At 40.2% G+C, this 125,753-nt stretch overlaps 2 protein-coding genes across 4 annotated transcripts; both read right to left on the reverse strand.

Annotated features, from left to right (window-relative positions):
* Positions 1 to 7,583: 7,583 nt before the first annotated feature.
* Positions 7,584 to 93,339, reverse strand: LOC103180203 (transmembrane serine protease 7). Its single transcript, XM_007895903.2, has 49 exons — positions 93,286 to 93,339; positions 89,243 to 89,459; positions 87,623 to 87,753; positions 85,787 to 85,854; positions 84,993 to 85,186; positions 84,565 to 84,603; positions 83,094 to 83,322; positions 82,171 to 82,304; positions 79,642 to 79,754; positions 79,259 to 79,365; positions 78,383 to 78,519; positions 77,462 to 77,569; positions 76,478 to 76,582; positions 76,273 to 76,389; positions 74,321 to 74,492; positions 72,463 to 72,731; positions 71,740 to 71,876; positions 71,112 to 71,264; positions 69,359 to 69,436; positions 68,243 to 68,384; positions 67,854 to 67,978; positions 64,363 to 64,430; positions 63,137 to 63,336; positions 62,987 to 63,025; positions 62,530 to 62,749; positions 60,760 to 60,902; positions 59,820 to 59,917; positions 58,563 to 58,675; positions 56,859 to 56,992; positions 55,812 to 55,916; positions 54,864 to 54,971; positions 51,264 to 51,398; positions 50,208 to 50,391; positions 48,945 to 49,216; positions 45,928 to 46,064; positions 44,845 to 44,992; positions 36,563 to 36,730; positions 34,065 to 34,189; positions 32,574 to 32,639; positions 32,002 to 32,094; positions 21,004 to 21,107; positions 20,385 to 20,518; positions 19,347 to 19,460; positions 17,823 to 17,939; positions 16,261 to 16,371; positions 13,438 to 13,621; positions 9,767 to 10,035; positions 8,374 to 8,510; positions 7,584 to 7,907 (listed from the first exon to the last, which is right to left on the reverse strand). Exons 1-49 carry the CDS (start codon positions 93,337 to 93,339, stop codon positions 7,734 to 7,736), a joined length of 6,729 nt encoding a protein of 2,242 aa, XP_007894094.2. The 3' UTR covers positions 7,584 to 7,733.
* An 11,096-nt stretch (positions 93,340 to 104,435) lies between these two features.
* On the reverse strand, positions 104,436 to 110,793 carry tagln3b (transgelin 3b). 3 transcript variants are annotated; one of them, XM_042334254.1, is made up of 6 exons: positions 110,738 to 110,780; positions 110,432 to 110,528; positions 108,335 to 108,523; positions 106,931 to 107,105; positions 105,466 to 105,568; positions 104,436 to 104,760 (listed from the first exon to the last, which is right to left on the reverse strand). In XM_042334254.1, the coding sequence occupies exons 3-6, from the start codon at positions 108,512 to 108,514 to the stop codon at positions 104,619 to 104,621; spliced, it is 600 nt and encodes a 199-aa protein (XP_042190188.1). In that variant the 5' UTR covers positions 108,515 to 108,523; positions 110,432 to 110,528; positions 110,738 to 110,780; the 3' UTR covers positions 104,436 to 104,618. The 3 variants fall into 3 exon arrangements, with proteins under 3 accessions (XP_042190188.1, XP_007894004.2, XP_042190187.1); XM_007895813.2 differs by lacking the exon at positions 110,432 to 110,528 and having other exon boundaries at positions 110,738 to 110,793; XM_042334253.1 differs by lacking the exons at positions 110,432 to 110,528; positions 110,738 to 110,780 and adding an exon at positions 110,099 to 110,135.
* Between the last annotated feature and the right edge of the window lie 14,960 nt (positions 110,794 to 125,753).

A 125,753-nucleotide genomic window follows, 5' to 3' on the forward strand; every position in this document is an offset into this window, starting at 1 on the left:
ATGGGGTGGGGGGTGAGATACTATTTTAACACATGGAAAGGAGAATTATTGAAACGAAACCTCTTCGTGAGCAAAGAGAGAATGAGAGAGGACACAAAGTGAAAGAGGCGAGAGTAAAAGAGTGTGAGGCAGACAGATCAGAGGGACTTGTCCAATTCACGTGAAGGAGTAACAAGGGAATGCTCACCTCCTCCTGATGTGGGTCACCTTTATCCCCTGAGTTGTTGAGAGGGATATTCACCTCTTGATCTTCCATCCTGGGGACCACTTTGTCCTGGAAGGTTGGCAGATGGTCAGAAAGATCCCCCAACAGCTGGTTGAGTAGGTTTCACCTCACCTCCTGTTTGTCAGGTTTTCTAACCCCGGAAATGTAGGTTTCACAGGTAAGGACTGAGATCAAACTGCAGGGAAACTTAGTGAGTGGAAACTTCAGAAGCAATGGGAGTAAAAGAGAAGCTTTGCCTGAAGTTGGAGACTGCTGACTTAACGATGAGAGCTGGGGGTGGGGGTGGTGGGTGGGTGGGGGGGGTGTTGACAAGGCGATCTACAGCTTCCAGTAAGTTAATTTGATGTTAATTTGTCAGTGGCTTTCTTCAGTTTTGGTGGGCAGGGCTGGGAGGAGGTGGTTAAGGCAGCAATGTCAGGAATGAAGTGTACAGCTGGTCACACCTCTCCAGTGAACACACACACACACACACACATCTCACACCTCCAGTAAACACACACATCTCTCCAGCAAACACACACATACACATCTCACACCTCCAGCAAACACACACATACACATCTCACACCTCCAGCAAACACACACATACACATCTCACACCTCCAGCAAACACACACATACACATCTCACACCTCCAGCAAACACACACATACACATCTCACACCTCCAGCAAACACACACATACACATCTCACACCTCCAGCAAACACACACATACACATCTCACACCTCCAGCAAACACACACATACACATCTCACACCTCCAGCAAACACACACATACACATCTCACACCTCCAGCAAACACACACATACACATCTCACACCTCCAGCAAACACACACATACACATCTCACACCTCCAGCAAACACACACATACACATCTCACACCTCCAGCAAACACACACATACACATCTCACACCTCCAGCAAACACACACATACACATCTCACACCTCCAGCAAACACACACATACACATCTCACACCTCCAGCAAACACACACATCTCTCCAGTAAACACACACATACACACACACATCTCCAGTAAACACACACACACACTTACACACACACATCTCCAGTAAACACACACACACACACATACACACACTGTGCTGTTGGGAGGGTTGATCACAGCTCAGCATTTCATGGGGTTCACATACTATCTCTCCTCTGAGATGTGGGTCTGCCTTGAAAAGAACCAGACTGCGTTCTATGCAAGATTATTATATTGGGTCCCAGTGTAACAACTACATATAATAATAATAATAATAATAATAATAATAATAATAATAATCATCATCATCCTTGCATTTGATATAGTGCCTTAACATGTCTTCGAGATGTCTCAAAGCAGGTCACAAAATATACTTTAAAGTGAATTGACTGTATATTTTATGAGCGAAACCAGGATAACACCGATAACAACAACAACAAGATTACATTTGTACAGCGCCTTTCACGTCAGGAGGACATCCCAAGATGCTGGACAGAGTACAGCATTTAAGACCCGAGCAGGGGTCGTGTGAGGGGGGGGGGGGGGGGGGGAGAAGGGAGGGGAGGGGAAGGGGGGTGGCCAATTCCATGGTCGAAGAGGAGGGTCTTGAGGCGGGACTTGAAGGAGGCTAAGGAGGGGGTGAGGTGGAATGACTGGGGGATGGAATTCCAGAGGTTGGGGGCAGAGTGGCTGAAGGCTCTCCCGCCAATGGTGAGGTGGGTGGGTCGGGGGACGTGGAGCAGGCCAGAGCCGGTTGAGCGGAGGGAACGGGCTGGTTGGTAGGGGGTTAGGAGGTTGCAGAGGTAGGGTGGGGCGAGGCCATGGAGGGCTTTGCAGGTGAGGACCAGGATCTTGAACTGGATCCTCTGAAGGATAGGAAGCCAATGGAGTCGGGCGAAAGTAGGGGAGATGGGGTCACAGAGTTTGGTGCGGGAGAGGACATGGGCTGCAGAGGTCTGGATTATCTGCAGCCTGTGGAGGGAGGAGTTGGGAAGGCCGACAAGCAGGATGTTGGCATAGTCAAGTCTTCAGGTGATGAAGGCATGAACAAGAGTTTCAGTGGCCTGAGGGGTGAGCTAGTGGCGAAGTCAGACGATGTTACGCAGGTGAGGGAAGGCAGAGCGGATCATGGCTTGGATGTGGGGAAGAAAAGACAGTTGAAGGCGGCAGAGAGGTCGAGGAGGACAAAGAGGCAGAGGGAACCCTGCTCACAGATGTTCAGAATGTCATTAGTGACTTTGACCGGGGCTGCTTCTGTGCTGTGGGCAGCGCGGAAGCCGGATTGGAGGGGTTCAAAGAGGGAATGGCGAGAGAGAAAGGAGCGGAGCTGGAATGCGATGACTCGTTCCAGTACCTTGGAGAGGAATGGGAGGTTAGAGATGGGGTGGTAGCTGGAGAGGAGGGATGGATCCAGGGAAGATTTTTTCAGGAGGGGGTGATGATGGTCTGTTTTTAGTGGGGTGAGAACTGAACCAGTGGACAAGGAGAGGTTGATGAGGGAGCTAAGAGATGAGAAGAGAAGTGGGAATGGGATCGAGAGAGCAGGTGGTGGGTTTGAGTTTGCGAACGATGGTGGTGAGGGAAGAGGGAGAGATAGGGTCGAAGGAGTACAGGGGGCGATGGGTAGGGGCTGGGTCATGAGGGAGAGGTGATGGGGTGGCTTCGGATGGGACTGAGGTGGCTGAACATATCCCCTCGATTCAAGGAAGTCCAGCAGCTCCTCACATTTGGAATTTGAGGAGAGGATGGGCGAGACATGGGAAGGTGGATGGAGGACGGCTTGTGCTGGAAAAGAGAAGCCTGGGGTTGTCCTTTGCCACCAAGATAACCTTAGAGTAGAAGGAGGATTTGGCGGAGGCAAGAGCACAGCGGTAGGTCTTGGTGTGGTGAAGCCAAATCTACCGATGGACCGTTAGGTTGGATTTGGTCCAGGCACGTTCGGCAGCTCGCACTTGTGGCCTTGAGGGAACGGAGATGGCTGGTGTACCAGGGGATTTTTGGGAGTATGAGGCAATTCGGGAGGTAAGGGGGGCAAGGGAGTCTAGAATGGAAGAGGGGGAGTTGTGGAGAAAAGAGAGTGAGGAGGGGAGATCGGTCAGGGAGGGACAGAGGTGTACGTAAGGCTGCTAACTGCACTTACAAGGTTTGGATGTTTTGGTGCCTCCCCCAATGTCGATATGTAAAAGTTCCAGTTGTCCTTCTCACACAGGAATCTCTAAAAGGGCGTGGTGATTGAGATAGTATTTGTATGCAAACATGCTACAATACTGCTGTCTGCAATGCACTAAACATTGATGAAGATACAATTGTCTATTCTTTTCACAATGTATGCATTCCAAGGTCCAATTGTGAAACATTTAAAATTGACGTTAGTGTCCAACCATCTCTCCCTCTCCTTTTCTCTGGGCCTAGTGTGAGGACCATAAAGTCAGGTTTGGTCACAAAATAAGCACCTTGGTATTTTTCGAGGTCTAGTTTTCTATCAAAAAACATGAGAAAATAGGAGGTGGGGTTGGGGAAATGTAACACACACTCTCTCCCCTCCCCCAGCTAAATTGGGATTGACTTTGGAACATCCAGGTGTACAATGTGGTTTGTGTGCATTCCTGGAACTGGCTTGTGCATTATATTTAGCACCAATTGAATAAGATTGAGCGCATATTCCCAGAACCGGAAGGCTAAAACGAGGTAGAATTTAGGGCTTTAGTTGACTAAGATGCTTAGGGGAGTTGTCCGATTGTTATCCTGTTTCCCTTCCACTTCTGTGATGGAAATTCCTATTTGGCAACCTCATCAGCTGCAGTATTCTTGTTCCGCTCCCTTTAAAAATGGGGGATGGGTTGGTAGTTGGTTTCGAAGAGTACTGAGAAGCAACATTGGGGTACGGAGGGCATATCCATTCATAGATTTACATAGACTATTCAGAATGGAAAGAAGACATTCAATCCAATTATTCCATGCCAGGGCTTATATTCCACATGAGTCTCTACTTTCTCTATTTATTCCTTACTCCCACCCATTACCTTATATTCCCTTCTCTCTCATGTGTACACCTATTCTTATTGCATCTGGTCCATTACAAGCTGCATGATGTAAATGCAATTTGAACAACTTGTTATCTGCACAAGTCTGACTCTAGTTGATGAGGTTGAAATGAATAATAATAATAATGAACTGTTCAAATGAAGCAGGCCATTCTTTTGAAAGTCACAGACCAGCTACACTGCAGAGTTTTGTGTCAGTTCAATGTGATTTTTGTTTGCATTCCTCTGTTCCTCTGGCTCCGGTCTGCTCCACGTCCCCCGCCCCAATCGCCCTACCATCGGTGGTCGGGCCTTCAGCCTCTCAGCCCCTAGGCTCTGGAACTCTATCCCCCAGTGCCTTCGCCTTGCTTCCTCCCTCTCCTCCTTCAAGGCCGGTCTCAAAACCTTTCTCTTTGACCGAGCCTTCAGCTCCCCTCTCGACTCTCTTCCCCCTCCTCGCTCCCTCCCTTCCCTCCCCTCACCCTGACCATTTCCCCCTGCTCGGGTCATGACCCAACTGTGCAGCGCCTTGGGACGTCCTCCTGACGTGAAAGGCTCTTTATAAATGGAATCTTGTTGTTGTTGTTGTTGTTGCATTGAATCAGCGCAAACTGAGCCAGTGCAAAGTGAACTTTTTAAACTTAACATTAGTTCAGAGGCACTACACTGGATCTCCCATACTTTCCTACTGATAGTGAAATACTAATAGTGCAACCAGTTTTGCGCTAATGTTAACCAACACTCAAACTGACCCAAAATACCACCTTGTCTTAGTCTATAAAATTATTTTGCCTTAGTAGCCAGCTTTACACACAACATGCCCATCACCCCACCCTCAGCAGGCTTCTCTCTCTCTCCGTCCCCATCTCCAAGTGGACTGAATTCATGATTTTTGTGTTGATCTTTAAATCCCTGCTCTTTTGCTCCAACCTTCCAGAACACCAAGCCTATCCTCCTCCCATTACAGCATGAAGCTGCTTTTAAATGAGTTCAGCACCCTGGCCTCAACCACCTTGCCTGGCAACCTGCTAATCACCCTTTTAAGCAAAAAAAACTTATACAGAGGATATCATGTACTGTAGGTATCGATGTGATAACACATTTAGAGAACAATGGGCAGACCTGACTGCATAAAACATGAGCAGCAAAGTCTCTTTCTGAATTGAAACCTTTTCTCTGAATTTTCAGCTCCTCGACTTTAATTGAGATTGTCAGCAAATTCTACTTCTGAAACTTTTGTCTCACACGCACACACACAAACACACACGTGTACACATAGTGGTCTTGTGAATGATGAACGCGTGGTGATGACTAGAAACACTTTTGTGAAGAAGATGATCCGAAACGGGGTGAATTCTTAATAAAAAGATTTAAAATGAGTTCTGTTGTACATAATAGTCTTGCGATTCTGCGCTTGCATTAACTTTTCCATAATTTTCCCCACAACAGCTTAACAGTAGCCTTAATATAGCAAGCAATTTTCAGGCACTGTGAAACCAAGTTTCTTTTTACAATAACATTAACAAATTTAATATATTCCAAATATTTTGCAATCGAAAAGCAAATCAAGTGTGGCTTTCATTTAAACAATAATAAACTGAACAATGATCCATCTTAATATTGCACTTTTGTACGATCAAATACATTTGAGCCACAACAAATAGTTCTCCTAGATAAACTTATTCTGATAAACACTGTCAGTTAATAGGTTATTACTAGTACGTGTCTGTGACATATTATGATCACATTCTTTAACCAACATGAAACTCGAATAAACAAAAGAATAAGGAAATGTGTGTTTCTCTTGATTATTTATGTTCTTGTGTGAGATGACATGCAGCACATCTCACTGCACAAACAATATTCTCACTGTGTTTGAGAACAAGTTGTAATATTTCACTGGTTTGGATGAAGATGGATGAGTTAAACATCACACTTCTCCACTGCAGCTATGAAATATAATGGTTGCTATGTAGTGTTCCAAACTGAATTGCATAGATTGGACTGTGATTGGGCCCATTTTATAAAACTAATATTTGATATGATTGCTCAGTTTCTAAAATCGATTGAAATGCAGCAACAACAACTTAGATTTATACAGCGTCCTTCATGTAGGGCAACATCCCAGAGTGCTGAACAGATTCAGGGTTAGACACCAAGCAAGGGAGAGAGGGAGGTGGTCATGCATACATTCAATGAGGTAACATTTGAAGGATGTAAAGACAGAAAGAGAGGGGCACGAGTTGGAGTGGTAGAGGGAGGGAGTTCCAGAGGTTGGAGGGTAGGAACTAAAGCCTCGGTTACTGATGGTGGCGAGGAAATGAAATGAGCCGGAACAAAGATTTGCCTTTTCAAGGCATAAGGCTGACAATTCTTAAATGAATAATTTAATCTTAAAAAATCAAAAATGATGATCTGGAAATAAACAATGAACTCATATTTAATATAGTAAAAAAAATTCACCCTGGTGTCTGACACATGGGTGTCAAACCCATCACTATGCTTAAGAGTATCCAAACCAAGCTGAGATTTCCACACATCCCACCTACACATGGAAATCCCAGAGACAGATTGTTGGAATGAAATGCGCACTCTTTCCATGGAGGGATCCAACCTGCTTACCTAATTCCCGAAAGTGTTAGGCGCAGGTTGGCAAGGACCAAAGCTTGGGGACCCCAGAGTGCGAGTTGGGGTATTGCTGGAGTCTAACCAGCTAAAACCGCATAACTTGCCATTGATAGCACTGTCTGACAAGCTTTCCCACTGCTTGTTCAGCTAAGACCACCCTACCTATTCGGGCTTTGGCTTGCAGGGGTTAACAGGAGCTGAGTTGAAGGATTCCCTGTGTCACATAGGGATACGTGGCAGGTGATCCGTTCTGTCGAAGGGTTGTGGACCCGAAACGTTGACTCACTTTCCTTTCTCCATAGATGCTGCCTGACCTGCTGAGTTTTCCCAGCTCTCTCTGTTTTTGTTTGAGGAGTCATGGTAATGGGTTTGTTGAGGGTGTGTTTGCCTTAGGTTGCTACATTGAAAGCTGACATTTAAAGTTACCAGGAAGTAAAAAGGAAAGTTTAAAAGCTGAAGAATTGTCACAAACTAATTAAAAAGTTCACCCACAAAACACAGTCAGTGCAGTTTACAGAATATCCTGTGAAGCACTTTGAGACATCCTCCTGAGATGAAAGGCGCTATATCAAATGTAAGTATTATTATGAAATGGGATGGAGGAGGCCTGATGCTCCCAATGACAGGTACACAATGACAACTAATCATACGATGTCTATGTTGCTGTATTCGGGTAAATTATTTAAGTAGAAGGCTTGACTGAAATGACCAGTGATGTTTGCAGTTCCCTCGAGCTTTGACATGCTGGTGCTGTAATATTCTACGATTCTATAACACTACAAGTATTAGCAGGGACCATTGCTTGTGCTACCAAAACAAGATTTTGTTTCTAGCAAATTTCACTGTGTAGCAATAATTTCCGTTATAGATTTCCACCGACCCCCATCTTCTCGTGCATCCAGTTGTAGAACTTTGCCAAACGTGTGTAAATCCCAGCCAAACCGCTCCGAGCACACCCTTCGCCTGCACTCACAACACCAGCCACAAACCATTTCCCTGAAGATTCCTCACACAGCAAAGGCCCTCCAGAATCACCCTAAAAAAACATAAAGTATCTCAGAAATGCACAGTTCTGGAATTGTTTTTCTGTAAAGGTGCAGGATTCATTACAAAATATAAGCGCAGTTGAAGAGGTGGGTTTTAAGTCAGGGCTTCAAGACCGAAAGAAAGTGGGAGGGGAACGAGATGGAGGGGATAGAGGGAGGGAGTCACAAGATTACAAGACTCAGGGTTATATAGATATAGATCAGTCAGCGTAATTCAGAAAATGACCAATCAGCTCTTTTGTCCTGTGTATACTCCATGCCTATAGCTCTACTATATCTCCAACTGTTTCTCAACATTGATATTAGAATTGAGATTTTTTTTCATTCTGGCACTATATTTTTCTGTTAGCTTTGTGAAAATCTTGATCTATATTGCATCGTCAGGTTATAGGAACTGTCCAGACATTGGTGGTTATGTATACATTCTCATACACTGTGATTATCAGTTTTTCATACATCACATGCATCAATTTCTCCAGTAAGATATCCTGCGCAAAGCATTTGCGTGGTGATTTGGTGTTTCATTCTTTTATTGCATAATGCCTGGTCAATGATTTTTACTGTAGCCACTTGAAGGTGCAGAGAAATGGGGCCTGTAAAGCAAAAACAAAGATTGTTTTCCATTGTAGTTCAGAACTAGGAATAAACTCATGCCAAAATAGACATGGTCAACACCCAGAACCATAGAAATTTACAGCACAGAAGAAGAAAGTCATTCAGCCCATTGCGTCTTGCTGGCACTTTAAAAGAGCAATTCTTTTAACAATACATACAACTAACTTTTGGACCTGTGTTATTTGACTTGAATTTGGTACTGCACAGTAAATGTCTATCACAAAGACTCCTAAATGTTAACAATAAAACAATGTGACAATGTACTCCATATGTTTTTGTATGAGACTTAATTGTAAGGATTATTATTATTATTATTATTGAAAACCCCAATATTATTTTACAGGTTCAGCATTGATACATATAGTCACTGGCATCAACAGCAATTTGGTATTCATACACATTTCTTGTTCTGCTGAACTAATGTTGACTTTATGAAAAAGTTGTGCAAAAAATGTACGTTAGAGGATTACCGCACTACAGTTAGACGAAACTCAGAAAAATCTTCTATTTAAACCTATATAGGGATGTTACTTTTTAGACATACACTGGATTTAGTGGAGAGGATGGCTTCTCATCACTGTGTATCAGCCCCATCTATACTCAATTATTTGCTTTTATATCAAGGATTTTGAATTAAAATCCTCTGGGAGAATGGGGAGCTAGTGGAGCTGGGCCAGGATGGGGATGATAGGGTCATGAAGCTTAGCGCGGGAGAGGACATGAGCTGCAGAGTTCTGAATGATATGCAGCTTGTGAAGGGAAGAGTTGGCAAGGCTGACAATCAGGGAGTTATTGTAGTTGAACCTGGATGTGAATCGTAATCGAGCCTTGATGTGAAATAAGAAAATATAAGACTATAACAAAACACTGTAGAACGTGATCTTTTAAAATGTGGTTACTGTGCCAATCATCAGGCTTGCTAACTACTGAAAGCATGTCTGCATCCTGTAGGAACTGTGTTAAGTAATGTAAGAATAAAGAATGAATGCAATATCTGTCAACGCTTGTATAATACCCTTCATTCCATTAGGCAATTGTTTAAATTGGAAATCTCACCCAATATTGTACAGACAGATTAAAATATCACGTGTTATATATATGCTTGCATTTTATATAGCACCTTATCATGTCATTGAGACATCATAAATATATATATATCATATTTGAGATATATATACATATATAAAAAACACAGTAATAATGCCTTTTTACAGGGGGAAAATAAAACACTCACCATTTTCTTGCTTTGCCCCCCAGCCTACAATATGGCAGGATTTCCCTGCAGGAAACACATGAGATGATGATGGAAGACATACTGGTTGTATGTTCTCATTGAAAGCTATAGGGGCTGAAAGCTCCAGCAAAGTTATGTCGTAATTCAGTGTTGTATCATCATACTGTTCGTGTTGTATTAACCGTTTGATTGTTTGAGTCACTGCACTTGTCGATAAATATTGAGAGTCTATTCCAAAGATTGCTTTCCACATTGTTATATCAGAGTATCTAGAGTACAATGAAGCAAAAGATAAAATAATAATAATTATTATATTTGATAGTGCACCTTTCACATCAGGAGGACGTCTCAAAGTGCATCCCAGTATATAATGTAAATTTGCAGGCAAATACAGATTGAACACAATAAACACAAATGAACACAAATGCAAGTACTCTTAATTATGATTATTATAAGTGAAGGGGAGAAAAACTTACTGTAAATTTTAACGATAATATTATTTCCTTTCCAGCATTTTTTTAAGCAATTGGGGGTTTAAATCCCAGTCCCTGGGAAAGTCAGACTGACTTGAATTCAGGATAACAGATACATTTTAATCACTACCGAGGAAAGGTTCCAGAAAGGCTTTCAGATTTTGAGCATCTGGATTCCAACTTATTGTCTACCTTACATTTTACTATGTAAAGAAAAACTCAGCAAGTGCACAAGATACAAAATTAATTCGGATGAAGGAGGCCATTTGGCTCATCTGATCTCATCCTTCTAGTACAACAGTCCTACCATCTTCTCACCATAGCATCAAGTTGTTTAATCAGATCTTTGTAGGTATAGATCTGGGAGGTGTAACCCACATATATGCAAATTGCAGAGAGAGGAGGTTCTCACTCTCATAAGACATCAATATTTTACTTGAAAATGACAGCATATGGGGTTAATTCACGGCCACTAGATGGCAGGTGTCATCTTCTTAAAGAGTAGCAACAGGAGCAGATGTATTCAACGGCAGCTTAATTTAACCAGCTATTTTCTCATCTGAAAACCAGACCAATAAACAGAACTATGCAGAGGTTTCCTGCGCCTGACTGCTGATCAGAAAGTGCACGGATTTTGCCTGAGGGAAGAAGTAGTCTCAGCTGTAATGCCTCCTGTGATTCTATATCTCACATATATACATTTGAATAAATGATCACAGAGGACAATGTTGGGAACTTAGTTGTGATTTGCTAACCAAGATCATGCTTTTAATGGAGCAGGACTGAACATGTATGGCAAAGAGAGAACCGATCCAGGTCGGTACAAGATTAGAGACAAAGACACCCACACACAAATAGTGAGAGTGGCAGATGCATGCACACACATGCGCACACACACAGTAAGAGAAGTAGAGAGAGGCACAAATCTACAAACACAGAGACCCATTATCCGGTTTGTTTTCACATCCGCAATGGGGCCAGATCCACTTAGTGCATCTTTCTGGTTCTCTATTGTACATCACGAGGCCACTGGACAAAAGTGCCAGGACATTGGGAACTCTTCTATATAAGTTAGAGGCCCAAAAGGAGTAATTATCCCATTACTCGGTAAGTCCAAAAGTTGCGTAGATTGACATTTCCACATCCGTCCATTGCGTCAGTTGTTTTCTATTCTAAGGACTCCTTGGTCTAGTCATGATTCTGGAAACAATAAAGCTTATCATTTCTTCACATCCTTAATTTGCATCTTGTGGTCTTGCTGATCTTAGGATTTCACTGCGAGTCCCACCGAATAGCTGGATGTTTTTATTTGTAATCATCTGATCGTCTCCCCACTCAGTTTATACATTAACCTGTGAGGAGATAACACTGCAGGGGAATCATTTATAATCTATTCAATGAACCGAAGTAAAGAAATCACATCCTGTGTTCCCAAGTTTACGGCCTGTGATCACTTATTCTGTGCTTAGCTGACAACAGTGGCACAGATTGCTGGATTGGAAGCTAGACCAGGCAGCAAACAAGCTGCCAAGTACATTTTACTGCTGCATCTTGCAGTGAGGTCCACTGTTACTGTCACCATTGTGTGTATCGCTGGCTATCAGCTAAGTGTTTGCCACAGGCGCCAAGCACGCACTGTACACTTTCAACCATATAAGCAGTTTGAATTTAATGCGTTTATCTGACACCTCTGGAGACAAAGTAGAGCAAATCAAAAGTGAAGGCTTTGAGCATTCTGGTTCCCTGCTTCCTGCCATTATGTTTGCACAACTCACGTCAGCCAGAATGTGCGTGGGGGTAACTGCTGACACTCCAATACATTGTCGGGGGGAGCATCACATTGTCAGAGATGTTGTCCTTCGGATGAGACATTAAACCAAGGAGCTATCCGCCTGTTCAGGTGGCAGTTAAAGATCCCATAGTGCAACTCAAAAAGAGAAAAGGGTGTCCTGACCAACAATCATCCAGATAAAACTGATCATTCATTTCATAGCTATGTGCAAATTGGTTGCCACCAAGCTTCACAATAAAATCCTGTGAAGTGTTTTGAGATGTCTCGAGGACCGGATAAAGCCCTACGTCAAATGCAAGGATTATAACAACTTATATTTATGTAGCACTTTTCACATAAAGGAAATTGCTCAAAGGGTTTGCAGAAGGAGGTTAACTAGAAATTAAGCAGATGTTGTTAAACAGGCAAACTCAGCAGCTAATTTACACCCACAACAAACATTAAGTAAAAGATCTTTATTTTGCAGGGTGGGTTGTGGGAGGGGGGATTCGAGTACATGAAAGTGGGGATGGGTGAAATCTTCGCTCAGTACACAACAAAGTCATTGCTTAGCAGCGGTATAAAGGGTTTAGAAAAAGGGTAGGGCACCGACATAAAAAAATTGCCAAGTTCTAATAAACTGATGGAACAGGCCCAATGAGCTGAATGGCCTTCTTCAGGTCCCATTTTCCTATGTTTCTTGGCTGGACGATAACATCACCTTTGGACACACTCTCATTTGATTCGAAACACTGTGGATGAGCACGCAAAGTTTCTTGAATAAACCAGCTCGACTGCAAAATCAATGTAGCAGAGGTATAATTAACAGCTCTGCCACTCTGATACCATTCTGCTTGCCGCCAGAGGTAGAATCCAAAGGTACCATTATTCAGTCACCTCCGGGCTTACACTTCACAGAACGTTAATGCAACTTCTGAATTCATCAAGTCTGCAACTTGATTTCCTTCTTCCACCCATCCTACTATCAACAACAACTTGCATTGATATGGTGCCCTTCACATGGGGTAGAGTCTCAAAGCGCTTTCATTGCCAATTTGAAAAGGAATGCGATATTATGCACTTGGAGATTGCAAAGCATAAAAGGCAATGATATTTAGAAATGAGGAATTACCAGATTCACCATAGTGAACTTGTCTGTTCATTCACAATTCCTTAGAGGGCATTTCCATGATGTATTCAACTGTGCTTCAGAATACATTTTTTGAGAGCTATGCTAGTTCAAAGTGAATCCAGAAAATATTGCTTTGCACTGTCTTCCCATCACAGCTGCTTTTTTTTTACATGAGTAAAACTGGTGCTTCAGAGCTGCCTGATAGTTATTTCTTTGACATTGCGCAGTAACAGGTTAGGTCCAAAAGTAATGGTGTGAAGCCTCATTATTTAAAAAAAAGAAAAATATCACTTACTTTGCCTTGTATGTGTCTTGGTAACAATGTGCAGCTGACAGAAGCCACTTTCTATTTATCACTGTTGCAGCACAAACATGCCCGAATGAATGAAAGTGAAGGGAGACCAACCAGGGCCAGTTACTGATTTGAGTCTCATGTCCACCAATAATTCGACTGTTAAGCCTGGGAAGATTTCCACAGTCTGCGTAGAGAGAAAAGAAAGCTCTTGGTTTTGCGGAGTTCCATTTCCTTTTCCAAAACCTTAAAACCAAAATATCCACATAGGCTTTGTCTATAAACCCATTTGGTCTTAAAATATAAGATTGAGTAGAATTTTTAATTTTAATTTTTCTGGTACTTTTTTTAACTTGTAATTCCAAGATTTATCCACAATTCTGTGCTATCTTAAATGATAAGACAGAACTATCTGATAGGCCAAGACTAGGTTCAAATTCAGTCCACTAATCTTTTTTTCCTGTTATTTAAATGTTTATTCTCGTGGTAAGTCTGAATTGTTTACAGTTTATCCAAACTGATAAGTTAATTTACTGTAAGATTTCAATCAACAAAAAGCAACAAAAGTGAATCATTTTATTTTCCCAAGGTGTCAATTCAGTTGGTGGCAATCTCCCTTTGTAGGCCATACAGTTTGGGATTTAAACCCCATTTCAGGACTTGTTCTCATGGTGAAGACTGACACTACAATGCAGTACTGGGGCTCAGGTATTGCATTGCAGAGGTTAGGCCTCTGGATGATACATTAAACCAATTGCCTGTTCAGATGGACGGTAAGATCCCTTGACACTATTGAAAAGAGGAGTGAGTTTCTTCAGGTCTCCTGGGCAATAAACTGCCAGCTAACTTGGTCATTTGGTTCACAACTGTTTGTGGGACGTTACTGTGTGGCTGCTTGTGTTTTGCCTACAGTTACCTCACTTGATAAACTGTTAAGCACTTTAAGGTTTTTCGACATGATAGACTCAACATCAAATACAAAGATTATTATTAATAATAACTTGCTTTAATATTGGCTTCTTTCCTTTCATTGTAAGACTTCTCTCTAGATAAAACTCAGATAATAAAAGCAGGGTAACTACCAGGCTTCCAAATCTCACAATGTGACATTCAATAGATCGCTGTGTGACCTGGAATGAACTCTCTCTCTCCAATCTTCCTTTTCCCCCTCGATAGCATCCCAGCAGGTCCCAGAGCGAAAAGAGGTACAGTATATGTGGAAGGGTGTAAAGGCGCAAGGAAATAAAAGAGGATTAAATATCCTCTTTAGAAGGCAACGTACCCACACCTAGAAATATTCGTACAACCTTTTCTGAATAGGGAGGGTTGAGCGGTTAGTGTCAAAAGTATTCTCCTTAGCATGTTTTACAAACATCACAAATAGTTCTTTTTGTTCCAAACTCAAGACTGACCTACATCCCAGCAGCAAACAGAATGAGCATTGTGTATTTTGCATTAACAAATGCAGGTTAGGTCATGTGGTGACCAAGAACCCAAATATAGTCTTCTCAGGGGAGGCACTCCTAGGTACAGCTGAGTAACGAAAGACAGAATTGTGTCTGAGCCTTTCTTCGGCTGAGTCACATAGTATCCAAGGAGACATGGGGAATTGCAAACGGGCAGGGCAGTGCCATTAAAAGAAGGACTTGTTCTGAGAGCTGGTGCAGATTCAGTGGACCGAATGGCCTCTTTCTGCTTTGTAAATTTCCTTGATTCTGTGCATTCTATACGACCAGAGGTCGTAACACAAATAAACCAATTGACCATCTCGCCCACAAAATACACAGTCAGACGCTTTGAGCCATTTCAAAGACGTGATGAGGTGCTATATCAAATGCAAGGATTATTATTATTATCTCAAAGGCATTACATTGATTCTCAAGAGGAAGCTGTCTATGATTCTCCTTGATCTTATCGCTCTCATTCGGTGCATTCAGAATATTAGAATTCAAGCTTCTCTCAACAAACACCTGCTATTTCATGCCCTAGCATCTCTCTGATCTGCTGGCACTACACTCCTCTGCTTTCTCTCTCTGTTCAGTTAATACAGAGGTTTACCCTCCGCACCACCATCAGTGTCTTCAGTGTCTCTTAAACTCGCTGCTTCTATCCTCTCTTAGGGATCATAGAATCATAGAATTATACAGCACAGAAGGAGGCCATTCGGGCCATCATGTCTGTGCCGGCTCTTTGAAAAGAGCTATCCAAATCAATCCCCCTCCCCCGCTCTCTCCCCATAGTGCTGCAAACTTGTTCTCCCCAAATAATTATCAACTTCTCTCTTAAAAGTTGTTATTGAATTTGTTGATATCTTCTTTATCTATCTTTAAATCCCACATAAAAACTTAACCTTTCGACACACCTATGGTCACTTCCCTCTCCCCCTTCCTCCTTGTTCAGCATCCAACTTTGCGCTCTTAGAACATTATTCTATGTGAACGGCAGAAAAAGTGACCACAGGCCGTAAACTTGGGAACACAGGATGTAATTTCTTTATTTCGGTTCACTGAATAGATTATAAATGCAAGTTGCTGGAACAAAATTACGCAACACTGCTTGCTTTCCTCATTCACTGAAAAGAAACAGGAGTTATTCAGAAAACACTTACAATTCATCTTATTCAGTATCAGCTCAAACTCCCTTGCCTCCCCTCCAAAAAGATTATTGCTGTCAGTTATCTACTTTGATATAAGTGGCACCACTATCTTGTGAAATCAAGCAAGAAAGAATGTACCACTATATCACATCGAAAAAGTTTCACTTGTGTTGCCTATCGTTTCATGTCAACAACTCTTAGTAGGTCTTGTCACTCCCTGTATTGCTTACCACAATTGTTTTCATCGCTGAAGTCTAAGCAATCGTTTTCACCATCGCACTCAGCATTAACTTTGGAAATACAGTGTCCATTGGCACACTGATATGTGTGGGCACCACATTCTGAGAGAAATAAAAAGGTAAATCAGTAACACTTTCTATTTAAAGGTACTGAAAAGTGCAGCAATAACAGCAACTTACATTTATATGGCACTTTTTATATGAAAGACCATCACGTGAAACGCGCTTCGCAGAAAAAGAGAAAATTGGAAATTGGTGACATTAATTAGCTGTCACATTTGCCTGCAAGCATTTTGCAACAGTATAAATGGGACGAGAGGGATATCAACCAGAAAAAACACTCCCCACTTTTCTTAGAAATAATGCCTTAAGATCTGTATGTGGTGTCTCTTATATTCAAAGAGGATGGAATTATTACAACACACATTCAAAAAGGGTGATCTTTTCATTTCTAGCAAGATGTTCTATGAGTTTATTGGATCATGAACAATCTTGAAATCCCACTTACTTTTTTCCATAGCCCTTAATATTTTCCAAGTATTTATCTATCTCCCTTTCATGTGTCCCAACTGATTCTGTCTCCACCAGCTGGGACAGTGCATTCTGTGTGAACAAATGTGTTCTTATCCCACTTCTAGCTCTAATTTCGAGGTTGTGGATCCTTCTACCAGAGGGAAAGAGTTGTCAACTATCTAGAGTGTCAATTCCTCTTGTTGTTTGCTGCTCTATGATCACCTCTTTTCAGCTCTAAGGAATATAACCGATGTATATGTAGTCTGTCATCATGCTAATCTCCTTGTTCCCAATTTAGTGAATCGATTCTTGAAGCCTCCATGGCTAGTGCATTCTTCTTAACATCAAAAATAATACTCTAAATGTGGTCTGACCGGCATTGTATATGATAATAATAATAATAATAATCCCTACTTTTAATATACCAGCTTATCACATCATTGATGTCTCAAAGCACTTCACAGAATATATTGTCAGGTGGATTGACTGTGTATTCAGTTGGTGAAACGCGGCAGCCAATTGCACACAGCGGTGTCCCACAAACAGTCGTGGATTGAGTGATCAAATGTTTTTAATACATAAATGGAACAGCCATTTGTGGAGCATCCTTGTTTCCTCATTCCAGACCCTTGTTGTAAAGGATATATCCCATTAATCTTATTGCTACTTTTCTGCACCAGAGAACCATATTTAATAATTTATGGACTTGGAACCCTAGATTAATTTGCTTATCTATCCCTCTTGGAGCTTTCTCACCTAATGCATGTTCCCACCTGCTATTCATACATCCAAAGTACACCAACTAACACTGTTTACTTGAAATCCAGATGCCTTAGTTTCACTTGTGTGCTCTTTTGCAATTTTCTGCTGTGCTCTTCACAAGATGCAACACCTCCCAATTGGTATCATCAGCAAATTTGGAAATACGTCCAACTTGTTTATATAGAGTATGAAAAGCTGGGGCCACAGCACCAATTCCTGAGAGATACCACTTGTGATTGCATACTAATCAGAGAAAGCCTTTAGTATGTTCCACTTACCTGTGTTCCCACAATTCTTCTCGTCTAAGCCACCTGAACAGTCATTATTCCCATCACATCGCAAACTACTGGGCAGACAATAACTATCCAGGCACTTGAAGGACCCGTCAAAGCAACCTGGGAATGGAAAAAGGTTGTTATGCTTTCCATTCAAATACTCTGAAGCTGGGCACTGAGACTGCAGTGGTTGTGTATAGACTGTTAATGTTACAATGAAGGGACACTGTTACCTCGAGGAGTAAAGTTTGTGGTATTTCCAAATGGCAGCCCATGGCAGTCTTTGAATCAGCTCAGTTATCACTGCTGTAAACCTAAGGCTGACATCTGCTTCAATCCCTTGTTAATTAACATAAGGGAAGTGTTGTGATACGTCACAGACTTTACCCCTACACCATCCACATTTGAAAGTAGCTGAAATGGTGGAAGACTGTATTTCTCCTACCAAGGAGCCAATAAACACACAGCCAAAGTTAAGTACGGATAACTCTAAGTAAATCTATGGTTGGAAAAAAAGTACACCACCACAACAACAACTTGCATTTATATGATGCCCTTCCTGTAGGATAATGGGGCAGAGCCCTTTGCAAGAAATCCGACCCTGATCGAGGGAGAAAGGAGAGGGGGAGGTGACCATAAGCATGAATGAACAGGGGAGCTTTAAGGCAAAAGCATCTCCAATATCATGACTGCTCACTTTCACACAGACATTTATACTAATAATGCTGGATATGATGCTAAATACACAAGCTTCGATCCACATTCTGGTGAATACTTACAAATGATTTCCTAAGTTATACAAAGCGATGTTTAAGGCACCATTGCTTATTTCACATTTCACGCAGGTAGATTCTACAGGAATTCTGCCTTTAGGACTCAGTTTTTAAATCATTGGCCGTTGAAGTAAAAGTTTCCGTTCCAAAGATGGATAGAGATGGGTTGAGACGGAAGGGTAGATGGAGGGTGTTTCAATGTTTTAGGGGCCTATTGGCTGAAGGTTACTATGCTGGTGGTGACGAGGGATGAAAAATCAATCTGCTTTCTGCTATTGATCACTGCCAAGAAACAGTGACCCTTATGAATCAAGGAACAATTGAACTTGGTAGGAAGAGAGGAATGTGCCTTTCCTTTCTCTTACTCAGTGGAATACCCAGTCAGCACTCATTGTCTAGACCAGCGGTGGCCAATCTTTATGGTCAACAAAATACGTTTTCTTGATAGAATATTTCTTGATTTATGCCATAAGCCGATTGAACACGGATGGACCTAGACTAGTTTGGGGGGTGGGCATGGGCTTCTTGATGACCACCATAGATTGACCACCACTGGTCTAGTCACTGGTCAAGAAGAATGACACCCAGATGAGACTCTGTAAGGCTGTCTGTGCCTGTGGAACCTTACCCCAGCATAATCCTCTACCTTCAGAAACAAAGAGTTAAGGTAGTAAAACATGTGAAACTTTCTATAAGAAGTTACGTAACATTTGTATAAATTTTTTACGCTGTGTAGTTTTTATATTCAACTTACCACAGTTGTGTTCATCACTCCAATCCCCACAATCATCGAGTCCGTCGCACAACCAGATCTTAGGTATACATAACATATTACGGCACTTGAAGTAATTTATTGGGCACAGCAGACCTGTATGTGGCAAGGGGAGACAGAAGAAACAGATTCAAGTGAACACTTCATTTTACTCAGATTAACTATTTCATTGTTCATTGAACCACACCCTATGTTGCAAAGATGGGTCTGCAATTACAAGTTATTATCCAATAACAACAACAACATGCATTTATACAACACCGCTCATACACAATAATAATCCTTGCATTTGATACAGTGTCTTATCACGTCTTTGAGACGTCTCAAAGAGCTTCACAGGATATACTGCGGGTGAAATGTGGCAGCCAATTGCGCACAGCAGTGTCCCACAAACAGTTGTGGATTGAGTGACCAATTTTTTTATTATTTTACTTTGAAGGGATTATTACCACCGGAAAAGCAATACACCAATCAACTAACAACCGGGTTCCTACTTACTGATAGGTAAACAGAGATGTGTGGAGTAAGGAAACTTGCCAAATGTTTCTCCCCACCTGGGAATCGAACCCAGATCCTCTCAATAGCATGAAACGTGGAAATAGCCTGAAACTGCATTGAGAGTGACTGGATAGAAGCAGACGCCTAGGTGTGGCAGGTGGAAAGTCAAAGCTTCACTGCTAAACTGAGAGGTTAGCTAGTAAGGAGTGGTTGGAGCAGGTTGCGGCCAGCAGAAATACCATGATGGATAGAAATAGGGCGGTTGAAAATATTTGATTTTCAGTTTCAGGTGTTGATCAGCTTCAGCTGGCCAGAACTGAAACTTTTACATCAATGACCAATGATGAAAAACTGAGCCCAAACGGCAGAATTACTGTAGAACCCCAGAAACATAATATTTTCACATCATTTCTTATCGGGCAAAAGTGTTGTGAAATTCAAAACCTGTGTTGAACGTAAAATATGCAATAGTGCCTTACACATCGCTTTGTATAACTTAGGGAATCATTTCTAAGTACTCACCATGACGTGGATCAAAGCTTGTGTATTCAGCATTAAATCCTACATTACTAGTATAAATGTTTGAGTGAAAGTGAACAGTCATGATATTGGAGATGCTGGGAACCACTAAGACTTTGGAGTATTCACCACAATACCTTTGAAGGGAAACAGAAACAGTCTTTACAAGTGCTTTAAGCTTTCTAATCTGCAACCTTCAGCAACTCTGTAAAAGTTATAGTTTGACTCCACATACAGAGTCATACTTATATCCTATTTATCTGTTATCTTTATATACTATACATAAATGTGACAGCTGTTTTAGTTTATCATGGTCTGCACATTGTTCACTGTTTAATCAGTTTTATTAGCTTATAGTTTTGTTTTTAATGAGATCTTAAATGTTCACCCGAACAGGTGGACCTGAGCTCAGTCTAACGTCGTATCCGAAGGACTGCACTGTACCGACAATGCATTGGGGCGTGAGCCTAGAACACGGTCTCAAGTTCTGATCCGAGGCTCAAACCTAGAATTTCCTCACTTGGAGATGAGAACGTTACCAACAAAGCCGGGCTGAACCAACCAACATATAAGGTCTCTGCTGAATGTAGGCAAACGCACTGTGCATCTCATGCTGACATACCGATTCCCATCAATAGAGATCCAGTCCTTCGTGCAGTTTGGTTGTGTACCTTCCAGCATCAGAATCTTAAACTGGATCTTGAGCCTCAGATTTGGGTTTGGCACCTAACCAAGGGGCAGAATGCACAGAAGATACTCGATGAGGATAGTTAGTCTCCACTTTGGCAAACAAAGTTAGCATCATTTTGTTCTTGATTTGCATAAATCAAAGAGATCCCATTGGAATGCAACTGGTTTCCCTTCAGTGTAAATGATTCCTTCTCAGATCACAACTATCCTTTTTCTTTGTTCCTTTTCAGATTGATCACAATTATGCTTTTTCTTTGAAGTCCTAAAAACAGGATTTAATTTGGAAACTGTTTTCCGCTGTTCTTAAAGAGGAAAGGCTTCCAAATTAAGATTGAATTTGAATATTTTCTACAATTTTATGTAATGTTAAATTGGAGGCAAATAGTTTTAAGCTTAAAACCAGATTATACTTCAAGATTTGGGATTCCTTAATAATGATGACAAAGAACTTTATATAGAGTGTTGCAGTGTCGGGGTTAGACACTAAGCAAGGGAGAAGGGGGAGGTGACCATAGATGCAGTCGAAGAGGTAGGTCTTCAGGTGAGATTTAAAGATAGATAAATAATAACAACAACAAGATTACATTTGTATAGCGTCGTCTCTCACGTCAGGATAATAATTATAATAATGCTTGCATTTGATATAGCACTTTATCACATCGTTGAGAGTCTCAAATCTATTCACAGAATGTACTGTAAAGTGAATTGACTGTGTGTTTTGTGGACTGCACAGCAGTGTCCAACAAACAGTTGTAAAATAAATATAATAAAGTAAAATAAATATATGTAAAATAAATTATAATAAAATAAAGTAATAATTGGAATATGTACTTTAGTTCACTCTGTAGATCAGTAAACTTCTGCTGTAGCCCAAACTTTCCTAATGGCCAATAATGTATTCGGAGTTGGCTACGCCACAATTGAAACTGCCTGAAAACTCCCAGTAAAAAGATAAAACCCTTTTACCATTAAGAAATTTTATTTTTTTCAGCATACCACAAACCTGTAGTGGTGTTAGAAGGCTTAATGAACAAACATCCGTGCGGACTGACATGAAAGTTGCTCAAAAGGAAAGTTTGTATGATAATAATAATAATCCTTGCATTTGATATTGCGCCTTATTACGTCTTTGAAATGTCTCAAAGCACTTCACAGAATATACTGTAAAGTGAATTCACTGTATATTTTTTGAGTGAAACGTGGCAGCCAATTGTTAACAGCAGTAAATTGCACACAGCAGTGTCCCACAAACAGTCGTGGACTGAGTGACAAAATTATTCTTTTTTTAAGGAATTATTACCCCTGGAAAAGCGATCCACCAATCGACTAACAACTGGATTCCTACTTACTGCTAGGTAAACAGAGGCTTGTGGAGTAAGGAAATTTGCCCAACGTTTTGCCCTGCCGGGAATCAAATTCAGATCTCTTGCTTGAGAAGCGAGGGCTCTAACCACTGAGCTGCAGGACTCCCAATTCAAAAACATAATAAATCTGAGGCCCAGAATGTGCCATGCTTGTAGCCTTAAACCCATTGTTCTAATTGTTCAGACTGTACAGAAGTTTAAAGATTGTTCGATTTATTTTTGAAGCTCGTTAAGATTTATGGAAAATTGGCTTTGAAATTGAAAATGCATTTGAGAATCTTCTAAAACTCTGCACAATTTAATCTTTTAAGGCAAATAGTGTTACATTACAAAGGCAAATGGAATTTCACATCTCTAGAGTCCAAAGAGTATGTTGGGTTTAAGCTGAGTTAAGACCTATTGAAGTTTTGCTTTACTTGTTGAGCTTTCCGCTAGTGTTTATTGGTCCGTGAAGCTATGCAGATATGGTTTCCAGCTTGTCTAAAACTGAAAGGAACAAGTTGGATGAGAGACAGATTGGTAAAAATCCAACAAACCTTTTAAGTTATTGAAAAGACAAAGTAATAGTGATGGAGATGAGCGCACATCACTGAAATTCAAATCCAATTATAGCAGACTAGGAAAATTAAAAACAGCAAATAGCTAAATATGATCTCTTTACTAACTGAAGAAACAGATATCACTTATAAGCGGAAACAGTTTTTCGGCAAGGAGGTAAAGCGACAAAATTGCTAGTTAAAACAAAAAAAAGGCCGCAACAGTGATTTCACTGATTAGGAACAGAGAGAAGTTATACCAAAACTGGACCAATTTCTATGTGAGCAATAGGAGTATCCCATAGAACAAGCTGAAAGAGAAATATGAAAGCAGGATAGTCCCCGGGAGGCAATCACAATATGGTAGAATTCTCTAAGAAAGTTTTATCCAAGTGAGGTTCAGATGTCGAAAGCCTTGAACAGATATGCCAAGATACAATGGTCTCTAATACCTTCAGCAGTGATTTTATTTGGATCATCATCCTCACCCACTATAGAAGCCTGATACCAATTTTTGCTATTGGTAGTAAAATACTGGCAACGATACTTGCAACAACAATTACAACAGCGACAAATTACATTTGTACAGCGCCCTTTCATGTCAGGAGGACATACCAAGGTGCTGGACAGTCAGGAACTTAGACATCGAATGGGAAGTAATATTCCCACGTATTCTCAGGTAGGATTTGAAAATGGCCTTTATTATTCAAACACCTAAACCAGATGCAATTTTAAATTCACCTCTTTCGATTTATGTTATCCCCTTAGTTACACATCCCAATATTATTCATTTTCTTAATTACCAGAGAACTGATCGCTTTAATGACCAGCCAACTAGAAACCTCAGGTCCCTCTGCTGTTCCAATACCTCAAATAAATTTCCACTTAGCACATATTTTACACTACCCTTTTTCTGCTGCATCTCATAACTTTACATTTCTCTGTGCTAAACTGTATCTGCCACCTTTCCGTCCATCTATGCAACTTAGGCAGATCCTTCTGAATCAGTTACAAAAAATATTAATAATAGTGGCCCAATTACAAGCACTGTAACAACCCCCCAACAAAATGGCTCTGAGTCAAGTACCTACCTATGCATCACCACACATTGATTTCAACTAAATAACTGATTGTGATATCCCAATGGTTCCGTACACATCAAACAGATATTTCGGAACTTCAACGTTTCACTTACAATAATTATCCAGGTGCATCTGCAATTCGAAGGGTAGTAACTGGGGTAAAATGGGGATGCCAGCAACCCACGAAAGGCTGTTATATTTCCTCCACAAACTGAGAATCAAATGGAATTGAAACAAATGAACACATTTGAATGAAAAAACAGTTTTCTGACTTGCAGAAGCATGTTGGTCCTCCAAACATACATCCCACCTCAAATCACAAAAAAGCAACATTTCAAGAATAAACAGACTGCATTGAAGGTACACTAATATTCTAAACTTTATTCATAATAATACTTGCATTTGATATAGCACCTTATCACATCTTTGAAACATCTTAAAGTGTTTCACAGGATATACTATAAAGTGGATTGACTGTGTACTTTGTGGGCAGAAAGGCATTAGATGCCTTCATTTGAGCAATGCTTGTTGAAACAGGATTCCACAACGGATACACAAGTCTGTGTTTCATTGCTGTGTTTGCGTTGTTAATTAAAAATTGCCCGCGGGTGTGTCCTTCCCTCTGACTCAGTCACAGTGTTTGAGCCTTGTCAGCCTGCAACATGCATGAAACATCCAGCCATGGATTGAGACATTGGAGTGACAGTTTATGGGATTCTACCTTAAAATTGAGTCAAGATGATATTCCATGAACTGCGATACTAATTCTTGGATCCATGCGGCTGGAAATGCAATTTCCAACTTTTGTAATAATTTTCTATCTTTACTAGCACATCACACGTCCCAAATTTTCCCCTATTCGTTTCTACTGTACTCACTTGCCTCCTTGATGAATTTCACAGTTGCTTTAATCTGATTTCTCAATTCAGATTGAGTGATAAACACTACTAACATCACTCTCCCTGAGGATGTCACAGTGAAATTCTGCAGTGGGGATAGTTGGCTGCCAGAGCAAATCCTGTCAAACAAAGAGCAAGAATAGCCACCTTGGTATTGAGTAAAGATGCATTTACAACAACAAGATTACATTTGTATAGCGCCTTTCACGTCGGGAGGACGTCCCAAGGCACTAGACAGTGACTTGAAGGAGGTTAAAGAGGGGGTGAGGCGGAGTGATTGGGGGATGGAATTCCAGAGGTTGGGGCAGAGTATTTATAATGCTGAACTCAAACCGGTTACTCAAAATAAATAATCCCAACTCATTCAATGGTTTTGCCTATGATCCGCGGGGCTGGGAATGCAATGCTGTGCTCCAAGACAGCTTTCGGCCCAACCTTTGTAATAATTGAGTGGCACATATCAAACTACTTGATTTGAGAATGAAATCCCATATGAGGAGAATGGTGAGATTTGTTATGTTAAGGTGCCAAATACTGTGGTTTGATTACTACAATGTAATTATTTTCAGCACAGAAATGTATAAACAATAATAGTAATAATAATAATCCATGCATTTGATGCACAGTCTTTTCACGTCGTTGAAACTTCGCCAAGTTCTTCGCAGAATATATTATAAAGTGGATTGTCAACATCAAGATTCTTAAATCCTTGCAGGGTGCGAGCGATATGGAGTTCAGGTTTGAACAGAGAGCAGTGTATGGATTTAAGAGAGACTTTTAAGAGATTACTTTTGTGTCTGTACTGTGCTGTACCTCATCTGGGAGAATTTGATGCTGATAATGGTTAACCTCAGCCTTCTCACTCTCGCTTGGTCGCTTGGCTGCTCAACAATCCAGAGTTTACAGCTCTGTATTCTACCGTGAGCTTGCTTCATTGTAATAGACCACATTCTCAATCAACAACTCTCCAGATAGATCAGTGATTAGACCCAGTTATTTATTCCAGAATCTGACCTTATAAAACTATTCAAATATAAAATATCTTTGGTTAAAAAAAGTAGTAAATCTGCATCATTCAATCAGCAACTGTGACTTATAGAGAACCTAGAATTATTAGTACCAGTAAATTGGGATTCAGCGGAGATTCTAAGGTTACATATAGGGGGTATTCGAAAGGTCAGTTGAACTTGATTACTCGGTGAACATTAACAAGTGTTTTGCACTCTCCTTATTACTATAGAAACACAAGAAATAACCAGTTGAATCTAGACTGCTGAATAAGAAGCCTGAGGGCAAATGTTTTCTTGGTCATAAGCACTGGCGCCATACGACAATAGTCTACAATTTGTGTTCTCAGATTACAACTCTCAAAGAGCCACAATCTTTCTGATAATAAAATGTTGGCCAACTTTTGTTTTGGTTCCTTTGGAAGACAAGACAGAGGTGATACACTCCATTGTTTGTCCATTATTGGTCACCCATCACCAAGGTGATGAGTCCTTGGACAAGATTAATGTCGGCACACCAACTCTGTGGAACGAGAACAGATTTGGTTAAACACCTTTTTATGCTAGGTGATGCCCGTCTATTTGTCTGTCTGTTTGTTAAATAGCACTCCTCACACTCACAAACTTATAATAATAATAATCCTTGCATTTGATGAAGTGTCTTATCACATTGTTGAAACGTCTCAAAGTGCTTCACGGAATATATTGTAAATAAATATATTGGATCGACTGTGCATTTTGTGGGTGAAACACAGCAGCCAATTCCACAGAGTAGTGTCCCATGAACAGTTATGGAGAGATTATTACCCCGGAAAGTGATCTGTCAATCAACTAACAAACAGGTTCCTACTGATTGCTTGGTAAACAGAGGCTTAGGATGACAACAACAACAACTTGCACTTATATTGCGCCCTCTACGCAGGGTAGTGTCTCAGAGCGCTTAACAGTGGCAGAGCCTGACTCTGAGCCGGGGGGAGGGGAATGTGGCCATCAGCACAGTCGAAGAGGAAAGTTTTCAGGCAGGACTTGAAAGAGGGGAGAGAGGGGGCAAGGCGGAGGGATTGAGGGAGAGTGTTCCAGAGTTTTGGGGTGTAGTGGCTGAAAGCACGACCTCCGATGGTGGGGCAGAGGGTGCGAGGGACGAGCCCTCAACAAAATGATCCCTCTGCAAGAAAGAGTTATTGCACAACTGATGTATTAGGAAAGAACATCACAAGCAATATTAAGGCATTTTTATATTGTTTGCACAGGTTACAAACCACTTGGCAACAGTTTGCTAACACAGGTCAGGAGCACAAAGCTCTCTCTGCTCTGACTCTGCTTCAGCCTCAGATGACCCTCCTCTCCCTATTTCAGTCTGCATTTTTGCCCTTCCCACACATCACAGTGTTTTATGTGTTGTGATTGCATTCAGTAACTGACCAGTTTTGTGCTCCCTAGATTGAATCTAGATTGAATCTTCCCTCATGTATTTTACATGGTATTCTTATAAACTTTCAGTTAATCCATCATTCTAGGTTAGATATGAACCATAGAATTCTGAAATTCCTCTGGTCTTAGGTTTTAGAGCATTGTCTTAAAATGTTAAGAGTGTGCAAAACCTTGGAAAACTCTTAAAATCAGTCTTAGTCTGGAAGACATTTTCCACTTGTTTTTAAGAATTATTGAAAACTGCCGTGAGGAATTTGGGGCATCTCTCAATTGAAAGGTTTGTGTGTTGAAACAATGTACCACCCAGGCACTCCACAGTTGTGGATTGAGTGACCAAATTTTTAAAAAAATGTTTTGAAGGAATTATTACCCCTGGAAAAGCGATCCTCCAATTGACTAACTTGACTAGTAGGATTCCTTCTTACTGCTAGGTAAGCAGAGGCGTGTGGAGTAAGGAAACTTGCCCAACGTTTCTCCCTGCCGGGAATCAAACCCAGGTCTCTTACTTGTGGGGCGAGGACTCTAACCACTGAGCTACTGGCCTCCCAATTTAAAAACATAATAAATCTGAGGCCCAGAATTTGAGCTACAGGACTCCATATAATTAGGCAACAGCTGCTTTGTCCTTAGTATTCCAAGGAAGAATTACGGTTTCACTCTGTGGTTGTTTCTATGGTACATTCTGAAAGTGAAACATCAATGAATTACTTTTCTCTTGAACTGGCCGGATTCCCGTTTTGATCTATGTTGTACAAGAATATTCATTGGATCAACATTGAACAAGATGTTAAGAGACAGTGGAGGATCCTTTGCACAGTTATACACAATTGCTTAATAGCAGTGCTCACTTCAGTGCTCACTTAAAGCCATTGACTACAAAATGAACTAAGCTGATCTTATGCAGCCTTACCTTGTGATTAGTCTATTTTTCCCAGGCACCAGTGAGTCATAAAATGCAATAAAATTTAAACGACAGTCGCCATTGTTAAAATAATTCTGGACAGTAATTTGTAGTAAATGCCCCACAGGAGCTCTTATCTCCCAGCGACATGGCAAAGGTTTATCCCACTCGATCCTTCTGTCAATCACTGAGCACGCTGAGGAGTGAAACAAAACCATTCAGCTTTACTAAGGAATAGAATTTTCAAAAGCAATTAATAATAGCAACAATAATAATCCATACACTTGAGGTAGTGCCTTTGATGTTAGGAGGATTTCTCAAAGCGTTTCATAGGATTTACTGTAAGGTAGAGTAATTGTGTGTTTGTGGGCGAATGTGGCAACCAATTTTGTGCAAAGGGAAGTCCTACAAATAGCCATGGAGTGAATGACCAGTATTATTGTTGGGGAGAAACTCCCTTCTCTTTTCAAATAGTACCATAGTGCCATGGGATCATGGTTTAACATCTCATCTGGAGATTTATTAAATCATGTATTAATTATGTATTAAGGTAAATACATAGCAGCACAGCATAATATAATGTCATTTGACCCTTAAACTCACTCCTTCTCCAGATACCATGTGCAATGCATTGTTGATTCAGACTGATCTATTAAATTCCGCGAAGGTTATCATCAAAACATTACAATATTAAACTATTCTCCCACCTCCATTATTAAACCCATACCTTCTTTGTCCTCATAAAAAGGTCCTTTGGGGTCTAATATGCTGCAGTTTCTGGTGGGATTCCTTAACAAGGAAGTACAGAAATATTTCACCCTGACACACAGAAACTTTTTTTTTGACACAATCTACTTTTGAAGGTGAGTTCCCACAAATTGACAGGATACTTTTAGTTACCAGAAGGAGTGTCCGCTTCTAATTGGAACACATTAGACACAATTTTGCCCTACAGAGATTCCTCCTTCCTTGCTTGGCATTGAACCTTGATGTTGTAAAGCGCCCCAAGTTGTACTTAATTTTCGCAGTCTACATCTATTCCTTAATCTCCATTTAAGTCTCACACTAAATATTTATCTAACTATTTTTTAAGGCATTCATAGACATAGCCTTAGTTGTTTTTGTTGAGAACCTGTTCAGTAAATCCACCATACTGAGAAAAAAAAATCTCTTGAATCTCTACTTTTACTTGAGATTTGCTCAATTTGAACTTGTGCCCCCTTGGTCTGCTTTCACAGTCTGAGTCAACAGTACGCTCATATCTGAATCATACAATAAACAGAAATTTATGGCTCAGAAGGCGGCTATCTGGCCCATCACGACTGTGCCATCTCTGAATCAGAGCATTTGTTCCATCTTTTTAATCTGTATATGTTATGCTCTGTTAGTCTTTCCTTGTAACTGAAAGAGGAGCATTGTTCTTATTAGCTATAGCAATATCACTGAAAAANTATTGTTGAATAATAATCAAGCTTTAATGAGCAGTTTACTGGATCTTCTCAGTGAACATACTTTGTATATGAGCATACCGAGTAAGTGCGCAATAGTTGATGATTGGCAGACAGAATGTTAGTGGTATGCTTGCAGGAAAGGTATGAAGCAGGTAGAATGGTGGTGCAATGCAGTTAAATTGAATTTGGGAGGATGTTTGAAAGCGCTGCACAGGATATACTGTACAGTGTAATGACTGTATTTTGTAGGCGAACGCGGCAGCCAATTTGAGCATAGCAATATCCACAAACAGCCATGAAGCCAATGACCAATTTCATTTGAGGGATTATTAGCCAGGACATCAGGAGAAACTCCCTACCTCTTCAAATAGTATTATGTACAATGTACAATTATGTATAATGTACACCATTGCAGCGCACCCTCTACCACTGCATTGGAGTGTCAGCCCAGATTATATAAACTCAAAGTCCTGATGTGGAGCTTGAACCTACCACCATCTGACTCAGAGACGAGAGTGCTACTGACTGGGCCAGGCTGACAATATTGCAAAGGTTTACTCTACCATGCGTCTAAAATCCGTGCCAGTGTGAGACAAATGCCGGATTTATTTATTGTACTAGGTACAATTGAGCATTCATGATTTGTGTCATTTAAATTGTAGATCGGAGATCAAACTGTGATAAGTATTTGAAGCTGATCTGACTGCCATGCATCAGAATAGCCTCGGCAATTCAACCGAGCTCACCTAAACACACCCACTAGGCGGTCCATTACTTTATGTAACTTCTTGCCACTTTCCCATGCAGCTTATTTTACACTTTTGATGGGTTCTTTTACTTTTTTGACCTGTTCCATCATATTACCATACAAAATTAGTTTGGGCAAATCAGTCATCCGCACGCTGAATGTAAGACAGTCTATCTCTTCCAATGGGGTTCATTCACCAAACTGAACCGAACTAAGCAGCTTTTATTTTTTGGTGTCCTCTACTCTAGCTTAATTTCGCTCTCGTTTCCTACCTGCTTTTATTGTGAACCTTTTGTTAAATCCTTATCTTATCTCAGTTGCTTTTAGGTTTCTTGGCAAGGTTTCGTCTCCTGATCTACTTTTTAAACTTGAAGATTCAGGTTGCAGATAGGCCGGAACAGTAACTGTGCAGTCATTTATCTCTATGTTTAAAAGGACACGCTTTAACCCTTTCTAACTTGGACAATCCAAGAACGACCATGGTATTCAATGGTACTCACAGTCATTTTAAGCACTGAACCATTCTCTCTGCCTGAATTGTAGGTTGTTAAGAAATATTTCTATCATCACATGCAATGCAAATCTCTCAGTTCAATTACATGATTGTACATTATAGAAACAGGCCATTCGGCACAACTAGTCCATGCCGGTGACACCATTTACTGGCTTGAACTATTCTTCTAAAGATACAGCCCATTGTAGAACTATTAAAGCTAAAAGATGTTTATTCTCCACACAAACCCCCGTCCCACCTATTCCCTTCTCTTTCATGTATGCATCAAGTTTTTCCCTAAATAGATCAATGCTATTTGGTTGAAACACAGCTTCTGTCAGCAAGTTCCACATTCTCACCTCCCTTCTACATGAAGACGTTTCTCCTGAATTCCTTATCAGCTTGCCTACATCAATTATAAACAGCAATAACTTGTCTTTATACAGGGTGAATCAAAAGTCCTTACTTGTGGAGTTTTTAATTATTAATTATATTCTTTGTTTCAAGACAACATTTGTAGAGCAGGTACAGCTATTACAAGAGATGTCTTTCATTGTGTTCATGAAAGTTTGTCACCGATTTGATATGGGCAAATGTTTACATGGCTTGCAGTGTAAACATCTCTGATAAATCTACGAGTAAGGACTTTTGATTCACCCTGTACAGCACCCTTCATGTTTGTTAATGTCTCGGAGCACTTTACAGGGACAGGGTAGGATGCCAAGTAAGGGGAGGAGAGGAGATGACCATAGGCATTTTCAAAGAGGTAACATTTGAGGCTGGATTTAAGACAGAAAGAGAGAGGGTGAGACAGAGCCACCCTATATTTATGTCCTCTACTTTTGTATTGGAGTGCCTTGATCCACCAACAAGAATCCTAGAGCTAATGTCACTGGTATGGAAACAGATGAAATAATCACCAACATTTTGCTGGTTACTTGTTCTCCCATTTAACAATAATCTAGCATTCACAAAACTACTACAATTTAAGCTTCTTTATATTGAAAAAAAGGTATACCTTCATCAGAGAAGAGCAAATGCTCATCTGGATTTGTTTCTGTAACAGAGGACCATTGGAAGAAAAANGATTAATACCTGATTTTAAAATAGACTAAAATACAAAAAGAGACAACTAAAAATCATATTCAATGCAATATAACTGAAGCCCTCCAATGTAAATATTTAAGGGCTATTAGCATTGTAATGGAAAGTTTTTGAATCAGCTGATTTCCTGGAATAGCCGGAAACAACCAGTTAGAAAATCTTAGTGCAATGTCAAAGTATGTTAAGCTCTGAAAAGGTTTCATGCTACAGTTGATGTGATGACGGAGTTGGGAACTTTTGTAATATGTTTTTTCTTCAGGCGAAGGGTTAATTTAATGCAACATTTATAAAATTCATTTCAGACATGATCACGATTCAGATGATCTCTTTGGCCCATTTGATCTCATCCTCCAGAATACCCAATCCCTCCTATTCTCCCATCACAGCATCAAGATGTAAGAATTGCAGCACTGGTTACCTTTGTATATCACACTGGTCATATACCAGCAAAAAAAAAAGCCCGTTGAAAAGATATATCTGACTTACATAGTCACACAACGGAGCATATTTAAATATTTTCTGTTTTTTCATCTGGGACGGAGCCTCCAGACACTAAGAAGGTGGATTTAAAGCAATATGTTCATAGGATCGACCCCCTCCCCACCGCCCCCATAACCCATTAGTGTTGTTCACTTGATGTTGATACAATAAATAATGATCAGCCCCAAATATAAATGATTTTTAAATGAAAATCACTATTAGTTTCCAAAAACAGCTTTAAGTCCGAAGCCTGATATTGCACGAAAATGTCATACCATAAACGTTAATGGAATTAAGATCTATACGGAGAGTCCCAGCCAGTGCTGTAGCATTTGTGGATTCACTCCTTTCCCTGAGGTAGTTATTCAGTACGTTAGCCACACTGGTGGCATACAAAATCCTGCTGTCTTCAAGAAGCCTGTTTCTTCCCACAGAAAATGTCATCAGAAAATAAGCGAGCACACTGCCATTGCTGTGAACAGATGCAGAATACGACCTATCAGGAAATATCCATTGCAATGCACAACTGCTTTGTGATTTAAACTGCAGAGAATATTCGTCCAATTGCACAAAATAAGTTTACAATAAGCTCTCTGGGAGAGAGAAAAGTAATTGACTCCCACCTGAAAGAGACGGTCTTGACTCCGACAATACGTTGTGCCAGTTGGGAGCTTCGAAATATCTGATTCAGCTGTGCAACGCATAACAAAAGGGTATTGAGATATTGTACACTAAAGTGAAAAGCACTGAACGGAATTCACTTATGGTGTTTTTCCACCTTTATTTTATTCTCGGCCACTTTTTCCATCTAACTATCTTAATGTAATTTGAACAGATTGCACCCCTAACTTCAAAGTGGCTCAAAGCTTTTCACATGTAATTGCTGTCAAACAAACACAGCAAGGTCCCACAAACAGCCATAAAGAAAATGATCAGTTTTATCTGTTAGTCAGGACATTAGGAGAAACTTGCCTTCGCTTTTTGAGTAGTGCAATAGGATGTTTAACACCCAACCTGAATAGGCAGACTGGAACTCAGTTTAATACTTCATCTGAAGGCCAGTACCTCCAAAAATGCAGTGCTCCCTCAACATTGTATTGGAGTTTCAGCCTGCATGATGACTTCAAAGCCCCAGCCAGAAAGTGAATGATAGATTTGTCTGACAGATTGCTAGCAGGATACTGGGAGAAACTCCCTTTCCTTTAACATCTTCCTGAACAGGCACACAGAAACTTTTAGCCCATCAATTCTGATTAAGTCTCATCTGAACGATGGCCCAATGTATCAATGTCCCAACTGGAACATCAGTTGGGACATCAGTGGCAAGCCTCTTACAACACTGGCAAAAAAGGAGTAGCCTTCAATTTTAAACTAAACTAACGTTTATTTTAGGATTTTCTTAGTAATAATTACAGCTGTTTTGTTTGTAGATTCTTTAAAGAGGGTTATCCCTTAATAATAATAATAAATAATAAACATGAACATGATGTAACTTACTAATTCATCCACCTGGCTGGCTAGGTCCTTAAACTCTGTTGAGCTATGGTCCATTAAAACAGAGCTGTAGGAAATATTGAGCAGTCTCATTGATCCACTGAAATAAAGATTTGGAACATCGTCATCTGTTGAAAAGTGCAAAGAGTATAGGAAAATCAATCATAATTGTGGAAACATTTCAAAATCTGCATAGATAACTAAGCACTGCATAACAATCTTAGTAAAGTAATCCCCTTCATGCCAGAGCACACGCAATTGGCTTCAAAATATATTTCCAGAAACATGAAAAAAATGTTAGAAAAGGTAAAATAAATTGTTCCCAAAGTAATCTCAATATCATGAGACTCAAGGATCTATAAATAAGATTCCATTAGAAGACAACAGTTGTGTGGTTATATTTTAATAGTGGAAAGTATATTTGTTAAAAATAAATATAATTTATTCAAAATATAATTTAAAAATGTATTTAAATATATATGAATTTGTCTGCACAATTTTTGTACTTGCAGCTTTTGGAAATGTTTTGACTGAGCACACCTTAATCAGAATTGATGGGGTTAATTTACTCTCTGAGCTTGTTAACGTTTGAAAAAACACTGTTTTTGCAATAAAGAAGAGATTTGATGGTAGGGAAAGTTACACCATTATTCAAGAAGGATGAAACAACTAAGTAACTATATTATGGCAATATTAACATCAGCACTAAGAAAATTATTGAAATCCACCATTAGAGAAAGTGTAATTGAGCATCACTCAGATCAATACTTTAGAACAACAATGACTTTTGGTCAGGCTTTAAAGCAGACATCTCATAGGGAACCTTAAGGAGATACAATTTTTAAAAAAATGAGATTGATAAAGTTATCCCAGAACAATACTTTCAGATGCACCAAGGGCACAGAGTTTTAGGGTGGTAAAGGGCAATTTCAAGTAGACACCAGAAAGTATTTTTTTGCTTATAAGGTAAAGAGCCTGCAACAAGTTACTAGGAAGAGTGGTTGAGGGCAGGACTAATTTTTTTAAAAAAAACTGCTTGATGCTATTAAGGAAAGATGGTAGGGTGGGTATTTTGAGATGTCTCAACGATGTGATAAGGAGCTATATCAAATGCAACACTTATTAATATTTGGGATGGATGAGATCAAACAGGCTGAAGGGGCCTTCTTCATAGAAACAGAGAAATCTACATTGCAGAAGCAGGCCATTTGGCCTATTGAGTCTGCTCTGGCTCACAGAGCAAAGAGTAAGGAGGTGCTTTGTCCGAACCCTTCTTGTGATGTTTTGAGAACGTTTGGAACAACTCTTCCCTCTGGTGAAGGAAGTGAAAACAAGGACTATTTTAAATTAGACCTAGGTGAATTAAAAGTGAGTCTGGTAAACAATTTTATACAAAGGGTATTAAGAATGTGGAATAAGTCACTTCAGAAAGCCACAGATGCAGGATTAATTAACTTGTTTAAGAGGGAGATAGAAAGACCTTAAGACAGGTATGCAATGAAGAAAGCCCTCTGACCCACTTGATCAAATCCTTCTTGAATACTTAATCTACTTTCTTACCATTTACAACATCAAGCTGTTCCTGCCCGAACCCTCAGTTCCTCTGGCTCTGGTCTGCTCCACATCTCCCGCCCCAAACGCCCAACCATCGGTGGCCGGGCCTTCAGCCTCTCAGCCCCTAGGCTTTGGAACTCCATCCTCCTGTGCCTTTGCCGCCTCCTCCCTTTCCTCCTTCAAGGCCGGTCTCAAGACCTTTCTCTTTGACCGTGCCTTCGGCTCCCCTCTCGACTCTCTACCCCCTCCTCGCTCCCTCCCTTCCTCCTGACCATTTCCCCCCTGCTCGGGTCCTGACCCAACTGTACAGCGCCTTGGGACGTCCTTCCGACATGAAAGGCGCTCTATAAATGGAATCTTGTTGTTGTTGTTGTTAAATGAATTAATGTTCTGACTTCTAGCACTCTTCCTGGTAACCTATTCCAGCTGCTCATTACTGTTATGTAAGGAAATTATGCCTGTTACTTCTCTTAAAATTACCTTTCACATGCCTGAACCTGTGTCATCTTAATGATGTACTTCTCTGAAAATATTGTTCTGGCTTTATTTTCTCTATGTCAATCAGCATAATACAATAAGCTCTCAACTCATCTAAGCTTGGGCTCCCAGTTAGTAGTTGTGTGAAGCCCTTTTGAGATGTCCTCCCGACCTAAAAGGCGCAATATGAATATAAATTAATTATCTAGTGATTCCACAGAGACAAACAAAATGGCCATCCCCAGTTCTGACGTTCTTAATAAGTTCCTAGAAGAAACCCTTTCATTATCTTAAACATCTCTACCATATCACCTCTGAACCTTCTCTGTTCCCAATGGAAGTAAAAGATCCATCACAGTGCCTCCCAAGCCATGGTTACACAGTTTGGATCCTCCTTTGTTTTTAGTTGGTGTATTCCTACCATACGGGGGTTCAAAACATTAATAGCAAATGGTAAATGTTCAACTTACACACAAAGTACCAGATAGCAGCTGCAGCTCCTGCAAGAATGACCACCAGAAGAAAGACTGTCAAAGCAATAGGCAGTGGATGGAACTTCTTCTCAGGCAGAGTTGGTGGAGCAGCAACTGGGTGCTTGAAAGATGGTGCTTTCCCTGCATTCAAACTTCCATGATGGACTGAAGGACACGTTGCGGAAGGAATCTAGCATAAAGAAAAGTTAGGAACTGAGTCGGCGAGTCATTAACGAAAAAGCAGATTTAAGATAGACAAAAGTAAATAAAGGGGGCTTTAGACTAAACACTTGTACACAAAGCGTAGCTGGAACTTAGAATTCACTGCCACAAACCACTGCTGAAGCGGAGTCTATCCTTTCTTTTAAAAGGGAATTGGATGCTTGAAAGAGAGGAAGATTAATGGCTATGAGAGCAAACAGGCGAGTAGGATTAGGTTAGATGGCCCACCATTGGCAAGTCCCGCCTCAAGACCCTCCTCTTCGACCATGCCATCGGCCGCCCCCTTTCCCTCCCCTCCCCTACCTCCCCAACCTTAGCTCGGGTCTGAAATGCTGTACTCTGTCCAGTGCCTTGGGACGTCCTCCTGACGTGAAAGGCACGATACAAACGTAATCTTGTTGTTGTTTACAAGAACACCAGCACAGACTTGTTTGTGTTCTATGCTTCCATAATTCAATAAAATCTCATTGAACAAGATGATGCAATTGGAGCTGCAGAAAGGCATTAAAAATAGATCAGTACAACAATTCATTCCATTGTTGACATGCTGTAACAGTTAATTCTTTGAAGGGTATATATATCAAGATCAACTCTATTTTATTTATAGAATAGAACAAAAGAAAAATTGGCCTGTGACATTCTTCTACTATTTTATAAGAACGTTTAGTTCTTTCTGTTGATATTCCTGCAAACTCATCAGCACTGCGCATTCCCAAATTCAGTCAATCCAAGGTGTCCACCCCAATTAAACTGAATGTAATATTGTGAGCAGTGTACGTGACATAGGTGTAAGCAGGGTGATTTGATTTAAGACCATGAGAGCAAAACTAAATATCATGGGATCAAAACTCCTCATTCTAATGCACAAGACATTGGACTAAGATTGTTCTAATATTTTGGATTTTAGACTTAAATTCCATCTTAATTTGGAAGCTATTTGCTGTAGTGTGGGTTTGGGGGTGCCAGGGGAGTGGGCTGAGGGGTGAAGTGTTTATGGCTTTTTTTGTACAGTGAGAATTCAGTAGTATAGTGCTGTAGAGTGTCACTTTGTGATGGCTTACCTCTGCGTCCTTCGAATGAGCAATGTTGGTTTGTAGAATTAGAATTCCTGTTGGTTTGTAGAATTAGGAAACACAATAACAACAACAACTTGCATTTATTTTGCGCCCCTCATGCAGGGTGGAGTCCCATGTAGATGCGGAAAAGGAGGGGGCGAAGGATGGAGCCCTGGGGTACCCTGCAAGTGACTGGGCGGGGGCGGGAAAAGAAACCATTTGAAGAGACAAAGTGCAGGCGGATTGTTAGACTGAACTTGAAACAGGCTAGTGCAGTTCCACTAAGGTGGATGAGGGAGGAGAGGTGGTGGATGAGAGGTCCAGGAGGATGGGGAGGCAGCGGGAGCCCTGGTCACAGAGAAAGAGGACATTGTTTGTAATCTTGACAAGCGACGTCTCTGTGCTATGGGCAGGGCAGAAACCAGACTGGAGGGGTTCGAGGAGGGAGAGGTGTGAGCAAAACTAGTTAGCGACAACGTGTTCCAGATCTTTGGCAAGGAAGTACAAGAAGGAAATGGGACGGTAATGTGTAAGTTGGAGGAGTCAAGGGTGGGTTTTTTGAGGAGGGCACTAATTCAATGGTTTTTAAGGGGGAGAGGATAGAGACGGACAGCAGCTGTGTGGGGGTTGAGGCAGCAGGTGATGGGCTTCGTCTGGTGGTTGAGAGGGATGGGCAAAGGAGTATAAGGAGGGGGGAGTGGTAGGGGCCATGGAGGAAGGGGATGTAAGTACATAATTCAGATTGCTTCTGATGGAAAACAGAAGTCAAATCTACAATTTTATTTTGCTACATCGTGGAGTCCTGTAGCTCAGTGGTTAGAGCACTCACTTTGCAAGCAAGAGACCTGAGTTCAATTCCAGGCAGAGGGCGAAACCTTGGGCAAGTTTCCTTACCCCACACGCCTAATAATAATCCCTCCAAAACCAAAAGCAATAATAAAAATTGGTCTTTTTCAATCTACGACTGTTTGTGGGACATTGCTATGTGCAATTGGCTGCTGCGTTCGCTCACAAATATACAGTCAATTCACTTTACAGTGTGTTCTGTGAAGCGCTTTGGGATGTCCTCCCGACGTGAAAAGCGCTATATCAAATGCAAGGATTATTATTATTATTATCTATTATAATAAATTGGAGTGTGAAAAGGCAGATATATAATTAAGGTAAAAATCAATTAACAGTTAAAGAGCAATTCAGGTTTTTTAAATATTTAAAAGGTCCCCATAATAATGTGAAATAATTCCAATTTCAAAAATAACCAGGATTGTGGATTATATTCTGAAATGATTACTTAGGTGGGTGGGAACATTCAATACAATACACTTTACGAAGCACCTTTCACATCAGGCGAACAATAACAACAACCACTTGCATTTATACAGTGCCTTACGCAGAGTAGCATCCAGGGTAGCGCTTCAAACATTGACTATTCCAGCGGATAGGCTACATAATAAACAAGGGTGTCTAGCACTATTCCATGATCAGTTAAGATCAGCAAAGGTCAGTGATTTAAGTGCACAAACCACAGCATTAAAGTCAATTTTGCTGCAAACATGTGAGAAGGGAATACTCCATTTTCTGGCTCTTGATCTTTTCAGCAAAGAAGGGAAGACTTGGAGAAAGTAAAGAGTCATTTTTAATAAATGAATTTGACAATTAATACATTGGATTGTTCGAGGAATATGAATAGTAGTCTGAATTCAAATATTTTAATAACCTTAATGACTGCACCCAATTTTCAACAGCAGTGAAATCCACTCCACAAGTATTACAATTCTCCCTCAAAGAGACGTCAAAGACAGAACAGACACAATTGGCCAAATGGCCTTCTTTCTTGCAAATTCACCTACAAAATGAACAGTAACTACACTTTGCAGTAAATTCCGTGAAGTGCTTTGAGACACCCTCCAGGTGTGAAAGGTGCTGTATCGAACGCAAGGATTATTTCTGTATTACTAAATTTCTATAGGGTTTTTGGTGAAGGAGTCGTATGGTTAAAAAAGAGATATTGTGGATATGCAACAAGGTGATATTTGAAAGCAGACAATACTGATTTGGCTATAATATACTGTGATACTGTATTCTACTGATTGTGGAATAGTACTGGGCTGTACCTGCTTACAGCACACAGAAAATCCAGGTAATGATTGAAGAATTAAACAGTGTTATCTTCCCAGATTTACTTGAAAGTACGTTGGCCTGCAGATCTGTAGCAAAGCTATAATTTTAAAAAAAAACCTAAAATGCTGCATAGCTCAAACAAACAAAGAAACAAAAATAAAAACGAAACAAAGTTGTATTATCACTGCATTTCAATACAGGAAACTTATATCATCTTCTCCTTTCTCCCCCACCCAAACCACCACCACCACCAGCAGCTCAAGCACCATCTCTCTCACTGTTTCTCGTTCATTTCACTGCAATTTATCTGCTGGAAGATATCAAAGCCCAAATGGTTGCACATGTCCTTTTGCTATTAAAAAAAAGTGGACGTTTGAAGCTCCTTACCTGCTGAACGCTGAAGACAGCTGCAGGGAAATCAGGCTCCAATGCTTGGTTTGTGTAAGCACTTTGCTGATCTGCAACTTGCTGCTTGGTTTTTCTTACATATTTCTCCCTGGTTTGGATTGGAACACGGTTTCCTTGGGTGATGACTGGTGGTTGCATTTCGATAATCAATGTACTCTTGGTCTGGATGATCGATTAGTTTTCTCTCCACCCACCAACCCCCTCCACAACCTGAGCTGATCACACAGCCTGTGATCAGAATTAAGCAGCTGGTTGTGCATCCGACGTTCTTGCAGGGCTGCAGGTTTCTCTCTGACCAGGAGAAAGGAGGACTAACTTTATGGGACTTCTTGCATTAAGAGTAAAGCATTAAAGATACATATAAGACACGCGACTCTCATCTACACACCACACACACACACACACACAGGACTGTGGAAACCTCAAGGGCGGATCTAACAAACTCCTCCTCTGGCTTTCATTCCATTTTCTTCTTACTCCCAAGCCAGAGTTGCTCAGTTCAGACTGTTTCTTTCACCTCTTAAATTCATCCATCACAAGATTGGTTTGGATGAAGAAAGCCCTTCGGCTCACCTGATCTCAAGTTTCCAGCACGCCCACCTTACGCAACAACGACAACAACAACAAACAATAACAAAACTACATTTAGAGAGCGCCTTTCACGGCAGGAGGACGTCCCAAGGCGCTGAACGGTTCAGGGGTCAGGACCCGAGCGTGGGAGAGGGGTGATGTAGGGGTGAGGGAAGGCAGAGAGGTGGGAGGGCGACTGAAAGCACGATCGAAGAGGAGGGTCTTGAGACCGGCCTTGAAGGAGGCAAGGGAGGAAACGAGGTGAAGGGACTGTGGGATGGAATTCCAGAGTGTGGGGGCAGAGAGGCTGAAAGCCCGGCCACCGATGGAAGAGTGGATCAGGCGGGAAACATGGAGCAGGCTGTAGCCCACTGATTGGAGGGAACGGGCAGGTTGGTAGGGAGTCAACAGGTCAGAGAGATAGGAGGGGACAAGGCCATGGATGGCCTTGAAAGTGAGAACGAGGATCTTGAATTCAATCCTCTGAGGAATGGGGAGCGAGTGGAGTCGGGCGAGGGTGGGAGTGATGGGGTCACGGAGCCTGGTGCGCGAGAGTACATTAGCTGCAGAGTTTTGGATGATCTACAGCTTGTGAAGGGAAGAGTTGAGAAGGCCGATGAAGAGGGAGTTTCCATAATGGAGCATGTGACAAATGCATGGATGAGGGTTTTGGCAGCCTGAGGGTGAGCCAGTGGTGGAGTCTGGCAATGTTGCGGAGGTGGTGGTAGGCAATGCCGGTCATGGCGCAGACGTGGGGGAGAAAGGAGAGTTCAGAGCCGTGAAGGCTGATGCTGCCAGCGCCCGAGCTGCGGAGGCACTGGTGTGAGCCAATCAGGAGGGCCTCGGTCTGGCTGATGTTCAGTTGGAGAAAGTTGTCCCTCGTCCAGAACTTGATGTCGGACAAGCAGTCAGTCAGGACGCCAATAATCCTGGAGTTCAGGATGGCATCAGAGAGATAGAGTTGGGTGTCAACCGCATGCATGTGGAAATTTATCCCATGTCTGCGGATGATGTCACCAAGGTTGAGCATATGGAGAGTGAAAAGGGAACCGAGGACAGAGCCCTGAGGAACGCCGCACGAGACAGCGTGGGGGCTGGAGGAGAAGCTGTTTGCAGAAATGAAGTGGAGGTGGTGTGAAAGGTAGGACCTGAACCAGTCAAGGACAGAACCTTGAAGGTTGAGGTGGGAGAAGAGGTGGTGGAGGAGGATTAAGTGTACCACAGTATCAAAGGCGGCAGAGAGGTCGAGGAGGATGAGGGGGCAGAGTGTGCTCTGGTCACACGTGGTCAGGATTTCATTTGGGACCTTGACCAGAGCAGTTTCCGTGCTGTGGGCAGCACGGAAACCCGATTGGAGGGGCTCATGGAAGGAATGAGAGGAGAGGAAAAAGCAAAGCTGGGAGACGAAGGCTCTCTCAAGGACCTTAGACAGAAAATGGTGGTGGGAGATGGGCCGGTAGCGGGATAGCTGTGATGGGTCAAAGGAAGGTTTCTTCAAAGTGGGGGTGATAGTGGCTGTTTTGAGAGGTGTAGGAACAGTGCCAGATGACAGGGAGAGATTGATGATATCGGCGAGTTGTGGGGCAAGGAGGTGGAGCTGGGATTTAAGGAGAGGGTTGGGGATGGGGTCCAGAGAGCAGATGGGGAGCTTCATGGAGGATATGGTGGTGATGACAGAGGAGGGGGTGACAGGTTTGAAGGTGTGGAAGGAAGGATGGGTAGTGGTCGGAGTGTGGGCGGTGGATAGGGAGGGGGTGGATTGGGAGTGCAGTGGCAGCTGAGCGGATTCCCTCGATTTTGGACTCGAGGAAGTCCAGCATTTCCTCGCATTGGGAATCGGAGGAAAGAATCTGCGAGGTGTGACGGGGAGGGCGGAGGAGCCGGTTGATGGTGGAGAACAGGAGCCTGGGGTTAACCTGGAGTAGAAGGACGATTTGGCCGAGGGGAGAGCGGAGCAGTAGGTTTTGATGAGGTCCAGCCAGATGTGCTGGTGGACCGTTAAGCTGGATTTGAGCCAAGTGCGATCGGCAGCCCACACCTAGCCCTTGAGCGAGCGGAGGTGGCTGGTGAACCAGGGTGAGCATCAGGAATAGGAGGCAGTTCGGAAGGTGAGGGGGGCAAGGGCGTCGAGTGTGGTGGAGAGGGTGCTGTGGAGGAGAGTAAACGCAGAGGATGGGTTGGTGTGGGAGGTGGGCCAAAGGGGGAGGAGTTCAGAGGACTCCAGGGCAGTGGAGAGGGATTGCGGAGAGATCTTCTTCCACGGTTAGTAGAAGATGGTGGTAGGTTTGGAGGCAGTGGGGAGAGGGATAAAGGAGTATTGGCATCACACCTTCAAGCTGTTTTTTAAGTGATGGTCCGAAGAACGACAATATAACTAGATTTGAGGTATGGCCAGCAGAGTAAGGATAGAGGACATTACATAGGTTGTAGGGGTGAGGGCGAGAACGTGAAGGGAGAACTTGGAAAGTCTGGACGAAGATCTTAATGTTCATCCACTCGGGTATGAGGTGTCAGTGGAAGTTGCCAACGATGGGAGTGAATGAATGTTCAGAGGAAAGAGCAATGATTGCAGAAATTTGGATGAATTGAAGCTTGTGGAGAGTGGAGCTGGGGATAACAGTGAAGAAGTCTTATTATCGATGTGATAATCTACTATGAAGTAGAGTGACTAAGGTTGTGAATGGGACAGCCCAATTGCACAGTGTTCTACAAACCATCATGAAACCAATGACCAATTTTATTTGGGAGACTGTTGGCCAGAGTAATGCTATGAAATCTTTAACGTTCACCTGAACAGGCAGACAAAATATTGATTTAACATCTCATCCGAAGGACAGCACCTCCGACAATGCAACACCCTATCAGCACTTATATTATGTGAGTTTAGATCCCAATGTGGGGCTTGAACCCACAGCCTTCTGATTCAGAGATGTGGTACAGAGGAACGTCAGTGGCATTTAGTTTCTAGTTCACCATCACTCAATGTGGAATTCTGTAAGTCCGCCTGAGCCTTTGCATCATTATTGCCATTATTATTCTGCTATTTTCTGAGTTTGTGTTAATGCCAAGAAAACATGAATATGATTTAATATTTATTATTTTTTGTTTTGTGATAATCTGATTGGCGGTAATTGTACATCTACCTAAGGAGCACAATCTAGCGGATCTCAATCTTAGTGTAGAAGTACAAATAGATGAGAGAAATGCTAGTTTATGTTTTATTGCACAGGTAACAACAATAACATTTTAAAGCTAATTGATCCAATTGATTCATATTTAATGGTTTGGCATGAAAAGGAGCACTTTTATACAATAAAAAAGACACATCCAACCATGATCATCATATTTTATATAGTGATGTTTATCTTGTCAAAAAGCAGAGTGGCATTCCTAGTCATTAAATAAGAGACCAGGATCTTTCATATATCTAGTGCAGGCAATGCTACACATAGTCATTGCTTAAAGAAATAATCAATCCTTAAGGGACATAGAAATATTATGTCTTTTTGTTTAAAACCCTTATAAAACTAGGTTACAAGTATTTCACTTTAGGAAACTTCTTTTTAATGTAGCCTCATGACAAAGGCACTACAGTTATAACCTATATAATGACAGCTACTAGAATTACATAAATTCACTATCAATTTTTTTCTTGGCAGGCACCTTTGGTGATCTATTAACTGGTGCTCCTGTCTTTTTTCCACCTCCAGAAATTCTTTCTTTCTCAGTCTATTACAGGCCTTTGATACTCCACACAATAGCGCACTGAGTCAGTGAACAAATGATTCCTCAACCTCTGGGCTCCACTGTGAGCCACAAATGAAATACTGTATTGTTGAAATTATTCAATTGGGAAACATTGTTGAGTTTCCTTGTAAAGTAAACTGGCCATTCAGTTGATGTGTTGTTTGATCCAGTCACGAAACCTAGAAACGCGAGTGTAAACACCAGGGCGATTGTGGCGAGCACATCCTTCTCCCCAGCTGACTATTCCTGCCAGGAACCATTTCTTCCCTTTTTCCAGACAAACCAGCGGTCCTCCCGAATCTCCCTGGAATAAGAGGGTTACAGGGAAAGGAAATTTTTTAATTAAGATTTTTAGATGGAAAGCACCTTCACGCCAGCACAGCTTGATGCTTCTCCACTTTGAATTTGCTGACAGTCATGCATCAAGTAAGTCCATAAATCGTGGAAACTGTACACATTTTCCCAATAGTGGAAAATGAAATGAAAAGTATCTTAACATCTCAATTTCAGATATCTTTCTATGCTCTTGACTACTGTAAATATCAGAGAGAAGCAGAATACGACACCTTGCACACAAATACAATTGATCTTTATGTATAGTTTGAAAAAGATCACATAGACACACACACACAAATGGGGTGAATCAAAAATCCTTACTCATAGTTATATATGAGATGTTTAAACTGCATGTTATGTAGACATTTACACATATCAACTCTGTACAAAATCTTTCTCGAAAGCAATGAAAGCATCTCCTGAGTCTTAAAAAAAGAACATAAGTATAATTAAAAACTCTATGAGTAAGGACACCTGATTCACCCTGTGTGTGTGTATATATATATACACATATATATATATATATATATTATACAGAGCTGAGACAAGAATTTTCTCTATGAAATAAAGACAATGTTAAAAGAAGGTTTTGCTGTGGTAGAAAACAAAGAAAATCCAAAACATTAGTTTAAAAATAAATAATAATTTGGTCACGCAATCCACGACTGTTTGTGAAACAATGCTGTGTGCAATTGGCTGCCGCATTTCTCCCACGAAATACGCAGTCAATTCACTTTACAGTATATTCTGTGTAGCGCTTTCAGACGTCTCAAAGACATGATGAGGCACTGTATTAGAATGCAAGGATGATTATTATTCGTTTTTCAAACCCACAGCTCCCCACGATCCTTGAAGGGTTCACCTGTAACTCAGTCGTCTGTCATCAAGTGCATAGACCCTTACCTGGCAGGCATCGACTCCGCCATGAAGGTAGCCGGCACAGAGCATTCTGGGAGTCACTCCGTTCTCATATAACTTGTTGCAGGTACTGAGTGGAATCATTTTCACCCTGGCCTCCTGGAGAACAGTAGCCAGTTCACCTAACGGACAGAAAAGCTTTTGTCAGTTAAGTATTATTTACTGAACCATTGCTCTGTTGGAACCACCGCCGAGATACGCCAAGGTTACTTCCTCTCAGGAGCTGGTGACTGAAGCCTCCATTCTTCCTACGACCAGTTACATCCACGCTCAACTGACAGCTTTGTTTATTTATCGGAAAGATACGTTTAACTCCAGTTCTCCAGTAAGGTGGCACCACAGCAACATCTCTGCGTCCGTATTGCAGCGGCAAAAGTGGTTTAAAATTTGTTCAGTTTTCCAAATTGGATTTCTTGAATGAGCAAAATAAACTATCCCCGGTTACACTACACATATTAAAAAATAGGAAAACCTTTGGCCTGTTTGGTTCAAACTGCAGGTGAACGTACAGTAAAAGAAATAATTGAGCTTAATAACTGTCAGGTTGTCTGAGTCATGGCACCTTACGTTTCCTTGGGTTTCTCTTCGCAGCGGAGTGAAACATTTACAGAGATTCTTAAATATTTGAGGCGGTATTTCATTACTTTGGAAATTATATGAAATTGATGGATCATGCAGTCTTTTCTCTAAAATCTCCCCAACACATACTCACTGTTTTTAAGATATTCCCATACCCACTTGCTCCATTGTGGAGCTGTGCTTGTCCACTCTTCGTCTCCAAGATCCTATTCCTCTTCTCATGCTTTTTTTCCTATGAAGATACAGTCCCTCCACCATTGAGTGAGGAGATTGCCTTCTTTTCCCGATCTCCTGCCTGAGCACGAAATTGATCTGCTACTCTAATCTGTTACTTTTGCTTGATCATGGAATCCCAACTCTGAGGTCTTTTATTATTATCCCATTTCCCTTCCTTCAAACTGGGGAAATGTCAATCAGATAGGATGCTGGAACAAAGAATGTCTTAGAAGAGTTTATTAGGGTCAACAAGTACTTTTCTTGTTGACTGATCGTGACCCTCATCTCACCACATTTTCCACTATTGCTTGACCCTCGATTCTCTCTTGTGAAATGAATCTGGCTGCCTCATCAACCCATTTGATTGCACTGCCTTCCCTGCCAATTTATTTCATAAGTTTGTTGAACAAAGGTTCTGCCCGACTTCCCTTGAACTCCTAATTTTTAACTTGCAATTCCTGGAATTTGAACCCTTCACCACAGTGATCACTTTGTCACTCCTCCTTCACAGGTTTGGGCGCACACCAAGACTTCATGGTCAGTGGCTTTTTCTCCTGTCAAGTGATTCCCATGATGAGATTGATGAAGCTGCTCATGCTACTCTATGGGTCCGCATTAATAACTCTTGGACTCATATCAACAAAGTAAGCTAGTGATGACTTGTAAATTTGCAGACCTTTCATGTGGTGGCCTACTTGATCCTAGTCTGCTTAGACTAGAATCCATCTTCATACCTATTGGTTAGAGCAATGCACGGACACTTGAATTCGTTGAAAATGGGAATCTAATTTGCAGGTTGTGTAAAGCATGTGCTAAACCCGCACAGAGAGAACTGCATTCAAGGACAGGTTCTGTCCTTAAAAGGTTCAGGTCTTATCTCTCATACAGTCTCCAATTTGTCTCCCCACAGTGTTCCTCAGGGCTTTGTCCTCGGTTCCCTTCTCTTCAACCTCTACAGGACGTGGAGTCCTGTAGCTCAGTGGTTAGAGCACTCGCTTTGCAAGTGAGAGACCGGAGTTCAATTCCAGGCAGGGCGAAACCTTGGGCAAGTTTCCTTACTCCACACGCCTAATAATAATCCCTCCAAAACCCAAAACAATAATAAGTTGGTCATTTTCAATCTACGGCTGTTTGTGGGACATTGCTGTGCGCAATTGGCTGCCGCGTTCGCCCACAAATATACAGTCAATTCACTTTACAGTGTGTTCTGTGAAGCGCTTTGGGACGTCCTCCCGACGTGAAAAGCGCTATATCAAATGCAAGGATTATTATTATTATTATTATTACATGCTCCCCCTTGGTGACATCATCCACAGACATGGGGTCAACTTCCACATGTACGCGGATGACACCCAACTCTATCTCTCTGCCTCCACCCTCGATTCCAGGACAACTGAAGTTCTGACAGACTATCTGTCTGACAGTCTGGATGAGAGCCAATTTTCTACAGCTGAATGTCAGCAAGACTGAGGCCCTCCTGATTGGCTCGCGCCAGCGCCTCTGCACCTCAGGCACTGGCAGCATCAGCATCCACGATGCACACTCCAACTCACCAAGCTAGGCAGGAACCTGGGTGTTTTGTTCAACCCTCAACTGTCCTTATTTACAAAACCACTGCTCTGTCCTGACTCAAGAGCCTCCTTTTCCACTGTGCCTTCAGCCACCACCCCTACCTCTTTGCCTTGCCTCACCCCAACCTGCCCCCCCACACTTGGGTCCTGATCCCCGACTGTTCAGCGTCCTCCAGACGTGAAAGGCACTTTACAAATGTAATTTTGTTGGTTTTGTTGTTGACTGGTGCACAATCAGGGCACCTCTAATTCCCTCTGCAGTCATGTGGTCATACAATTCGCAAATTAAATACGCAATGATGAGTGGACTGCACAGATGTCAGAAAAAACACCAATATGAACATGAGAAATGTTCTGTACATCAAATAGCAAAAATAGAATTGACTTTTCTTTTTCTGGAAATGCTGAAGTATTCAGCAAACCATATGCATTTATGCCGAAATTCTAGAATAACGCCAGTCATGCCCTTTTTGTACTGTACACTTAAGTTTATGGTACATATTGGTTTCTGCGGCAAATCAATACTAAATTGTATTTATCAGAAACTCACGCTGCATCTTGTAAATCAAAATAGATGAAACACACTTGTCTTAAGCACTGCTTCACTCATTTAGCAGCTTTGCCTAAGCCACATACCATCTTCATGTAGGACTCCCCAACCAGTCACGTAGCAGTGTGCTCCATTACTGAAGACATGAGTAGCAGCTGGTAAGCAGATGGGTTGGATGGTGTCACTGAAAAAGACCGGTGCATTCAGTTCTAACAGTGCAATATCGTAATCTGAGGTGTATTGATTGTATTTGGAATGCACAGTGATTCTCTTAATCGATCTGGTGACTATCCGAGTATTCATCCTGTTCATTAATCTCAGGCCTAGATACACTGTCCAAGATGATGAGGTAGAATATCTGTAACAATAAAGAAATCTATTATCAGTGATTAAACGTGGTGTGGCTGTAGCTGTAGCTCAGTGGTTAGAGCACTCGCCTCTTGCAAGCGAGAGGACTTAGGTTTGATTCCCGGCTGGGCGAAATGTTAGGCAATTTCCTCACTCCACATGCCTCTGTTTACCTAGCAGGAAGTAGGAACCCGGTTGTTAGTGGATTGGCGGATTGCTTTTCCAGGGGTAATAATTACTCGGCCAAAATTTAAAAAAAACATAATAATAATGATTTGATCGCTCAATCCAAGACTATTTGTGGCACACTGCTGTGCGCTATTGGCTGCTGAGTTTTGCCCACAAAATACAATCTGTTCACTTTACAATATATTCCGTGAAGCACTTTGAGACATCTTGAAAATGTGATGAGGTGCTGTATCAAATGCAAGGATTATTATTATTGTCTTTATGAGGATACATTTGACCATTTGTTCCATTTAAACATATATTGAATAATAAACATATGACAGTGGATACTTATCTGTGTAGTAATATGATAAGAATCCTTAAATTTGATATAGAGTAGCACCTTTTCACATCGGGAAGATGTGTCAAAACACTTCAAAGGAAATTCTAATAATTGTATTTTGTAAATGAATGAGGCAGTTAATTTATGCACAGCCATGAAGTGAGTGATCAATTTTATCTGGGGGATTGTTGGCCAGGACACCAAAGTGAGAAAAGCAACTAAAGCAATATTGCTCAATTACCCTTTGTTTCATCTTTTAACTTCCCTGATCTTGTACATGTCTATGCGAAAATATTCCATAAAAAACTAAAACTTTTGCTTTTCATTTGAATGTTAGCATATCCAACGAATGTTGAATTTAGCTTCAGTGCACAAGGATTAATGGTCACTTGATTCAAAATTGAAACAGCTATCAGAACAAATCCCATACATTTCTAAAAAAATAACCTTTGCGGTTCTTACAAAATGGAATGATCACACTGCAGTGTACCGTATAGAGTCAGAGTCTTGGAAGCAATGGGCAGCAGAGAGGAGCCAACGATTTGAAACAATGGATGCCCCACATATATGCCCATACATCCCCATCTGCAGGCTGACTTGCCAAGGCCATTCACCATTCCTGGCATCTTCACCCCCAACTATTTTTGTTTTCTTGGCTGGGCTTGTTCCACACGCTGTAATAGATTTAGACATTTAAGTTACAACCATAATCAGAATTACATTACTTGTTTTGTGGCGGTCCTAAAGTTACCCATTAAACCCTGAGCTTTACACTCTCACAGAATTCATAATTTTTAAGGCTAGATATAAACACTACTTTAAACTGAATTCTCATTCTCTAATCGAGCTTATTCAGTGAATGAAGTGGCTCAGCATCATCTTATGAGGAAATGATACAGAAACCACATCTGACGATTCATTATGCAGTATTTACACCGCATTTAGATATGCACATATTTGCCCAAGACAGTTTTGTTGATGTTAAGAGAAGTTGTAAGATGTAAATCATTATTACAGGCATCTAAAAAAACTACATGTGTTATTGTACTGAAATTTGAAGATTTCATCCAAGAAAATCAAATTCAAAAAATCTTGCATTTAAGATAGTGCCTTTGAGGTTGGGAGGACATCTCAAAACACTTCACAAGATGTAATGTAATATTTAGTAACTGTGCATTCTATAGGCAAATGAGGTAGCCGATTTGCACACAGCAATGCCCCACAAACAGCCATGAAGTGAGTGACCAATTTTATCTTGGGAATCCTGGGCAAGGACACAAGAAGAAACTCCCTTCTCTTTTTGAGTAATGCCATGGGATCTTTAACATCTACCTGATCATGCAGACTGGATGTCAGTTTAATGTCTCATCTGAAGAATGACAACTCCAAAATCCAGTACTCCCTCATCACTGTATTGGGATACACAACCTTCTGACTTACAGGCAAGAGTGCTACCAACTGAGCTAGGCTGATCCCTCTAATCTATGACCACACCTGATATAAAATGCTTTGCTATACACCACGTCCACATTTTACCTCAACATACCACAGCCTGCTTCATCTGACCCATCCAGGCAGTCTCTTCTCCCATCACACTCTGGGTTGATCTTGTTCAGGCATTTTCCATTACGGCACTTATATGAAGATAAGTAGCAGCCTTTATGCACTGCAGAATAGATATCTGTAGAGAAATTCAGTGCAAAGGATGAGTAAGAAGTCACATTTAAGGATACCTTCATGCATTTTGCAGGCGACGTCCATATGGGCTTGCTGTGAACGGATTACTAGCATCCCTTGTACACTATCGAATACTTCAACAATGGTGATTTCTCATCAAATATTGAATACAAATTAAAAGATGAAAAGAGATATTTAATTCCAATGACTATAACTATTAATCATTCATCCACAAATATCTAGGGAGAGATTCTACCTGGATCTAGATTTACTCTATTTAGGAGCATTTCAGAACATCCATAATTGAGAAAATTGTTGAATTCAGTCTCAACTTTGTAGTCATTTTTTTGTAGTTCTTAAAAGAACAGGAGAGATCCAAAGATAGAGCATTGGGATATACCAGGTGTTTCTATATGAACATGGATTGAGAAAACCTTGGAGGAGATGCAATGATGATACTGGACCAAATAGGAACTGAAGCATGAAAGCTCACAACCAAGGATGTGGACCACAGAAGAAAGGCGATGGAGGAGAATGTAGTTTTAATTGTGTCAAAGGTGGAAGAGAAGTTGACGAGGATGATGGTAGGAAGCCTCAGTCAGAAGGATGTCATTAATGACTGACTAAGGCGGTGTCATTGCTGTGAGCAGGTGGAAAGCCTGACTGGAGGAATTAAAAAAAAACTGTGAGAAAGGTAAGCACATAGTTGGGTTGCAATAATAGATTCCAGTACCTTAGCAAGAAAGGGTAATGGACGTTAGTTTCTTGAGGGGTTGATGGATTTTTTTGAAAACGGGCGATAATAACAGCTGTGAAATGATGAATGGATAGAAGAGGCTGACAATGTCAGCTGACATGGGGCCAGGGAATAATAGTTGGGTTTGTGAAGGGAAGAGGTAGTAGACTTCAGACAAGAAATTAATTGAATGAGAGGAGTGTGGGGGAGGGAGTTGTAGGTGTTGTCCAACCTTCTACAAAAATAGAGCAGGACATATTCATACCTCCTAACATGCTATTGCTGAATCTAGGATATGTTCTTTTTTCAGAAACACCCTGTACAGTTTTTCAGGAACACCTAGGAGACTTGCACAGAGAAACATTAACTGTGTTCCCACAAAATGACTTTAAAGGTCTTGGGAAGTGAAATGTGGTTCCAGTCAATTCACTGGCAAACAGCTGACTTTTCACTGGAGTCAAATTTTAAGTGGATCCTGTTCTCTTTGTTCCAATTGCCTAAGTCACAGCACCAAGAACTGAATCTGCTGGTGACCTAACTCTCTGTTCCAACGGAATTCCCAACGAATCGTTTAAGAAAAGCAGAGCAACATCAACAAGGATTGTTTGGTAATATTTCTGCACATCATCTGAAACTGTTTAAAATATTATTATTTAAAAAACATAAGCCGTTTGATGGAAGATGAGTGTGCTGTGTGACGCTTCAGATCCTCTCAGTTCTCGTTATCCTTAAAACACAGAGGGCACAGCCTGAGGCCATGTGTTTCTGGCACATGGGGAATAGCTGCTTGGTTTGTTGGGAACATAAACTAGATTGAAAGCAATTCAATCATTATCAAAATTGGGTGAGATTGGATTGTCAGAAGTATTTTGAAGGGAATTGTATAAGCACTTGAGCAGTAAAATCAATTTACAAAGAACGTACAGCGTGGAAACAGGCCACCACGTCCCATCAGCCCCAGTTTATACGCCACTTAGCCCTTATTCCCTCCCGCACCCTTCTAGTCCCCTCTCTTTCACATGAAGGTCTGTTTCTTCTTGAAGCTAGATATGCTGTGGAGTTCTGTAGGTCAGTGGTTAGAGCACTCGCCTCGCAAGCGAGAGGACCAGGGTTCGATTCCCCGGAAGAGCGAAACATTGGCCATGTTTCCTTACTCCACACACTTGTGCTTTCCTAGCAGTAAGTAGGGCCTAGTTGTTAGTCAATTGGCGGATCACTTTTCTGGGGATAGTAATCCCTTCAAAAAAAATAATTATTATTTGGTCACTCAATCCACGAATGTCTGTGGGACACTGCTGGGCGCAATTGGCTGCCACGGTTCGCCCACAAAATAAGAACATAAGAAATAGGAGCAAGAGTAGGCCGTTCGGCACCTTGAGTCTGCCACGCCACTTAATAAGATCATGGCTGATCTTCGAAGCTAATTCCATTTATCCGCCCTATCCCATATCCCTTAATACCTTTAGTTTTTAAAAATCTATCGATCTCAGTCAATTCAAAATACACTTTACAGTATATTCTGTGAAGCGCTTTGAGACGTCTAGAAGACATGATAAGGCGCTACATCAAATGTAAGGATTATTATTATCTTTTGTGGCTTCCTGTGCACACCAATCATTGCTGATGCCTCTTCCAGTGTACTATTATCCCTCTCGATTCTGGTGAATTCTGTTCAGTCAGGCCCCTGCCACGCAAGGAAACCAATTACCAATTTCTAAACCAAAGTACTGAGAGTTCCACATTGTGTGGTTTCTGTTTATCCAGTACTGGAGTGAGTGCTCTCTCCTCACAGAGCTGCACTCTCGATTTACTTAATCCCAGGATGTCTAGGTGCAGATTGTCGAGGGCAACCTTGTTGCCAGTGGATCCCAGAGTGTATGTCTGGAATACTGCTGGAATTTAATTAGCTAAATTTGCACTTCCTCAGTTCCAGTGAAAGAAACCTGAATTTCTTTTGAAATTTCTACTGAAATTTTTTTTTTTTAAATTCTTTTTTTCTTTTGAATTCCTTTTTTTAAATTTAAGTTAGAAAATTGCATTGGGAAAGAAATGCTATCACTTTATCCACATAAATGCTGAGTGGTACTTTACCTTGATGTCATGGCTCTATGTAATTTATAATTTTACTTTACAACAACAACAACAAGATTCCATTTATGGAGCGCCTTTCACGTCGGGAGGACGTGACTATTGCCGATGAAAAACAGTGTCCATGATTCATGACATCTTCATCTTTTAACAAGCGACTTAATATTTGGGTATCAGACAAGTTCAGGTGGTCTCGGCTCCAAGTCAGAAAGATGTGGGTTCAAGCTGTATGTCAGGACTCTGATACAACCCCAGCGCTATATAATTACAATACAGCGCTGGGAGTGTGTTTCATTGTTGGAGATGAATCGTTAAATTGAGGATTAGGTGGATGTTATAGATGCCGTGGCATTATTTGGAAAAAGAAGGGAGTTTCTTTTGCCAACAATTCCCCACACAAAATTGGTCATTGACTTCATAGCTGTCTGTGGTACACTTGCTACGTGCAAATTGGCTGGCCTATTTGTCCTAAATCCTGTGACATCTCAACATGGAATATCAAACGCAAGAATAATTATTATTTAATTATTATTGCATATTGTGATAGACACTAATGTAGCACAGACCTTAAGAGATCTGCTTAGTTCATGTTCAAGCAAGTTTCTAAGAACGAAGAAAACCAAAGTAACATTTCTCATGACTCACATGCCCTGGTACAGTTTATTTCATCGCTTCCATCTCCACAATCATTTACTCCATCGCAAAGGGATGTCTGGGAAAGGCAGTTTCCATTTAAGCAGTTAAAATGACAATCTGCAGTACAATCAAACACAAGCTGTGGTTGTCTTGTTCATGATAACATTGATTTACAAAACAATACAAAATTAAATTTGTATAATGCCTTTCACGTCAGCAGAAGGCGCTGGACAGTCAGGGATTTGGACTTGAGCTGGGGGTGGGTGGGGGGGTTGGGATCAGGGTGGAGGGGGACATGGAGAATACTAGGGTGGTTGAAGGAGTGGTCGAAGAGAAGGATCTTGAGACGTGCCTTGGAAGAGGCAAGGGAGGGAGTGAGGCAAAGCGAATGTGGGATTGAGTTCCAAAGGGTGGGGGCAGAGAGGCTAAGGGCCTAACCGCCGATGACTGGATAGGTTGGGCAGGGGACATAGAGCAGGCCACAGCCTGCTGAGCGGAGGGAGCGGACAAGTTGATTTGGGGCTAGCAGATCACAGAGCTAAGGAAGGTCATGTAGGGCCTTGAAGGCGAGGATGAAGATTTTGATCTCTATCCTCTGGGAGATGCGGAGCCAGTGGAGCCAATATTTTGTTGGGTTTATTATCTTATTATTATCGCTTTTCTTATTATTGTTTTTCCAGGGTAATGATTCCTAAAACAAAATTGGCCACTTCAATCCATGTCAGTTTGTAGGACTGCTGTGTGCAATTGGCTGCCGCATTTCACCCACAAAATATACAGTCAATTCACTTTACAGTGTATTCTGTGAAGCGCTTTGGTGTCTCAAAGATGTAATAAGGCCCTATATAAAATGTGATTATTAGTCGTCTTATCAGTCGTCTCCATGCACAATTTAGATGGTGCAGCCAATTTAATGCAAGACAATAGATATGAAAATTAGGTATAATAATAACTTACTGCACTTCACCTCATCACTTCCATCCAGACAATCCCTCCATCCATCACAATGGTTCTTCAAAGAAATGCATGACCCATCCTTGCATTGGAATTGGTTGGGGCAGGCTAATCAAATTAGAGAAGGTGTTCATTATTTTTTGTGAAATTAATATTCTCTGTCTAATACAATACAGCAAACAACTTATTTTCACAATGAATATGATTTTGAGCTCAATATGCACACTAATTGGGACCAATCCCATTGTGGATATGAAAACTATGGATAATGGATCTCTGTGTGCATCTGCATGTGTCTCTCGCTATATGCCTCTCTAAATGTCTGAGTGCTACTTCTGCTCCCACAATGGTTTTATGTACTAAACAGACAGATTATTTGTGCCAGAAACATCTGTAAACAAGAATAAGGTGAGAGACAATTAATTCAAAATATTGGGTGGATTTAACTAGGGGCCATCTCTCTGCATCTCTGAATCTGTGTGTGTGTGTCTCTCTTTCGCTTTAATCTTGTTATTTACCTGGATCAGATGTCTCTTTCTCTGGATTAAAAAATCAGTTCAGCATTACACCTAAGAACTTGTCGATCATTGACTACAATTGAAAATCTCAAAGGTGGGTGAAAGCCCTTCAACAATACACACAATTCTGGACAGAATTGTAAATACAAGTTCATTATTTATTTCCAGAGCAGGCTCCTCGTTTTGATCAAGTCATTAATTTAGATCCTATCTGTGTTATAAATCAAGTGGACATTGAATGATCCCTTTGCAACAATAAGAGAAGTAGGAAACACCATCGTGGGAAGTTTTTAAAGAGGAAGCCCATAATCACCTTCTCAAGCCAGCTGGGGTTGTGGAATAAATGCTGGTATTGAACAGTGCCCCCAAGAGCCCCAAAATGAACTAAAAATAAACATTCAGTTCTTTCTAATCAGTCTCATTCTATAAAAAACTTTGAAGTGCCTCTTTTGCACATAAAAGACACTACATAAATGTAACTTGCTGTTATAAAAGTCAATGGTTTGAAATTACATTATCAGACGTTACTTACGGTCTTCAAAGCTAAAAGCTCTGTACTCCAAATAAAAGCCTTTGCGGGTGACTGACTGATCCGAGTGAAATTTGATTTTAACAAATCTTCCATGAATCTTGCTGAGGCTGCCTTCAGAAACGGGACTACAATATCTGCAAAATTAAAGGCATAAATAAAAGCAGATACTACCATGCTTTGCATGCATTATTTAGCATTCACATAAAATAGCTCAAATTGCTCTATGCGTAAAATGGTTCATTTGTGTTTTGGAGTTTCAGGTGATTTTCTCCTATTACCATATCGCTTGCACTTGTTAGCACTGCTAAACTGTTCAATGGACATTTGATATTTTAATTAGATACTAGGTTAAACTGTTAAATGGATGTTGGACATGTTAACTAGATACTAAAGAAAGCTTCCAAGCTGTCAAATTACAGACTGTAAATATAAAAAAGTCTGGAGCAGGCAGGATTAGTGTTGTGCCACTGGATGTTTTTCTCTTCAGTCTAGCTCAGTTGGCAACACTCTCGCCTCTTCGTCAGAAGGTTGTGGTTTCAAGCCCCAAATGAGGACTTCAGGTCATACGGTTTAAAATCGGATTTTCCCCATTCTAAGTGCCTATCCTTGATGTCTCTGCCCTTAGCACTAAGAGAAATTCATAACCTCTAGAGAGAGCCCTTTATTACTTTGTTAACATCCATCCACACTGCATTCTGTAGTGAAAATAAAAAATGTAGTGGTTATTTTTAAACTATTTCTTAACCTTCACTGCGCTTTTATTGTGTTTGCCCACAAAACACACAATCACCACACTTTACAGTGATGCTCTTGAGTACATCCTCCTGACATGAAAGGTACTATAACACATGTAAGGATTATTATTACAGTACTTGTTATAACAACAAGACAACAACAACAAGATTGCATTTATAGAGCGCCTTTCACGTCGGGAACAACAAGAATATGTTGTAGTTAGACAGCATGGGAACTTTTAACTTTAATAGTATTATAGCAAGTAACATTCTTTCATGAGTGCTTAACTTAGCCTCAAAGATTCTAGACAGTGTACAAGATGTACATAGGAGTCTAAACTTGAAAACATTGTACAGTTTTTAATGATATATGATAGAGTAATTGACAAACTGATTGGAGGAAATAAAAAGGCATTGGGCACAGAAGTGACTAAAATGAATAGAATTGTCACAGAGGCATTTCACATGTAAATAAACAGGTTTCTGTATTTTGACAAAGACAAAGTGTAGTTAATTTTATATTATTTTTTAACTTTCAGAACTTTTAATCCAGTAGCATGATTTTTATATATTTTCATGAAGTAAAATGCAAGTTAAATTCAACTATGTGAAATTTACAGGTGCCATTAAACCAGTGTCTAGCCTATCTACTCAAGGGGACATCAAAGATCAGATAACAGTATTCAAAAAAAGAAAGTCAATTCTCCTGGCATCTGGCCAACAATCCTCCAGATTAATTGGTAATTCACCCATGGCTGTTTGCAGGACTTTACTGGCACAAATAGTTACAGCATTTGCCTGCACATGCTTTATATAAGGTGCAAAAGGTCTCTGTTTTTCTATTTGGAAAGCTTAGCTTTCCGTCAAGTTTGAGAGGATGTTTGATTTGAAAGATCCTCCTCGGGGTCATATTCTCAATGAAGTGACATGTTAACACCATCTATGCTAAATTACAAACTATTTTTCATACCTGACCCCATCTATCTCCAACCAGTCCTTATCGCAGATGCCAGAGCTGTGTGACCGTTCTTGGGTTTCCAAAACGAAAACAGAAAGCGCTATAACATATCCAGGAGCAGGTGCCTATGTACACACACACACACACACATATCAGAAACAAGATAAGAGCTGAAACCTTCCAAAAACAACTTGCATTTACAGTCATGTCAGAAAGCTCCAGACCATTTTAGAGTCAGTCAGAATAGTAGATAACATTAGGAAATACTATTGCCAATTTTGTGGATTTTGGATAAAATAAATTCACCTAACATTCACCCACCAACACGAGATTAAACACTTTGCTAGTAGCAATCTGGGAGCAAACAATGAGGACATCCAAGCAACAAACAAAGTCATATATTATAATTGGTCACATCTTATATAATCATATCTTGGCCATATCTTAGGGTAATGCAATCTAAGATAAGTAATCACATCTTAGAAATTCTCGCAAGAAAACATGGTTCATTATTGCTAGAAAGTGTTTCATTCGTGTTTGTAATGGGAGTTCACCATCATCTGGGATTCACCATCAACATTGCTTACTAGTGGTTTGCTTGCATTAACGAATAGGACATTAGACCCCCTAAAACCATAAACATACAATGTGGAGCATTGCTTTCATGGACATGCCTGCTAATGCAGACCTCTGATTTAAGATTATTGGTATTGGCTGTACATCAAGGAAGCTCGAAATTCCACCTAGTCTGTAACTGCAAGATCATTTTATCTTCAAATTTAAAATCGCACAGAAATGTGGAAAATCATTAAATTTTAGTCTAAATTTGGAAGCTGATTCTTTTTTAAGAACAGCAGAAAAAACACATTTCAAATTGAAACTGAATGTAAAATTTTTCACAATTCTGTGTGATATGTGCTTTGAGACGTCTCGACATTGTGATAAGGCACCATATCAAATGCAAGGATTATTATTATCTTAAAGCAAAATATTCTAATGGGACAGGGAACTTTGGGCCTCACATGACAATGCTATAAGTTAAAAGAAAATGTGTACTACAGAACCTGATACCCAGAATGATTTTCTGGGAGTATCCAACAGGTGACCTGTGAATAATGCTTTGTGCAAAGATACAGGCAACTCTCGTCACCGAGAGATCGTAGCATCAACAAAGAGAGAAGGAATAGAGCCAGGCTCCGTCCTCTCAGCTTCTAGACAACCTGGGAAGGGAGAAAGGATTTAAATGAATACAATTCCATTGCTACTTACTCTGATTGTCCAGGTACAATCAACCTTGGGAGGATAATAACTGGGATAGAAGGGAGAACTCAAGGAACCATTCCAGGAGCTGAAACTGCCACCACAGCCTGCGAGTGGAAGAGGGCAAAATGAAATTTCAGCCCAAAATAGACATTTACATGTAGAATTCTGTACATTGGACTTTGCTCAAATATTAACCATTATTCAACTGCAAGCCTAGACGGTGAGTGTCAGCACACTGTTCAACCTGGGTGGGTAGGGGAGGAGGAAAGCGTCACCTGCTGAGTCCGAGCCAGTCCTCGCCCAAAATCCAACACGTTGAATCCTTCCAGTCTCTGGAAAAGCAACCAGAGCGTGTTTGTAGCTGATTTCCCCCTCACTAACCCAAGGGCACGGAGTCCAATTGTCGTGCATCAATTGCTGCCCCTGACTGAAATCAGCTAAGAGGGTGGACTGTGTTTCAAATCAGCAGCCCATCTTGTCTTTAGGGTCTGGTAGGGCACTTTTTCTAGTTAACATAATTATGCACGTGGGATTGAAAAAAAAACAGGATCAGTTGCTGGTTTCCAATACTGGAAACTGATACAATTTTGCGATATTTCTTAATGGCATTCCTTAGAAAGGAATCTAAGACTGGAGTTCCCATGGAACAGGAATTTTAGTGGGATTCCTTTTTAGTAATGCTACAACTTATCTAACCCACTGTTAGCACCACAGTTTTTGAAGGGATTTTTCTCAAAAAAAAACCCTCCCGGGCTACAATGCTGTTCCGCCATCATCAATGCTGCTTTGCTGTCAAACAAATAAACAACAGATTTTTCTACTGTTCTCCATTGGTGTGATTTAAGTGCATTTTTTTTAAAACAAGTTCAAAAAGATCCAAGATTAGTTTCATATATATATATATTTTTTAAAAATCTGAAGAATAGTTGTTCCTGAAACCATGTACCTCCTTTTGGAATGGCTTGGAAATAGGCTTTAAACACGGCATTTTCTCTTGGTCTGTCTGATGAAAAAGTCACCAGCATCACGTTGCCAGCTGAGGTCAATCTGATAAGAGGAGGATTCCACGTCACTGGCATTCCACACCACCTGAACAAACGTTAAGTCACAACTTTAATTTTTCTAGCTTTTTTTTAGTGGTCACATCTCAAAACCCATCACCCATAAGAAACCACACTTGGAGTTAGCCCCACATGTGGCATCTATACACGGAAATTTCCTCATCTGGAATGGAATGCGTACACTCTCCCCTGGAGGAGCATACCATGCTTGCCTAATTCCAGAAAGTATTAGGCACAGGTTGGCAAGAGCCATGGATTGGCATAGAATATTATTTTATGATACAATAATAAAATGTCATTAAAATAGTATTATTAATAAGATATTATTATAAAGACAACTAAATTGGACATGTAGTTTTGTTGATGTGGCTATCTCAAGTGATTACAACATAAGACATAAAGAGCTAGAGAAGATCGGGAAATATATCAATCTAGAAATTGAATGTGGACGTATGTTCCTACATTCATTGGTGCATCTGGGAATATTAACAAGACTATTTCAGAAATGGCTTGACAAAATACCTGGTGAACAAAATATCGTTTTGCTGCAGAAAGTAGCTACTTTTGGAAGTTCAAACTAAGAAAAGTAACATCCATTCATATTTAACGTGGCAGTGTTATTGATCTAGCTGCCCCATCACTGAAAACACTTAGAAAATACCTCTAAGGAGCGATTTAAACTGTGGAAGCAATAATCTCTGCATTTGATATGGCGCCTTTTATGCCCAGAGGGCACCTCAAAGCCGTTGACAGGACGTTACTGTAAAGTGTGCAGCTGTGTATTTTGTAGGCAAACATCTACATTGCTAATGTAACCCCTAATTCTATAGCTTGATCTTTATTTACACGTTAGTTCTATCTGACGACGCATTTTAGAGGAATCATTTTCATTCCCAAAACAAATTGGAGGAGGAAAAAAAAAGCCTTTTATTTCTAGACCTCTTTAAAGGCAAGAGTCTCAAGGTAGTTCATATATAAAAGAGACAAAGGCTTATTCCAGACAATGATTGAATTTTGCCTTAAAGGCTGCTGGATAACATTCTCGCTAAAACAAGCACGGCCAATGAGAATTGGCAGGCTACTCAACCATGGATGGTATCACAGCCAAGCCCCAACCTGTCCTCAATTGTATTCTTTCCCACAGGGGTTACAAGATAGTGTTCAAGAGTAGCAAGAGTAAAAGTTATTTTATTTCTCTTAGTCCAGGGATACTCAGAACAACTGTACTGCCCCTATTACTGCCATCAACTCAGTAAGTAGGTCAGAGGTTATGATCTGGTTCATACTACATTCATGTAGAGCAGAGGCCTCTGATCGTCGCTAGGTGGCATCTCATGCGTGCTCAATAAAAACAAGAGTTAGGAGTGATATTTTCCGCAGGATTAACGTTAAAGGTTAGATTTTATTTCCAGATGCATGAAATATTTGGTGCATCTGGCTTCGTTTTCATTTTGACTCAATAACGACACAGTTCCATCGCTCCTTCCTCTTGTCTTTTTGATACTGTGCGACAGCACCACCTAGCGGTGATCGACCAGTTGAAGACCCCTGATGTAGAGTATAGAGAGGCAAGACCAGGGTTTAACATTGGAATGAACCTGAGACACAGCCATAAGTCAACTCTGCCCAATATTAGGATTGGTTCACTGCCTTACCGTGCTATTATTTTGTTCTGAACAGGAAGCAGAAAGTCATAAGCTGACAGTTTATGGATTGCACAGTTTCCTGGAGTCGCCCCATGTAAGGTCAAGATTACCAAGCGCACAATGTGGCCTGATGGCACTCGCAGTCTCCACTGGTAATAGGACCTCTTTGGGCGAGTCAGGGTCAGGGTCCGATTGTTGCCTGGTTTTGCATACAGATCAAAGGAAATCGCTGCAGAATGAGAACAGAAATCTAATAATGGAATACAGAGATTGGAGCAGTCACAAGAGCAAGCACATTCACAATTCTGCAACATAAAATGGAATAAAATGGTCTCAGAGGATGAGAGAGACACAGTGGAATTTCAAGCCCAACAAACATCGAAAGAAATGACTGGGTTCTCTTCTGCTCAGCTTGGCCTAGATTTGATTTGGCCGGGAGTCCCTTATAAATTTAAAAGTGCTTTACCTGATTTTACTGCCAAATCGTACTCCTCAGATCCTGAAGCTGCATAAAGTTGAAAAGATAATTAGTTTCACAATAAAAAATATAGAAACATAGTAAAGTGCAACTTAGCCTACTGTACAAATCTGGATTTTATGTAAATGGAAATACTACCAAACAGTTCGACTGTGTAAATATCAAAATCTTCTTCCATGGACCATATCTCTTCCGAGGAGTTCAACGCAGGTACTTTCACCTTTTTGCCATTGATTTGCCGTATATTGGACGCAGTGGCATTCTTGATGTTGTGCACTATATCCTTTGGGGCTGAGAACTTGCTCCAGTAATAGGCCCGAAGTCCTTCTTCTCCTTCACTGCAATCATTAGAGAAGCAAAAGAGATCAGCAATTTCATACAGCTGGAGATGGGCTAAACACCAACAATACTCAACATACATTCATAAAATAGTATTAAACTCGCAAAATCCTGTTAGAAATACAAGATGTCAACAAGTGGACACAGGAACATAGGAATTAGGAGCAGACCATTTGGCCCCTCTAGCCTGCCCCGCCATTCAATAAGATCATGGCTGATCTTCTAACCTAACTCCATCTGCCCGCCTTATCCCCATATCCCTTAATCCCTCTATCCTTTAGAAACCTATCAATCTCAGTCTTGAATATTTTCAAGGACTGAGCATCTACAGCCTTCTGGGGTAGCAAATTCCATAAATTCACTACCCCCTGAGTGAAGAAGTGTTTCCTCAACTTTGTTCGAAAGGGCTGTACCTTAATCTTAAGACTGTGACCCCTAGTATTAGATTCTCCTACCAGGGGAAACCATCTCACACTGTCTACTCTGTCAAGCCTCATAAGAATTTTATATGTTTCTGTAAGATCACCACTAATTATTCTATATTCTAGAGAATATAGGCCTATTTTACTCAACCTATCCTCATAGGTCAACCCCCTCAACCCAGGAACTAACCTCATGAATCTACGCTGCACCCACCCCCTCTAAGGCAAGTATGTCCTTTCTTAAATAAGGAGACCAAAAGAATTGAAGATTCTTCCAGGTCAACAAGGTATGCTATTTTCTAATTAAAATACTTGATCTGAACATTACAGTGTATAAAAACTGAATGTAGTGCAGATGTACTAGGACTGAAATGATGGGCCAAATGGCCTTCTTCTGTGCTATAAATTTCTTTGGTTCTATGCTGAACATTTAAGGCACAACTTGTGAAAAGCTAGTCTGTATTAATTTCTACTACAACAGGCAATGCCTTTAAAGTTGCTCTGGCAATCCTTTTGCAAATAACTATTGTGAAGTTTATTAGAAACTAGAATAGTGCAACACAATACATTTCACTACAAAAGAATCCAATATTTTATACTTACCTAAAAGCAGTGATGATAGATTTCAGGTAATATTTCCCCAATATAGATGGCTGGTACATGTCTGCAAACTAACAGATGGAGGACATAAATGTTGCAGAATGAGAAAAGCTAATTCAGCCTAATAAGCAGGTTCCCATAACAATTCTATCCAATTTCCTAAAGAATATAAAACACTTGTCAAATTTATATCCAATCTCTGAAAGAAATGAACTCAAGTCCTCAACATTACTGCAACCTTGCAACTACAATCCATAGTCACACCTTAGTCAATTCACTTTACAGTAGATTCTGTGAAGCACTTTGAGATATCTCAAAGACCTGATAAGGCGCTATATCAAATGCAAGGATTATCATTATTAGGGCATTGGCCATCATCCTTGCAGCACCGCAACCTGAACTGAGTTGTATCCCATCTCAATACTTTTGTCTGCATCGAAAAAAGTTCAATTTGTTTCAGTCTCTCTTCATAACTTAGATAACTAAGATCCACAAATATCACTGCCACTCCTCCATGTACTTTCATGTCTTCTCAGATGCAAGACATCCACATTTGCTGTAAATGTGGTTCATTCAATAAGTAAAACATGGTTAAAATAAACCCATTTTGATTTATAATGATAAGGATTTCTGATTTACTCCAGGACTTGATTTAGCCCAAGGCTAACAGCTTCATGTAAACAAAACTCGTACATGGCGAGCACCTGCTTCATATCTTCCTATCCTAAAGTACATGAATTATTATTTATCCACATTAAAATCAATTTGCTTTTCTTGAGTCATCCACTAACATTTGCCTAGATCTCTTATAGATGCTATTAGTATCCCTTACACCATTCCCCTGCCGACTCAGCTCGCTGACTTCAACAAATGTTGCACTAGCGGCACAAGAGCTGTCTCACTGGCTCTGGTTAGATATCAGCGGCTTGTCCACCAATTGTAATCATGCCAAGATAAACTACAGCTGGAGGAAGAAAATTATTATGTGTACGCAGAGAGACCCATCATGGGATCTAATCTCCATGATTTGTAAACCACCAAACACATGCGTACAGAAGGAATTACTGATGCCCTTAATCAGCAATCAACAACCATCAACAAATAATGCAAATAATGTGTTCCTTGTACACATAAATTACACATCCCATCTCTTTCTGCATAAATGCTATCATATGTTTTTTATATACCCATGGATGAGCAAACATAACCCACCACGCTCAATTGTCTGAAGTGGTCCAAAATAGGGCATTCAAGAAATTACTTAAACTGGTCAGATGCTGCTCTGTTGAGAATTGTCCTTTCCACCAATACTGAATTTAACAGAATGATAATAACAGCAATCCATCTATGCGTATTTTTTTGTGAATAGACACTTGAGTCTTGAAAGCTTTCTGACCCAGCAAACATCATCAGATTTTAAGCTTTGTGTCTGGGACGTCTTTCCGATGTGAAAGGTGCTATACAAGTGTCATTTGTTGTTGTGTGGTAACTAGCAATGGTGGTTGAATATTTACATAGATTTACATAGAATGTATAGCACAGAAACAGACCATTCGGTCCAACTAGTTCATGCTGATGTTTATACTCCATGAGACTCTACTCATTCCTTACTCCCACACATATCCTTCAATGCCCTTCTCACTCATGTTCATATTAATTTATAATTTAAGGGTCTTCATATATAATAAAATCAGAGCACTCTGGATTAATGATTGTCCTGCCAACTATGACCCCTGTCTAATATTGGATTAGTTCCTGATGTCTTCTCAGGCACTCAGAACTGAGGAAAAGGTAAAAATTCAACAATGTAGACGATAAGCGTCTACACTCCACTAGACACTGCAACCCACATTTATTTGTGCTTCTACTGCTTATCAAACAATTCCCTCTATAATTACACATTTAGCAAATCAAAATAGATTGGATTTTATTATGTACCCTTTAGTTCAGTTTCTTTGTCATAATGAAACATTTCAAATCAATTCTAAACCTCTTTTGAGTCCACTTAGCATGAGGTTTAATTTGTCAATGAGGGTGAAATTGAGAGCCAACAACTCATGCAATGTTTCCACTTGGCTTTATGCTCGAATCTTAACAGAGCCATTCTGCTAAGGTCACATTTGTAAGTGGCTGAGTTACTAATGTAGCAATTCTACTGTAAACATGGATTATATTTATTAACAATAATAAAAAGTTTAATAATAAAAATGTTTTATTATTAATGAGTATTTTGCAGTAAAAGAAAAACTGAAACAAAACTGAACAAAAAATAAAATAAAAAATAAAAATGTTTCAATGTTATTAATAATACAAGCTATTTTTGCAACAAAAAGGAAACTTAACTGAATATGTTTTTCCATTGCCAACTGAACTATAGTGGCATGATCATTCCACCTTCCTCCACCCCACACCCTAACCCAAACTCCCACACACTTCCAATGTGAAATCTAAAGTAGATTTGCTTAACTAAAGGAGTATTAATTTATAATTTAAGGATATTCAAATATAATGAAATCAGAGTGCTTTTGCATTATGGCTGTCCAGCCAACTATGGCCCCTGCCTAAGACTGGGATTAGTTCCCAGAAATCTTCTCAGACATTCAGAACTGACGAAACAGTAAACATTCAACAATGCAGACCATAAGTAGTCCGTGTTCCAACACACTGCAAAACACCACAAACACACCATGAGAGCAGGTAAATTGGGCTGAAAGTATAACTTAAAAAAGCCAGCACAGACTTGATGGGTCGAATGATCTTTTTCTGTGCTCTAAATGTCTATAATTCTATGTTTCTCCTCACATGTCAGTCTGATCTCGCTGATTGTGGCTTGTGGAATTGTTGAAAGGAAAGCGGGGTAGGGGTGTACCAAAACCAACTTTATTTAAAAGCCAAACTACTTCAAAAAGCGAGTTTAGCCACTTTAAGTTAAATGTAAATTTAGGTTCCAAATCACTATTTTAAAAAAAAGTGTTCAGTGGCAGCAGTCAATTAGCCTATTAAAAAGGCAGTGCAATGATAATAATAATGATACTTATAATCCTTAAACTTGGTATAGCATCTTTCATGTCAGGAGGATAATAATAATCCTTGCATTTGACATAGCCCCTTATCACGTCATTGAGACGTCTCAAAGCACTTCACAGAATGTGCATAGGGCTCTCATGAGACTGTACTTGTGGGCGAAATGCGGCAGCCAATTGCGCACAGCAGTGTCCCACAAACAGTCGTGGATTGAGTGAGACAACATTTTTGTTGAGGGATTATTACCCCAGTGAAGCAATCCCAAAATGTTCCAAAGCACTAGATCAGATATATTGTAAAATCCGGTGACTGTATGTGTTTTGTGTTTGAACAAGACAATGAGAATATTAGTCAGATTACACACAACTACGTATATACCTGGTACTGATTGATGATGTTGTGAAACGCTTAAGAAAGGAAATGCTTACGTAGAAAGGAAATCCTTATGAAGAAAAGAACTTGACACTCACATAATTTTGGACTGCCTGTGCTTGTGAAATAAACTGCTGTGAGCGTGGGTCTCCTAATTCATTGGTGTAGGTCAGGTTAGAGATTTCTAGACTTCCACCCAGGTAGAAAATGGAGATGGCAGGCGCTGCAAAGGAGAACAATCACATGTTACATCCACATTCTGCAGATAGCATCTACATGGAACTTCTGTTCACCTGCAAAGGGCACTCAAGCTGAACACTTACTGCTCTGTCAACCAACCCAGCCAGTAGCCATTGATTGCTAAATTATGCTGTCAAAATGCAGAATTCAAACTTACACAAACAGTAACAAAGGAGCACAATGATTGTTGCTGCAGTTAGAGGGATTACAGGCAGAGATCCAAGGATCCATCTTCTGCAGGGTTCACTTGTTGCCAGCCTGTGGGAGGAGAGCTCCAGGGGGCAGAGCTTGGCTTTGAATGCTAATGGATCCACTGAATGGACTGATGAGAGATTGAGACACTGATCAGAAGGCAAGGTCTCTTTGTCGGACACCGTAATAGGATATTTCTGAAGAAGAAGAAAAAAAAACAAGAATCAAATCACCTAAACGGTTGTTTCTGCGATAAGTATGTCACACCGACATGCAACGCAGGTCCTCAGATTTTGTCTGAACGGTTTTGTGACTCTTCTTTGAGCGCTTAATGAGTCAAATCACTATTCCGCTACCAGGATATCCGAAATGAGTTTGATTAGATTCCCCCAGAAAAGACAGCTCTTTGAATTAAAATAGATTTTACAGCCTGCCAATAATTTTCTCTTAAATTAAATAGCTTTTTTTTAAAAAAATGCAAGTAGTTTACACTTTACCACTTGCAGGTTTCTATCATTGTTATGGAATGTACAGTGTATTTTCCACTTTGTTATAAGTGACATGTTGCTTACACTATTTTAATGACTGCTGGTCCCCAGTCTTTTCTCCTACAGCAATGCTCTCATGAGTAACTTTATTCACTAAGTACATAAATACACTTAAAAAAAAACACCCACAGGAATGTGTCACCCGACTCTGAGCAGCACAATTAAACTTCAAAAGACTTTTTTTTTAAAAAAAATGGAAACTGAAGTCCACCGTTATTCTTCGATCAGTGTTAAAAAGGCAAGTAGTTAACAAGTGGGTGGTTGATTCCCATGTGAATATCATTTGAATGAGAGTCACACACTGAGAGACAGACAGAGAGAGAGAGAGAAATTATCTGAGGGAGGACTACAATTTTCTTTCCCAGAACTGGAGAAATAAAAACTGAACAGAATTTCATTTCATTAGAAAATGCTTTTAAATGGAAAACAAACTGAAGTGAATTGAAATAGAGAATAAACTGGGTACCTGAAGTTAGGGGGCTATTCAAAATCCATACTCTACGCCATACAAAAGTAGGACAATTATATCCTTTACCTTTTTTTGAAACAAAAAAGAGAGAAAAAGTCTCTCCTGAAAAGTCAAGAGATTTCTGCAGAGCCAGTGTTTGTGGGAGATGGCTTACCTGTCCAGTGGCAGGCACTGACCTTCCTTGGTCCTCAGCTGCTGCTCCTGATATACTGAAGATCTCACAGGTCCTTTGCTTTGGAAAAGTGAACATCGTCCCACTTCGGTTAAACCCAGAACCTGATCAGGAATCAATTCACCTCCCACACACCTCTCTCTCTCTCTCTCTCCCTCTCTCTCTTCAAAGCTTGCAGACTGACCCACCTCGACAATCCAAGACCCCACTTTGTCTGTGACTAGCTCTGACTGGGTGCTTTCTGTCGCCAGCTGTTGCTCATGCCCTTTAAAAGCCCAAGACACAAATAAAAGACCTTCCCTTGCTTCCCCTCTCAGCTCCCCCACCCCTCCCAAAAAAGAGACACAGATGCACAGGTGAATCTGCACTGCGACACCAGCAGAACACACACAGCAACTGCAAGCATCCCAAGAAGATACGTGTGCTGTGGGGGAAGCTGGTGATCGAGACAGCCCCACAAGGCACATTGACTGCCTGATGCCAGCCTCAAAAGGCACCTCACAAAATGCCAGCAAAAAAAAAAGAAGAAAGCCTTGTGTGATATATTGCTGTCCAGTCAGTCAGCATCAGTGATGATCCCTGGAGTCGATGTTTCAAGAGAGCAATGTGGTGTGTGGTGTTGCATTTTCCACTGTGTAACCCAGGGCTTTACTCTTATAAACCATAATAAAGCAAACTTTGTGCTTCAGAGACTTAAAAGAGTTTTTTCTTAAATTGAACTTTTTTTAAAAAAAAATCAGAAGAGAAGAATTGGTTGAACAAATTTATTTGGATTACAATGAGATTTTTTTTTAAAAAAACTTTTTTTCTCTCTAAGAACAAATCATGGAGGTGCCAATGTAAACTAGCTCTTTAGTAACTTAGATAAATGCCTGATAGGGAACACAAGTAAGGATTGGATTCCTGTTTACCATTAAGACTCTGTTCATTCTTCACATTTGTTTACACTTTATAGAGTATTATAAAATTATATACAGGCCATTTGGCCCGACTAGTCGATGACACTGTTTATACGCTACTTGAGCCTCCTATATATCCTTCTATTCCCTTCTCTTTCATGTATGCATCGAGTTTCCTTTTAAATATGTTGACGCTTTCTGATTCAAGCACAGCTTCCGTCAGTTATAAGTGCTGGCATTGTGTACCCTGGATATTCATTGAGCTTTGCTGCACAAGGCCTGTCTGCAGATATCAGATACTCCCAAAGATACAATCTGTTGATGCTCACACATGACTAATGAATTGTACCCATGGAACCACACTCTAGTCAGTCACTCATCTCCAGTTGAGAGAGAAAAAAAGGCACAAAAAAGCCTTGTATGATATATTGCTGAATAACCTCTAATATAACAGAAAAGTCACTGAGATTTCTTATAAACCATCTCCATTAGTCTCTACTGTGATAAAATGCTTTCAAATGTATTCTGCTTTGTCTATTTCATATATACTGTAATTTATATATAATTATATATTGTACATATCCTTCATAAATATCCAAATATAATCAGATGTAGACCTTCATATTAATACGTTTACCTGTCAGTTGTAGTTTGGGCCATGGTCATTTTGAATAAATAGAGCAGTCAAAAAAAACATTTATCTTTATAACTCATTTATTGTCACACAGATAAATATATTAATGCTTTGTAATGTAAAACATTTACAACATGAATTTCTAACATACAATCAAAACTTGCAGCTACGTAAAGCTGTCAGTAATTGGCAATATAGATACGTGCTCCTGGATCCATGTGGCAAACTTTGACACTCTTGTGTAGACTCCAGGGAAATTTGGTCTTCCACATCCGTAACCCCAGCTAACAACGCCAATCAAAAACCATCTTCCACCAACCTTTTCACGGCAGGATAATGGACCTCCCGAATCGCCCTGCAATGTTAATCACAATTCTGAAACCAACGAATGAGATAAATTAAAAATGCAACCCATTTTAGTTAAGTACGTTGGAAAATTAACATTTCACTCATTCGCTTTCATTAGATCTTTTTTATTAATTAAGGGAAAAATAGCAAGCTCCTATTTGATGCAACGCCTTTCATGGCAGGAGGCTGCCTCAAAGCAGATGATAATATGCAACATATATATATTGGAACCGAAGAAATTGATAACATAGAAGGAGGCCTTTCGGCTTATTGTGGCTGAGCTAGCTCTCTGTAAGAGCTATGCGCTTACTCCAATTCTTCCATTTTTCCCCCTATCCTTTACATCAACCCATTGGCAAAACGTTAGTAATTACAAAATAAATGACTATATTTGAACCTAATCAGTTCAGACTGTATAATACTTACATTTAAATATCAAAGTGGCATCTTATTGACCTTTTGTACCATATTTTTACACTTACTCGACAAGCATCTCTTTTCCCTGATAGCAACCCAGCACACAGCATACGTGGAGTGATGAGTCCATAGGTGGAGCGACAGAATGTTTGGTTTATGATCTCAACCTCGGCTTCTTGCAGAACTGTAGGATCACTGGTGTCTTTGGTACAGGAAAAGATAAAATTACAAGGCACTACTTAATCTGTCTAAAAATGTACTTTGCTTGACTATGAACTGTCAGCAGGAAGTAACTGTTCATCAATATTAGCATGCTCTACCTATTATTTTGCTGTGGACTAAATACTAATACTTAGTCAAATGGGGAAAATATTAAAGCCATGTAATCATTTACAATTTACTTTTTCACAAATGTATTAATAATAATAAAAATATGTTTTTCGTGTTGGGAGGACGTTCCAAAGAGCTTCACAGGATTTACTGTAAAGTGGAGTGACTGTGTGTTTTGTTGGCAAACATGGCAGTCAATTTGTGCATAGAGATGTTCTGCAAACAGCTATGAAGTGAATGACCAATTTCATTTGGGGAACTGTTGGCTGAGACACCGTGAGAGGAACTCTCTTCATTCTTCGAATATTGCCAATGGGATCGTTATTATACACCTGGACAGGGAGATGGGGTCTCGGCTAAATGTCTCATATGAAAGACGGCACCTCTGACAAACACCCAAGCATTATTTAGGTTGAATTAATTGGTTTGGTTGAAATAAACTTTTGTGATATTCTTACCTTTTTCTTGTCTTCGACCCCATCCAGTCACCCAACATTTCTCCCCATTCGGCACTGCATGGGTGAGTGAAGGGACACAGATTGGTTGGATTACTGCTGCCAGCGAGTCTGGCCATGCATTCTTCATCTGTAGCAGTGAAATATCATAGTCAAAATTCCGAGTGTTATAATATTCATGGACAATGATTCGTTTCAGCTCACTTGTAAACTTTGGAATCCCTTGAATACGCATTCCTAGATGAGCTACCCATGGTCTCGGATCAGACATCCTTGTGAAAGAAAGAGGTAGAAAATCTTTTGTGGATTAAATTTTCATCATGACTGTAAAGCACAGAAACGTATACACAACACTTCTATTCTTATTCACAATAAAGAGCTGAAATACCCGTTCCCAATTATTTTATGCTGAAATCATTAAAATATTCTTGAAATTTTAAGTTTAGATTAAGGTTCAAGCTAATGAAGTGTACCAGGTCAATATAGATGACGTAGGGTGGCTTTCCAATTAGTAGGTCACAGAATGAATGGAAAAGTTGGATTATCTTTCTACAAGGAACATTGGTTTAAAATCCAGCCTATTTTTAGCTGAAAGCCTTAGATGATTCATTGCCTATAGTGAAAGGGGTCTGTGGGGAGAGTCACAACCCTGAATCCAGTCGATTTTGTATTTGTTGTATTTTTAAATTGAGAAAAGAATATTAATTACAAAGTCAGATGATACTAGTGGTCAAATGGACTTGGTGTTACAGGACTGCTAATTCTGAGTTTGATCCACCCTCACAAGGAGGCCTTTGGTCACTGGGCTTGCCCAGATGGGAGAGCAAATCTGGCCAGTTGACTTGCTCGTATGGTCGTGATGCAAGCAATTGATGTGTGTCATTTTTTGACAATTTGGGGATAAATAATAACAACAACAAATCACTTGTTTAGCACCCTTCACATCGGTAAGATGTCCCAGGAGGGGACATCGGTAAGATGTACAGTGAGGGGATTTTGGACCCGAGCTGGAAGCTGGGGTCAGGAGGAGTGGAGGGCAGCGGGTGTGGGGGTGGGAGGGTGGCTAAAGGTACGGTTGAAGAGGAAGGTCTTTAGACAACAACAACAAATTACACTTGTATAGTGCCCTTCACGTCGGAAAGATGTCCCAGGGCGCTGGACAATCAGAGGTTTTGGACTCGAGCTGGGAGTTGGGGTCAGAAGGGGAGGAGGATAGTAAGGGATTGTAGTGGATGGGTGGCTGGGCACGATCAAAGATGAAGGTCTTCAAACGGGACTTGAAAGAGGCAGGGGAGGGGGTGAGGTGGAGGGATTGCGGGATAGAGTTCCAGAGTATGGGGGCAGAGATGCTGAATGCCTGACTGCTAATAGTGAGGTGGGAAGTGCGGGGGACCTGAAGCAGGCTGGTGTCTGTCGAGTGGAAGGAGCAGGCAGGCTGATATGGATTTAGGAGGTCGGAAAAGTCTGGGGGGAGCAAGTCCATGAAGGGCTTTGAAGGTGGGAATAAAGTGTTTTGTCCTTGATTCTTTGAGGAATGGGGAGCTAGTGAAGCCGTGCAAAAACAGGAGTGATTGGTTCACAGATTGCCTGGGGGGCAACCTGAGCTCCTGTTTGTGGAAAGCAATTCAGTTGAGTGGGAAAAACCCTGCTCACCATAAAAAATAAAGTGACACATAACTTCTAATAGGATTTCCTACTATAAATATTCACAGATGAAGGTAGATTTATCAACAAGTGGTAAATAACTCCCTGTGAGTGAAAGTGGGTATTTACCAGCCTGGGTCATTTATCTTTCCCTTCTATAATCATTGTCAAAATAAGGTCCAAAACTCTAAAGCAAAGATGGTTAGTAGCATCATACTTTTCCCCTTGGAAGCAGTGTGCTGCTGATAAAAGCCATTCTTTTGCTATTACTGAAGCACCGCAATACACTGATCCACCAAAGTGTAGGCTGACTTGCCAAGGCCACTTGCCGTCCTGAGCATTTGATCCCCCAACTATTCGACTCTGCTCCTGCTCCTTATTGCCACAGCCTGCATGACAAGTACAAACAAGACAAATTATAGAAGCAAACACCAAAACCTTTGCACTTTCAAACTCTCTCCAACTTATACTTACGTGAGCATCATAACTTGCCACCTGAAGCAATGGTGTGCATCAGTAATATGTAGCTTTCATAACTGGGGTGGTAAAGTCTTTTTCATAGCATACTTTTGCAATCAGTTCAACATGATTTTTGCATGAAATCGATGTTTAAAGGAACAATACTGGTTAGGCCTCAGCTGGAGTATTGCGTCCAATTCTGGGAACACACACGTTAGGAAGGATATCGAGGTCTTGGAGAGGATGCAGAGGAGATTAACCAGAATGGTACCAGGGTTGAGAGACTTCAGTTATGTGAAGAGACTAAAGAAGCTGGGATTGTTCTCCTTAGAGTAGAGAAGGTTAAGGGGAGATTTAATAGAGGTGTTCAAATTTATGAGGGCTTTTTAGAGTAGATAGGGTGAAACAGTTTCCACTGACAGATGGGTCGGTAAACAGGGGACACAGCTTTAAGGATATATCTGGCAAATGAACTAGAGGGGAGATGAGGGGAATTTTGAATTTTTTTTAATAAACACGGTGAATATGGTCTGGAATACACTGCCTGAAAAGATGGTGGAAACTAATTCAATAACAACTTTTAAAAGGGAATTGGATAGGTACTTGAAGAAGAAAAAATTGCAAGGATTTGGGGAAAGAGCAGGGGAGTGGGACTGATTGGGTAGCTCTTCCAAAGAGCCGGCACAGGCACAATGGGCTGAATAGCCTCCTTCTGTGTTCTAATATTCTATAATTAACATATAAGTGGATTCTGACTTATGATCAGTGTAAGAATCATCAATAAATTTAAGAGAAGACTTGATGCATACATGAGAAAGGTTATAGAAGGATAAAGAAAAGGGGAATAGAAAGGGTGCTGGCTTGTGTAGAGTATAAATACCAACATGGACTAGTTGAGCCAAATGGCCTGTTTCGATGCTGTATCACTATATGTAACTCTGTATAACATGGGAAATAGTCAGTTTTCAAGTCTGCCCACAAAAATCTCCCATAAGATGTTTTCAGACATGAATTAATATGCACAAATGTAGCATAACTGAATGACATAGATCCCATATCTCTCCGTTCTTTCCTTTTCCCAACCCCGCAATCCATTGTCTGACATTATAGCAGCACAAGCAATCTGGAAAAGAGGTGCAATGTCACATGCTTGTTTTCCATCTTGCTGGGGTTACCAGGTCAGTGCCTGGGGCTGCAATCACATGAGAATCATTGAATCAATTCAAATTTACATGATGTGTCAGTCTCTATTGTTCATATTGCTCTACTACAACAAGCAATGCAATATCATGTCCTGTACTATAAAAGAGGTATTACTGTCTAAAATACATAAATGACAAATTCAATGCAACCTCTTAAATAGTTTAAAAATCTGCTTCTGTTTAAGCAAATAATAAAAAAACTATACCTGACATATTTAAACATAAAGTGTTATAAAAGTTATGTTATTTCTTTCCAATATCTACACATGGGTTTTAAGCAGACTCTGCTGTGTACAATGCTAGTGAATTTTTGCCAATGCTCGCAAACAAATACACAGTCACTACACTTTAGATTGTTAAATGCTTCGCTTTAAGCCATTTCAACAATGTCATAAGGGGCTATATCAAATGCAAGGACTATTATTATTATAGTTTATCCAAAATTCTATGGGTGACAAACTGATTCTCAATTATGGAAATCCTCATCAGTAACAACCGTTAAACTCACCACAACTTATTTCATCGCTTCCATCCAGGCAGTCTATAGTCCGATCACATTTGGCATTCTTCTTCTGAATGCATATATTATTCTTACATTTATAGGTGATGTTTGTGCAAGGCACAGCTGAAAATTAAAGTTGACGATTGATATTTTGGAGATTAGGAATTATAAACATATCTATGCATCTCACTCAGATTTCTTAAAGACTCACGGTCAGTGCAGTTGAGTTCATCTGTACCATTCTCACAGTCCATAACTCCATTGCAGATGAGGTCAAAATGCTGCTGTGGAGAACTTGCATTGCACTCCTTTGGTGCTAAAGTGAACACAAGGCAACATAAGAAGGCTTGGATTGAAGAAAGAGTATTAAATCCATCAAACCTGCTCCTTCCATGGAACAAGCATTAACTACCAAATCACTGACTCCACCCTACCCCTCATTTTCCTGATAGAAATATAAAATATCTGTAGTTTACATTATTATTCCCAAGGGAATCAAGATGAACATTCGCCAAATTACCGTAATTTACTGCTGATCTGCTGCCCCCCCAATAATATTAAGCCCCTCACCTCCTCCTTCCTGCACAAGAACAATCATTCACCATAAATTATTAAATCATTTTAGTCTACACTGCCAATAAATAAATAGTGCATTGTAAAGCAGTGATGGGCTATTTATTACGACCTCAGTGGCCTATTTTGTAATACTCTTCTTAACAAAAATGTGATTTTTTACTGAAGCTTTTCTTTAACAACTTGCAGCAAGAAAAATTACAAGATTGAAACCTAGATGAAGATCTACCCATATGTGTACGTACACGTGCAAATGCACGTAAACACAAAAAAGGTTCAGTCGTTTTCACACAAAAAAAACAGAAAACAACAAATTTAATGCTGCGTTTTTGTCAAATGATGGGATCGGGCAATAGTTTGAGATCTAGTTACATAGAGCAACTCCTGTACTTTGGCTCTGCTTGGCAACTTTTTTTAAAAAAAATACAAACACAATGGATTGAGTGATTGACATCCAAATGTATATTACTTGCTACATCATAGCATCCTGATAAAAGCACTACTCTGCTCCCCTTCTTCTTTGCTCTCCTCAAACGAGAAAAATCGTTTGCCAAACGCCTCTCCTCCGTCCCCGCGAGATTACAGTGCACCTTTAAGGAAAGAATGCTTTGGAGGTACCTACAACAAAATACTTCATCACTTTCATCAAAGCAGTCATCTGATCCATCACAACGCTGAGACTGTCGGATGCACAGACCAGTGGAGCAGACATAATATCCATTAGGACAAGCTTTAGAAAAAAAAATGAGAATTGAACTCATTAATCTGAACAATGTTAACATTGTCCTGGCGGAAATAAACAGAAGAAACAAGTCATTAAAAGAACAACTCCACCATACATATAAGGTCACTTACCATCATAGTTAGATTCTGTGTTTATCCAACTGAGTAAGATTGTTCACTTCAGAACCTGCCTGCAACTTTCTGTGATGTTTTGGGCAGCAGGAGCTCATGGGAAAGGGGGGTTGAGGGAATAATACAACTATCTTACCCCCTTTGTTTTATGAACCATGCTTCTAAGATTCCTATGCATCACTTGCGGTGACGGGCACATTTCTGTCATAACCATTTCTTTATCGGTGCAAATATTCATTAACAGAAAAAAAATGCAGTTTTTTTTTTAAAAGATCATCTTTTCTGCTCCTATTCAATGAGGCAAGTAATGAAAAGACAATTCCTGAATATCTCTCTGAAGAAGAACGTTGAAACGGGCTCCAAAATACAAATAAGCCACCAATTATTGCTTACATTTCATTTTAACTGTCAATTTCCTTTTTTGTTTCCTTTAGGAGCCATTCACCAATCCACAGCACGCTCCAAGTCAAAGAGGTTTGCTATCAATGTTCCACAATGTAATCCACACTCATGTGGTTGAGGCAGGTAATCTGCTTCAACTTCTATTGAATCCACACAATGCCCCAGACCACTAGCTTTGCTGAGTTAGATGTAAAATCCACTGCACTAATTAAGTGAACTGTCAGCTTATCGATAACCATGAGCAGAGATGCTTATGGTTTGAAAGAGAAGATATGAACGAGCTTACGCTGACTGATGTTGTAACTGCTGTACTCTGCCAGAAGTGCCTTGTCCGATTGCTTTCCACTGCACTGGAACATGATATTCACTAAGACATTTGCTACCCGGAATACTGTCTGATGATCTATTTGATAACCGCAGTACCTGTTTGAAAAGCACAAGTCCAGGTTACAAAATGCCCAATTCAGCAATATCATTCAATATTCCAATGAATGTTGAAGCTGCATCTTAAACTGGGAGAACCATGGATTAGAAAACTTTTGCCTTCCAAATAATACAGATTTGGGGGTGGAGGGGTGGGGGGTGGGGGGACAGAGAATCGAATTTAAATTTAACATTAAATTGAAGGTTTAAATTTTGGTCCTGTGTCAGCCTGTCTCAGTTGGTAACATTCTCACTGGGATGCAGAAGATTCTGGGTTCAAATTCCACATTAAGATTGTGAACTCACATAATCTAGGATGTATTGGGAGGTGCACTGCCTTGTTGGAGGTGGCAGATTCCCACATTAGACCCTAAATAACATTTTGTAATATGGCATAAAGACTAGAAACCATATGCTGTGCGCAACTGGCTGCCATGTTTCGCACACAAAATATATACTCAATTCACTATACAGTATATTCTGTGAAGTGCTTTGAGATGTCTCAACGATGGAATAAGGCATATATCAAATGCAACAATTATTATCATTATTATTATTATGTCAGATTTATGAAGATTTGTCAGGAATTAACTTTTGTGATGGTTCTAAATCTTCATGAGATATAGCCATGTAATAATAAAGGACGATGGAACTATCTAAACAAAAATCAAGCACTGTAAATTGTACCTCACAATCTATAGAAGGAATAGAAATAAGAATACAAAATATCAACACTCACATCTTCTCATTTATTTTCCACCAACCGTGATCACATCTTTCAAGACCCTTCTCTTTCAGGATGTAGTTATGAAATGTCAATGCAATCCCAAGAGAGTCTGTAGAGGTCTGAAGTAAACGCAACAGCACCTTTGGTTTTACGTAATGGTAACACATTGAAGAAATACATAATCTAGCAGGGCAGTCTCACTCAAATAAAATACTTTCTAGTGTACATCTACTGTGCCAAATTGCATAGTAAAGGATGTTCAATAGCTCAGTTATTGGGATATATCATTGTTATAAATGTAAATTAAATTTAGAATATGCACACATGTTCATGATGAATTAACATTTAGCCACATAGAAATGGAACAATTTTTTTAAATACAAAGGCAACATTACCTTGAACGTCCATTTGCAATTGCATTTTGGAGGATAAAAACTTGGATAATAAGGACTGGTTATGTTTCCTTTCAAACCTGTACCATCTGTTGTTATTAAAGTCCCTTCGTATTCTGCAAAAATATATAAAAAACATCATGAGTTCACCTACAAATTATAATTTGAACAGTCACTTCACAATAATAATCCTGTGAAACACTTTGTGATGTTGCAGATATTGATAAGGCGCTATAGCAAATGTAAGGATTATTATTACTACTTTTATTATTTTAACTTTCTTCACTTTATCTCTTCACCAGGATACATTGCCTTCACATTCATTCTACTTCAATTAAGTGGACAGGCAGACAAGTCACTGTCAATGTTTCTTTATTCTGAGAAGTTATGATTGTAGTAAAATCATCACCAACAAGGAGATCACAAAGACATGTTTTTCTAATTTACCTCCTTCCCTCAGTTATCCTGTAGCTCAGTGGTTAGAGCACTCGCCTTGCAAGCGAGACACCTGGGTTCAATTCCAGGCAGGGTGAAACCTTGGGCAAGTTTCCTTACTCCACACGCCTAATAATAATCCCTCCAAAAACAAAAACAATAATAAATTGGGCATTTCCAATCCACGACTGTTTGTGGGATACTGCTGTACGCAATTGGCTGCCGTGTTTCACCCACAAATATACGGTCAATTCACTTTACAGCATATTCTGTGAAGCGCTTTGAGATGTCTAGAAGACGTGAAAAGCGCTACATCAAATGCAAGGATTATTATTATCCTAGGATTATCCCACTTGTAATAATGTTCAGGTGTTGTTTTAGACAGAAGGGTGTGCGGAAACCCTTCGCTGTGCTTAAGAGTATTCAAACCAGACAGAGTTCCAATATGTATGTCAGCTACATATGGAAATTTCCCTGCGTCTGGAATGGAATGTGAAGGCTTGGGGAAACAGAATGTGTATTGGAGGACTGTTCGGTTTCAATCAGCTAAAAATGCATATATTTCCATTGCAAGCACGGTCAACAAGCTTCTCACTGCTTGTTCAGCTAGAACCACCCCACCCATTTGGGCTTTGATTTGCAGGGTTTACAGATGCTGTCAAGAAGGAAGAATCCCTACTCCAAGGTGCCTGGTCTGTCCTCGAAGGTCTGCCAATAAGTCAGGCTGGTCGGTCAGTCATCAGCAGTGCCCTGGAGTACTGCAGATCTCAGGAATTGGATAACTGAGACCGCCACACAGCTGAGTGACTCGATTCCAACATTTTATTACCAAGGATGTCACTAACTCAGCTCCAAGGATACCCGGCTTACCAACTCTCAAAGAGGTGAACCATTGAAGAAATACATATATAACTGTGAATAAATCACAATTCTATCTTTGGAAACTCAGTCACTAGAATGATCTAAACGTTGTAGGTTCTAAACACACTGAGTGAGGTCAGGTCTATATACTTCTTTGGAACTGATGGGTCAGTTTTGTGACCAGCCAAAGTTTTGTTGCTTGAGTGAGTTTTCCTGTGAATTTAAAATATTGAAAATTGCTCCATCCAGTGGAGCACTGAAGGACTGACCAATAAAGGTGCAAACCTGACAACTGAATTTAAACCAACCACGGAGGACTGAACCCTACAACCTTTTGGTTTTCAACTTTAGTTATGACTGCAAGTTTTTCTTTGAAAAAAAATTCTGTGGTGGTAATTTATTGGAGCATGTAATGTGTTTAATCAGTGCACACCAAGTGAATAATTCTTAACTATCCAGAGGCACAACATCCAATACATGCATTTGCTTCACAAATATACATTTATGCACAGGGCCGCTTCTCTAAAGCAGGTAGATAAAGTTGAGCCTTCATCAGTGCAGGGACTTCTGTAAAATCACTGGGGTCAATTACATGCATTTGCTAAGCCTAACAACCTTTCACTATGTTTTGGAAAAGGAATTCTCTTTATAAAGTCTGAACAAAAAGACTGCCAGCGGATGCTAGCAATCATCTCATGATAGGCCTCACATGAGACTTAGTCTATTCTGGGACCTCCATGTCGTGCAACGTAATGTAGGCTTCAGTCACACATCTGTATCGTACATCTCATATCAAATTCTCTTCTATTTTGTATGTCTAGAAAATGCACCTCTGTGCTTATGAGTAAATAATATTCCATTAATTATAGGTGCCATAATGGTCTAGAAGTAAAAGCAAATGATTGTTTTAAAATTGCATTTCATTTATTTATAAGTGCATAGGGACAATGTTGCTAAATTTATCAAACGGAGGAATGTAACCTACATTAACAAATTCCCTACATGGAATGCATGAGACAAGAGTAATCCATTGTAACTGCAGATTGTCCAATTCAAACTAAAGTAATAAATTATGGTCAATTTTTTGATGTTGATTTAGGAACTGGGACCTAGTTGCTAAGTTAAGATTGTCACCAATTTATTCAACGGATCATAGGATCTTGCACAGAACTCGATCAATGTTTTGGTAAGAATTACAATACAGATTACAATACTTAAAGCTGTTTTACAACTTACTTTCCTGTGGAATTGCTTCAAAGTATCCATTCATTCCTTTCACTCCGTGCACCCTGAGTGATTTGAAGGACAAGAACATAGCGTTGCCAGTTGACACAAAGGAAACTGGGGTAGACCCAAAGGATTCGCAGACTCTGAAATAAAAATGGACACCAGTGATAGAAATGAACTCATGCTCATTAAATGCTTGACTTAGATATAAAGCTAATATTCTGGTCAGCTTCACAGGTAGTGCCATTGGCAATTATAATGGGGGGAATCACATTGCTAAAGCCACTATATATGCATAATGCTGAATGTAATTTCAGTCCAAATAGAATCGATACTTTGATCCAAATCAACAATCTAAGCAACCCGAGACCACGAACTAAGGGCAAAATTTGTATATTTTCCTCACATTTTGCCAATAAGATTCTGCAGCTGGAATCACTATACATGAAATGGCTGCATTAGGAATTTATTTACAAAAAATGAACAAATGCACATGATCTTTGTTACTATTCTTTTTAGCAGATACCAATAAAATCTTTAGTAAGAGATCATTTCCATTGCTGGTGTGTTCAGTCATTCACATATTGTGTCTGTCATTCACAGCAGTTACAAGCGGTCGAAAGGTAGAAATCAATATCTGAACACCTTTCCACTGTACAATGTCTGAGAAGATAGTACTAAATATCCAACAAGTATGTAAGGTTTTCTTGATGGTTTGACAATCTGGTATGATTGCCAGAATCATAAGCTGTCAGGTTTAGCAAAAGTTTATCATGAGAATGTGCAAAATACAATGCCATGTCAGCTACTTATGCCACATAAACACAGTCACCTCACTCTATAATATATTCTGTGAAGAGCTTTGAAAAGCATCCTTCTGACATGAAAGGCGCTATATCAAATGCAAGGATTGTTTGTTTCTTTGTACATACCCATATAACATTTTACTTCTGATAGGCATGAGGGAGTCATAAATAATGAGGGAATCTGTGACACAGCTGTCAGGTACAAACTGAAGGGACACAAGAGAGAGGCGAATGATGTGTCCTAGCAATGATGTGAGTTTGTAGTGGCAGCTCAGACTTCCAGAGGCAGCAGACAAGTTGAAAGGGACTTGAACACCGGGCCGGTCTGCGTGCTTTTCTCTACTACATTTGGAACCTGAAAGCATCAAAATGCTAACGTCAATTTTTAATTTAAAGTAAAATGCTACTGCAGCCTTGATTCATGCTTTAATGAAACAGTTACTCATTCTGACTGAGGGACGGACTCCTTCAACAACCCGATATTATACCACCGTGGTCTCTCAAGAGCCAAGGTCGAGAGCCACATAGAACTAAACTGAGAGCTGATAAAAAAGTAGTACCTATGAGTTCAATTTTTGCTTCATTTTCCTTAGGCTAGTTAGAAGTTAGAGGGGAGGGGTAGGGAGAGGAATCACATTGTTGAGACTCAGAGAGGGAGGCAACATATTTCTATCTTCTCACAAATCTCTCAGGTCTCAGAGAAATGACATGCGTGAGAGGGGTGAAGGAACAAAATGTGTGAGAAAGTACAAATGTAGTTTGACAATCAGCCTGGTTCAGTTGGTAGCATTCTCACCTCGGTGTCAGAGGTTGTGGGTTCGAGACCAACTTTATGACTTTGAGCTGAGAGTCTGGGCTGAAACTCCAATGCAGTGCTGGAGAAGTGCTGCATAAGAGAAGTGCCGTCCTTCAGATGAGACGTTAAATTGAGGTCCTGTCTGCCTGTTCAGGTGGATGTTAAAAATCCCATGATAAATTTGAGCGCCTTGGGACGTCCTCCTGACGTGAAAGGCGCTCAATAAATGGAATCTTGTTGTTGTTGTTGATGAAAAGATAAAGGAGCTTTTCCCGGTGTCGTGGCCAACAATCTCGCAGTTAAATTGGTCATTCACTTCTTGGATGTTTGTGGAATGCTGCTATGCGCAAATTGGCTGCCATGTTTGCCTACAAATACAAGGTCACTACACTTTACAGTGAAGGCTGTGAAGTGCTTTCAGACTGTCTCCCAACATAAATATCAAATGCGAGGATTAATAAGTATTAGCGTTAAGTATTACTGACTAGCAGGATATTAAATAATTAAGTTATCAAAAAGAAGAAAAGTTGAAAAGTACACAGAACTGCTCAATTTGCACAGAAATAAGTTTTAAAAGTTCTTTAGAAATCCCAGCTCTCTCTCCTTAGAACCACAGTAATTTACAGCACAGAAGAAGGTCATTCGGCACATTCTGTCTGAGCTAGCAATCCTTTCAGTCCCATTTACCTGCCTTTTCCCTGTACTGCTGTGGTTTACTCCTTAATGGATGTTATGCAGATACCTTTAGTTACAATTTAATCAAAAACTTGTTTTAATATTTGCACTTAAAACAAATCTCACCTGGTGTAGCTGTGGCAATGTAATCTGACCGGAGGGCAGCTATTAAGTAAAAAATAACAGTTTAAACATTAGTACTTTACAAGTTGTACACATTGTGTGTAAACAACATTGGAGTGCAGTTAATGTACTGTGATAGTAGACACTGAAACAAAGTCAACGCAGATACAAGGAATCCTCAAGAGAAACCACCAACACACATGCATTGACAAAAGGCCCTTGAATTTGTTGATCACAGAGTAAAAACAAGCAATAGTTAAAATACAGAATCGGAAAATGTTTTCTCATCATTCCAACATCTTCAAACTTCTAAACCTGCTGTATGGCGATGGACAGCAGAGAATGGAACCAGACTAATTACCAACTAAAGAACTGATAGTGGTAAATACACTTTGTAGCAAATAGCAGAGAAAAAAGGGCTAAAGAATGACCATTAACAACAATCGAGTCCAGGTCCACAGGAAGTCCAAGGAGATATCCAACCGATGAACGGTTTACCAGACTGGTCTGAATGGAATCCCTTAGGACAGCGCTGATACAATCCTCACATATAAATTGACTCTTCACATTTAGGACCACAAAGACAATCCAGAAGTGAACTAGGACGCCACCATTGTTGTTGTTACTAGAAAAGAAACACATAGGAGGTCATGTTCACAAAAAGGGCATTCATAAAATGTATACAACATCTACAACAACAAGTTTACATTTATGTAGTGCCTTTCATGTCAGGAGGACATCTCAAAGTGCTTCACAGAGTTGACTGGAAGTCCAGACTTGAGTGGGGAGAGTCGAGGGAAAGGAGAAGGCTGACTAAAAGTGAAGCTAAAAAGAAAGATCTTAAGGTGGGTTTTAAAGGTGGTGAGGGGGCGAGGAAGAGGCACTCTGGGGTTTAGTTCCAGAGAGCAGGCCAGATATATATATTTATAATATGATATATCTAATATATAGATATTTATATCTATATACACGCACACACATACACAAACTGACAATATATATTTTCCTGAAATGGTATTATGATGTGAATTTCTGTTCAGTATAGTGGGAAAAAAAATAGAAACAAAGATAATTTGCATTTAATAATATTTTAGTTTATTTTTTTCTATGACTAATTTCCCAATGCACGCATTTCCTTCAGTGGTAGGCAACAGGAATAATCACCAACTGGGATAATCCTCACATCCCATGTCACACTCTGTTGAGCTGAGCGTGTTTACCTTACCTCAGGTCAGAGATGATTGATTGCTTGTATAACTTGGCGAAACGCGATTTCTTGTAAACATTCTTCATCTGAAGGGGAAGGAAAATACAAGGCGAAAAATGGACCAGATGAAATGGAAGTGTGTAATTATAATCAGCTGTAAACAAGCTACTGAACCTGCTTCTCTGTGGCTATTTGAGTGACAAGTTCATTTACAAATGGATGTAAACTTCATAACACCATTCCATGATGGAGGAACCCGATAGTACAGCAACCTAAACCGCAAAGCTAACCAGTTATAGAATCTGAACAGATGGTTGATTTTAACTTATCTATTCAGAAGACAAGAGTTTTGTTACAATACTGGGAGATCACCCAGTTAACTATTGCACTGCTGTAACTGAGAATAACACTCATTCAAATATAACGATCAGATGTACTCTAATTAATTTGTATGCAAAAAACAAGATGCATTTATATAGTGTCTTTCACACAGGATAACATCTCAGAGTGAGCTAACGTACAGGGCTGAACGCTAAGCAAGGAAGAAAGGAGAGGGGGAGTGCGGTCAAAGAGATAGGTTTTCAGTTGGGTTTTAAAAATGGATAGGGAGGAGACTAAGCAGAAGGATTGAGGCAGGGAGTTCCAGGTAGTTGGGGTGTAGTGGCTGAAGGCACCAAACAAAAACATATTAGAGATGGGTAAAATCCCTTCAGATTAGGACAATACTAAGATTTCACGATCTCAATGGGATTTTTCCTGCAACAGGTGGAAGGTACTTGTGGGGGTTTCCTTATATTATAATATTCAGCCCCACTCACTCTCTCCCTCGATTGCTCATTCCCTCCGTACATTCCCCTGAACAATTCTTTTTTGCTCCCAGAACAACCAACAATTCACCTGCTCATCAATAGCAAAAGTTACAGTAACAAAAAGGACATCAACTTCATTTATCAATCAATTGGCTGCTGTGTTTTGCCCACAAAATATACAGCCGATTCACTTGACAGTATATTCTGTGAAGTGCTTTGAGTAGTCTCGAAGGCCGTCATAAGGTGCTATATCAAATGCAATGATTATTATTATAATTATCTAATTTTATCACTCATCCACACCCTTTCTCAGAACTAAACTGGACTAGTTATTTCAAATAGTTTTTAATTTCCAAAGTGTCACAATTCTTCTCTTGCACATCGCCTCGTAATAAGTCAATCTGTTAACTCTAGGTAAACTAACATTCGGTCTTCTGGGGAAAAAAAACAAGCATGTAATCTTCCCAGACATATAAATCTGCTTTGTATATAAAAATATGCAGTTCATAAACTGTAGAGTCTATAATACGCTGATCACTAAAACTAACAATCATTTTGGTATGTGATCCAGTTGCTACAAGCAAAACAATTGCTTACTATAGCGATCAGAGAAATGTTAAATCCTTCTGTCTTCTATCTATGTAATCTGACACTACCTTCCGTAAAAGTTATCTTATGAGCTATTGACTAATATTCAGGGAATACAGCAACATGAAGGGCCACAATGGGGTCCAGCTGTACAAAGTATCAACCGTGATGCGGGGAGAGGAGTCCAAGCCAATCCCTAATTTTATGTTCAAAGAAGTAAGTATCCAACAGAAACTAAATTTCATAACTGTTTCACAATTCTAATGACGAGTTACAGGGTAGAGGTGATGCAACTGTGATGGTATGTGGAATACATTTCACGTTGCCCCGTCCAGTCAGTACATGTTCATTTGTAGCTGCCTTGCTCACAGATTAAGCAGTTGAGTCATTGTAGAATGTTTCCTGTGTTTCATGCATGCAATATACTGGCGCCCTGCATCATACAATGTTTTCTTACCACTTGCTGAACTTTCTCCGCCATGGAAAGAAATTCAGACGAATCCCTTCTTCGATACTCGGGAACAAATTCAAAATTTGCTATACGGAATAATCCAGCAAAATATAAGGGATTGCCATTTTCAGTCCGCACTGCACAATGAAGAGAATGGAGAGAAAGAAAGGCACATTTCCGATGCATTGTTTTAACAATCCTGGAACTACATTTGTCCAATCATTAGTACCAAGTGCATAGCAACTTATGTAAGTTCTTTGAATGGATTAACAAACCGAAACAGATTTTGATGAAGGAAATGTTGAGACCTATTTTTTTTTTGCTCCAGTCAATGTCTAATGGCATTGTAAGGCTTATATTGGTATGTGTAATAGAGTCTCACGTTTCTTTGTAATTACAGAAGTGTAGTGTGGATGAACAATATTATTGTTCACTAACACTACATGGATTATTAAAGATCTTATAGGTTCAAGTGGAGAGAAATTCCATCTGGATCTAAACTTTTTTTTAGCATTAGAAAGGGTTTAGAATTCATCAAGTTCTTAAATACAGTCATGATTTTGAAGCCTATTTTGTAAAAGTCCATTTAATGAAAACTGGTTTCAAAGTTGAGGCAGAATTTAACAATTTGACCGATTCCGTTTGCTCTGAATTTCTCAGAAAGTACAGTAAATCTAAATCCAGGGCAAATTTTTAGCAAAAGCTATTGCAAGATAGTGTCAGTGGTCAACACAGTCACGCTTCTGGCTCCAAAGTCGAAGTAGGGCTCGAATGGGTCATTGAAAGTTCACTAGGGATGTTTAAAAGACAACATTCATGTTGCTGCTGCATGTGGAATTCAGCGGTTGTAAGGAAAGGATTAACAGTTATGAAAATGACTTGACGCTGATATGAATATCTGACCTTCATTATAAGTGCAGAGTGATGGATATCAGGAGTATCGAAAACTAGACATGTGAAGGGTGAAGGAGGAACCTTGAGAAGTACAATGAACAGAAAGGCTTATGAGAGGTATGTGTTTGTATGTACTTTATGGGAGGGAGAGACAAAGATTGAAGTGCTCTTGAATACCAGATGAAGAAATAATAATTGCTGTGTTACAGTAAAAACAGGGAAAAGCTTTTGCAAGAACATTGGAAAAATTGTTTAGGATAGCCATTGTCAGAGAGAGTATATAAGTAAGCTAGGATATGTGTATCATACTTCTCCAGAAAATAACTTTCTGAGAATAGTCAAGAATAACTGCAATATGGTGATAAATATCACGAAGAAGGTAGGCACCTGCACAAATCAAGGGGCAGCTCTCAAACACAGATACTAAACTGCCCACGAGCAGTAAAAGCGAAACCAGAGCAAAGTCAATTTGGCACTGGTATTATTAAGAGCATTTTTAAATCTCTGGACTTCTCCTAGACCAATTTAGGGTTAAACTGACCCAAGAATTGAAGCAAATTGATAATGGGATGAGCACAGGTCATTGTACTCATCCCATAGTCTATGAATGCATATTTGGTCGTTGTCAAAAGGGAAGTGATTCCTGAAGGACATGTTAATTAATCTACCTGTGTCACAAATATGGAGAATAAAGTACTAACAAAAAAAGGGGAGTGTAGGGGAAAGACTCACAGACAAAGATCCACAGTAACGTCCATGTTAAAACCAAAAGGACAAGAACTGTCAAAGTAAAGAGGATAATCTTTTTGTTTGTAAATAAGAACTTGGTCTTTTCATCGAGGTGATGTTTCCGCAAAAATCTGGGTCTCTTTCGGCCTTTTCGTGGGTGTTTTCTTTTCACGGGCACATTTCCATCCACATTGGTCACGTAAACCGAGATTTCAGAAACCTGCACACCAAAGATATTTTAAAATCACTCTTGGGCATGAAAATGGAGTTCTGATCAATTACTATTGAAACCACCTGAGAATGCACACAAATCATGTAGTCATTAAACAAAGGATTAATAATGAATCCACTAGTTAGGAAATGTCACATGTTAATACACTCTATTCATTGAGCAATAATGACAACAGTTCACACAAACTAGATGTGATATGTTTTAGGTTTGGTTCAATATCAAATTCAAGTCAGTTACCAGTAGGAGTGGCAAATTATTAAAGTTAGAGAAGATAAATAATATGTAAACTTATTGGTAATGGCTTGCTTTGGAATTTCACTGATTATAAATGAATTACAATGTACAATATGGAAATAGAAGCTCATTAAAACATGAACTGAAAGTTCCAGGTCCCAATTCTAATATTTGACTACCCCTGGAAAGCATCAGGGGATAGTCGAGTAATGTGAAATGCTAAATGTTTCATAGAGTACAGTGGTATTTAGAATCTAAAACCTGGGACTTTAATAATGAGTCTCTTCCTAATTGCAGTGTTACAGTAAAAACGTAGGGAAATTTTTTTGCAACAACATTGCAAAAATCGTTCAGGATTGCCAATGTCAGAGAGAGTATATATTTTTATTAACATATTTGATAATGGGCCACATTTTATAACAATGCAAATGTAAAAACCAGTCCATATAATCCAGGAGTTTATGAATCTTAATACGGTGTTATCTTCAAACATCCACTGCACTACACGCTCAATAGCTGATAGTCTTAAATTTCACTGTAAATGCCATCAATAATACATGCTGTGTTATTCCATCGTTTAAGATAAAGATAACAGAGCAGCCACATTATCCAGGCAACTGTATAGTATATCTTGGCTTCCTTGTATTATTATAAAGGAAACACAAAACCACACAGAGTAATGCACAACAGACTCAGAGGATTACAGTTCAAACCATCTCCGGAAATCTAGCTGACAGTGAGACAGTGGAATTGACATTTGGCTGTCACTTCAAAATGTAGCTTTGAGGCATTTTAATCCAGTGGTAGAATAATAAATAGATCAAAGAAAGCACTGTATTATTACTGACTTAGATTACAAGGTGCAGACACCAGCTTTCAGGATCTCATTATGTGACTAATGAATATTTTCCATCCCTCTCAGGCATCTATCACACTCTTTATGGTCACCCACTAAAATGAGGTGGTCAACTACTGCATAGCGGGTCTATATATTTTAGGCATTCATTCACATATGATTGGTTCAAGAATCCAAATCGAATTCCAAGAAAATCAATTGCTTTCTGCGTACACCGGTTATTTTCTGATTGAAATGCGCTGAGAGGATTATTACAGTAACTACGATTTTAGAGGAAATTATGATTACAAATGCACAGTGTTATAATATATGGCAATAACAGAAGTGCCCTGAAAAAACAGAATGCTAATATTACTGATTGGATGATTGCAACGTTCATTCTGAGCAACATTCAGAAGGGCATTTGTGCTTCAGTATGATGTGTTTAGAGCTGTCACTTACCAACAGTGTTCCTTTTGACTTTTGTGACACACGGGTGATGAGTCATTGGCTTATGTTAAGATCACCTGATATCCAATGTCTATTGCTTTTCCTTGAATTAATTATTGGTTCAGGGTGTTCACTTTTTTTTGACTCAAGAATTGTTTTGAGAAAAAGGGAGGAAATTCTGGTCAAACAATCCCCCAAAGTAAAATTAATCATTCACTTTGTCTGTCTGTGGGATATCGTTATGCACAAATTGGATGATGCATTCACCTACAAATCACAGTCACTATATTTTACAGTGAATCCCTTGAAGCGCTTTGAGACAGCCTCCCGACATGAATTATATCATTATATCAAATGACAGGATTCCCATTATGAATTCAACAACTTAAATTCATCAAAGTTCTGAATGTTTTAAAATATTAAGAAAATCGAGTAAATCTAGACCCACTTTTTTTTTTGGAGGGGAGGGGGGTTTGGCACACAGATTCATCCCACATAGCTTCTGAAAAGCCATCAGGTCACTGCCTAAATGGGGAGGGCGATCTTAGCTGTACAAGCAGCAAGGAGCTTAATATTACCTTGTACCAGTAAGCTGCAATGATCTTAGCTGCTTCCATTTCAGCAGTACCCCATTGATCATGTTTTGGCTTGTCTAAATTTTTGTATTGTCTAGCTCAGGAAGCACCACATGCCTTTAAATATTCCAGAAATGCCAAACAGAAAGTCTGCCTGTGTGAATTCTCAGTGGCTGGAACTGAAGACTCTTAAGCAAAGGAAGGAAATAATTTCCCCTCTTTTGAGACTCCTCCCCGGGTGGCTAAAAATACAGTTCTTTAAATGAGTGTCTTTTACAGGTAGTCGAGAAAAAGTCGGTTCTACTGTGCCTTTTGAAAAAGAATCAATTGCTTCTAATAAGGAGTAATCCACAACAAGTAGTTATATAGCGCCCTTTATGCAGAGTAGAATCTGAGAGCACTGAACAGTAAACCCACAGGGAATGGGAGGACAGGTAAATACAACTGAAAGGATAGGTCTCTTAAAGAGCCAGCAGAAACATGATGATAATAATAATAATAATCCTTGCACTTGATAAAGTGACTTGTCACGTCATTGAGTTGTCTCAAAGTGCTTCACAAAAAATATTGGAAAGTGGATTGACTGTATTTTGTGGGTGAAAAGGAGCAGCCAATTGAACACAGCCATATCCCACAAACAGTCATGGATTGAGTGATTACATTTTGGAGGGTTTATTACCCCAGGAAAGTATGCACCAATTGACTAACAACCAAGTTCCTACTTACTGCTCGATAAACAGAGGCAGGAAAGGAAAACAGAGCAAGGAATCTTGTCTAAGGTATCGACCCGCCCGCTAACCGAACACGGGTCAACTCGCTTGCGAGGTGAGCGCACTGACCACTATGCTATGGGAATACCAAATGGCCTTCTTCTGTGCCGTAAATTTCTATTGTTCTAAATATATTAAGACTTACTTAGAATTAGAGAATCTCACATACAAAAACAGGCCATTGAGTCCATCAAGTCTATGTGGGTGCTTTGCTCCAGGTTAACCATCCAACTTAACCCATTCTCCTGCTCACATTCTCTGTACCCTTCAACACTTCTCTTTCTTATTAATTCACTTGATTTCAAATAAGTGCAACATGAATTTGATAATGCTTATCCTGCACAAAAGTCAAAGCATCTAAAATAATAGTCAAGTAAATTGAACTGTTTTAAGATCTGTTATTGGTTCAATGACTTAAAATTTACTGCTCTATCTGTTGTAGACAGAAACGTCATTAAACACATGGATGCAATGACAAAGTACTTCCTTAAAATGAATATTGCAATTTGGTGTATAAATCATATACATCAATTTCCCAAATGGGAATAGCATTAATCTAAAAGATTCAGAAATGCCTGAAATAACTTTGCGTATATTATATATTAGCAGTTTTTTTAAAAAAAACATACTCTTACCATTTCACTTTCAGTTCTTGAAACTTGCATATACAAGTAAAATGTTATAATGGGGAGGAAATGCAACATTTTATCCAGGATCTTATCACAACTCTGCTGTGCGTAATTAGCTGCTGTGTTTTGCCCACAAATATACAATCAATTCACTTTACAGTATATTCTGTGAAGCGCTTTGAGACATCTAGAAGACGTGAAAAGCGCTATATCAAAATGCAAGGATTATTATTTATTACAACAAACTTTTTATCAAATATCATAATTTTTTTAACCTCAATAAAACACGTTGTTTATTACAGAAGAATCTTGTGCACTTACACTTAGATTATCGTCTGGTTTGCCAGGCTGCTCACTGCTGTTATTTTCTGCCATCCCCAAATCTTCAAACTTATCTTCCTCCTTCCAACAAGTAGGCGTCTAAGAGAGAACATCTACACCATCTCTATGAATTGTTACTGTTTCCCCAATCCTGACGATTCATGAATTCATTTTGCAGTTTTATCTGATGAAAGGTTTCCAGATGGATGAGACCTGTGAGTGATGTTAGTGTCTTCCTGTATTGAGGTATTGTATTACCTTGCTAATCAACCAACTGTGCCTTCATGTACCACATGATAGACGACCTTATGGAAACCCTGTGCTAGAATGACAAAGATCAGAAACAATGTGAAATTGCTATACTTCAAAGGTACTGCTGACTGAGACAATTAAATGAATAACCATTTATTCTCCAACTGCCTGAAACACACAAAGAAGCTGAAACTCAAAACACAATTTGTTTGGGTGGAAAATTATTTAACCTTTCTCACACATTAAATTCCAAAATATTACTTGCTGCCCAGAGCACCAGGAGTTTTCATGTGAATTGGTCAACAATCCCTTGGAATGGGATCATTCACTGTGTGTGTGTCTGTTTGTATGACATTGCTGTATGCAAATTGTCTGCCGTGTTCGCCTACAAATTACAGTTTACAGTAAAATCCGGTAAAGCACGCAGAAACGCTTCTTCAATGGGATAAGGCGCTATATATCAAATGCAATTATTATTTAAGACTATAATTATCATTTTGGCCACACAATACAATCAATCCACTCTGCAATATATTCTGTGAAGCGCTTTGAGATGTCTCAACAACGTGATAAGGTGCAATATCAAATGCAAGTATTATTAACTCTATGCCGTAGTCACCTGCACTATTCTGCGTAACTGTTTAGTTAGATTGGTTTTTTTTTTCCTGGTTTTAAAAAAGTTCAGCTTCCACCACTTTCCGCTACCTTCAAGTAAACACAGTGCCCTTAAAGCAAACCTAGACTTAAAATTAATAATAAACACAGTCCTGTATTATCAAATTGAGCTTTGAAGCAACCTTGTTTAGGCCAGTGGAGGGAGCTGTAGACTGGTTGGTGAACATCTCAAATGGAGTGTAAAGCCAACACTGAAGAGAGGCAGAAAAAACTGTAGATATTTTAAAAAAGCTACAAATGCAAACATTAAATTGGAAAAATGCCGCAAATATTGGAAATACATGGTGATGTGATCAAGATCCAATGCATCAATGTTCTGGGTACAAACCTCACGTTGGGACTTTGATCTAGTCTAGTGTTTTGTTGTCATAGATTTTGTCCTTAGGATTTAACAACTCTCTAGACAGCCCTGCCAAAAATTTAAGTGAAAATAAAACAAAAATGAATACAAGGAAAGGAGATTGAACAATGGAGCCAATCAGCTTCTGTTGAATCAATATATCATATATCAAAAATGGGCGACAATTATTCTATACACTTTGACTTATCTATTACTGAAGTCTAAAATGCAGAATTAGCAACAGGATTCTAACTTCCTACAAGTAACCTGATGTGGGTCACACTACCCTACCCATCCTGAAGACCCAGTTGGAGCAGAGTGCCAGCAGGTCAGTGTGATGCACATTTGGTTCTAGGAAATAGTTTTTGAATAGGGCATTTTAGATTCCATTGTAAAGCTTCTCCAAATTGGCCAAACCCATGAATCACTGCTTTAAAATACTGAAAATTTGCTCAATGACAACAATAACTGTATTGCAGTGCCTAGTTTTTGAGGTTTATGCTGTTATCTGCATGTTGTGCAAAAGAATCACAAGCCAAGGCTTTAAGCCACACCTAAATCACAAAGTTGGAATGAAGGCTCTTCAGGCCATTTGATGGCTTCCTTTTCAGAAAATCATCTTCTCATCACAGCATCAAAGCCATTTGTTTGTTTTTAAAATTGAGTCCAGGCTCCTGGCCTCAATTGCACTGTCATTAATTAACCAGATCAGTCATCCAATCGATTACTATACTGCATACAATTGCTATAACCAGACACGACCGAATGAGGTTGAACACAGTCAGGTTTTGATGCCAGAAATTATGCATTGAGATGCACAATCCTTTGTTGTGCATTGCAGATCACAATGACTGAATGGGGGTCTTTGTGGTTGATATAAGTCACGTGATTGACAGTCGAAGCCCTCATTTCCATGCATGTGCTGCCAATGACACTGAAGACCTTGGAGAATTGCTGTCTGTGTAAGCATTGATTCCCCTTAAAATGGAAACGGATAAGCCTGCTATGAATCTCAAACAGGACATCTGTCACCAGTTGAACACAGCTGGACAAAGTTCTGTGGGTGAAGCCTGAAATATCTGATCGAGATGATCTACAAGTGAAATAAATTCAGGGCAACGGTGACCTTCTCAAGTACACAAAATAGTCAATCATGGAAGAGACCCCCAAATTTCTGCTTGCATTTGAAAATTCAGTAATAACCTTTTGGAAGAGTCGTAATTGCCTCTTTCACTGCCCCTTGGTTAATTCCTGGTAGGGCATTGCTGTGTCTGTTTGAACCTTTCACTGGGAACGTCTTCTCCAGAAACATCTGTGCTTGTGTGTCCTAAATTGCCATTCATATTATTTCATGTCTTTTCATGAATGAACAGTGGCAACCAATATCTGTGCAGAAACCAACCTGGGGAAGGTTGCTGTAACGTTTGGCAAGTTCTGGAGGGCACTTAAATACTTAAACTGAGATTTGGTCTACTTTAATCACATCACAAGATCAGTTTGGATGAAGAAGACTCTTAAGTCCATCCAATCTCATCCTTCCAGCACACCTACACTGCCGCGCCCACCCCCCGTCACAACTCCAAGCTGCTTTTAAACGCTTCCCAGTGTCTTGGTCTCGTCCATCTTTCCAGCTATTGATTACCCTCTGAATAAAGAAAGCTTTCCTAGTATCCGTCTTGAAATTGCAACTCTAAACCTATATTCTACTGTCTGTTGAAGTATTGCTCTGGGTTTAATATCTTCTCCTTCCCCATTCCCCAGCCGTACAAACTTTTTATGAGACTGACTGGCGTTTTTATGACAACTTCATTTTCCGATATTGAAAACCAATGCTGGAAACTGGTAAGCTCCAAGCCAAATTGACAAAGACTGCACAGGCAACATACAGAACTTCTGTTTCAGGTGTCCTTAACAACATTACTGACATCTTCCCCCTCCCCCCTCTCCCCACCTAAGTGTATGAACCTGAACATGCTCAATTTGGTGGCCTACTTCTGTCGGCTCACTGCACGGTGACCTAGAAACATTTGGAAACTGTTATCTATAGTTAGAGTGAAGGTAATGCATGCTGCTGGTGTGAAGGCATGGATCTTGTAGCCATGGATCGACGCATCTTTGTTTAAATTAGTTTCAAAGAAGATTTAACGAAAAACAAAAGTATGAACCTTCTCTTTTCATTTTGATTCAAAGATACTTCTGAAAAGATTGAAATTACAAGATAAAAATCCTTGCATTTGATAGTGCGCCCTATCACTGTGAAGTGTAGCGACTGTATTTGTGGCAGTCAATTGGTGCACAGCAGTGTTTTGCAAACAGCCATGAAATGAATGACCGATTTTTTTTTCTCTGGGGAATTATTCAGTACTATTTAAAGTGAAGAGCTATTTTAAATGTTTCCTCCTAACCCACCCTACTCTGCACCGCTCCTTTCCACCCGTGTATTTTTATGTATGTAGCCCCAGGAGCATAGCTGGTGCTTGGTAATGACACGGCTGCAGGGGGTCAGTTCCTTTTCAGTAAAAAACAAAGGCAGGCCCCAGATGGTGACCGTCGCTGAGAAGTCCTGGGGGATACTGACAACACTGAGTGCAGATGTGGAAGATATCATGGAGGAGGGGGAGGTGGGAGAGAAACAAGAGGGAAGGGCACAGTAACATCCATCTTCAATGATTTTTACCTTGCTTTTTTCTTCCCATTTGCGAAGTGCGTCTGGCACGGACTGAAATCACAAGGCTTCATTTAAAACAGAGTCAGAGGCAAACAAATAGTTAAATGCTGTGAGCCATGTTCTTGGCCTAATCTGTAAACTAGCATCCAGTGCCAGCAATAAAACACTGTCATATAAATGGGACCTGCGGTCTCCTAACTCAGTTATTAGAAATTCAATACAACAAACAGCTAAAGGTTAAAGGTTTAATTAGCCACAGTCCTTGGCTTATTAACATAAATTGAATGAAATCTGGCCCACATCCACAAGACAAAATTAAATACGAGAATATTATACAGAGCCCAGGATCCACAAGCAATCTTTTCACAGAGGTTTATGTGCCCCAAAGCCACTTTAACCTTGAAGTCACTAACAAAATCATAAATATAGGGAGTGCTGTTGTATTTTTCCTAGCAGAGGTGCCCGGTTTCAAACCTGAGTCTGTGCTAAATCTCACACCTCCCTGGCTAAAAAAACTCATTGCATGAATTTGAGAAGCCCTGAGATAACAAAATAATCATTCTTGTATTTGATATAGTGCTTATTACGTTTTCAAGATGCCTCAAAGCGCTTCAAAGAATAGACTGTAAAGTGAATTGACTTCATATTTTGTGGGTGAAACGCAGCAGCCAATTGCACACAGCAGCGTCCCAGCAACAGTCGTGGATGGAGCGATCAATTTTTTTTTTTTAATTATTTATTTCTTGAAGGGATTATTACCCACAGAAAAGCAATCCACCAATTGGCTAACTGGGTACACAAAAACATTATAAATTGTTCAACAAATTGATAAAGAAAATTAATTTGAAAGGGAACATTTGTTAACACACAATAGTGTGTGAATAGATTCCTAAATTATTCTACAATGTTTTAAGAAGGTTTGGATAAAGAGAACATTTTATTTGTTATGGGAATGTTCCCTATAGGATGTGTCATTATACTTGATTATTTTCTATATACCCGTTATCAGAAATTATAGTTTAAATCTCTGCCCTGGAAAGACCATAAGACATAGTAGGCCATTCAGCCCCTCGAGTCTGCCCCAACATTTAATAAGATCATAGCTGATCTTCTAACCTAATTCCATTTACCCATCCTATCCCCGTATCCCTTAATTCTTTAGAAATCAATCAACCTCAGTCTTGAATATGTTCAAGGACTGAGCATCCACAGCCTTCTGTGGTAGAGAATTCCACAAATTCACTACCCTCTGAGTGAAGAAATGTTTCCTCAACTCCTCGAAAAGGCTGACCCTTAATCTTGAGACTATGACTCCTAGTTTTAGATTCTCCAACCAGGGGAAACAGTCTCAGTGCATCTACCCTGTCAAGACCCTTTAAGAATCTTGTAGGTTTCTATAAGATCACCTCTAATTCTTCTATATTCTAGAAAAAAATTAGTGAACTGGAAAACAAAGCTCATCAGAATTGATTTTTATAGCAAAAAAAATGTGCTCACTATGTTGCCACAAGTGACTTAATTAGTAGCACTCTCACCTTGGAGTCAGAAGGTTGTGGGTTCAAGCCACACGTCATGACTTGGGGTAGTGCTATTGATGACGCATTGAAAACAGAGTTGAAAATCTGCCCATTCAGGTAGATGTTAAAGACCCCAAGCCACAACTTTTTTCCACCTTTGCCACATTGACTGCCTCCATCCGTACCGCAATGCAGCTGAAACCCTCGTCCACACTGTCATCACTTCCTGGCTGGACTATTCTAATGCCCTCCTCGCTGGTCTCCCCAGGTACACCATACTCAAAATTCAATACTCTGCTGCCCAGATACTCACCTGCACAAAACTCTGCATCCCCATCACATCAGTCCTTGCCAGGCTCCACTGGTTTCAGCCACTACAGAAACTCTGGAACCCTCTCCCTCAATCCTTCTGCCTTGCCCATTCCTTCCCCACCTTCAAATCCTGATCATGCTTGCGGTCACTTCCCCCTCCCTCATTGCCACTGTAAGCTACCCCATATGAAGGGCGCTATATAAATGAAAGTTTGTTATTATTGATAATGTCAGGGACCTGCAGTATTTTACTGGATTTCCAAAACTTTTGCTAGAATGAGAAACTATTTTTTTAAAAAAAAAATTTACTTTCAGTCTTGATTCACAGTACACAAGTTTAATGCAGACAAGTTTCAGTTTACACGTAAGCCCATTAAGTCAGGTCTGGATGGAACTGGTGTTTTAACCGTATGCCGATAAATTCTGGCTGTGGTTTAATATTACAGCAGTCAGTTTAGTAGTCCATGATGTTTGCATCACACATACTGTTACCAGCGAATAATTATTCCACTAGAGCTCTGCCTATAAATAGTCAGTACTTACCTGTAAAGTGTTTTGCAACGCTGACATTGTAGGTGCTCTATCAAATGCAAGGACGGTAGTAATCAAACACCTAGGCTCTTGTAACTATAATCAGACATAATGATCCTACTTTAAATTTTTAAAGAATTAAAATGGTGATGGGATTCTCTAGTGTCTAGAGAATGCGGCATTGTGGTATTAATACAGTTTTATTACCTTTTTTAAATCTCCTGCAAGTTAGTTATACTGTATTGTGTTATTTAAAAATTCACTTTGGATTCCATGTGTAAACAAAAGTCCCAATTTGCTTTGTAGAGAACCAACAGGAATGATCTATGGTATTGTCCACCTGACCCTTCCCTTTCATGGACTACATCCTTAGTACCAGCACAGCAAGAGTAGGTTGAGAATTTAAAATCCACTAGTCATGTCACTTGCCATCAGCACAAACAATTAGTATTTGCACAATTTGACATTTTTTGTATTACAGATCCCGATTAATACAGTGTATATGGGACAAAAGGCAACACTGGGGCATGTATAGTGCCATTTGTTTAGGAAGGGAAGTTACCAGAGATTTTTGACAAATCTCCAGCAAGTAGACATCCTCAAATTGGTCCATCTTCAGTGTCAACTAAAGTGCATAGGGTAGTTTGTGGGAGCAACAAGCAAGGAGTTGAGATGTGAAGATGAAGATTCTAACCTTTTGCTCAATCGTCTTGGAGAATTTGTGTAGTAATGTTCCCTCAGGAGATTGATTGGATTCGCACGCAGAATCCTTGGTCACATCCAGCAGCAGTTGAGACTCCCTTAAAACCAATGGCTTTTAGGACCGAAAGGACACCCAAAATGAAAATGTATCGACAAGCGAAGAGTTTGAATCTTGCAACATGCCCTTTAAGGCAATTGCTTTCATTGGATTTATTCCAATCAAAAGTTAGGCATTGTGGATTGCCTCAAATTCAAGGCATCTTGTAAAACATTTACATTTCCTTTTAACCACTGACTACAGCAGATTTGCCAATTTAAAACTTATTTGACAGATGTAGTAAAGCTTCTATTATGAAAGAAATGAGATGCACAGATTAATAAAACCTCTGAACCATATAAAGTTACAGCAAATGGCATTTCCTATTCCTTTTCCCGGTGGATATGGATTTTTGCAACTTGCTCCGCGAATTAATACAAGAATACTGCAAATAGATGGCGCCAGTTTATTTTGTTTGTCAGTTTTATAGTGGCGATGGTGATAGATCTAGACACTGGTCATTGAAGCTAACCAAGGCCATTAAAGTTACAGTCAAATTGCTTCTGTAAAGTTTAATAGGGTCATATAAAAATATTGTATCAGTGACAAACTGCCACATCAGAAAATGACCTTTCCATAAACTGCATGTTTGGCTGGTTCTTTATTGATGTCATACATTAAGACAATATTGAAATCTTCCCCCCCAAATACTCATAGATTGGATTAAATAATGCATTTTTAAAAATCATGGAATTTTGTTCAGATATTTGCCTCAAGTCCTACATTTCCTTTTCATGTGTCCAATCGCATGATTTGGGGCAGGAGGAGAAAGAAGAAAAATCTGTTTGGGTCAAATGTTGATGTTATCAAAGCAAACGATCGCAGATTAAAAACAATATTTAACCAGTGTGATTTGAAGTCATATAGATCAAGCAGATTCCAGTTCATTATTCTGTCTGGGCTAAGTTGGCAGATCTCAACAAAAGGCAGCCATATGGAATGACAAGTTTGATTGCCAATATGGTGGCACTCACCTCTGGGGCTAAAGGTTGCAGGTCAAGTCCCACATTAGTATCGCATAGTCCAAGCTAAACACTATGGTGCAATCCTTAGGGAAAGATATTAAAACAGGGTTCTGTCCTACTGTCCAGTTGGACATTAAAGATTCCACGGCACTATTTGAAAAGAGTTTCTCTCAGGGACCATGGACAAAATTGCTCGAGATTTTTTCTTTAAAAATCCGGCACTCACTTCATAGTTGTGGCATACAAAATGGCCATTGGATTCTTGTCGCTCAGTAGTTAGAGCACTTGCCCAGCAAGCGAGAAACCTGGGTTGATTCCTGGCAGGGCGAAATGTTGGGCAAGTTTCCTTACTCTACACGCCTCTGTTTCCCTAGTAACAGAAGTAGGAACCCGGTTGTTTGTCGAGTGGTGAATCGCTAATTCCTTCAAAGCAAAACAATAATAAATTGGTCCCTTCAATCCACGACTGTTTGTGGGACACTGCTGTGCACGATTGGCTGCTGCATTTCGCTCACGAAATATACAGTCAATTCACTTTCCAGTATATTCTGTGAAGCGTTTTGAGACGTCTCAAAGACGTGATAAGGCGCTATATCACATGGAAGGATTATTATTGCATTTGCCTACAACTATAGTAGTTTCCCTTCACAGCAATTACTGGTGAAGCTTATTTTGATACATCACAAGTTAAAGTCATTAATTATTACAGCTCAACACAATGACCACGGTGGGGAAAACGTGATAGAGGGCAGCGTTGGGAAGAGAACAACTGAGACTTGCACTCAGAAAGGACAGGTTCAACCAGACAGCAGCACTGCCCCACCACCCCACAACCGTGCAAGTAGACCTTTCTGTCCCTTATGCAGGTAACACGGAAAAAGAAGTCTAAAGCCATCTATACAGTTTAACAAAAAGTTTATTTTAACATCTTTAATAAATACTGCTTAGAACATTGAAACACTGTAGCCAGAGGCTAGAATGAGTCTTCACACCCCAACAAGAAGAGCAGAATTGAAAACATTGCAAATAAAAGCAGAATTAGCAGCTGTAAACATTATGGCAATTCTTAGAAAACAATAAATATTGTGAGTGTGCCGCACAAGACCATTATACAACATAATCCTTAAAGCACAAGTTTTAGATTCAGGTGAAAAATTATGCTGTATCCTCCTTGTGATTGTGTACATAGTAAATAAACACTGGTGAACTGTATGCACAAAGTACAGTGTATTACATGCATTTCATTCAGTTAGCTTGTTTTCTCACCAAAGTAGCCAGTATAATTGAGTCCTAGTACCTGGTTGGGAATGGACCACATACATTAGCTTTACTAAAAAGCTTTAAAAACTGTTTCGTTACAAATAAGCTGCCTTGCTAAAATAATCAATTTAAGTTATAGAGTCAAGTAGAGCAGGGGTAGAACATACTGAATGATCATTTCAGTCTTTAATTCAGTAATCCTAACATATTGAACAAGCACACAAGTATTAAACAGTCCTAAGGATCTCTTCCACTCGCCTCCCCCCAAAAAAGGAATTCAGATGCATTTGCATCTCCATCATAGTCAGCTAACTTCTATAGATAGCCAATGCAATAGAGGTTCTGTCCCTTCACACATCTCATTTCAGAGAAAAACTGATATATGTCATAAGATAGGAGAACGCTTCTTAAAGAATGAAGTTTAAATTATTCTTGAGAATTGCAACCTACTTCATTTCCAACACATTTAAGTACATGTATAAATGCAATGCCCTATAATGCTAGCCTTTACAAAAAATTCATTACATTGAAATTAGTTATGCAAGAATACCCTTCACCTAATGACAGACTATGAAGCATCAATGCAAGCTTTGAACACACTAATGTACAATTCCACCCTTTTTTTTGTGAGCATCCATCTGGAGTTGAATAGTTTAGAAAAAGGAGACGAGAAGAAATCCCTTGAACTGAAATTAACTAACAGAAAGCAAGATGTTCTGCAACCTTTACCTTCTGAAGGTTCTCGGAAGAGAACAATGTTTGTTCCAGGTTTTTTTTCCCCCAGAAAATCTGTGCAACCTAACAGTACATCAAGAACAACCAAAGATATATTGCAAAACAGAAAGAATCAGAATAAAATATCAATTTGCATTCAAAGTATCTATTTCTCAAAGTGCCATTAACAGATCTCTGAACATTTAGGGCTTAAGATGAGCTAGACCATTTTGGCATGTAAAGAGTTTTATGGCAATTTCTCTTTTGTAAACACCAATTTGTAGAAATATCCTAACTTGTAAGGCTTTAAAGTTTTCACAAGTCTAATGTGTAATTCACACACAAGTACAGCAATACTAAATTTATGTTCTAGTTGAATTAGTTACAATAGTTTACTACAATCCACTAAAGTCATTATTTTGCTTTTAAAGTTAGAATTATCTTTACACTCATACACTTAACCAGAAAAGGAAATACAAATCTATTGTTCCACTGTAGAGCTTCACTTGCAGAATATACTGTGGTACAACAATGATCAGGAGTTGAGGGGTTTAAAATGTTTTCCCCGTGGTTAAAGATAGTTTTATATGGAGTTAACTAGTGAAGGAGTTGGTATAAAATTAGTGAGAACAAGTGGTTATGAAGCCAAAATTAGTAACAACAAATTTGTGTAAAAAAAATGAAGTGCAATAAGAGTGGTGAAACTTAGAATTTAAGTTGCTAGTCATGTGCCAACACCTCAGCTTAGCTCAGGTCCACTTATAGTAGATATATATACCTGGGACCCATGCTATATCAGAAATAGGCTACACTTCTTGTGGCTGCCTTTCTGCACATAAATAAAATTGTTAATTTGGTTCACTTATGAACAAATCACTATGATATATTGTAAAGGGGTGTGAGACTTTTGTGGGCATAGTGCGCAGGCCGATGTCATGCACACGTGTGCGTTATGCACAGTGCACAACGCTGGCATCGACAGCTCTTCCTGCACGAAGGCATAGCGCGCAGGAAGTGAGGTCAGTGACAACCTTGATGGACTGATTGACTGCCTTTAGGTGACCTTAATATATGCTGCATCTGAGTTCATGGACCCAAACCAATGCATTATAAGTGGGGGGTGGGGGGGGGAGAGAAAGAGGGAGAAAGTCAGCCTGTACTTGGGGGTGGAGTTGCACAAGTAAAGCACAAGCAAGCAGTCTGTTAGAATGGCTATTTCCATGATAAAAAGTCATTAATTATAATGTTGCCATGTCTTTAAGATTGATACGCATAATGCGTCTCACCGTAGTATGGCAGATTACATGATTTGTCGATGCATGCCATAACCAGTCATGCCAGATTGGGAGGCCCCCTTGTTTGTTCCCATTTGAAGACCTATAACATTTTGTCCCTTCCGCAACTGCTCTTCAGAAAATGCTCGACGATTTCCCTGAGCTTTCCTGTTGGAAAGAAATTGTTCAATACATTGGACAGAACAGCCAGCAAAGCCCATTATGAAATTAATGTTCAATTTAAGAATTGCTATAAATGATTACAATACTCAGGTGCATAGATGTAAAATAAAAGCCATTGTTTAATAGTGCCGAATGAAACTCACGTTAAACCCACGCTAGTCAGATTCCAAATGACTAGCTGCAATATCAATTTACATAGCACCTCCCACCTCAGGAGAATGCCCCAAGGTGGCTTGGCACTAATAAAACTAGTGACTACCCTCTGGGGTGGGAGGCCAGGGGAGGGGAGAGAAAGAGGAGGAGGGGTAGGAGAAAGATAACCAGGATCCCTTTGGAACTGAACTGGCTTAAGGTGACATGCTTGGCAGTAGAATGAGTACTCCAGGACACTGCTGCTGACAGCCCAGGCAGCCTGATTCATCAGCAGAACTTGGAAGGTCAGACTGTTCAAAAGGGAGCGGGGATTCTTCCCTCTTGTTCCCATTAACCCTCAGACAAAGCCAAAGCCTCAACATGTCCAAGCAGCAGGAAGCTTTCCAGATAATAAGATGAAAGGCAAGCTATGTTTTTTTTAAAAAAAAGCTGATTTAACTCCAGCAGTACCTCAATTGAACACTCTGGGGTCACAAGTCTTAGCTTTTGCCATCCTGCACCAAACATTCTAGAATTAGACAACCAAATAGTACTTACTTATGGAACCAGTTAGGATCACCTTTGTAAAATCCATCATCTTTGGTAACTGCAGCACTACCTAAAGCCATTAGAGTTCTTTGAACCGCAGCCAAATCCTTTCCTGCAGAGATAAGATAACTTAATTTTACGCAATGAATGCTGGCGACAATGCAACTTAAGCAGTCCATGCAGTGAGTCATACCACGGACATTAAATGGGAAAATAAGACTGTCGATAGCATTATTTCCACTTTGAAGACTTAACTGACCATTAGCAACAATGCAGAAACCTCAGCTTCCTCCGAAAGCCAAGGTATTCCTTTACTAACAAACAATTACAAATTCACTTCATCCAGTTTAGAAGTGAGCATCAAGCAACACCCAAGTTCATCTTCAGTTTTAAAAGCCATCAATAAATGGATTTTGGATGTGTAGAATGCATGGCAGAGAACAACTGGGTTTAGTGAAACAACTATGAAGATGAATCATAGGGATTTGTTCAAATTCTAGGATAGATTTCTCCAATTCACAGGCATCACTCATTCAAGATCCAAGACTATGTAGCTCAAATTCCATTTCTCTCACTCCACCACCCAATTCTTCCCAAACTACATCTGTAAACAGTCTCCAACCTTCTGTCCAACTTTATTCTGCTCTTGCATGAGCACCTTAGCAGTCAGAAGCATCATCAGCAAATACCACTGTGTTGATTGTTTTGTTTAAAAAATATTGCAACCATCTCTAATTTGGTGCCCATCAATCTTTTCAAGTGCTTTGAGAAGTTTAACGGAATCCAAGCTAATAATCCTTGAATTTGATATAGTGCTTTTCACGTCTTCTAGACGTCTCAAAGCGCTTCACAGAATATGCTGTGAAGTGAATTGACTGCATTTTTGTGGGCGAAACGTGGCAGCCAATTGCTCACAGCAGTGTCCCACAAACAGTCGTGGATTAAAGTGACCAAATTATTATTTTGTTTTTTTATCTTGAGGGATTATTATCAGGCCTGTGGAGTAAGGAAACTTGCCCAACATTTCACCCTGCCAGGATCGAACCTTTCAGTTGTGAGGCGAGTGCTCTAACCACTGAGCTACAGGACTCCAAGGCTATAAAAATGCAAGTTGTTGTAGTAAAGGCACTACAGAGTTTTGTTTTTTTGCATTTGGACCAGAATTAAACAGATTAAAGCCTAGCCTGAATTCGTACTACAAGAACATTGCAAACAATTTCCCTTAGAATGACTGTTGAATTAAAGAGCCCAAGATTGTAACAGAGAAAGGTTTGAGGAACAATATTTGCTTCAAATGCATCATCGATTTATTTTTGCTTGTGGGCATGCATCCCCTGGGAACTGATCGAAAAAAAATTACAAAAGGTCATTTTGTCTCCCATCTGTTTTATTCTAGATTCGAAACTAGTTCTTGAACCCCTCCCACCGCCTCAAAATAAATCCGCCATCAAAAAGAAAAGAAAGTTATTGTTACCTTCCCACAAGTCTACAGTCTGGAAGATATCAGTTTTTGTAATGCCATAAGCTTCAGCTGCCTTCAGAAACTGAGAGATTTGTTCCATTTGTTTAAAGGCCATTTTGGAATTCTGAATTTTTTTGATTGGCCCCTCATCTTGTGAGTAGAGACTGTTTATAACTCCGCACAATAGCTAAAGAACAAAAATACAGAAACATTAAACCAATTTTACACATTACGCAAATAATAAACTTGATTTCCAAAGAGTAAGCTCTTGAGCCTTGGCAAACATCCCTCATTAAATTATACATTTAACCCCACATCCAGAAGAATGAACTCAAGATGGGAAAATATTATGCTTCTTAAATTACAACAATGCATTAAATTAATTGACTAGTGAATTAGACACATTAGTCACTGCACTTTACAATAAATCCTGTGAAGGCTTCAAGGTATCCACCTGACATGAAAGGCACTGTGACAAACAGAAAAATTCAAGCTTTAATCTTAAAATATCTTCACTTAAAAAGGGTGTGGGTGGCAGAGAAATTCAACAATGTCATAACCACTACCATTACTCCAATTGAGTTTAGGTTCTGAATGATATGATAATCCATAGAAAGTTGCATAAAGTCAAGTTCAATCTCTGGCTAATTTGATTCCAACTGATTTGAGTTAGGACAGTGGTGGGTCACAGTGTTCCCAAGCTAAGGAATATTTAATTGTAAGCCACTGAGCCTTGAAGGGCAATTGATTTGTTTTCTTAAAAAAATTGCAATGAGCATGGCTTGGGGTGTAATCTCCCTCTTCCAGTGGGGGTGGGGAATGAACTGAGAATCCATGCATTAGTTCCTTCACTGAATTTAATGAGAAAGCCAACAAAGATCAAACAGGCTACAGTACCAGTTTCACAATTGCCAAATTGGAGTGTCCATTTATTTTAATGGTAGTAAATGCTTTTACATCAGAATGCCAAAATCTAAAGTGAAAGTGGTTAAGCGATAATTCAAGCTTCTAGATGTATTTTTGTACCAGTTCCAGTGATAGATCACAGCACAGGGCCAACCCATTTAGTCATTTAATGTGAAACACAAATGGCAATCAGTTGGAATGACTAAATTGGCTTTGATTTCAAATTAAGCAAAGTGCTTGTAAAGGATGAATTTTGAGCACCAAATTTCTACCATGTCTCCACCCTACTTTGCGGATCCAGTGACAGCTCAATATCAAATGCAAGGATTATTATTATTATAATTTCAAGTGAAACTAAATGGAAACCACTAGTTATCTCACCAACAGTAAATGACACAGGATCAAGTCCACATGTTTGTTTTAAACTACCTTGATTAAAATGATCGCGTGATGAACAACTCTCTCCTTATTCAAGCAATACAACTTATGAAGCCACAATATTACACTTACTGTGCCATCCATCAGCCATTTCTGAAAATTTGTTTTTCCAGCCTCAGGGCGATTTATGTCCCCACCACATTGTGCAATGATCCATTCCACCAGCCTTCCTTCCAATTCCGGATCATATTTCTGTTCAATTTTTTGCTCAACCTCTCGGCTGAGACCATAACTCGGTCCTCTGTTGGCCATTTTTATAACCTAGAATGTGATTGATGTGCCATTATTATTAAAATACATTCTGGAAAGTTTGCCTGGCGAAAAGATGTAATACTCATCATGGGCTGCTAAACCTTCTTGCTTCTTTCCCCTCCCTACATTTCACTCCCAACTGCTCTGAACAAGGTAGATTGTGAGAGAAACCTTCTAGATCAGCAGCTTATTGTGGAGGGGAGCAACACACATTAAGACCACTCAGAATTTACCTCTCATCACAGAGAAACCTTCAATGCACAGTGGGGAACAAAAACTAAGACTAAAAAAAATCAGAACGACATTGTTAGAGGCTTAGATTCAAGGTATTTATCCACCAACCCACATAGATGGTGGTCTGGGAAAGTGAAAGCAAAAAAGTTTGAATTTTGCGCACCAAATTTCTACCATGTCTCCACCCTACTTAGCGCATCCAATGCATTTGAGAATGCTATCGATTTTGTCTTGGCACAGCTACATGCAATAACCCCAACAAGCATGAAAGAACAGCGTTAAGTATTTTTAAGGCAGCAAACTCCACTATTGGGAAATGCTTTGCTAGAGGAGCGAGTCTCAGGATTTGGAAAATTCCCAGATTTATGCCAGTTGCACCCAAATTACAAGTTTATATAACATTTAACAGTTTATAATAGATCCTGGTCTATTGAAATTTTTTAAAAAATAATGCTACTACAAAGAAGTGTTCCTCTACACCCTCCCCCCCCCCCCCCCCATCACATCATGCAATATTTCTGTGTATATATTTTTTTAAGAGACATTAATTGATTTTCACTTCCCACTTCTAATGCATTGCTTTTCAATTATTCAGATTTCTCCACATTAAACTAATCGTGCTTTAATCACAAGTTGTCAAGCTTGGTGAAAGGTTACAATGTTCCCCCAAATGCTTGCATTGGTCTTAAAATTATAAACTGGTGCTGCACGATCGACAGATGAGAAGACATTGAAGCCCTTCCCAGTCCATTACTCTGCATTCACTGAATAAATCCTCTAACCTCACATTGCCATCTGTGCTCCAGCTGTTACAGAATCTGCTCCAGCCCCATAGAACAGAATTAAAAGGCGATTCAATGAAGGGGAGGGGGATGAGAGAGAGAGACAGAGCGTTAAGGGGTGGGGGTGAGGCAGCTTACAGGGCAAAAGGCTCAATGGCTTTCAAAAGGGGATGAATTACTTCGTAGTTTGCACCTACTGTACACACATTTCAGCCCCAGATATTATTATAAAAGATTGCAGTTTCTCTTCCCCCTCCTCCCACTCACTCACCCTTCCCTCCCCCAATTAAAATGCACCCCATCTGCGTTATCAGTTCACTATTCAAAACATAATCAGATTACTGCCTTTCTAAAAAGGAAAAAAAAAACAGATAAAGGGAAAAAAAATAAATCTGCTTACAGCTGGAAAGGGCAAATCTCCACTCCACCAGCACATTTCTAAGGCTGCAGCCCTAACTTGCACGTTAAGTATCAGTAGGTTAACAGTACTGTTGGAAATATAAATATAAGCAAAGCCATGCAAACTAAAAATTGTGCGACATAAGTTTATATCAGAGGATTTCCCCACCATCCATCTCAGAGTGCCTGAGCCAGACTCTCACAAGCATCAATCCACCAGAATTACACACACACACACACACGGTTGTAATGTTATTTCCTCCTGGAGATAACAATAGATAGATTAACCCAATGTGTTGGTTTGTGCTCCCACCACAAAATATTTTCACATTTCCGACTTGAAACACTTACAACCCACGAAGTTAAACCTTTTTTTTGTGTGTGTGTGCAAACCATCATCCCCTTCTGTAAGGGCCCTTTTTGAGTAATGGTTAATTTCAAGCAAATATATTATATATACACACACAGAGAGAGAGAGAGAGAGAATGCAAGAGAGACTAACCTGAAATTGGGAGGAGAAAACAAAGAGAGAGAGAGAGAGAGAGAGCAAAAGGCACCAAAGTTCTTCGGAAAAGATGTGCTGAGGATAGAGAACCAGGCTGCAAAAAACAAAACAGCTCAATCACCCCCTGTGATGGTTGAGGATTGACCTGGAGATGCGTCTCTGGGTTTGGAAGGGGGTGGTAGGAGGGGTGGTGGGGGGGGGGGGTATCTGTGGAGAAAGAGGCTGCAGTCTGTAGCAGTAGAGAATGAGTAGATTGCAGGTCTCTGTGTTAATTCCGTCTGTCTCTCCTCCAATGTTGCTTACCAGGACGATCCAGCTGTCTTGTCTGCAAGCTCCTGTGTGTGCACCCTGCAGCTGTCTGTCTGTCTGTCTGTGTGTCTGTCCTCTCTCTCTGGCTTTAAGGCTGGGTGAGGACCACAGACAACTGCAGCTGTCGTCGTCACCAGCACAAATCCCACGTTTCCTTTCATTAGCATTCATGTAAATCAATAATTGCTTTTTTTTTTCTCTCTCTCCACATCTATAAAAAGAGGATGTCATGTTAATCGCCTGCACTGGACAAAGGCTGAGTAAGCAATCTGGGCGAGGAAGTGACACGATGCTGATGTGCATTGCTGCAAATCCATCAGGGAGTCTGTGTATTTTTTTGTATTTTTTTTTAAAAAAAAGCCTCACACGAAATAGTACTTAACGTGATTTCACTCCCCCACCCCCACCCCCCGAAGAGGAACCACATCAAACCCTGAATCCAATTGACATTTCACCCTGCCTGCACCAGGTCGTATTTAGAGTATCCCTTCTCAATCTCACAGAAACGTGCCTCGTTATTTCATGCTGCCTATAAGGCACCACGTTTAGGGAGTTGAAAGTAAACCTTGAAATTGGCCCTTTGCTTCAATTGGGGAGGGAAAGGAGTACAAAACAGCTGTGAGGATGTACTGTGATCTCTTCATTTAATAATACTAATAATCCTTGCATTCGATGCAGCGCCTTATCGCAGCTTTGAGGTATCTCAAAGCGCTTTACAGAATATACTGTAAAGTGAATTGACTGCAGATTTTTTTGTGGTAAAACGCAGCAGGCAATTGCGCACGGCAGTGTCCCACAAACAGTCATTAATTCAGTGATCAATTTGTTTAAGGGATTATTAACCCCAGAAAAGCGATCTACCATTCGACTCACAACCAGGTTCCTACTTACTGCTAGGTAAACAGAGGTGTGTGGATTAAGGAAACTTGCCTAACCTTTCACCCTGTCTGGGAATCGCACTTAGGTTCTCTTGCTTGCAAGAATACAGTACATCTAACATAACATGGTGAACTGTTACTCGTAAAAGGAAAGAAATGCAAAATTCAAGTAGAACAAAAGCAGAGCAGGTTATGACCCTGAAGCGTATTGTAATAATAATAATCCTTGCATTTGATATCGTGCCGCATCACATCTTCGAGACATCTTAAAGGCCTTCACAGGATATACTGTAAAGTGGAGTGACTATGCATTTTGTGGGCGAAATGCACACACCAATGTTCCACAAATAGTCAAGGAGCGAGTGATCAATTTTATTTGGGGGATTGTTGGCCAGGACACCAGAAGAAACTCCCTTCTCTTTTCGAATAGTGCCATGGGATCTTTAATGTCCACCCGAACAGGCAGATGGGATCTCGGTTCAATGTCCCATGATTTAAAGGGAGCTGAATTCATGAGACTGTGTTGAATGTTGTACAGTCTATCCCTACTTCTGCCTTTCCAAACAAAATCCAAAGAAATTAACAAAATCGGATAGAAGACTAAAATCTCTGCTGTGGGATGTGGATTTTTCCACTGGGATTCCATGAGTGAGGGAGTCCTGTTGAAGTGATGATACGAGTGCGGCAACAGGAGGGCATGACAAAGGTTTCCCTCAAGGAGAATAATATTGAAAAAAGCTTCTATTTCACCAGTCAGCTGATAACTCACAAGCTTGCGGTTTGCAATTGAGCTACAAGCAAGGCTTTAAGCATGTAAATAATTCAAACACTGAAATAAACGTGCAACTTCATTGGAAATAAAATGTTTAATCAAGTGCTTTATTTTCCTCCAATGCCATCTCTATGAATATGAAAACTCCATTTTTCTCCCACCTCCATTTCCTTTTTTTAATATTATTATGTGTGCTCATCTATCTATTCTGCACAGTTTAAATACTTGTTTATTTCCTTTTCCTCAGATTTATGGGACAGTTTTCATGGATGGGGGTGTGGGAAGAGTGATTTGATTTAGCTGAAAACTGACTCCAAAGATTGGTTGTTTCAGTAATTTGAGCCTAGTTAGTCTAACGATCGATATACCCAGGTCAACAGTCGAGGCTATTTGATTACTACATGTGTTCTCAGTTGCTATAGACTGGGATAATTCACTCGTGGTACAGCAGTGGTCATAATAATAAATATAATGCTCGCTTTTGATATATTTTCACATCTTCTAGACATCTCAAAGCACTTCACAGAGTATACTGTAAAGTGAATTGACTGTATATTTTGTAGGCGAAACGCAACAGCCAGTTGCGCACAGCAGAGTCCCACAAACAGTCGTGGATTGAGCGACCAAATTATTATTGTGTTTTTTTTCTTGAGGGATTATTATCAGGCATGTGGAGTAAGGAAACTTGCCCAAGATTTTGCGCTGTCGGGACTCAAACCCAGGTCTCTCACGTGCGAGGTGAATACTCTAATCACTGAGCTACAGGACTCCTAATAGATTAACAGATGTTTACCTGCTGGATTTGAGAGTGAAAATCCCCTTTCAAAGAATTAGTTTATCTCTTAAAAATTATAATATTTACATTTGATATCATGTTTCAAGACACTTCACAGAATTTACTTTAAAGTAGTGATTGTGCTTTGTAGGCAATCTTGGTGACCAATTTATGTACAACAATATCCCACAAACAGCCATGAAATGCATGACCATGCAATCCTTATCTGTGCATCAATACAGTACTAATGAAAGCAGGCCAGAAAGGTTACAACAAAGCAAAAGAGAATAGAGGTCAGAGTTGAGTTCGCTTATCAAATGACCACAGCCTTTTCTGCATGTGCAGAAATGCAATAAAAGCACTGGAATCATCTCCATGAGTATGATAGAATTCAAGTCTTGGATGAACTCAGAACCTAAGAGTGTCCAGGAAAAAAATAGTATTATTGGGAATGTTGTGGCCAAACAATTACATTAATATAATTGGCTGCAAAATACATAGGCATTAGTCTATACAATACAATAAGTTACATTTATTCAGTACCCTTCATGAAGCAACTCAGAGCACTTAACAATGGCTTAGTTTGAAACCGAGTCAAACTGAGGTGACCATAAGCACAATCGAAGAGGGAAGTTTTCAGGTATGATCTGAAGACTGGCAAAGAGGTGGCAAGGAGGAGGGATTGAGGCAGTAAATGATGTGAAGCAATTTGAGATCCTCCTGCAGAGAAAGGCACTATAACTAGTGCCAGAACTATTATCATAATACTTGGGTCATGTGAATCACCTGAATGATCTTGCAGACACAAATGCTGAAAAAAGTCATTGCAGTTATCAGTGGTCACAATGATTATTGCATGTACCTGTAGTCACAAAATATAGCAAACATGGTATCCTTGCGCTGTATATGAAACCCACCAACTGATCCCTTGAGCCATCCCTACCCCTCTGCTTACCTCCCAGCTCCACCTCCTTGCCACTCTACTCACCAACATCATTAACTGTCCACTGGCACCGTTCCCACCACCTTAAAAACAGCTGTCATCACCCCTATCCTCAAAACACCTTCGCTGGACCCATCCATGCTCTCAAATTACCCGATCTCCAACCTCCCTTTCTAAGGTCCTGGAATGAATTGTTGCTTCCCAGCTTTGCTCCTTCCTCTTCCACCACTCCCTCCATGAACCCCTCCAATCAGATTTCTGTACTGTCCAAAGGACAGAAACATCATTGGTCAAAGTGACACGTGACATTTTGTCCATCTGTGATCAGGGCTCCCTCTGTCTCCTCATCCTCCTTGACCTCTCTGCTGCCTTTGATACCTTTGACCACTCTACCCTCCTCCATCGCTTCTCACCTCAACCTTCATGGTTCTGTCCTTTAGAGGTTCAGATCCGACCTTTCACACTGTCTCCACTTTTTCTCCACAAATGGCTTCTCCTCCAGCCCCCACATCGTCTCATGTGGCGTTCCTCAGGGCTCTGACCTTGGTCCTCTCCTTTTCGATATGTACATGCTCCCTTGGTGACATCATCCACAGACATGGGGTCAACTTCCACATATACGTAGATGACACCCAACACTATTGTTCTGGCTCCACCCTCGCCTCCAGGACCACTGCTGTGATGACAGAATGTCTGGCAGAAATTTAGTGCTGGATGAGAGCTAACTTTCTCCAGTTGAACGTCAACAAGACCAACGCCCTACTGATTGGGTCCCGTAAATGCATCCACACCCAGGACACTGGCAGCATCACTATCCCTGAATGCACACTCCACCTCACTGAGCCAGTCCAGAACCTTGGCATCTTGTTTGACCCTCAACTGTCCTTTCTACTCCACATTCATGCCATGACCCACTCTGCCTACCCTCACCTCCGCATCATCGCCCGCTCTGCCACTGCCTCATCACTCAGGCTGCTGAAACCCTCATCCATATGTTCATTACATCTAGGCTTGACTATGCCAACGTCCTGCTTGTTGACCTTCCCAACTCTTCCCTCCACAAGCTGCAGATCATCTAGAACTCTGCAGCACATGTCTTTTCCAGCACTAGGCTCCATGACCCTATCACCCCCACCCTCACCAGGCTCCCCTATTTTAAACTCTATCCCACAGAGGGAATGAGGTGAAGGGTGGGGGATATGGAGCAGGCCGGAGCCTGAAAAAAGATAAGAGTTTAAAACCCTCATCCTTGCCTTCAAGGCTTTGCTTCTTCCTACCTCTGTGACCTGCTAACCTTATATCAACCTGTTCACTCCCTACGCTCAGCAGGCTCCAGCCTGCGCCATGTCCTCCACCCGGTCCACCCCACCATCAGCAGTCGAGCCTTCAGCCTCTCTGCCCCACCTTTTGGAACTCGTTCCCACAGTCCCTTCGCCTCGCTCCCTCCCTTGCCTCCCTCCTATAAGGCACATCTCAAGGTCCTCCTCTTTGACTGCACCTTTGGCCACCCTCCTAGGTGCTATACAAACCTAAAGTGTTGTTGTACCACAACCTATATAGTTTATATAATTAGTGAAATGCTCTAGAATTATCAGTAAAAGTATTTGAGTACTGTATTTCATAAGACAGTTCATCAAAAACTGCAGAATAGTAAATATTTGTTTTCAAGTTACAATAGATTCAGTCTTTAGCAAACAAGTTAAAAGCATATGAAATGCCTATAATTTGGAAAGGGAATCTATAGTTCAGTAAAGGAAAGGTTAACATTGCATTACTATTGATTAGATGTCTCACTTGGAGTGATTTCAATCAATGAGTACTTACGAGTACAAATGTATTTTCTCTCTGTCAATCATAAAATAACTATATGTTACATTCTTGGTCAGTTTTATATTTTGTTTTGTAACAAATCCTTAGCGAAGTACTGAGGTGAATGGTGTGATACGACAACAAAGTTGTGAGGTAGCAGAAAAACAAGAAGTTTAATAAAATTGTTGATGTGTCACTAAATCTAATTTTGAAAGCATGTATGTACATTGTGTGATTAAAGAGAGACTGAGAGAAACAGGTAAGGATATTTTTTCAAAATTGAATTCCTGGGAATAACATGAGGTAAAGTCGATTGAATTGATTTCAATGTTGTCGTTACATTACAAAAGGGGATGTTAGGAGAATGAGATCATGGCGTCAACTCACTTGATTCTTGGGAAAACTACAAAGACATTTTTGGAGGAGCTTTGACCAGAACAGTAGTATTGAAGCAGGCTGGGAAGGTTGCCACAAAGAGAGCATGGAGGTCAGAGGCAAGTATCATTTATCAAATGACCACAGCCTTTTTTTTCTACTTTGTGTGGGGACGCAAGCGAGTTGCTGGAAAAGTCTCTCCTGAAAATGATAGCATTTCAAATCTTGGATGCACTCAGACTTTGAGAGTCTCCAGAAGAAAATGTATTAAAATTATTGATAATGTTACAACCAAACACTCACAATAAAATTATTGAAGCGTTACGCTTGTAGGGTACATTTGGTTTGGGTCAGTTCAAAGGGGCCAAATTAATTTGAGCTAAAAGCTTATTTGTGACTTTTACTTTTTCCACTGCTGCTACCTGAAAATCCAAAGAATATATCTACTGCTGACCTCAGATGCCCCTATGTTACATTTCTTTCACTCAGGCTAATGGATATGCCTGGCATCTCTTAATGGGTGTTTCAAGCTTTTTGGATTGGTGCTTCTGGCTGACAGCACTCCAGATGAAGCAGAGTACTTTCCCCACAGGAATATTCTAGGTCTCTCATGATCATCTCTCTGCAACACAGTCTATGTTTGTGTTAATTAGTCACTCCAGTAGAATGCCATTCATAAATCCTAACACTAATTTTTTTTGATGGAATTACTTTATCAATGGTAAATTACTGACATGACATTCACAGGAAAGGCAAATAGTGCAAAATATTAACTTTGATGGAATTGAGAATTGAGCAATTAATCCCCCCAGAGAATCGAATTCAAGATCCTCACCCTCACCTACAAGGCCATTCACGGCCTAGCTCCCTCCTACCTCTCCGACCTACTATCCCCCTACCTACCCGCCCGTACCCTCCGTTCCTCTGGCTCCGGTCTGCTCCACACCCCCCGCCCCAACCGCCCTACTATCGGTGGCCGGGCCTTCAGCCTCTCAGCCCCGAGGCTCTGGAACTCTATCCCCCAGTGCCTTCGCCGCCTCCTCCCTTTCCTCCTTCAAGGCCGGTCTCAAGACCTTTCTCTTTGACCGTGCCTTCAGCTCCCCTCTCGACTCTCTACCCCCTCCTCGCTCCCTCCCTTCCCTCCCCTCACCCTGACCATTTCTCCCTGCTCGGGTCCTGACCCAACTGTACAGCGCCTTGGGACGTCCTCCCGACGTGAAAGGCGCTCAATAAATGGAATCTTGTTGTTGTTGTTGTTGTTTAATGCACTCCACTTTACCTCTGATTAAACCCATTGATTTTGCAATGGCTCCATTCTTTATTTCTAGATGAATAGTCATTCCTACGCACAGTGTTGGCTGTAATATTCAAATTGAGATCAAGTCCAGCAAGAAATTGGAAATCCCTGGTAGCATTGCAAAGTCTCATGACACTAAAACCTTGCAATAGGTGCATGCAGTATCTCCACTGTTTACAATCCTCAGTGAAATGTTGTGAAGTATCTCAAGAGCTAATCAGGTAGTCGCCAGCCCTCAGGGTGAGATAATTCATGAGTTACAACAGGTGATGTGTTGGCAAACACAGCAACAGTAAAAAGAAGACAACAGAGCTGTGTTTCCATTATAAATTGGGTGGTGGGGGGCGCAGGGAGGAATATTTGCTTAATTTGTTACGCAGAATTTTATTAAATGTTTTACATAAGGTAAAAGTCATACATACTCAGTCTGTTGCAAAAAAGGTGGATTTAAAGGAACATTTCTAAATGAGCAGACAAGATTAGAATCTAGGCAGCCGTTTGTATAAAAATCCCTAGCTATCAACATGGTATCTCAGATCAGATGAAAATTTGCAATGAAAAATTAAAATACACCCATATAGGAATTATACAGGACCGTAGAAATCTATGACATAGGTCATTGGATGGTGGATCCTCCACTGAAGCCACCCACCCAAATCCCAATTCACTGTTCTTTCCTTGTATCCTCTAATGCCCTTCCTCCACATTGCTTATTGATCCTCTTCAAATGTCTTAATCTCCTTCAGTTTCACTTCATTTTTGAGGGTGACAATTAGATCCTTGATGTATGTTAATGATGTTTCATTAAGTTCACTCTCTCCCAAAAGTGTCGCGTTTTCATTGGTACCGTACCTCCTGCTTTCGTGCAAAACGAAAAAGCACTTAAAAATATCAAGTAAATCATTGGTAATGGAATTTGAAAAGCTTTTACATGAAACAAATTAAAATAATGGAAGGAAAAGGGTATGTGGGCCAAATGGCCTTTTCGTTTTAGTCTTTCATTCTTGTGTTCTTAAACATGAGGTCAATACAGTAAAACTCGCACAAGACTGATCTGTATAAATCATATAATCGCCTAAGTCAGACAACTGCCCGTGTCCTGTTCAAGAGTTTATATTCGGACATAAGTTTGACATAATTCATACTTTGCATAAGTCATATTAAATCTATGGCCCCAACTGATACGACTTATGTGAGGTTTACTGTACAACAGAAAGCTGGAGCAACACATATTTTAATGGTCAACTCAACCTCTTAAATACCCATTTCATTTCCTCTAGCAATTACCTTAGAATAACAACAATATTATGGTTAATGCAAATTAAGCTTTTATGTTATCTTTCGGACTTGTATAATTACTATAGGGAAAATCAAGTTTTTTTTTGCAAATTTAAGTGAGGAGCCAAGGTTGTGTAGTTCCCCGACATGTTTGAGTGGCAGAGAAACTGTCACATAACATCAAGGTTAGATTCTAACTAGATTGTATGAGGAAGAGGAGACTGAAGGAGATAAATATGTCCATAGATCTAAGGTTTGGAGAAAGTGAAATGAGTTTTGATTAACAACAACAAAATTACATATATAGAGCGCCTTTCACATCAGGAGGACGTCCCAAAGCACTGAACAGTCAGGCGTCAAGGCCCGAGCATGGTGGAGGGGTGGTGTAGGGGTGAGGGAAAGCAGAGAGGTGGGGCGGGGGCGACCAAAGGCACAGTCAAAGAGAAGGGTCTTGAGACCTTTCAGTGGCTGGGCCTTCAGCCTCTCAGCCCCTAGGCTCTGGAACTCCATCCCACAGTGCCTTTGCCTTGCTTCCTCCCTTTCCTCCTTCAAGGCCGGTCTCAAGACCTTCCTCTTTGACCGTGCCTTCAGCTCCCCTCTCGACTCTCTACGCCCTCCTCGCTCCCTCCCTTCCCTCCCCTCACCCTGACCATTTTCCCCCTGCTCGGGTCCTGACCCAACTGTCCAGCTCCTTGGGACGTCCTCCCGATGTGAAAGCGCTCTATAAATGGAATTTTGTTGTTGTTGTTGTTGTTGTTGAAGGAGGCATGTGAGGAAGTGAGATGAAGGGACTGTGGGATGGAGTTCCAGAGTGTGGGGGCAGAGAAGTTGAAAGCCCGGCCACCGATGGTAGGGTGGGTCGGCCGGGAGACATGGAACAGGCTGGAACCCGCTGAATGGAGGGAGCAGGCAGGTTGGTAAGGAGTCAGCAGGTCAGAGAGGTAGGAGGGGGCAAGGCCATGGATGGCCTTACAGATGAGGGCAAGGATCTTGAACTCGATCCTCTGGGGGATGGGGAGCCAGTGGAATCAGACGAGGGTGGGTGTGATGGGGTCACGGAGCCTGGTGTGTGAGAGTACGTGAACTGCAGAGTTTTGGATGATCTGCAGCTTTTGTGGAGTCCTGTAGCTCAGTGGTTAGAGCACTCGCTTTGCAAGTGAGAGACCTGAGTTCAATTCCAGGCAGAGGGCGAAACTTTGGGCAAGTTTCCTTACTCCACACGCCTAATAATAATCCATCCAAAAAATCAAAACAATAATAAATTGGTCATTTTTAATCTACGACTGTTTGTGGGACACTGCTATGCGCAATTGGCTGCCGCGTTCGCTCACAAGTACAGAGTCAATTCACTTTACAGTATATTCTGTGAAGCGCTTTGGGGCGTCTAGAAGAAAAAGTCTAGAAGAAAAAAAAGGGAAAAGCGCTATATCAAATGCAGGGATTATTATTATTATTTTGAAGGGAAGAGTTGGGAAGGCCGATAAAGAGGGAGTTCCCGTAATCGAGCCTTGATGTGACGAATGCATGGCTGAGGGTTTCGGCAACCTGAGGGGTGAGGCAGTGGCAGAGTCTGGCAATGTTGCGGAGGTGGTAGTAGGCAGAGCCGGTCAAGGCGCGGATGTAGGGGAGAAAGGACAGTTCAGGGTCAAACAAGATACCCAAGTTCCTGACTGGCTTAGTGAGGTTGAGTGTGCAGCCGTGGAGGCTGATCCTGTCAGCGCCTGAGGTGCGGACGCACTGGCACAAGCCAATCAGGAAGGCCTCAATCTTGCTTAACAGCAAGGAAGTGCTTTCTTCTCCTCTATTGCTTAAATAACTCCTATCTGTTGCAGGAGCAATTTAGAGCCATTTACATCTCCAGTATAAAGGAGATAGAGCTGCTAATTTCAATTAGGACTCATAAATATTTAGGGAAAATTCTTCTAGCAGCTCCCTTTTCTCATAAGCAATAGATAGGCGTCTGCACATAGTTCTACATGCTGGCAGATGAAGGGTTAACATCACCGCATTTACATGCACCTTGACAAATCTGGGCTATTCACCCAAATATTGTACAAAAGAATTGACAAGTTGGATCAGTTTTCAACCAATAGGTGGTGCAATATGAAACAGCAACGCATTCCACTTTGAAGTAATAGTCAATGCAACTAGGCTGTAGATTTAACAAAATTAATACGATGGACTGGTTTTGACCAGAAAGTTATTTCAGCATAACAACAACAACAAAATTACATTTATAGAACGCCTTTCACGTTGGGAGGACGTCCCAAAGCGCTGAACAGTCAGATGTCGGGGCCCAATTAATTAAGCAATTCTTAAGGATATGATCACTTCTCTTACTGCATAAAAAGTATGCATCACATTAGGTTTGGATCCCATCCACAAACTACCTCATCTGCTACAACCTCACCAGCTATCAGAGAAACTTGTGCTGCTGTTATGCTGAAGGCTGTAGACACATACTTCATATCCTTAGGAAGGAAGTGTGAACGGTGCCAAGGTTACGTTTTCACACACTGCATGAAATGCAATTTTATTTTAGTAGATCACTGGACAATTGGGCAGCATATTGGTTCAAAGGAAACATAATGAATCCACATTACACAGTCAAGGATATGGTCAAGGATATGGTTGATATCAGTTGAACATCAACAAGACCGAGGCCCTCTTGATTGGCTCCCTTCAGCGCCTCCACACATCAGGCGCTGAAAGCATCACCATCCAAGGATGCACACTCCACATTGCTAAGCCAGTCCGGAACCTTGGCATCTTGTTTGACCCTCAACTATCTTTTCTACCCCACATCCGTGCCATGACCCGCTCTGCCTTCCCCCACCTCCGCAACATCGCCCGGCTCTGCCACTGTCTCACAACACAGGCCACCGAAACCCTCATAAACGCATTCATAACATCCAAGCTTGACTATGCAAACTCACTGCTTGTTGGCCTTCCCAATTCCTCCCTCCATAGTTGCAGATCATCCAGAACTCTGCAGCCTGTGTCCTCTCCCGCACCAGGCTCCTTGACCCTATCAACCCATTCTCGCCCGACTCCACTGGCTTCCCATCACACAGAGAATACAGTTCAAGATCCTGGTCCTCACCTTCAAAGCCCTCCATGGCCTCACTCCCCCCTACCTCTGCGACCTCCTAAACCTCTAGCAACCTGCCCCCTCCCTCCTCTCAATGGGCTCTGGCCTGCTTCACGTCCCCCACGTTGCCCGCCCCACCATTGGCAGACGGGCCTTCAGCCACTCTGCCCCTACCCTCTGGAACTCCATCCCACAGCCAACTTCAAGACCCATCTCAAGACCCTCCTTTTCAACCATATTTTCGATCACCCTCCATCCCACCCTGCCCTCCACTCTCCCCAATCCCAATCTCCAGCTCGGGTCCGAAACACTGACTGTCCAGCACCTTGGGACATCTAACATGAAAGGCGCTATACAAATGTAATTTTGTTGTTATGTCTCAATCATGACCAATGCGCAAACTGAGATATATCACTTCTTCGGTCCAGGTGCCAGTGTCATTGATGGGAGGCAGAGGAAAGAGGGAAACAATAGCAGGTATACCTAATTGTAAGAAGCTTGCAATTCTTTCTACAAAAAAAGGTAATCTTAATTGCAAGACAGTTTTCTCTGTTAAGTTCACATGGCCTCAAACCTTTGCTTGTAAGTCGGCAACCTGCTTCTGGACGTCAATCTAACCTTTGGACTAATTGGGTAGAAGGTCAGACAAGCAGGACTACCCTTTACACATTTCTCTCTCCTGTGTTAGGAGATCCTGCTCAGCATTCTCCTCACCTTGTCAAACAAAATGGGGAACCAAGGAATGTAGGTTGAAAAATTGTATCCTTCATCGTGCACTGAGCCCAATCTTGCTGCCCTTCAAATGCAACTTAGTAATAAATACAAATGCTAATAAAATAATAATTTGATCAACTTGTTTGTGTGACATGGCGGTGTGCAATTGGCTGCCGTATTTCTCCCACAATATATAGTCAATCCACTTTACAGTATATTCTGTGAAGTGCTTTGAGATATCTTGAATACGTGATATGGCACTATATCAAATGCAAGAGTTATTATTATAACTTACCTTCATGCTCTTGTCCAGGCTTGTCGCTGAAATCCCTGCAGTCCTGTTCCCACCATTAGATGGTGAGATTTTAGCCACTTCAGCTCCCTCTCTGGAATTCTCTGGCGATCTCCATCCCTCCTTTCAAAACCCATTTAAAAATTTCTCTTTGACCATCTCCGTCCTATACTCCTATCTCACACATTGCTCAGGCCCACACTTAGTCTGTAAAGTACCTTGAGGCATTCTTCTTCAAGAAATGTATCGTATTAAATCCAAATTGTTACCCATCAAATAACACAAACAGCACCAGAAACAAAGTGTCGTAAGATTATAAAGTTAAAGCAAAATAAAACAAGAGGCCAAATAACTGTAAATAGTGTGAAGGTGCTATATAGACACAAAAAAACAGGACTATGCTGATTTTTTTTGTAAAGGAAAGAACTTTTAATATCGACTTTGACAATACAACAAAAAAGTAAAGTACTTCTGACATGAGCAAATCACACAATTTAAACTTTTCCAGTCGAAATCAAGCAATTCCATCTCTCGACAATTTATCAGCACCATTGTGCCAGTGGCTGCCTCGATGCGGGAGTCTTTTTAGTTAAGACAAGGTCATGGCAATAGCCAGAAGACTTCAGAACTTATTCTATACAATACAACATTCAGAGACAATCCCTTTCTTTTCTTCCTACAAAAGATCCAGTTTGATTTTAAATTGCCTGTGGGAATAAATCATGCATCGTCACGTTGTTCACAAGTTAGGTTAGGTCACAACAATGTGTCAAATTATGTCAGTTCTGATTGATTTACAAAGTGCTCATTATGATTTTCAACTTCAAAACCTTGTGTAATAAACTTATTAGAGAGAGACAAGAAAATATTAAGTTGATTTTTGTTAGATTAAATTCCAATCCTATTAGTAACATTTCGCTACAGAATTAAGATGGATAGATTTGCACAATTTACAAGATCGTCACACAGAACTCAGTATGAATTGCTTTGAATATTTTTAATGCCTCAGTTTCTCAGATATTCTAAGAAATGAGAGCCATGTCTAGAAGAAAGAAGATCAAAGTTTACATTATAACTGATACTGAAATAATCCACTACAATATTCCTGTCCTCCCATGTTGAATTACTTTGAGTGGCAATTACTCACCTACAAAGATTAAATTTAAATTGAGTTTATAGAAAAAAAATTACTTTTAGGCACTGACTTCACTGACTTAAGAGTTTCCAAAAAGCTTTGAGTTCTTTACATTTCACAGGCAGAGCTTAAGCACAGACAATTCTTAAACACTAATCACAGCATGCAAATCCCACTATGGTCTATTTACCTTCTATTAATCTTCTTAGAAGATTAACCTTTTATTAGTGAAAAGGCAAAATACTGCAGAAGTTGGAAATCTGAAATAAAAACAGAAGTCCCTGGAAGCAATCAGCAGTGGCATTGACTAAGAGTTATGGCAGTCATTCAAACTGGTGAATCAACAAAATAAATCTACTACTGGCAACATCTTACAATTTGTTCTGTGGCTAACATCTCTCACTGAATCTCAGCAGGTCTACAGAATTACTTATGGAATGCTACTTATGGTTCCGTCTTTAATATTACAATTTATTCATGTAAATAGTGGCTTATTTTGAATCGTATGATTTAGTAAAGGCAAAATAGATAAAAATCAGGTTGTATGCTCTTAATAAAAATTCTGGAAATCCAAACCAAAAACAATAACTAGCACTTATATACCAACCTCCACGCAGGATAGTGTCTCAGAGCGCTCAAACCACCCTGTTATTCAAGGGGATTGTATTTTAATAACTTTCAAGACAAAAGCAAACATCTGAAATACTCTAATTCCCAATGTATTTTTACAAAAATAAACACTACAGACTTGTGAAAAAAATTATTTAACATAAACATTTTGAATTTATGCAGGCACATAAACGAAAACAATTAAAATGGCACAATATTTCTGAACTAGCTTACTCTCTCTTTACACAATTACATGTTGTGTGTATAAGTGAAATGCAGACTGCTGTGCAAGGTTCTTCCCCAAGTTGCAAACAAATGAATTGCAATCTATTTAAATGCTACACAGAATTGATTTTACAATATAAATCATATAGTGAAAATTTTCCTGGCATGGAATCATGATCTTGCATGAATTTGTTTAAATTGTTAAACAAATTCATGCAAGATCATGATTGTATGCCAGAGGGAAAAAAAATTAAAAAAAAGAAAGCATTTATCTACTTGATAGGAAATAAATTAACTTTCTTTCCTGAATATGTACTGGAGTGAATGTTTTAATAAATACTGTATATATTAAGACTTTGGGCAAGTTAACTGATGCCCAGGGATACAAAATACAAAATACTACTACAGCAAAACACTGTTAGCAGACTAATTGCAAAGAAGGAATTGCTTAACTTGTTTACTTCAATTTAAAATGGTCTTCAGGTTTCCTGTTAAAAATAATTACTCAAACAGGAATCTACTGTCGTGGAATAAAGCAATCATTGGGTTGCTAAAAACAGGAACCTTTAGAATTTTGTATCATAATATTCAATTAAATATTTAAATGGTAAGTGCTGTCCACCCGGCTGCCCAGAACACCATGCCCACCGTTTCCGAACATTCGCTTCTGTAAAAAAACACTCTTTGGCCGTTTTCAAGGTAAACCTGAAGGTATTGGACCACTGGATGTCGATCATGTATAGGGAAGCCCAAAGTTCTCCAGATTGCTTCATTGGTGCTCACATATCAGCCCATCTGTTAGTATGTTATCTCGTCT

The sequence above is a fragment of the Callorhinchus milii genome, unplaced genomic scaffold (assembly GCF_018977255.1).
Source record: "Callorhinchus milii isolate IMCB2004 unplaced genomic scaffold, IMCB_Cmil_1.0 Scaffold4, whole genome shotgun sequence".
Lineage (NCBI taxonomy): Eukaryota > Metazoa > Chordata > Chondrichthyes > Chimaeriformes > Callorhinchidae > Callorhinchus > Callorhinchus milii.

Bases quoted from the DNA above. Each gene is read 5' to 3' on its own strand.
- tagln3b (XM_042334253.1), bottom strand. The intron at 107,106-108,334 runs GTAAGTGTAATA...TTTGTTCTTTAG, and splicing joins AATGGCTGATGGATGGCACA to CTATTGTGCGGAGTTATAAA. The intron at 104,761-105,465 runs GTAAGTACTATT...TCTTTCCAACAG, and splicing joins GATCCTAACTGGTTCCATAA to GAAAGCTCAGGGAAATCGTC.